The 136872-nt window shown below is 48.5% G+C and overlaps 10 protein-coding genes, 1 long non-coding RNA gene and 2 pseudogenes across 31 annotated transcripts; 7 read left to right on the top strand and 6 right to left on the bottom strand.

The window, feature by feature from the left end:
* Positions 1 to 28420: 28420 nt before the first annotated feature.
* On the bottom strand, positions 28421 to 37076 carry LOC101117627 (heat shock factor protein 1-like; annotated as a pseudogene).
* Positions 37077 to 42282: 5206 nt separating this feature from the next.
* Positions 42283 to 50298, bottom strand: LOC132658234 (uncharacterized). The gene is made up of 2 exons (XR_009597546.1): positions 49764 to 50298; positions 42283 to 43701 (listed from the first exon to the last, which is right to left on the bottom strand). It is a non-coding gene; the product is annotated as an uncharacterized LOC132658234 (long non-coding RNA).
* A 10385-nt stretch (positions 50299 to 60683) lies between these two features.
* On the bottom strand, positions 60684 to 62228 carry LOC101113107 (hsc70-interacting protein-like; annotated as a pseudogene).
* Positions 62229 to 69662: 7434 nt separating this feature from the next.
* SMIM40 (small integral membrane protein 40) lies at positions 69663 to 71846 on the top strand. Its single transcript, XM_042236909.2, has 2 exons — positions 69663 to 69989; positions 71549 to 71846. Exon 1 carries the CDS (start codon positions 69708 to 69710, stop codon positions 69948 to 69950), a length of 243 nt encoding a protein of 80 aa, XP_042092843.1. The 5' UTR covers positions 69663 to 69707; the 3' UTR covers positions 69951 to 69989; positions 71549 to 71846.
* Positions 71766 to 76973, top strand: DAXX (death domain associated protein). Of its 6 annotated transcripts, none has more exons than XM_060403085.1 (8): positions 71766 to 72008; positions 73548 to 73803; positions 73953 to 74781; positions 74906 to 75120; positions 75270 to 75519; positions 75681 to 76152; positions 76308 to 76527; positions 76728 to 76973. In XM_060403085.1, exons 2-8 carry the CDS (start codon positions 73597 to 73599, stop codon positions 76785 to 76787), a joined length of 2253 nt encoding a protein of 750 aa, XP_060259068.1. In that variant the 5' UTR covers positions 71766 to 72008; positions 73548 to 73596; the 3' UTR covers positions 76788 to 76973. The 6 variants fall into 6 exon arrangements, with proteins under 6 accessions (XP_060259068.1, XP_060259067.1, XP_042092841.1 ...); XM_060403084.1 differs by having other exon boundaries at positions 73545 to 73803; XM_042236907.2 differs by lacking the exon at positions 71766 to 72008 and adding an exon at positions 72239 to 72553 and having other exon boundaries at positions 73545 to 73803.
* A 637-nt stretch (positions 76974 to 77610) lies between these two features.
* ZBTB22 (zinc finger and BTB domain containing 22) lies at positions 77611 to 80913 on the top strand. Of its 3 annotated transcripts, XM_042236901.2 has the most exons (3): positions 77897 to 77983; positions 78324 to 80262; positions 80887 to 80913. In XM_042236901.2, the coding sequence occupies exons 1-3, from the start codon at positions 77928 to 77930 to the stop codon at positions 80887 to 80889; spliced, it is 1998 nt and encodes a 665-aa protein (XP_042092835.1). In that variant the 5' UTR covers positions 77897 to 77927; the 3' UTR covers positions 80890 to 80913. The 3 variants fall into 3 exon arrangements, with proteins under 3 accessions (XP_042092836.1, XP_042092835.1, XP_042092834.1); XM_042236902.2 differs by lacking the exon at positions 77897 to 77983 and adding an exon at positions 77611 to 77705 and having other exon boundaries at positions 78324 to 80913; XM_042236900.2 differs by having other exon boundaries at positions 78324 to 80913.
* A 352-nt stretch (positions 80914 to 81265) lies between these two features.
* TAPBP (TAP binding protein) lies at positions 81266 to 90821 on the top strand. Its single transcript, NM_001130489.1, is given in 8 exon segments — positions 81266 to 81341; positions 81467 to 81637; positions 81872 to 82132; positions 87663 to 88061; positions 88453 to 88794; positions 88885 to 88974; positions 89108 to 89142; positions 89834 to 90821. Coding segments are annotated over 8 exon segments (1347 nt in total). The 5' UTR covers positions 81266 to 81304; the 3' UTR covers positions 89846 to 90821.
* A 191-nt stretch (positions 90822 to 91012) lies between these two features.
* RGL2 (ral guanine nucleotide dissociation stimulator like 2) lies at positions 91013 to 99019 on the top strand. Of its 7 annotated transcripts, none has more exons than XM_027958648.3 (18): positions 91658 to 91769; positions 91966 to 92165; positions 93425 to 93508; positions 93766 to 93944; positions 94075 to 94125; positions 94215 to 94512; positions 94783 to 95034; positions 95117 to 95220; positions 95312 to 95396; positions 95475 to 95543; positions 95707 to 95781; positions 96318 to 96350; positions 96470 to 96591; positions 96687 to 96782; positions 96865 to 96976; positions 97083 to 97373; positions 97865 to 97979; positions 98109 to 99019. In XM_027958648.3, exons 2-18 carry the CDS (start codon positions 92007 to 92009, stop codon positions 98318 to 98320), a joined length of 2337 nt encoding a protein of 778 aa, XP_027814449.1. In that variant the 5' UTR covers positions 91658 to 91769; positions 91966 to 92006; the 3' UTR covers positions 98321 to 99019. The 7 variants fall into 7 exon arrangements, with proteins under 7 accessions (XP_042092833.1, XP_027814449.1, XP_027814448.1 ...); XM_027958647.3 differs by having other exon boundaries at positions 97062 to 97373; XM_042236899.1 differs by lacking the exons at positions 91658 to 91769; positions 91966 to 92165 and adding an exon at positions 91013 to 91306.
* Positions 99020 to 99581: 562 nt separating this feature from the next.
* Positions 99582 to 100874, bottom strand: PFDN6 (prefoldin subunit 6). 4 transcript variants are annotated; one of them, XM_027958665.3, is made up of 5 exons: positions 100783 to 100874; positions 100556 to 100701; positions 100245 to 100315; positions 100042 to 100166; positions 99582 to 99791 (listed from the first exon to the last, which is right to left on the bottom strand). In XM_027958665.3, the coding sequence occupies exons 2-5, from the start codon at positions 100617 to 100619 to the stop codon at positions 99662 to 99664; spliced, it is 390 nt and encodes a 129-aa protein (XP_027814466.1). In that variant the 5' UTR covers positions 100620 to 100701; positions 100783 to 100874; the 3' UTR covers positions 99582 to 99661. The 4 variants fall into 4 exon arrangements, with proteins under 4 accessions (XP_027814466.1, XP_027814465.1, XP_042092840.1 ...); XM_027958664.3 differs by having other exon boundaries at positions 100556 to 100634; XM_042236906.2 differs by having other exon boundaries at positions 100843 to 100874.
* A 348-nt stretch (positions 100875 to 101222) lies between these two features.
* WDR46 (WD repeat domain 46) lies at positions 101223 to 110822 on the top strand. Its single transcript, XM_027958657.3, has 15 exons — positions 101223 to 101347; positions 101447 to 101641; positions 101751 to 101831; positions 101964 to 102076; positions 102201 to 102288; positions 102428 to 102489; positions 102727 to 102831; positions 102938 to 103088; positions 103208 to 103343; positions 103661 to 103760; positions 109311 to 109624; positions 109770 to 109864; positions 110008 to 110103; positions 110230 to 110343; positions 110441 to 110822. Exons 1-15 carry the CDS (start codon positions 101279 to 101281, stop codon positions 110537 to 110539), a joined length of 1818 nt encoding a protein of 605 aa, XP_027814458.2. The 5' UTR covers positions 101223 to 101278; the 3' UTR covers positions 110540 to 110822.
* Positions 110823 to 111047: 225 nt separating this feature from the next.
* On the bottom strand, positions 111048 to 113042 carry B3GALT4 (beta-1,3-galactosyltransferase 4). Of its 2 annotated transcripts, none has more exons than XM_042236904.2 (2): positions 112965 to 113042; positions 111048 to 112507 (listed from the first exon to the last, which is right to left on the bottom strand). In XM_042236904.2, exon 2 carries the CDS (start codon positions 112482 to 112484, stop codon positions 111348 to 111350), a length of 1137 nt encoding a protein of 378 aa, XP_042092838.1. In that variant the 5' UTR covers positions 112485 to 112507; positions 112965 to 113042; the 3' UTR covers positions 111048 to 111347. The 2 variants fall into 2 exon arrangements, with proteins under 2 accessions (XP_042092838.1, XP_027814461.1); XM_027958660.3 differs by lacking the exon at positions 112965 to 113042 and adding an exon at positions 112650 to 112723.
* A 458-nt stretch (positions 113043 to 113500) lies between these two features.
* Positions 113501 to 118219, bottom strand: RPS18 (ribosomal protein S18). Its single transcript, XM_004018745.5, has 6 exons — positions 118174 to 118219; positions 117606 to 117704; positions 114105 to 114191; positions 113924 to 114025; positions 113721 to 113812; positions 113501 to 113614 (listed from the first exon to the last, which is right to left on the bottom strand). Exons 1-6 carry the CDS (start codon positions 118174 to 118176, stop codon positions 113539 to 113541), a joined length of 459 nt encoding a protein of 152 aa, XP_004018794.1. The 5' UTR covers positions 118177 to 118219; the 3' UTR covers positions 113501 to 113538.
* A 351-nt stretch (positions 118220 to 118570) lies between these two features.
* Positions 118571 to 134100, top strand: VPS52 (VPS52 subunit of GARP complex). Of its 4 annotated transcripts, none has more exons than XM_027958652.3 (20): positions 118571 to 118673; positions 119481 to 119565; positions 119718 to 119770; positions 119947 to 120022; positions 120216 to 120283; positions 120574 to 120749; positions 121349 to 121499; positions 121793 to 121893; positions 121967 to 122099; positions 122222 to 122279; positions 122640 to 122773; positions 123200 to 123355; positions 123808 to 123926; positions 124189 to 124312; positions 124566 to 124661; positions 124756 to 124863; positions 125087 to 125152; positions 132786 to 132897; positions 133066 to 133184; positions 133390 to 134100. In XM_027958652.3, exons 1-20 carry the CDS (start codon positions 118584 to 118586, stop codon positions 133534 to 133536), a joined length of 2172 nt encoding a protein of 723 aa, XP_027814453.1. In that variant the 5' UTR covers positions 118571 to 118583; the 3' UTR covers positions 133537 to 134100. The 4 variants fall into 4 exon arrangements, with proteins under 4 accessions (XP_027814453.1, XP_027814454.1, XP_027814456.1 ...); XM_027958653.3 differs by having other exon boundaries at positions 118571 to 118756; XM_027958655.3 differs by lacking the exons at positions 133066 to 133184; positions 133390 to 134100 and having other exon boundaries at positions 124756 to 124852.
* Positions 134101 to 136872: the final 2772 nt, after the last annotated feature.

The raw sequence follows: 136872 nt of genomic DNA, 5'->3' as shown, positions 1-136872 counted from the left end.
TTTCTTTGCTGTAACCTGCTGAATCTTTGCTCCATAAAAATGTAACTCTGTACTTTAAGGGTGACACAGGCTGAGAATTTAAGAAGAAACACTTTAAAGGAAGATTATTGTTCTGGCTGACCAACATTTATCAAAAAGAGGTCATGGAATATCAACAGGCCTCCGGTACAGAAGATGATGTACAGAGAATAAGACTCTTACAAGAAGGAACCTGATATTGATAAAAGTTATTACTGATGGAATATTGAGTTGACTGCATTTTTCACCTTGCTGTATGTATAACTCAGGGTATAAAAGCCCCGAGAAGAATAAAGTAAAGGGGCCTCGCTCACTGAAGCTTGGCCACCCCGTGTCATTCTTTATCTTTATATCTTTCTTCATTCGCCAACGTCGTCCATCCTGAGGATATCCCTGGACTCTGCTGAGGCTGGACCTCGGCAGCTCTGCCTGCCTCCTCCTCAGACTTTCAAGACCTCAGCTCTGCAAGCCAGCCAGCCCTTCTCTTCAGCTGATGTGGCCGCCTCCCAGGTTAGTCTCTAGTCACACAAGCAGCTCAAAGGATGGACTTGTGCTTAGTTGCTCAGTCGCGTCTGACCGAGAGCACACGGGCTGTAGCCCACCAGGCTCCTCTGTTCATGGGATTCCCCAGGCAAGAATATTGTAGTGGGTTGCCATTCCCTTCTCCAGAGGATCTTCCCAACCAAAGGATCTAACCCAGGTATTGTGCAATGCAAGCAGATTCTTTAGCGTATAAGCTACAGGGAAGTTACTCAAAGGATGGACAGACCTTGTATTCTCGCTGCTTCCTGCTGGTGACTGTGTGTAAAAGGCAGGGGTGCCATATCCTTGGGGGGGGAAAAAAAAACAGATCACATTCCAAGGCAGTGATTCATGTCCTAGACAGCTCAAGATAATATATGGCTGAAACATGGGTTGATGTATGTGCACATTATCAAATTTCAAGTGATCAACGTAACATGGCCAGAAAACAAACAGCCTTTACTTTTCCTGTGTATTCTGAGTGAGGCTGTGAAGCTCTGTAGTCACTCTCCAGAGAGTCACCAGAAGCCAGGAGTCAAACATGATGCACCTTGGGTAACGGTGCACCGGCACTAAGTATGGGGGATCTGAAAGAAAAGAGATCTATACTGTTCCAAGTCAAACACATCCCAAAGAGCCATGACAGCGTGTTTCCTTGCAGTGGTGGGAAGTATAAAATTATCCAGGAGCCTGGGTTTCCCTAGCGATCCAGTGGTTAAGACTCAGTGCTTCCAAGGCAGGGAAGAAGGGGGTTTTGATCCTTGGTCCGGGAACTAAGATCCCACATGCTGTGTAGGGTGGGCAAAAAACTTATCTAGGAATAGCACATTGGACAATGCAAACCAAGAAACAATGATTCCTGGACGGAATGGGAAGAGATGATGTCTGGAAACCACAAAAGAAATCACATGTACAGGTTGGACAGTTTTAAAAAAATACGTAAGTACATTTTTTTTTACCCATTAATATAAATTTTCATCAGTATGTCACTACGCTTCACTTGGGCTTAGGTATTTTGTGGGTGTATGCTCAGTCTCTCAGTCATGTTGACTCTTTGTGACCCCATGGACTGGAGCCCACCAGGCTCCTCTGTGCATGCGATTTTCCAGGCAAGAATACTGGAGTGGGTTGCCATTTCCTCCTCCAGGGGATTTTCCCCACCCAGGGATGGAACCCGAGTCTCTTGCATCTCCTGCATTTGCTGGGCGGGGAGATTCTTTACCACTGAGCCACCTGGGAAGCCATGTCTTTTGTAGCAATTTTAGAAGTCAATTTGTTTATAGATTTTGCCCGCACACTTTAGGCATGACCCTGCCTTGACATGTCCAACTGCAGCTTAACCTTCTCCCCACCACCTGCTACTCATTTTGCCCCTGTCTCCCGCTTCCATCAGCCTCGCCAGAAACCTAACACTCTCCCTCCAACCCCCCTCTCTCCACCACCATTGCCTGCCTCCCGTCTCTTCCATCTCCCTCTCCTGCAGATTCTACCTGCTGCTCATTCTTCCTCACCTTCGACCTCTCACCTGGACTACCACAACTGCATCCAGCTGCCTCTCCCATCCTCTCCTATTTCCTGCTGACTCTCCATTTGGCAGCCAGTGTGATCTTTCAAAAGTGCAAATACTGGGACTTCCCTGGTGGCCCAGAGGTTAAGACTCCAAACTCCCAAAGCAGGGGGCAAGGGTTCCATCCCTGATCAGGAAACTAAGATCCCATACGCTGCACAGTACGGCAGAACAAAACCAAAACAACAATAAAAATTAATTTAAAAATAAAATGAAGTGCAAACTCCTCAATAATGACATGAAAAAGTCAGGATTTCTCTGGCGGTCCAGTGGTTAAGAATCTGCCTGCCAGTGCAGGGGACATGGGTTCTATTCCCGGTTAGGGAAGATTCCACATGCTGGGAGGCAACCAAGTCCATGCTCTCCAGCAAGAGAAGCCACCCAATGAGAAGCCTGCATGTCACAACTAGAGAAAGCCCACACGCAGCAACAAACACTCAGCACAGCCAAAAATAAATAAATACAAATTTTTGAAAAAGAAAGTCAAAGCAACGGCATTGTTCTGTGTTTGAGTATGGGGAGGGAACTTTAAGAATCCACTTGATTTAACATGTTATGGGATAAATTGTTTAACACCATAATCACAAATTGGTATTTTTATTGTTGAATAAACTGCCCCTTTGGGAAAAGTTTTGTAAGCTCATAGATGCCTTGTTTATCTCAACTGATACAAATTTTGAACCATCATTAAATTTCACAGTGAAAATTGTAATTTATCTAAACAATGTGTTGTAAGAATTTGGAACAATTAATCACATAATAAAAGGTCTTCACAAACTTACTGGCCCTAAGAGAATTCCTATTTTCTTCCCTTTGGATGCCAGAATCTTGAGAGCAGTTTATGTGCAAAGTCAAGGTGCAGTCACTTTGAGACCTGTACTTAGCTTTCCAAAGGTTTCCAAATCTAGTTAGTGAATCCTTTACTGGTTAAAAATGACTTCCATTCTTCAAAGAAAACTTCACATATCTGATCTTACATTTTCTTTAAAAAGACCCTGCATATTTTTTGCTTTCAACATGGCTTAACCGGTCCAGTGTACCAGCTCATCACGCCCACCTGGGCAGACTTCTCAGGGGCAAATCCATCCTCACTGTAGAATCCCACTAAGTAGTTTTTTTGGCCACTCCAGCCATGCGGGATCTTAGTTCGCCCAAGCCATGGATTGAACCTGGGCCCTTTGCAATGGAAGCACTGAGTCCCACCCACGGGACCACTGGGAATTCCCAGAAGCTTGTTTTAATGCCTCACTCAAATGTCACCTTCTCTCTCACATCTGGGTCTTCATATTTAAGGCTTCCAACAGTGTTCTCCCTTCTCTTTCCTTCTTTTTCAAAGTGATGAAATAAGTACAAAACTGCAGAGCATAGCCATTATGAACCTCACAGAATTACCACCACCTTCTTCAACACTATTAATCTGCTCTATTTTTTAATGAGTAAAACGTGAAAGACTCAGTGGAGTACCCTGCATACGCCTTCCTGATCCCCTTCCTCCTCCCGCAGAGGGAACCTCTAGCTTGAATGCAATGATTATCACGCCCATGAATGTTTTCGTACTGTTTCTACATATCTGTGAAAACATTGGCAACTTTAATCGGGTCAAACTGAACTTATTAGACAACGAACTGCAGTTTAGTTTCAAGTTCACACTGTGTTTGTCTGTTGCCCTTTTCCTTTATAAGTTATCTCAGAACTTTTTGCTCACACTTAAAGGCCTTCTCTTTTTCTGCCATGCTACACAGCTTACAGGAGCTCAGTTCCCTCAAAAGAATTTCATTCCCACATGAAACAAATCAGAGAAGTGAGCGAGATCTTGCTGTAGAAGTTTCAGTACAAACAGTCAAATTTTCCATTCTGTGGAAACTAAAATACCACAGAGAGGAAACACAAGGTTGCTTTTTAAAAAAGATAATCTGGTAGATAGGTTTCAATAAATAACCAAGAAGTATGATTTTGCAAAGCCCAAACAAACTTCACTTGCATTGGGCCTTTTACTTGAATTGATTGAGGCCAGGAGAATGAACTTTATGGTATTTGAACTGATGACACAATAGCCTGTTTCAAACTGAAAAGATGCAAAAGAGCATCTGTGAAGTCTTTCAGCCACTTCATCCCTCACCACACACTTCCTGTCTCTATAGGCAGTGCAGTCAATTTCTTCCAAGCTATTTAAGTGGGACGATACTCTAGGTGGTCTTCGGCAACTTGCTTGGTTTCTCCAATCAAACTTTTATTTTTGAGACTTCTATATTTTGAAACACTTTGAAAATGAGATAGCTCCTTTTATCTGCTCTATAGCAGTGACGTCCAGTGGAACTTTCTGAATTTTGGAATGTTCTCTATCTGCACTGTCCAATACTATAGTACCCAACAGCCACATGTGGCTACTGAACATTTGAAGTGTGGCTAAATTTGATAGAAGAACTTAATTTAAAGATTTAAATTTAAAACATAGAATTAATTAATTTTGGGGGGTGAGGGGCAATGCCTTGCAGCGCGTGGGGTCTTTGTTCCCTGACCAGGAACTAACCTGTGTCCCCTGCACTGGAAGCATGGAGTTCTAACTACTGGATGGCTAGGGAATTCCCCTAAAATCAATTTTGTTTAAAAATTTTTCCTCTAGAATTAATTTTTCCCCTAGAATTAATTTTAACAAATTTAAATTTAAATAGGCACATTTAGAGCTTTCCTGGTGGTCCAGTGGTTGAACCCACCCTGCAGTGTGGGGCTCATGGGTCTGATCCCTGCTCTGGGAAGCTCTCACATGCTGTGGAGCAACTAAGGCCCTCACCACAGCTACTGAGCCCACGCTCTCAGCCTGAGAGCTGAAACTGCTAAGCCCATGCACCGCAACCACTGAAGCATACCCGCCCTAGAGCCTGTGCTCCGCAGCAAGAGAATTCACTGAAATGAGAAATCGACACACGGAAACAAAGAGTAGCCCCTGCCCGCAGCAACTAGAGACAGCTCCCGCACAGCAGCGAAGACCCAGCACAGCCAAAAGGGCTGAATAAATAAAAATGATATTAAAAAAGACACATGTGGCTAGTGGTCACCATGTTGGACAGCACAGCCCCGTAACCTGCAATTACATGAATAGACCATGAATCGTTTTTCCCTTCTTTCATTTATGGATGCTATTTCCAACTTCTTCCTTTTTTTTTTTTTTTTGTATATTTACACTGAGATACCTGACCAGTTATTTTGGGACAATTATGTCATAGTCTGTGTTCGGGTGGGAAAGAATTTCCAGACATGAGACAGAATGAGAGGGAAATAAAGTTTATTAGAGTTGAGAGACGCTGTTAGAAGAGCAGGCTGGTTCGAGGGAGAGCTGACCCCAACTTATTTCTATATAAGAAAATGCTGCAATGAGCATACTTTCCTATGCCTTCTTATGCACATATGGGAGAATTTGGATATAAGTTTATGAGTAGAATTATACTGTCAACTCTACTAGATATTGCCAAATGATCTCCACAGTGGTTTTTCCAGGTTACACTCTCATACAATGTAAGAGGGTCCCTATTGCTCCATAACCTCAGAAAGGCTTGATATTACCAGGCTTATCTTTGCCAATATGATGGATGGGAAATGTTACCTCACTGTCATTGTTTTTGCGGGCGGTGGGTGGGAGTATATTTTGGCTGTGCTATGTGACTTATGGGATCTTATTTCCCAGACCAGGGATCGAACCCATGCTCCCTGCAGTGAGGATGCAGAGTCTAATCACTAGACTGCCAGGGAATTCTTTCCTGTTATTTTATTTTTCAATAGTTTATTCATTATATTTCTAGGTTAGACATATGACACAAACAAAATGTTAAAATTGTATTTCTTCAAAGCGCAGTGCAGGGGAAAGGTAGTAGGGAGATGAACACGGTCTTTGAATATTAAATCTTTGCTTTGGTGGAGAAAGCAGCTGCTCTAGAGGCAATGAAGTTGGTTCATCTTAAAGTCCAAGGTTTTGCTCGTGAAGGGCTTTTTCTCACTGAAGTTATCACTGACTTTTTTCACAGGGGGACACCACTGTGGTTCAAATGAATCTTTCAGTTACACTTGATAGCTGAATTATTAATATCCCTCTGGAAGTCAGTAACGCAGCTTCCATTTTATTTTGCATTTTCACGGAACCTACCTTTAGTCTCCTCAGCTCCGCCGTAGAGAAGCCAGCCCAGACCTTTGCCGAGGGCCTCGGCTTGCCAGCACAGCTAGACCATCCAAAGCTCAGAGCCCCAGCTGCCAAGAGGACCACCCATGTACACTGGGGTTTTTCCCCTCACTGTTACTTTAAATTCCATTTTCTCTTTCTTCTTTGAAAAGTTGTCTTTCATCCTGTCTTCATTTTTCTCTTTGGTTGCTTGTCTTTTTCATACTGGTTTGTTGAAGTTCTTCATTCTAGATTGCAATTCTTTCTTGGTTATATGCCTATATATGGTGTCTATTATAATATGCTTTTGATTATTCATTTAATTTTTGGAATAGTAATATATTCACAAGTATTCCAAAAGGTACACAAAGATGAGCAGGCAGACTGCCATGAGGGTGTGGTCACTCACCTAAGCCAGACATCCTGGAGTGCAAAGTCAAGTGGGCCTTAGGGAGCATCACTATGAACAAAGCTAGTGGAGGTGATGGAATTCCAGTTGAGCTATTTCAAATCCTAAAAGATAATGCCGCTAAAGCGCTGCACTCAATATGCCAGCAAATTTGGAAAACTCAGCAGTGGCCACAGGACTGGAAAAGGTCAGTTTTCATCCCAATCCCCAAGAAGGGCAATGTCAAAGAATGCTCAAACTACCACACAATTGCACTCATTTCACATGCTATCAAGGTAATGCTCAAAATCCTTCAAGCTAGACTTCAACAGCACGTGGACTGAGAACTTCCACAAGTTCAAGCTGGATTTAGAAAAGGCAGAGGAACCAGAGATCAAATTGCCAACATCCGTTGGATAGTAGAAAAAGCAAGAGAGTTCCAGAAAAGCATCTACTTCTGCTTTACTGACTATGCCAACGCCTTTGACTGTGTGGAACACAACAAACTGTGAAACATTCTTCAAGAGATGGAAACACCAGACCACCTCATCTACCTCCTGAGAAACCTGTATGCAGGTCAAAAAGCAACAGTTAGAACCGGACATTAAACAATGGACTTGTTCAAAATTGGGAAAGGAGTAAGACAAGGCTGTATATTGTCACCCTGCTTATTTAACTTTTGTGCAGAGTACATCATGAGAAATGCTGGGCTGGATGAAGCACAAGTTGGAATCAAGATTGCTGGGAGAAACATCAATAACCTCAGATATGCAGATAACACCACCCTAATGGCAGAAATCGAAGAGGAACTAAAGAGCCTCTTGATGAAGGTGAAAGAGGAGAGTGAAAAATCTGGCTTAATACTCAACATTCAAAAAACTAAGATCATCACATCCAGTCCCATCACTTCATGGCAAATAGATGGAAAAAATGGAAACAGTGACAGACTTTATTTTTTGGGGCTCCAAAATCACTGTGGACAGTGACTGCAGCCTTGAAATTAAAAGACGCTTCCTCCTTGGAAGGAAAGCTATGACAAATCTGGACAGCATATTAAAATGTAGAGACATCATTTTATCAACAAAGATCAAAGTTATGCTTTTTCCAATAGTCATGTACAGATGTGAGAGTTGGACCATGAAGGCTGAGCGCCAAAGAATTGATGCTTTTGAACTGTGGTGTTGGAGAAGACTCTTGAGAGTCCCTTGGACTGCAAGGAGATCAAATCAGTCAATCCTAAAATCAACCCTGAATATTAATTGGAAGGACGGATGCTAAAACTGAAGCTCCAATATTTTGGCCACCTGATGTGAAGAACCGACTCATTAGAAAAGACCCTGATGCTGGGAAAGATTGAGGGCAAGAGGAGAAGAGCAGCAGAGGATGAGAGCGTTGGATGGCATCACCAACTCAATGGACATGAGTCTGAGCAAGCTCCAGGAGATAGTGAAGGACAGGGAAGCCTGGCATGCTGCAGTCCATTGGATGACATAGAGTCCGATACAACTTAGCAACTGAACAGCAGCTCTTATGGCTGGATCTGATCTCACTCATACTCCCTGGCTATTCCAACCTCTCTGTGGCTCTGGAGAACCCAGTGGACTCCCTGAATGTCTCCTATATCCCCGACCTAGCCCCCAACCCAAGCTGTCGGAACGTTACATCTCTGACACTCATTCACCATCTTGCTTGCACACCACGCCCACGGCAGGCCCACGGCTCTCAACTCAATACCATCAAGGAAAGAACTAAAACTGCAAACTACTCTCTGTCTCCCTGCCGGTTCACCTTGATTTGCCCAGGTATCTGCACTGGACACCAGTCTGTACCGACTTCAATGAGTTCTTCTATTTTGTGGCAGTTTTGAAGCCATTCCCCCACTCCCAAGGGAAGCCTCTTTGATGTCTATCTCACTGTCACCTCCTGGCTTTCTTCTTCAATCCCCAAGACTAGAAGGGGTGGCTTCTCTTGCGTTCCTTTCATATCATACCCTTGATTTCTGGCTCTGGTTGCCACTTCAGAAGACAGGAGCCCCTTTTGGAAGCCGTCCTTTGAGGTAGATGCTCTGATTACCATCATGAACAGGTGATGAAATCAGAAATCAGAGATTAAATTACCTCTCCGTTTTGTAGAAACTTGGACATAGAGCTCGATCTTGATTATGTTAAATAGGAGCTAAATGAATACAGAAAATGATTTCTCTGTGAGTGCAATTTCAAGTCTATTGTTTTGCTGAAAAATCCTATTTTGAATTTCAACACATTAGCTCTTTTCTCCTCTTTCTGTTCTTTCTGAAACAATCTTAATCTTCTCACAAGCAGGATAATGCCACAACCAAGGAAGGAGGAGGCCACTTCGTTGCTGAGGGCAAAGAGAAGAGCACATGAGTAGTTTCTTCACACAGTCCGCATCCCAGCTCCCCGGTTCCATCTGACTTCCCATCTGCAGAGTCTAGTGAATTTTTATATAATCCTTTGATTTTCTGCACGTACACGTGTGTCAATATGTGTGTATGTATGTGAGTGTGTATCGTATGTGGGACAGCACTGAAAAAAATGAACTCTCTAATTATTTTTCTAAAACTTTTTTTTTGAGACTTTGGCTTTTAAACCCCAAAGTAAAAAACTGAATAAATGATGATCTGCATTCTACTCTATTTCCTTTCCTGAGATACTAAAGCCAGGACCTTTGTTTTTGCGATGGGAGTAGGGGCACACATAACAGAAAATATGACAATAGGTTCATGTATTTAAAACCTTCCGCCTCCGAGATTTAAGTCAATGGCAAGAGGCTTGGAAAAGAGAACAGTGGTGGTGACCCAACCCAGCTCCCATGAGCTGTCCAGCCTGCTGTTTTCTCCTTCAGCTTCTTTGAGCCATCACCTGGGCTTCAATGACCTCCGAATGCAGCAAAATGCAGCCAAGATATTTCTGAGTCTCAGCCATATGCCTGGCAATGTTTTATGCACTTTCATATACCTTACCTCATTTTTTCCTCAAATCAATCCTTCAAGGTACAGTTACCAAACCAAACTTAGGTCCATTTGCCCAAAGCACAGCAAAGTCAATCTACCGACTTGGGGTTGTGATGAAGGAAAGGACAGCATTTGTTGCAAGACTCCAAGCAAGGAGTATGGACAGCTCATGCTCAAACAACCAGCCTCCCGCGTGGCTTTCAAGGAAGGGTTTTTTAAGGCAAGGGGAGGAAGAGGGCTGTGGGTGCATGATCAGCTTGTGTACATTCCTCTGATTGGTCAGTGGTAAGGTAACAGGGTGAACTTTCAAGAATCTCAAACATCAACCTTCTGGTTCCAACTGTTCTGGGATCTATGTGCTGGTGGTCAGTGAACAGTTAACTTCTGCCTGGTGGGGCTTTAGTATCTGCCAAACAACTCCAGAGTATGGCTCAGGATAGGATTTATAGCCCCTGAAGAGGAAATAAATGTCCTCGCTTTTGTATTACGGATCGAGTTTTTATTACCTTGTCTTGCTCTACTGCTTTCCTTTGTTTCTGCTTTTTTTAAAAAAATTTCTCTGTTGAAATCTGCTGTCTGAGATTTGGGGAAGGTCTAGGATGGACAGGGAGGCCTGGCGTGCTGCGCCAGGGGTCGCAAAGGGTCAAACATGACTGAGCGACTGAGCGACTGAACTGAACTGAACTAGGAGGTTAAGCCTTTTCTTTTTTTTTTTTTTTTCAAACAAATAAGAGTCAAGGGACACAGCAAGAGGTAAGGGGTGGTATATCCCCAGGAAGGCCCTCCAGGGTCCTGCTTAGTCTCAGTAGATATTACTAGTCTTAGTTTTTAATGATGAGGGAGCCTGTGCTCAGCCTGAAAGATGTCAAATAACTTCTCCAGAGCACCACAGCTTTGAGGTGGGGAAGGAGGTGGGATTCAAACCCCATCCTCTGTGATGACAGACCTCACCATTCTTTCCCTACATTAAGGTACCTCTTCAGAGAATAGGCTGACACCACATGGGGAGAACTCCATAGAGATGAGTAATTTCTTCCTTGCAGAACTTCTTTTACATTTTACCTTTATGTATTTGGAAGAAACACAAGATGGAATCAAGATTGCCAGGAGAAATATCAATAACCTCAGATATGCAGATGACACCACCCTTATGGCAGAAAGTGAAGAGAAGTGAAAAAGCCTCTTGATGAAAGTGAAAGAAGAGGGTGAAAAAGTTGGCTTAAAGCTCAACATTCAGAAAACGAGGATCACGGCATCCGGTCCCACCACTTCATGGGAAATAGATGGGGAAACAGTGGAAACAGTGTCAGAATTTTTTTGGGGGGGCTCCAAAATCACTGCAGATGGTGACTGCAGCCATGAAATTAAAAGATGCTTACACCTTGGAAGAAAAGTTATGACCAACCTAGACAGTATATTCAAAAGCAGAGACATCACTTTGCCGACTAAGGTCCGTCTAGTCAAGGCTATGGTTTTTCCTGTGGTCATGTATGGATGTGAGAGTTGGACTGTGAAGAAGGCTGAGCGCCGAAGAATTGATGCTTTTGAACTGTGGTGTTGGAGAAGACTCTTGAGAGTCCCTTGGACTGCAAGGAGATCCAACCAGTCCATTCTAAAGGAGATCAACCCTGGGATTTCTTTGGAAGGAATGAAGCTAAAGCTGAAGCTCCAGTACTTTGGCCACCTCATGTGAAGAGTTGACTCATTGGAAAAGACTCTGATGCTGGGAGGAATTGGGAGCAGGAGGAGAAGGGGATGACCGAGGATGAGACGGCTGGATGGCATTACGGACTCGATGGACGTGAGTCTGGGTGAACTCCGGGAGTTGGTGATGGACAGGGAAGCCTGGCGTGGTGCAATTCATGGGGTTGCAAAGAGTCGGACACGACTGAGCGACTGAACTGAACTGTGCTGGGTCCTCGTTGCTGCGTGTGAGCTACTCTCTTGTTATGGGGCTCAGCCTTCTCGTTGCAGAGCGTGAGCTCCAGGGCACCTGGGCTTCAGCAGCTGAGACATGCGGGTTCTAGAGCTCGGGCTCAGTAGTTTGACCCATGGGTTTAGTTGCCTTGTGGTATGTGGGATTCTCCTGGACCAGGGATGGAACCTGTGTCCCCTGCATTGGCAGGCGCAGTCTCAACCACTGGACCACCAGAGAAGTCCAAAACTTATTTTTTCAAACAAGCATAAAAGTGAGTTCATTTAATATGGTTGTAAACTAAAGGGATCAGATTTCAGCCACTGGAAAAAAACATTGAGGCCCCAGCTCCCTTGCCGTTTGTTAGAAGGAGCTCATACTAGGATGGGTCCAAAAGTCACCCAGCCTGGAGGTACTTTGGAGAGCATTTCCTATTCTTCATTTCAAACTTAGGTTTTCAAAGCATATGAGTAAAGAAAATAATCCTTATTACAGATTTAAAAAGTTCTAATATGTATGTTTCCTCCAGACCAGTGCATGATTTTAACTGCCTGACAGGTTTCACTCTTTTCAAGTGCAGTTTCAATGCTGTCAGACCTTATTGGTCTGGAGAGGAGGTCTCTCAAACATCGAGAACTCAAAGTTCCTCTTTTGGTTCAGTTTTGGTTTTCTGTTGATATGTAACAAACTGTCCCAGAACATGATGTCTTAAAACGGTGACCATTTGATTGCTTCTCACAATTCAGTGGGTCAGTTCTGGCAGGTCGCAGGTCCCCTGCCATCCCTGTGGTGTCCACGGGGCTGGAAGGTCCATCAGGGCATCTTCCTCCTGCACTCAGAGTCTCAACTCAAGGGCTTCAGTGGCCAGGGATGACTGGAACCCCCCACCTGTGGTCACACCTCTGAGGCCTCAGTTCTCAGTGCTTTGCTGTGACCTCTTCGTGCAGTCCCTCCAACAGGGTAGACAGGCTTTTTACCTGGAGACCCAAAGCTCCCAGAACAGGGACTTGCCTGATGCTTCAATGGCTAAGACTCCGAGCTCCCAATGCAGGGGGCCCAGGTGTGAACCTTGCTCAGGAAACTAGATCCCATGTGCTGCAACTGACTCCTGACACAGCCAAATAAATAAATACCGACGTTCCCAGAAGAGGAAAAATAGAAACTGCTGAATTTCTTAAGGCTTAGGCTCAGAACTGGCACGCCGTCAAGTCCACTCTATGAAATCAGGTGACAGGGCCAGCACAGGCCAGCACTGTGCTCTATGAAACCAAGGAGAGGGGCCTACGTGAGGTCGTGAATACTGGGAGGCATCCACTGGGAGTCACTGATGTCACAGGCGTCCACTCGCATCAGTCAGTCCTGCAGACCTGTCTTCCCCTGATATCTCTGGATGAGCCCACAAGAGACCTCATCAGTTCAGTTTAGTTCAGTCGCTCAGTCGTGTCCGACTCTTTGCGACCCCATGAATTGCAGCACACCAGGCCTGCCTGTCCATCACCATCTCCCGGAGTTCACTCAGACTCATGTCCATCAAGTCCATGATGCCATCCAGCCATCTCACCCTTGGTCGACCCCTTCTTCTCCTGCCCCTAATCCCTCCCAGCATCAGAGTCTTTTCCAATGAGTCAACTCTTCACATGAGGTGGCCAAATTACTGGAGCTTCAGCTTTAGCTTCATTCCTTCCAAAGAAATCCCAGGGTTGATCTCCTTCAGAATGGACTGGTTGGATCTCCTTGCAGTCCAAGGGACTCTCAAGAGTCTTCTCCAACTCCACAGTTCAAAAGCATCGATTCTTTGGCACTCAGCCTTCTTCACAGTCCAACTCTCGCATCCATACATGACCACAGGAAAAACCATAGCCTTGACTAGACGGACCTTAGTCGGCAAAGTGATGTCTCTGCTTTTGAATATACTATCTAGGTTGGTCATAACTTTTCTTCCAAGGAGTAAGCGTCTTTTAATTTCATGGCTGCAGTCACCATCTACAGTGATTTTGGAGCCCCAAAAAATAAATTCTGACACTGTTTCCACTGTTTCCCCATCTATTTGCCATGAAGTGATGGGACCGGATGCCATGATCTTCATTTTCTGAATGTTGAGCTTTAAGCCAACTTTTTCGCTTTCCTCTTTCACTTTCATCAAGAGGCTTTTCAGCTCCTCTTCACTTTCTGCCATAAGGGTGGTGTCATCTGCATATCTGAGGTTACTGATATTTCTCCCAGCAATCTTGATTCCAGCTTGTGCTTCTTCCAGTCCAGTGTTTCTTATGATGTACTCTGCATAGAAGTTAAATAAACAGGGTGACAATATACAGCCTTGATGTACTCCTTTTCCTATTTGGAACCAGTCTGTTGGTCCATGTCCAGTTCTAACTGTTGCTCCCTGACCTGCATACAGATTTCTCAAGAGGCAGGTCAGGTGGTCTGGTATTCCCATCTCTTTCAGAATTTTCCACAGCGTATTGTGATCCACACAGTCAAAGGCTTTGGCATAGTCAATAAAGCAGAAATAGATGTTTTTCAGGAACTCTCTTGCTTTTTCCATGATCCAGCGGCTGTTGGCAATTTGATCTCTGGTTCCTCTGCCTTTTCTAAAACCAGCTTGAACATCAGGGAGTTCACGGTTCATGTATTGCTGAAGCCTGGCTTGGAGAATTTTGAGCATTACTTTACTAGCATGTGAGATGAGTGCAATTGTGCGGTAGTTTGAGCATTCTCTGGCATTGCCTTTCTTTGGAATTGGAATGAAAACTGACCTTTTCCAGTCCTGTGGCCACTGCTGAGTTTTCCAAATTTGCTGGCATGTTGAGTGCTACGTGTCCATAAACATCAGCTGTGGCCACCATGAAGTACCTACTGTGTTCTTCCTCTTCCATTCTGCGTCTCTGCCCACAGTTCTCAAAGCCACTCAAGGAAGTTTTGCTTTCTGATCCTCATATCACACTAACATCCATTACCACTGGAAGTAAATTCTCTACTATAATTGATTTATGCAATGCATTCTTTAGAATTCTGGTTGATGAACTAGCCAATGCCTTTCTGCCTTCACTTGGGAAGAAAAATAATTCACTTGAACAGTAGTGCCTCGGGGTTTTACTGAGAGTCCTTCTGTTTATCATAAATCTTGAAGGCTGATCTGGGTGACATAAAGTTCCCTAAAGGTTCTAATTTGTTGCATACATGGATGATTTGTTTCTTTGCGCTCTTTCTCAAGGCTCCTCACAGTAAGACAGCATCCAGTTTGCTAAAGCACTCAGCCCTAAAAGAATAAAGTTACCAAAGAAAAAGTGCAGTTTACCCAAATCCGGATTCAATATCTGGGCATCTGCTTTTAGAACCAGGACTACACCTAGATCCAAATAGACTTCATGGTCTCCTAAGTTTCCCCAAACCCAAAACTAAGTGCCTACTGGTTTTCTCTGGATAGCTGGTTATTGTCAAAATTGAATTTCAGTTTCTCTTATGGCCAAACCTCTGTATGTTTTACTCAACAATAATGACCTCAACACAATTTTATGGAAACAACTGGAGGACATAGATTTAAGACTTTAAAAGAGAGTCTGATGAACCCACAGGCCATTGCTGCTGTTGCTACTGCTGCTAAGTCGCTTCAGTCATGTCCAACTCTGTGTGACCCAACAGACGGCAGCCCACCAGGATCCCCTGTCCCTGGGATCCTCCAGGCAAGAACACTGGAGTGAGTTGCCATTTCCTTCTCCAACGCATGAAAGTGAAAAGTGGAAGTGAAGTCGCTCGGTCGTGTCTGACTCTTCACGACCCCATGGACTGCAGCCTACCAGGCTCCTCCATCCATGGGATTTTCCAGGCAAGAGTACTGGAGTGGGTGCCATCACCTTCTCCACACAGGCGATTAGGCATCCCAATTATTGGATTCCCTTTCTCTTTTTTGTATATGAAAACTAAGGAATGCCCTTGGAGTATTCACCCCAAAACAGGGGGACCACTGTCGACCCATAGAGTATTACAGTCAGCAATGGGCCACCTTGCCCTAGAGCCATTATGGTTAATGCCTTTTTGGTCAAAGCCACTGAGAAAATGATTGTGAATCTCCTTTAACCATTTCTACCTCATGCAGTAGAAAGCCTCCTGAATTCTCATCGCACTGAACATTTCTGGGCCAGAAAGCTCACCTCCTGTGACGCCCTTCTGCTACCTGATCCCATGTTACCTGTTTATGTTGTAGTCATCTTAACCCTGTCACTGACAGAATCCCTCGTGACTGATGGACCACCTCCTTACTCCTCTTGGTGATCTTGAAATTCCTCTAGGTAACGCTGATTTCTTATGGTTTACTGATGGTTTTTGTTGAAAGGTGACAACCATAAATATTATGCTGGGCTGCTATGACAATTCCTTTCGTGTAAGGCCGGACGGGACCATGATGGGCCGCCCCTCCTCGCTCCCGCAGGCGGGGGAAGTCCCTAACGGAAGGAGCCGCCCAGATCCCGGGGACCAATGACAGCGCACCAGCTACTGCCGCCCCACCCCAGCCACGTAGAAGGACCGATCAGCCCGCAACGCCTAGGCCTGGCGGCCTATCCGAACCCCCGTCCATGAACCTGACCAGCCCTCGCAATGAACGTATATAAACCGCTTCTAAGACGGTCTGGCGCCGACTTCCTCAACCTGCCTCCTTCGGATCCAGGAACCCCACCCAGTAGCGCTTCACCATTAAAAAGCCTGTTGGACACTTTTTTGGTGTCCTGGTCGTCTTTTTACCTAAACATTTTGATGTTGAGGCAGCATGATTACCTATGGCCAACAGGCTGAATTATATAGTTTTACATGGGCTTGTTCTTCAGACAAGGACAAAGTTTATATGGGTGGTAGATATGTTTTCAGAGTAGTTCATGATTTTAGAATGCTGTGGTAGCAATGTGGCTTCCCTACTTCAGAGGAAATAAATTTTTAAATGGCTTTATGTTCAGAAATTATTAGGTGCAGTACTTTTACCTGCTGCTTTAGCTTTTGGGAAGATTCTAGGGTGTTCTGAACTTGACCCTTTGGAAGTTAAGGGAAATCACCTTACTGATATTTCCACAAGAAATACTCCCCTTAAAGTGACTACCGGCTACTAGACTTCTGTCATGATCCAAAGGAATATTTCTCCCAAATGATAACTTAGAAACCCTGGCTAGAGAAGTCCAACCAGTTGGCCTCAGATAAGGAAAAGCAAGATTTGGAATTCAAAAATTGTTGATTTGATTCTGAAAGTCCCACTCCTCACTACTATACGTGGATTAACCCATTGATTTACTGACAAAATGATAGCATTCAGGACTCAATATTGGTGATGAAGCGTTAACACCACCACAAAAAGTGCCCACCTCACTTACCCCATTTGTCAGAAGTATAACCCAGAGAAGTCTTTTCAACTGTTCCTACATTTGAACTGCCTGATGGACCATTCAAGTTCTGGCAGATGGATTTCATACAGCTTCCTCCATCTTATGGATATATGTTTCAGTCATGGCCTGTACGTTTTCATGCTGGACCAAAGCCTTCCCTTGCAGATGGGCTACTGCCTTTTTTGTGGCTGAAGTCTTTTTGGAAAAGATTATCCCTGCTCAGGGCCTCCTCTCAAACCTCATTAGTGATCAAGGAACCTACTTTATTGGCCGGATACTTCAACAACTCACCTGCACTTTGGCCAGTTTTACAACAATTTCACTGTGGTTACCACCCTCAATCCTCTGGTTTAATCAGATGCACTACTGGCATCATTAAGACTCAACTGGCAAAATTTGTACAGTCCCTGCAAATACCTTGGAAGGACCCTCCAAAGCATCGTCATTGGTCCTTCCAAGCCTCAGATCCACCACTTCTGGAACTCATAAGTGCTCACCCTTTGAGACACTTTCAGGATGGCCAATGCACTTGGCTTCTGCTTCTTTTGACCCACAACTGATAAAAGGAGAGGCTTTCCAATATTGCAAAGGCTAACTGCTTCTATCAAAAATAACTGTGCTTCGGTAGAGCAATCTTTCCACAGTTTGTTTTCAGAAGAGGACGAGCTTATGCATCACACCTTGCCATCTGGAGATTTTATCTCTTGAAAAAGACAGCCTTCAGAGGAAGGCTCTTCAACATTGCTGGAAAGGCTTTTATCAGGTTTTTCTAACCAACCTTTGTCCTGCAAAACTCTGAGGAATAGACCTTTGGATTTACCTGACGTACCTATAGAAAGTACTGAACCCTGACCGGAACTGTAGGTCACTTGGCGACCTGAAAGTAAAGACTCCCAGAACTGATGCAGGTGAGATCCAAAGAAACAGTTTTCCCAAAATATCTGGATGAAGCCTGTTGAAAACTTTTCACCAAACATTTTTGATGACATAGAAGATCTCCAGTGTCTACGATCTTGGTAACATATGGACTTTTGATAAAAGGGACATGAGAGTTCTCTCCTCTGACCCTCCTTATTGCTTGAATGTGACCTTGATAGGTTTTCAATCTGTGCATTTTCCCTCTCATATAAGACACTACACCCAGGAAAGGTCCTTTCTGGTATCGAAGGACAAAAAGCTGTTGAAGTTAGAAAATCTGTTCCTTGATCAGCAGTGCTTTCAGAGAATGACCTTAATCAAAAGGGAGAAATGGTTAAAAAAAATTTAAAAATAGAAAGTGAAAGTGAAGTTGCTCAGTCATGTCCGAATCTTTGTGACCCCATGGACTGTAGCCTACGAGGCTCCCCTATCCATGGGATTTTCCAGGCAAAAATACTGGAGTGGAAACCTCAATTAAATAGTCAGGAGACCAGCAGGGGGAGCTCTCACATGCTGAAACAATGCTGCTGCTGCTAAGTCGCTTCAGTCGTGTCCGACTCTGTGTGACCCCATAGACGGCAGCCCACCAGGCTCCCTTGTCCCTGGGATTCTCCAGGCAAGAACACTGGAGTGAGTTGCCATTTCCTTCTCCAATGCATGAAAGTGAAAAGTGAAAGTGAAGTTGCTCAGTCGTGTCCGACTCCTAGAGACCCCATGGACTGCAGCCTACCAGGCAAGAGTACTGGAGTGGGGTGCCATCGCCTTCTCCGACAATAGCAGAGTCTAACAGGAAGAAGAAAGACTCCTCTTCCTTCCTGGCAAGGCCTCGGTCAACGAAAAGTCATAGATTCTCTGTTTTTTATAGCTGTCCCAACTTCCTTTTCTGCTCTACAGGAGAGTTCTGAGATGTGTGTTTTACCTCATTTTCCCAAAGGTTTTCCATAGCATTAAGCCTCAGTTACAGTTAGCTTTACAGCTGTCTTCTCTTCCCTGTCTCACTTTTCTACTCCTCTGTGCTTCCAGTGAGTACTTCCACTTGAATACTTGGTTTTAGGGTCTCTTTTGGGAGAACTGAAACCAAGACATTCATGTTAAATTTGAAAAGCCCCACGCAAAGAGAAGAAATCGCCTAATCAGCTTTTTAGTGCCACATTCTTAAATATACGCAGATAGTCAAGGATCATCAGAAGTTTTAAGAAAAATCTCTAACTTGAAATACAGAGATTAGTCAAAACAAGAATAAGAGACTACCTCAGAGGCGTGCGTTCACGCTCACTTGTTCTGGCATGTCCAACTCTTTGTGGTCCTATGGACTGTAGAGTGTCAGGTTCCTCTGTCCATGGGATTTTCCAGGCAAGAACTCTGGAATGTGTTGCCGTTTCCTCCTCCAGGGCATCTTCCTGACCCAGGGGTGGAACCATGTTTCCTGTGTCTCCTGCACTGGCGGGCAGATTCTTTACCACTGAGCCACCTGGGAAGCCCCCACGTCAGAGGAAACAGTGAGCGAAGAGGGGGAAGAAAACTTGCCAGAGTATCTATTATGGATATCTTCAAGAGAGTTAAGAAACTATAAATTTATGAAACAATCACAGAATACTATAAAAAATAATATTCAAAGAACACAGCAGAGCTCTTGAAAATAAAATATATGATAGTAGAAATGAAAAACATAGAGACTTGGAAAGATAAAGTTGGTGAAGTCTCTCGGAAAGTAGAGAAAAGAAAAACAATATGAAAAATGGGGAGTGAGAGAAAGGATTTAAAATATTTAGGAAATCAGTCCAAGAAGTCCAGTATCTGATTCTGGGAGTTATATAAACAGAAAATAAAGAAAACAGTTGTGGCTTCCCAGGTGATCCAGTAGTTGAGAATCTGCCTGCCAATGGAGGGGACGTGGATTTGGTCCCTGGTCCAGGAAGATCTCACATGTCACCAGGCAACAAGGCCCGTGTGCCCCCAGCTACTGCAACCCGCACGCTCTAGAGCCCATGCTCCTCAGCAAGAGACGTCACCACAATGAGAAGCCCGCACATCTTGACTAGAGAGCAGCTCTCACTCACTGCAACTAAAGAAAGCTCTCATGCAGCAGTGAAGACCTTCAGTTCAGTCCAGTCGCTCAGTTGTGTCCAGCTCTTTGTGACCCCATGGACTGCTGCACACCGAGCTTCCCTGTCCATCACCAACTCCCGGAGCTCGCTCAAACTCATGTCCATTGAGTCGGTGATGCCATCCAACCATCTCATCCTCTGTCATCCCCTTCTCTTCCTGCCTTCAATCTTTCCCAGCATCAGGGTCTTTTCCAGTGAGTCAGTTCTAGAGCTGATAAAAATAAACAGTTTTTTTAAAAGAAAAGAAAACAGTTGGAAGGATATAACCAAAGACACAATTTAAGAAAATTTCCAGAACTGGTGGATGAGTTTCTAGAAAGACGAGGCCCAGTACATTAAACAAAATTGGTTCTAGAGTTATACTGGGCTTCCCAGGTGGTGCTAGTGGTGAAGTACCTGTTGCCAACGCAGAAGACATAAGAAACGTAGGTTCGATCCCTGGGCCGGGAAGATCCCTTGAAGGAGGGGATAGCAACCCACTCCAGTATTCTTGCCTGGAGAATCTCAGGGACAGGAGAGCCCTGGCAGGCTACCGTTCATGAGGTTGCAAAGAGCTGGAAATGACTGAGGCTACTTAGCATGCATGCAGAGCTATATCATTTTGAATTCACCACTGTGAAAAAAGAGATCTTAACAACTTCCAGAGAGGCTAAATCAGGTTTTTTTTTTTTTTGGCTGCACCACTCAGCACGCGGGATTCTAGTTTCCCTGCTGCTAAGTCGCTTCCGTCGTGTCTGACTCTGTGCGACCCCATAGACAGCAGCCCATCAGGCTCCCCCGTCCCTGGGATTCTCCAGGCAAGAACACGGGAGTGGGTTGCCATTTCCTTCTCCAATGCATGAAAGAGAAAAGTGAAAGTGAAGTCGCTCAGTTGTGTCCGACTCCTAGAGACCCCATGGACTGCAGCTTACCAGGCTCCTCCATCCATGGGATTTTCCAGGCAAGAGTACTGGAGTGGGGTGCCATCACCTTCTCTAGTTTCCCTACCAGGGATCAAAACTGCATCTACAGTGGGAACACAAAGTCTCAACCACTGGACCACCAAGCAAGTTCCCTATAACAGGTTTTACATGAAGTATCAAGAGCAAGAATGCCATCCAATGAAATCAAAAACACAGCAGAACAATGTCTCCCAATTTCTTAGGAAATTTTTTTCCAATCTAAGATTCAATACCAAACCAAACTATTAATTAGTTCATGAGGAGGATAAGTACACTTCCAGATGTACAAAGTCTCAAAGCATTTGCTTCTCGTGTATCTTTGCTCTGGAAACTTACAGGATGTGCTCCACCACAACTAGGAGATAAACAAAAAATAATTCTTGATATGCGTGAAACAGGAGATCGAACACAAGACGAGAGGAAGAGAATTCCCAGAAAGACAGTGAAAGGAGACTCCAAAGACCACAGCTGTTCAGCAGGCCATCTGGCAGCCAGTTCCCATAGGAGCTGGCCAGAGGCTTCAAGAGGAAATTTCATTCAGAAAATGTGATAGATGACTTGATGTGTTTGAACAAATCGAAGAGAAATACGTACTAGGAGATATTTGGAGGTTGAATTAATGGTAAGAATATAGAAACAATACACACAAAGGCAATTCTTAGGTCGAGGGGAAGGAGAGTTTATTTAGTGAGTAATGCGTGTGCACTCGTAATATGTTAATGATGAATATCCATTTAAGCAAAATGAACTATATAGTACTAACTCTGTGTGCTGACAGATGGTAACTAGACTTACCATGGTAATCACTTTGTAATGTATAAAACTATCAAATCACTATGTTCTATGCCTGAAACCAATATAATATATTGTATGTCAATTATAATTCAATAAATAGTTTTTAAAAATGAGCTATGTTGCAATTGAGAAGTGGATGGATGGGTGGGAGGAGGGATGTTTCCTAACCATTTGAATCTTTAGACTAAGTACATGAATAATTGATTAAAAAGGACAATGTTGATTAAAAATATAAAAGTATGAAATTGATACCAAAATTAACAGCTAAATGAAATAAGATTGGGACTTCTAAGCTGAAAATGAGGTACCAGTAGGGATCAGCAGTCTACTGATTTTTTTAAAAGTCTCATAAAATTATTTGACTTTGTTTTTCAGTTTCTTCACTGAAATTTTTAAAAAATTATTTATTTTCGGCTGTGCCACCCAGCATGTGGGATTCTGGTTCCCTGACCAGGGAGTGAACCTGTACCCTTTGCAGTGGAAGGGTGGAGTCTTAACCACTGGACCGCCAGGGAAGTCCCTGCAATTTTTTACTGAAGTATAACATGCTTTCCCAAAGTGTACATGTCATAAATATACAACGTGATTTTGATTTTGACACCTATTTTTGTACTGGTCTGTTGTTGTCAAGATGTATTGTGAATATTTTCTGTTACTTTATGAGTTACCTAATTTACTTTTAACTATGTTACACAAATAAAAACAAGACCAAAATTATATGTTTTGTACAAGAAACACATCAAATACAAAGCTATATTTAGGTTAAGGATGTAGAAAGATATACTATGAAACTCTGATCAGAAGAAAGCAGAAGGGCTATATTAATACGTGACAGATAAACTTCACAGTAAGGAATGTTACCCGGGATAAAGAGGAGTCAACTCATGAAGAACATAACAGTCCTAAATATTCACGCATTGAACACAGCTCCAAAATATGAATAGCAACACATACAGAACTGAAAATCAAAATAGACAAACCCACAGTTATAGCTGGAGGTTTCAACACTCCTGTCTCAGTAATCAATGAAACAGGTAGACCGAAGATCAGCAAAGATAAAAAGACCTGAACATGCTCAACAAACTTGACCTAATTGACATTTATAGAACATTCCACCAAACAGAAAAACAACATTCTTTCCAAGAGCACACAATGGGTTCAGCAAGATCAATCATAGTCTGGGCCATAAAACAGCCTCAGCAATTTTTAAATAACTGAAATCATAAAAATTATGTTCTCTGACCACAACTGAATTAAATTAGAACAGTGTCCGGAAAATCTTTCAAATATTTGCAAGTTAAACAACACGCTGCTAAATATTAACCCATGTATCAAAGAGGAAGTCACACAGGAAAGTAGAAAATATTTTGAATTGAATAAAAATAGAAACACAATATATCAAAATGTGTGGGGTATAGCCAAAGTGGTGCCTAAGTGGAAATTTAAGTATTAAACTAGAAAATAAGAAAAGCTTCAAATTATTAATCTATGTCCCTTAAGAGACCAAAAAAAAAAAAAAAAGAGAGTAAATTAAATTCAAAGTGAACTGAACAAGAGGGAAATAAGGAAGATTAGAGAGGAAATCAATAAAATTGAGAACAGAAACACAAATGAGAAAAATCAGTGATACCAAAAGCAATTTATTTGAAAAAACCATTAAAATCATATAAACCTATAAATAGACACATCAAGAAAAACCATGTTTAAAAATCTGTAGGAGCAGAAATCAAATCAGTGCTGGCCCCTGGCTTCATGTTACGGGAGGGGACTGACTGCAAAGGAGCGGGAGGAAATTCTGAGGGGTCTGGAAATGTTCTATATGTTGACTGTGGTAGTGTCTGTGATTGTACGCATTTATCAAAATACATGGAACTCTACACATAACAAGGGTGATTTTACTGCCTGTAAATTATATCTCAATGAACCTGAAGTAAAACAAAATGTAACAGTGCATTTTCGTATTTTACGTAGAAGGAGAATTTCATGAAATTTTTGTTTTGAATGCATGTGTATTCTGGATTGCAGTAAGAAAATGCTTTTTATCCCATCAATTGGAGTTAAAGAAGAAAAAGCAAGTCATTATCTGAGAACGGGCCAAGGTCCTCCCTGTCTTGGGACTTGACATGAGTCGGTCCCTCTGCCTGATCACTGAGATGGTTCGTTCTCCAGCTTCAAGGGAGCCTTTTCCAGGCCACTCTGTCACGAAACCCAATGCCTCTCTGCTCTCTGAAGCAATAATTCTCTCCTGCTGTTTATTTATTTTATATCATTTACTACAATCTGTGCTTATTATTTCTATAGCAGTACACTGAGTCTGTGGGCTTAGAGGTTGTAATCAGATAATAGCTTTATCCTTTGCCACCACTGTTCCTGAGAACCTGCCCTGTGGAGCTACTTCTTTTTCTGCCTCTGAACAACTCAGGAAGGCCACAGAACGTATCTACTCACTATCTCTATAAAAAGCCCTTCACACTTCATTTTAAATTACATTTCATCTCTAGGCCAGCTATCACTGGCATTGAGATAGGTGATATGTGGACCCCTGGGCTGGACAGCTGGTGTTTGTCAAGTGGAGTAAAATTCAAGCTTTGTTCTCACCCAGACACTCCAAGGACAAAGCTAGTGGCAAAAGCTGAAGTAAGGAGATTAGGTGCCCACCCCTGAGGTCAAGGAAAACTTCCCTGTCTGCACACGGGCAGGAAGGCTTCTTGAGAGTCAAAAGGGGCGAGGAGGGGGACCCACTCTATCATAGGTGTGGACATGCACCCACATGCTGCTGTGGTAGAATCCATCTTAGCAGAAAGTTGCACGCCCCTCTTGCGGAGGGCTCAAGGATAGAAACATGCAAAATTGGCCACATGTAAACAAAGACCACGGCTTCCCAGGTGGCTCAGTGGTAAAGAATTTGCCTGCCAATGCAGGAGATGAAGGAGACGGGGGTTCGATCCCTGGGTGGGGAAGATCCCCTGGAAAAGGGCATGGCAGCCCTCTCCAGTACTCTTGCCTGGAAAATGCCATGGACAGAGGAACCTGGTGGGCTACACTCCATAGAGTTGCCAAGAGTCAGACATGACTGAGCAGCCGTGCAACGCATGCTCGCAAAGACCTGGAAGGACTGCCCTACATAAGAGATTTAAATTACCTCTCTGCTGTGCTCCTCATTCAGGACACCTCCACTCCTCTCCGGCTGTGTATTTCTGCCTTGCTTCTGTCTTAAATAAACAAACAGTTTCTCTGTGTGCTTTCCCACATGTTATTATGCTGTCTCTCTAATAATAAACTTAGTCTCTAATAATAAACTTTGTCCCTGTTTTCAGTTTTTGCCTCCTTGAAACATTCTTACTTTCAAAAAGAGGCAGGGGTAGGGGTGGGGGGCGGGGCGGCGCCTAAGGAGGAAGCCAGGATGACTTTGCTCCTATCCTTGAGCCCTGGTGGTCCAGTGGCTAGGATTCTTGGTCTTCATATAGGCTACCCAGGTTTAAGGGGCTTCCCAGCTGGCTCAGAGGTAAAGAATTTGCCTGCCAATGCAGGAGACACAAGAGACACCAGTTTGATCCCTGGGTCAGGAAGATCCTCTGGAGGAGGAAATGGCAACCCACTGAAGAATTAATGCTTTTGAATTGTGGTGCTGGAGAAGACTCTTGAGAGTCCCTTGGGCTGTAAGGAGATCCAACCAGTCCATCCTAAAGGAAATCCATGCTGAATATTCATTGGAAGGACAGATGCTGAAGCTGAAGCTCCAGTACTTTGGCCCCCTGATGTGAAGAGCTGTCTCATTGATCTTGATGTTGGGAAAGATTGAAGGCAAAAGGAGAAGGGGGGAGCAGAGGATGAGATGGTTGGATAGCATCACTGACTCAATGGACATGAATTTGAGCAAACTCCGAGAGATAGTGGAGGACAGAGGAGCCTAGCATGCTGTAGTCCATGAGGTTGCAAAGAGTCAGACATGACTTAGCAACTGAACAACAGCAAGAACAACCCAATTCCTGGGCAGGGAACTGAGATGTCTCTTCAGAACTGCTCACTGCTCTCTCTCCCAGATAAGCTTGACTTGAAAAATTGTGCTGAGGAACAAAGACAGTGCAGCTGGCTTCTTTGCGTGTTTCTTTCTAGCCTCACTCAGCATCCCTCCGTACCCATCAAAGCCAGAGGCAGGGAGGCAAGGGGAGGAAATGCTTTACTTAACCTGCACAGACCAGCAGTGTTTTGATTTCCTCTGGCTGTTTCAGACGTTCAGATTGACTTCTGCTCTGTGGGATGTTTGTGGGTTTGTATAGCCTCGTGATTGCTAGCTACCTCTTACCTACACTCTATATCCCAAGCTTTGAATTTACATAGGTGTTGAATTGGCTGCAATTCTCCTCACTTGCTATTTTCTGGGCCCTTTGCAACATGCTCTTGGCAGCTACTCCATCAAAAGGTGGAGCTTTTTTGCCACACTCTTGGAATCTGAATTGGCCTTATAACTGGCTTTGGTCAATAAAACAAGGTGGAAGCAACCTTATGCCAGCTCTGAGCTGAGGCCTCAGAAAGCTCTGCACACTTCTGCTCTCAATCCCAAAACACACTCAAGGCTAGTCTTCTGGATCACTGGCCCTGTGGCCCAGGCACCTCTTATTGCTGCATCCATGCCCAGGCAACCTTCAGAAGCAGAGCTGTTCAGCTGCTGATCACAAATATAGGCGTGAGCTTTGCTGAGATTACAAGAATTTCATACAGGAGCCCAGCTCATACTACTGACTCACAGAAGGGTGACCTAACTGTATGGTTGTTTCAAGACATTAAATTTTGGGGTACTTAGATACACAGTGTTAAATAAAACAAAGTGGACTGAGAAAATTTGAAGATCTAATTGGCGTGATTCAGTGATTCATGAAATGGACAGCACCCTATCTAACAAAGAGGAGTGTGCTCAGGGAATTCCCTGGTAGTCCAGGGGCTAAGGGGGCTTCCCTGGTGATGCTAGTGGTAAAGAATCTGCCTGCCAAAAAAATGCAGGAAACACCAGAGACATGAGTTTGATCCCGGGGTCAGGAAGATTCCCTGGAGTAAGACCCTGCACTTTCACTGCTGGGTGCTGGTTTGACCGCTGGTTGGGAAACTAAGATCCCACAAGTCCCACAGCATGCCCACCCCCAAAAAACAAACAAAACAAACAGAAGTGTGCTCTGAGGAGATGTGCAAGATGGAAAGATTTTACAGGCAGAAGGAGGGTGAGACAAGGAAGTTAAAAGTGAATTTTCCAGGGACAATCCCCCTTGCCTTATGGGAAGGCAGAGGGTCTTATCAAGCTGATTGCTTCACAAGGGTTGCTCAGGTAATTTCAGAGTAATTGGTTTTAAATTCCACTCCTGGGAGAAACTGAAACTGCTATATTATCTCATGGAAAAATCTGAACAAAGCTTTTAGCCATCCCAATACTAAGTCTTGGTGGGACTTAGCATTCACTGTACTGTGCTCATTTACTCGGTTGTGTCCAACTCTTTGCAACCCCATGGACTGTAGCCTGCCAGGCTCCTCTGTCCATGGGAATTCTCCAGGCAAGAACACTGGAATGGGTCACCATGCCCTCCTCCAGGGGATCTTCCCAACCCAGGGATCAAACCCAGGTCTCCTGCATTGCAGGCGGATTCTTTACCAGCTGAGCAACCAGGGAGGTCCAGGACTTAGCATAGGTGACTCCATTTGGGACTTGGGGTTTCTTTCTGAAAACAGCAATTAGCTAACTGATACAGTCTGTTAAGAAGCTGTCTGTGCCAGGTGGATTTTAGTTAAAAATGTGCATGGCATACTCTATCTTGCTTTAATTTGTGTGTGTGTGTCCTTATGAGTCTTTAAACTTTATTTATTTATGGCTGTGCTGAGTCTTCATCGCTGCCCTTGGGCTTTCTCTAATTGTGGCAAGTGGGGGCTGCTCTTTGGTTGCAAGCAGGGGGCAATGCATGCTGTACAATGCATTGCAACGGCCTCTCCTGTTGGGGTGCTCGGGCTTCATCAGTGTGACATGTGGGCTCAGCAGCTACAGCACGCAGGCTCCAGAGGGTGGGCTCAGTACTTGTGGCGCACAGGCTCAGTTCCTCCACAGCAAGCGGAATCTTCCAGGACGAGGGATCAAAGCAGTGTCCCCTGCATTGCAAGGCGGATTCTTAACCGCTGGACCACTAGGAAAGCTCCTTATGATTTTTTTCTTAAAAAATCCAAATAACAGGACGAGAATTATTGTTTATTTTGGTTTTCCAAGCCAACTTTTCTTGGCATAGGCTCTTTGACTCCAACCTTGTGAAGTAGAGATTATTATCTACTTTATGAATAGCTAATTGAGTCCGTGAAACTTAAAAGATGTCTCCAAAGTTACTTAGCAAGACGTAGAGCTAGAATATAAACCTAGGCAGTCTGGCTCCAGAGTTGACGCTATTAAACATCATCTACTCTGTTCCCTGTCACACTGAGAAGCATTTCCTGGTATGTGCGTAAACCAGTTTGAGAAGCACGGGCTTAAAATAATCTTTATCTGCACACTGTGACCTCTAGCCTTTACTTTCCCAAAGTTATTTCGAAATAACAGGCAGCGCTCCCCAAAACATAAACATCTCTTTCAAATCAATACGAAAAATATTGACAACCAATAGAAAACAGGCAAAGGATATAGATTATTTATGGGAAAGGAAATTCAAATGGTTTTGTATTTGATTGAAATTGAAATAGTTAATTTCACTCCTAACTTAAAAAAAAAAGCCATTTATCTATTTAATTTATATTGGCTGCTCTAGGTCTTGTTGCTGTACCCAGGCTGTCTCTGGCTGCAGCGAGCAGGGCTGCTCTTTGTTGCGGTATGCAGGCTTCCCATCGTGGTGGCTTCTCTTGTCGCAGACGATGGGTTCTAGGTGTGTACAAGCTTTAGCAGTTGTGGCCCACAGGCTTAGTTGCCCCGGGGCACGTGGGATCTTCCTGGACTAGGGATAGAATCCACATTCCCCTGCACTGGCAGGTGGACTCTTAACCACCCTTGTAGGGACCACAAGGGAAGTCTCTACTCCCAACTTTTACAATGTAACTTAAAATAACAATGACACGCTTTTTTGTCCATCAGACAGACACAGATAAAGAAGCCTGATAACGAGCTCAGTTGGCAGGAGCTAAGGAAGGAAATTAGTACTGTTCATACTGTCCACACATTGTTGGTTTTTTTTTTTCCTTGTCCATTCCAGCCGGCAATGAAAGCAAAGAGTCTTGACTACTGGACCACCAGGGAATTTCCTGTCCACATGTTGTTGATGGAAGGGTACAATGCAACCTCTACAGATGGCAATTTTAAAATATCTACTGAAATTAAATATCTACATATCCTTTGACCAAGCAATTCTGCTTCAAAGAACATACATCTCTGCTGGACTTTTTGAGACTCAAAGGGAGTGCTCTTACAAGCAAGAACTACCCCAGATATCTGCAGGTACAGCCACCCTGACTGTGAATTACACACAAGCACCTTCATTGCACCACCGTGTGTGTTGGTAAAATACTAGAAATAACTCAATTATGTCTCAATAGATGAACTGTTAAATAAAAGTACCCTTATCCCTACAGTAGAATGTAATGCAATGGTTAAAAATGAGACAACTCTGTAAATATTGATTTCAAGATATGAAGTATAAAAAATGAAGACAAAGCACACTGAGCATGATATACTAGTATTTATGTATTTATACAGAATATATGTAAATCCACACTTGTATAAGAAGGCACTGTCTCTGGAAGCTAACAGACCGAGGTCTGGGGGCTCTGAAATTGTACAATTCCGGTGGCCCTTTCTAAGAAAAAGAATGCCAAAAGTACAAATATAAAATTAAGAACAATGCCTGGGAAGGGCCCAAGCAAGCAAGAGACCCTGATGTGTTAGTCGCTCAGATGTGTGCAACTCTCTGCAGCCCCGTGGACTGAAGCCCACCAGGCTCCTCTGTCCTTGGAATTCTCCAGACAAGAATACCGTAGTAGGTTGCCACTTCTCTGGGGGATCTTCCCAACCCAGGTATCGAACCCAGGTCTCCTGAATTGCAGGTGGATTCTTTACCACCGAACCACCAGGGAAGCTCACGAAGGGACTCTGATACTGAAGCGTAATTAGCTTCACAGTCAGTTCAGTTCAGTTCAGTTGCTCAGTCGTGTCCAACTCTTTGCGACCCCATGGGCTGCAGCACACCAGGCTTCTCTGTCCATCACCAACTCCCAGAGCTTGCTCAAACTCATGTCTATCAAGTTGGTGATGCCATCTAACCATCTCATCCTCTGTCGTCCCCTTCTCCTCCCATCTTCAATCTTTCCCAGCATCAGCGTCTTTTCCAATGAATCAGCTCTTCACATCAGGTGAACAAAGCATTGGAGCTTCAGCTTCAGCATCAGTCCCTCCAATGAATATTCAGGACTGATTTCCTTTAGGATTGACTGGTTTGATCTCCTTGCAGTCAAAGGGACTCTCAGGAGTCTTCTCCAACACCACAATTTGAAAGCATCAATTCTTCAGTGCTCGACCTTCTTTATGGTCTAACTCTCACATCCATGCATGACTACTAGAAAAACCATAGGCTTGACTAGACAGACCTTTGTTGGCAAAGTAATGTCTCAGCTTTTTAATATGCTGTCTAGGTTGTCCTGGCTTCACTGGTGGCTCAGAGGTTAAACCGTCTGCCCGCAATGCAGGAGATCTGGGTTCGACCCCTGGATTGGGAAGATCCCCTGGAGAAGGAAATGGCAAACCACTCCAGTATTCTTGCCTGGAGAATCCCATAGACGGAGGATCCTGGAGGGCTACAGCCCATGGGGTCACAAAGAGTCGGACTGAGTGACTTCACTTCTTCTTCTTCTAGGTTGGTCATAGCTTTTCTTCCAAGGAGAAAGTGTCTCTTAATTTCATGGCTGCAGTCACCATCTCCAGTAATTCTGGAGCCCGAGAAAGTAAATTTTGTCACTGTTTCCAATAAATTGCCTCTATTCGGAAAGAGGGCTTCCCTGACAGCTCAGTTGGTAAAGAATCCGCCTGCAATGGAGGAGAGCCCAGTTCAATTCCTGGATTGGAAAGATCCCCTGAAGAAGGAAAGGCTACCCACTCCAGTATTCTGGCCTAGAGAATCCCGTGAGGTCATAAAGAGTCAGACAGGACTGAGCACCTTTCACTTTCACTTTCATCTGGGAAGATGCAGAAGAAACCAGTAAGAGTTTGGCTCCTGAGAGGTGAACTGGTACAGAACAGAAAAAGAAAACCCGAAACCACAGGGGATGTGCCTTTCTCCCTTTGGGATTTTGCACATATGCTCTCTATTCAATAGGAAGAGTTCCTTTGTAAATATTTGCAGTGTCAAATCAATACAATTCCTAAATAATCAAAACAGATCATAATTTCTCAGTGTAGTTGCTCAGTCATGTCCAACTCTTTGCTATACTCCATGGACTGTAGCCCACCAGGCTCCTCTGTCCATGGGATTCTCCAGGCAAGAATACTGGACAGGGTTGCCATTCCCTTCTCCAGGGGATCTTCCCGACCCAGGGATTTAATCCAGGTCTCCTGTATTGCAGGCAGATTCTTTACCATCTGAGACACCAAGGAAATCCCGGTGTTTTATAGGTACCAACAAAACAGTTGTTTACAATGAGAAAGCTCTATATTTAATAATTTATTAGTTTCTCTAATTTTAAAAGGATCCATTATTTGGCCACTGAGTAAGAATAGGAAAAGACCTCTTATAGGCCTAATATAAACAAACACACAATAGAGCAACCTAGTAAGATCATGTAGGACATTTATATCTCAGAGACACAGAGAAATCACCTTCCCCCTTAGAAGGCCATGATTAAGGTTTAACCAAGCCAGCTTTTAATTTTTAACTGCATATGCCTTAAAGAGCCTCCTCAATATTTAGGGCGAGATTTAATTTCTCCAGTTATCTAGATACTCTCAAGAATTTCTCAGAGAAAGAGTTTCTCGGAGAAACATACATTCCTTTCTTTAGAGATTTCAGTCATTTTTAAGACAAAAAAGAATGTACGTACCTTTGTTGGTTGGTTGAGCTAAGGATAATGACAATTGTTTTTTAAACGCCAGTAGCTTCTTTCCATCGTAAGATGTAATAAAATCTAGATCTTATAAAATTGGCCTTAAGGTTTTATTTCTCATATACTATTGATCATCTTACTGCACCTTCTTGCTAATTTTTTTTACAGCATCCTGTTTTTCTTTCATAGATACTCTAGCTTATCTATGAGGAAATTTATTATAATTTATGAGGCCTTTCCCTCTTCTCTGTTTCCTCCAGGTTTTTGTTTTTTTTTTTTTTTTTTTCCCAGCCACAGACAGAGCCCGGACGTTCACAGATCTCTGCCTGTCTCGTGTGTCCATCCACACACGTATCTGTCTATCTCTGGGGGCTCAGATGGTAAAGAATCTGCCCACAATGCAGGAGACCCAAGTTTGATCCCTGGGTTGGGAAGATCCCCTGGAGAAGGAAATGGCAACCCACTCCAGTATTCTTGCCTGGGAAATCCCATGGATGGAGGAGCCTGGTGGGCTACAGTCCATGGGGTCACAAGAGTTGGACACGACTGAGTGAGTAAAGACAACAACATCTCAATGGAAGGAGAAAGGCAAAAGGTGTGTGTGTGGGGGGGTATCTCTCATGTAAAAAGTCCAAAATACAGTTCTACCTGAAGTGGTCAGTCCGAGTGTGGCTGTGAACTGCCAAGCAAGTGATGGCACACAGGAGTGGCCCTTGGTGCTGACTGGGGGCCATGGCAGACCAGTTACCAGGCTCCTGAGACCAGCCCTGCATTGGGAGGGGTGGGGAGGGCACAGGCCAGCCCTCCTCCCAGTTAGCAGGGAGATGGTGGGATCCCTCCGTGGTCTTCCCCCTGGGAGAAACAGGAGCCCTCCTTTATTTCAAAGTGCGCCGGAAGGTCGCTGGCCGCCACAGAGCCTGGGGCCTGCAGGAGCTGCTTCCCGGAGTCAGGGCTGCTGTTCTCTGCCTCCAGAGGCCCAGGGAGCTTGCGGGCCAGGCTGCTGCCCGGGTCAGGCAGACTCCTGTCGGGCACTGTCACTGAGGAGCAGAACAGACCCAGCAAGGCGCTAGTGTCCACGTGGAAGCCGTGCCTAGTCTTCCTGGTCTGCAGGTCATCCAGGTTGGAGTCTGTGGATCCAAGCGGTCCTTGAGCTCAGTCTCTGACTGGACTCGGTAATGCAGACAGCAGGAGGGGCTGGGGAAGAGATGGGCAATCCCAGGCATCTGAGGGGCATGAGCCAAAATGTCCAGGTGGTTAGACTGAGGCACCTGATGGGGGGTGGGGGCGGGGCCAGGAGGGCCAGGGACTATGGGAAGGGCGCTCCCCCAACCCCCATCTGTAAAGGGTGTGGTCGATGTGGCCTGGACGGCAGACTCAGATTCTCCAGCAGAATGGAGTCAATGAGGGTGGCTGGTCTCCAAAATCACTGCAGCTGGTGACTCAGCCATATAATTAAAAGATGCTTGCTCCTTGGAAGAAAAGCTACGACCAACCTGGACAGCACATTAAAAAGCAGAGACATTACCAACAAAGGTCCGTCTAGTCAAAGCTATGGCTTTTCCAGTAGTCATGTATGGATGTGAGAGTTGGACTGTAAAGAAAGCTGAGCGCCAAAGAATTGATGCTTTCAAACTGTGACGTTGGAGAAGACTTTTGAGAGTCCCTTGGACTGCAAGGAGATCCAACCAATCCATCCTAAAGGAAATCATCCTGAATATTCATTGGAAGGCCTGGTGCTAAAGCTGAAACTCCAAAACTTTGGTTGGCCACCTGATGCGAAGAACTGACTCACTGGAAAAGACCCTGATGCAAGGAATGACTGAAGGTGGGAAGAGAAGGGGACGACAGAGGATGAGACGGTTGGATGGCATGAGATGGTTGGATGGCATCAGGGAGGTGATGGACATGAGTTCGAGTAGGCTCCTGGAGGTGGTGATGGACAGGGAGGCCTGCCGTGCTTCAGTCGGACACGAATGAATGACTGAATTGAACTGAACTGGAGACAAGGGAGTTTCTACCACGGAGGATGGGTGCCTGTGACCGGGACCGGAATCCTTGGCCCAGGGGCTCTGAGGTGGGCTGGGGGGTGGGGGACTCCTCCTTGATTCCAACCAAGGGCCTGCTGGACAGGGGCCTCTCTTTGCCAAGGGGCTGCTGGGGGCAGCTCAGTGATGTCACAGATGATGGGTCCAGAGCTGGCAACAGCATCTGGGGAGGAGAGGCTGGGGCTGCTGTAGGCCAGGCGGGAGCCTCGTAGGGGCTGTCGTGAACCTGCTCCAGGGAGTATTGCCAGCCATTCTGGGGTTTGGGATGTGCCGAGCTGCCGTCTTCAGCACCACCGGGATCATTCTCATCACCTGCAGGATCCAGCTGGATGTGCCAGCCAGATGAGGATGTAGACGAGCCTGTCAACAGCTTTCTGCGGCCTGGCATGCTTCTGCTGCAGGCCGGCCACCTCCTGCCCAGGGGCTCGTCATCGGCTTCATGCAGGGCAGGTTGGAGTCCGTGCTCTCCCACTTCCCCTTCATCCACGGAAAGGTGGTCAGCAGCCTGGTGACACTGTCCTGGTGAAGCTTTATGTCCTCATTCTTCAGGGTGGACACGCGGTCACTTCCCTCCTGACTGTTCTCCAGGAGCTACTCCTGGCCATGCAGGAAGCACAGTGCTGGCACTCGGGGTCATCGACTCTGGCCTGACCCGGCTGCCAGTCTCGATGAGGACCACTGCCGGGCTCCTGCCCCAGCTTGGATCCAGGGAATCCGAAGTGTGACAGCGTCAGCGAATGATTTAGAGAGAGATAAGGAAAGAATGTTGTAGATAAGAAAACAGAGGAGAGAAAGAGGCTGATATTCCTTGGTTTACATAGAAAGCCAATAAAACTCCGAGACAAGGAGTTTGCCCTGTTCACGGAGGCCACAGGTGCCTTCCCAGTCTCCTGAGGGAGTGAAGACGCAGAATGTCTTCCCGTTCAGGTCTTAGAAACCCAGGCAGATAGGTGAACGCAGGGAGCCTCCATGCTCCAAGGGATCAGCCTGAAAAAGAAAGAAAGAGAGAGAAAAAAAGAAAAACACGGGGTGACCAAGCTTCCTCGAGTGAGGCCCATTTTTTTTATTTTCAAAAGCGTCTTTTATACCTTTACTTGTACATAGAGGGAAATGAAAGATGCAAAGTCATACAGTTCAGTTCAGTCGCTCAGTCGTGTCCAACTCTTTGCGACCCCCTGAATCGCACCACACCAGGCCTCCCTGTCCATCACCAACTCCTGGAGTTCATTCAGACTCACGACCATTGAGTCAGTGATGCCATCCAGCCATCTCATCCTCTGTCATCCCCTTCTCCTCCTGCCCCCAATCCCTCCCAGCATTAAAGTCTTTTCCAATGAGTCAACTCTTCGCATGAGGTGGCCAAAGTACTGGAGTTTCATCTTTAGCATGATTCCTTCCAAAGAAATCCCGGGGTTGATCTCCTTCAGAATGGACTGGTTGGATCTCCTTGCAGTCCAAGCGACTCTCAAGAGTCTTCTCCAACACCACAGTTCAAAAGCATCAATTCTTCGGCACTTAGCTTTCTTCACAGTCCAACTCTCACATCCATACATGACTACTGGAAAACCATAGCCTTGACTAGACGGACCTTAGTCAGCAAAGTAATGTCTCTGCTTTTGAATATGCTATCTAGGTTGATCATAACTTTTCTTCCAAGGAGTAAGCATCTTTTAATTTCATGGCTGCAGTCATCATCTGCAGTGATTTTGGAGCCCCAAAAAATAAAGTCTGACACTGTTTCCACTGTTTCCCCATCTATTTGCCATGAAGTGATGGGACCGGATGCCATGATCTTCATTTTCTGAATGTTGAGCTTTAGGCCAACTTTTTCACTCTTGTCTTTCACTTTTATCAAGAGGCTTTTTAGTTCCTCTTCACTTTCTGCCATAAGGGTGGTGTCACCCGCATATCTGAGGTTATTGATATTTCTCCCGGCAATGTTGATTCCAGCTTGTGTTTCTTCCAGTCCAGCGTTTCTCATGATGTACTCTGCATAGAAGTTAAATAAGCAGGGTGACAATATACAGCCTTGACGTACTCCTTTTCCTATTTGGAACCAGTCTGTTGTTCCATGTCCAGTTCTAACTGTTGCTTCCTGACCTGCATACAGATTTCTCAAGAGGCAGGTGAGGTGGTCTGGTATTCCCATCTCTCTCAGAATTTTCCACAGTTTATTGTGATCCACACAGAGTCAGCCAAACATTCCAGCAGTTTTGCCCTTATCGAAACCAGGATTTTTTCTGCAAACTTTTCCCATAGACAATGTTGTGTACATTATCTTCTGGCCTTGGAGACCTGTGGACATTTTATGGCCCTCTTTTGATAAAGGCTGCCCAACCAGAAAACTTATTTTCCCTTGAAATGCTTTTTCTTTATATTTCTAATCTGTGTCAGCCTCAGAAAATGTTAAACAGAGTCACATTTCTCTAGGAGCAAAGGTGCAGTGAGTTACAAGAAAGAACCAATTAACTCAAAAGTCTGATGTGGTTAATTTCAAGGCTATACTTGTTTTTCTTACTTTCCAACTATGTTAACTAATGCACTCCCAGGTGCACAGTGGATAAGAGATATGGGAACTCAGCAACAAGCATTGGCCCAATAATGAAATCCTACACCAGCACTACTCTAGTAACTTTTAACTCTTTGAAAGGCTCTATGTTTTAGGCTTCCTGTGCCTCTCACAGCTGGGGGGCTGTAAACAATCACATGCATAGTTGTAAAAGTCTGGGGAAACCTGCCAAGCAAGCTAGAATGCTAACAGAGGGGGTTTGATTTGAAATATTCCTCTCATGTCCAGGAGACTTATTAGCTAGAGCCCTAAGGTGATTTTCTCCAGAGAAAGGTGGTTGGGGATAGCCCCCTGTATGTCAGGAGAGTTGGTGAAAGTCATGAAATAGTAAAACAGACAGATTCTGGTTTGGGGGTAGGTGCTTGAGAAGGGGGGCCCCTTGAGGCCTGATCTTGCCTCTGCCGGTCAGGCCTCTTCCTCATGACCTTTGCCATGGGCGGGATTCCCCACGCTGGCTCCCAGCAGATCACCTTCTGGAAGCCACAGGGATCGAGCCCCTGCATGAGGCTGGCCGCGCCTTGCTCAGGGACTCAGGCAGCCAGCCGGCCTGGTCGAGCATGTGGACACAGCTCCGCATGTCTGTCAGGGGTCACTCAGGAGGGTCCACGGCTTGACCAGAAAGGCCGCGACATTGCTGGGCCCACTTGAGGCAGGGGCCTTCACTGGGATGGAGATCCGTCTGACTGGAGGCCGTGCAGCCACTGCCGGTGGCGGCCCTGAAACCGGTGGAGACCGCGTGGCCGCCGCCATCTTGCAACAGGCCCGCTCCCACCAGCTCCGCCGGCGCTCCTCCTTGTTTTTAATTTTTAAATTTTAATTTTTTGTTCCTGTCCAAAATCTCCCTTCAAAGTCTAGTGGTCTTGACTGAAAACTCCTGCTTAAAAGCAAGCCACCCGCAGGCTGGTGGGCCACTGTGGTACCCAGGTGGGAACTAGTAGCCTTAGTGTGAGTTATTGAGAGACAATCCAGACTTTAAAAGTTTTGAATCAGGGGCTTCCCTGGCTGTCCAGTAGTTAAGACTGCCTTGCGATTCAGGGGCTGTGGGTTTGATCCCTGGTGCAGGAGGGATCCGAGGTGCTAAGATCCTACCTGCCTTGTGGCCAAAAAACCAAAACGTAAAACAGAAATAATATAGTAACAGATTCAGTAAAGACTTTTAAAAGATTTTGCTTTGAATCACATTCAAACGTCTGTATCTGTGGGTATTTTTTCTTGAGGGAGGCAGTTACCACCAAGCATCAGACTCCTGGGTGATTGAAAATGGATTTCCTGTCTTCTGGGACCCAGCTGGGGAAAGGAGGCTGCAGGTTCACTGCTTGGGATATAGGCCTTCCATCAATAAAAGTCTCTATATTCAGTATGGAGCCTCGTCTCTGCTCTCCGTTGGGTTTGAGGTCCCCAAAGCCAGGTTTGTGTGGTTTGGCCCTGTTTTGCAGAAAGTTTTCACTTTTGTCTCAGGCTCAAAGGATTTGTTAAGAAAATAAGCCACTCATTTTATACAGATAAATAATACAGATATTTATTAGAGAATTATCTAACTTACTTTCAACATACTAACATTAAAAGAAAAGATAACTAGAAAAAGCAGAGAATATATCACCAAATTGAGTTTTGACCAACATCCAGATTTAAACAGTCCCATGTCACAGCACATCTGGAGTCCCAGTTGGGAAAGGGTCCCAGGTAGCGTGTCCCGCTCCATGGGTGAGCCTTCAAAGACTGCCATTCAGGGTTCCCACTTATAATGGATGCAAACTGATATTATCATAAATCTGTGACCAAGTTGCAAGCTTGGTTTCAAGTTAATGATGCTGGTTTTGCCATGTAAAACTTTGAATGTTGCTAAGCCCTGACCTGCCTCTTGAGAAACCTATATGCAAGTCAGGAAGCAACAGTTAGAACTGGACATGGAACAACAGACTGGTTCCAAATAGGAAAGGGAGTACGTCAAGCCTGTATACTGTCACCCTGCTTATTTAACTTATATGCAGAGTACATCATGAGAAATGCTGGGCTGGAAGAAGCACAAGCTGGAATCAAGATTGCCTGGAGAAATATCAGTAGCCTCAGATATGCAGGTGACACCATCCTTATGGCAGAAAGTGAAGAGGAACTAAAAGCCTCTTGATGAAAGTGAAAGAGGAGAGTGAAAAACTTAGCTTAAAGCTCAACATTCAGAAAACGAAGATCATGGCACCTGGTCCCATTACTTCATGGGAAATAGATGGGGAAACAGTGGAAACAGTGTCAGACTTTATTTTGGGGGGCTCCAAAATCACTGCAGATGGTGATTGCAGCCATGAAATTAAAAGACACTTACTCTTTGGAAGAAAAGTTATGACCAACCTAGATAGCATATTCAAGGAGAAGGCAATGGCACCCCCACTCCAGTACTCTTGCCTGGAAAATCCCATGGACGGAGGAACCTGGTAGGCTGCAGTCCATGGGGTCGGACACGAAAGTGAAAGGTGAAAGTGAAGTCCAAGAGTCGGACACGACTGAGCGACTTCACTTTCACCTTTCACTTTCATGCATTGGAGAAGGACATGGCGACCCACTCCAGTATTCTTGCCTGGAGAATCCCAGGGATGGGGGAGCCTGGTGGGCTGCAGTCTATGGGGTCGCACAGAGTCGGACACGACTGAAGCGACTTAGCAGCAGATAGCATATTCAAAAGCAGAGACTTTACTTTGCCAACAAAGGTCCATCTAGTCAAGGCTATGGTTTTTCCAGTGGTCATGTATGGATGTGAGAGTTGGACTGTGAAGAAAGTTGGACTGTGAGCACTGAAGAATTGATGCTTTTGAACTGCGGTATTGGAGAAGACTCTTGAGAGTCCCTTGGACTGCAAGGAGATCCAACCAGTCCATCCTAAAGGAGATCAGTCCTGGTTGTTCTTTGGAAGGACTGATGCTAAAGATGAAACTCCAATACTTTGGCCACCTCATGCGAAGAGTTGACTCATTGGAAAAGACTCTGATGCTGGGAGGAATTGAGGGCAGGAGGAGAAGGGGATGACAGAGGATGAGATGGCTGGATGGCATCACCGACTCGACGGACATGAGTTTGAGTGAACTCTGGGAGTTGGTGAGGGACAGGGAGGCCTGGCATGCTGCAATTCGTGGGGTCACAAAGAGTCGGACACGACTGAGCGATTGAACTGAACTGAACTGAAATACAGTGGACTTTCCAGACCTCCTGTTACTGATTTCCCCAGCAGCAGGTGACAGGTACACTTCCACTTTCTTGGGACACTTTCCTTGGCCCCCAAGACCAAACACTTACTGATATCCACCTCTGTAATCACTCGATCTCCACTGCCTTTCTCATCCTGACATTAAATGTTGGAGCTGTCCAAAGCTTGGTCTTGAGCCCTCTTCTCTTCTCACTTTGCTACCTTTGGAGAGCTACTCCTTAAGAACTGGAAATTTTAGCATTCGCCTTTCTGTCTGGATTGCACCAATAATCCTGAAGTTATTTTTGCATACAACCTTGACTCCTTTATCCCTTCATCCTTTACCAGCAAAAAGCCCTAACTCTGCCTCTCTGCTATTGCTTTCACGTGGCTGAGCATATCTCAAGGGAAAGCAAACTACACAACCATGCTGGCTGTGCATTTCTCACTTTGAATTTACGTTAAGTCTCAAGTAGACTTCATACTGGCTGACAACCATGCTACATGTCCCTGATCCAGTGGTCTTCACCTTGAAATGTGCAGACTCCAAGGAATACCCAAAGTCCTTGCAAGGGACATGAGGACTCGGCCGGTTATGAAGGTATTCATGTTCTGTATATCCATCTCCTAAAACTAATTTACCTCAGAACTTCTGCGCATATTTTCTCTCCTCCTCTTTTACCATCGCCCATTTGCCATTCTCCCAAGGTGGGGAAATGTAAAAACATCTGGCTTGCTAAACAAAAGTACAATTTGAAATATTGTTTTGGAAAGTAAACAACTCTAATGATTGAGTAATGAATCTGTTAGCAAGTGAGGTTGTTTTCAATTCTTTGTTTTCAACAAAATTAAAAGATAATCTAATTAAGTTTTTAGTTTGATACGTTAAATTTTAATGTATTTTAAAATATATTTATGATGGCTCATGATATGATTTTTCACATATAGTTCAGAATGAATTGAAAGAAGTGAGTGTTGGGTCTTCCCTGGTGGTCCAGTGGCTAAGACTCCAAGTTCTCAATGCAGAGTGCCCAAGTTCGACCCTTGGTCAAGAATCTAGATCCCACATGCCACAAATAAGAGTTCGAATGCCCAAGTTGCAACTAAAGATCCTGCATGTCGCAACAATGATTGAAGATCCCACATGCTGCAAATATGAGCTGGCACAGCCAAATAAATAAATGAGGAGTGAGTGTCATTGCTATTATAAATTTACATTGCCATTCCCACTTTCTTATTTATGTGAACAAGAACTCTCAGCCTTTATTTTTATGCAAAAAAAAATAGAAAGAGAATGTTACTGAAAGCTGACTCATACCAGCAATTTGATTTATGATTCAGGGATACATGAACTGTTACCTAAAGCAACTCTATGTGCCTGAAGCACAGTGAGGTCAAACAATACTGAAAAATTGTGGAGTTTGGAGCAGAGAAAAGTTTACCATCTGTATGTCCGTGCTCAGTAGTGTCCCATCTCTGCAACCTCATGGACTGTAGCCAGGCGGACTCCTCTGTCCATGGAATTTTCCAGGCAAGAATACTGGACTGGGTTGCCATTTCCTACTTCAAGTGATCTTCCCAACCCAAGGATCATATCTGGGTCTCCTGTGTCTCCTGCATTAGCAGGCAGATTCTTTACCACTGTACCACCTGGGAAACCCTAGGTTTATTGCAGGACCTGGCAAACCAGAACTCCTCAGGCTTTCAAGCAGAGCTTTTTTTTTTTTTTGGCTGCCCCTCTTGGCAAGGCTATGGTTTTTCTAGTAGTCATGTATGGATATGAGAGTTGGACTATAAAGAAAGCTGAGTGCAGAATTGATGCTTTCGAATTGTGCTGTTAGGGAAGACTCTTGAGAGTCCCTTGGACTGCAAGGAGATCCAACCAGTCCATCCTAAAGATCAGTCCTGGGTGTTCGTTGGAAGGACTGATGTTGAAGCTGAAACTCCAATACTTTGGCCACCTGATGCAAAGAGCTGACTCTTTTGAAAAGACCCTGATGCTGGGAAAGATTAAGGGCAGGAAGAGAAGGGGATGACAGAGGATGAGATGGTTGGATGGCATCACCGACTCAATGGACATGAGTCTGGGTAGACCCCGGCAGTTGGTGATAGACAGGGAGGCCTGATGTGCTACGGTTCATGGGGTCTCAAAGAGTCGGACACAACTGAGCGACTGAACTGAACTGAACTGAACTTGGCATGTAGGATCTTAGTTCACCGGCTAGGGATCCAATCTGTGCCCCGTGCAGTGGGGAATTTCAATCACTGGACTGCCAGGGAAGGCCCAGCAAAGCCCTTTGAGAGGGAAGATGAGGACGGGATGTGGTTAGTTGTTGCAAACTTCTTGGTGTGGAATGCCTTGTTCTTTCCGCTGTCCACGTAGATTAGGTCACAGTCAGGTCATGATGTTCCTCCAAACCTCGAACAAAACTGATACTATTCTCTGGTCAGGTCAAGGTCAGGCCATCCTGTATCCTGGAAGCTATAGGCAACATTCTTTTGCAAAAGGTGCAGAGCCAGCATGATTGAACCTAGGCGACAGAGCACTAAAGTTAAAGTAAAAGGAACAGATCTAGTATGGAGTCAGCTTTGTTCTTCCCGATCACAGAACTGGCTAAAAACCCTTTAAAAGATGCATTGTGCATAACATTTTATATTTATGTTTAATAAATCTATCAAGCTGTACATTATGTGATTTTGATCAATTTGCTCTGTTGCTAATAGTTCAATCCAAAAGTTTAAACATTAAGAGTATTATGATTGAAAGAAATGAAAAAGAACTAACTTTTTGAAAATATATTTGGTTACAGAGAAATACAGAAAGATCGATACAAGGCTTTCAGATATAACATACATTAAGATAAAGTTATGTAGTAGAAATGAATGAGATATGAATTCAAGGAAGAAGTAAATAACGTACAATGTCCAATTGTTGAAAAAGAGTCTATTCATGATTTTTAAACGGATGATGTTGAATATCAAAAAGCTATGGCATTGGGACGCCCTTGGCAGTCCCGTGGTTAAGACTCAGAGCTTCCCCTGCAGGGCACACAGGTTTGGTTTCTGGCTGAAAAACTAAGATCTAGCATGGAGCACTGCACAGCCAAAAAAAAAAAAGTTACAGCATTTAAGTTCTATTGGTCATATTTAAAAGACTATTATAAAGTTTTATTTTTAAATGTCAATATTTGTGATATTAAAATTTTTACATTGTTTGTAGTTATTTAAATTTACAAGGAAAGAAATTAGATGTGAAGTAAAGTGTGCAACAAGTCACACAGTTTTCCAAAAGGCTTCATGGATGGATGTGAGAGTTGGACTATAAAGGAAGCTGAGCACCAAAGAATCGATGCTTTTGAACAGTGGTGTTGGAGAAGACTCTTGAGAGTCCCTTGGACTGCAAGGAGATCCAACCAGTCCATTCTGAAGGAGGTCAGCCCTGGGATTTCTTTGGAAGGAATGATGCTGAAGCTGAAACTCCAGTACTTTGGCCACCTCATGCGAAGAGTTGACTCACTGGAAAAGACTCTGATGCTGGAAGGGATTGGAGGCAGGAGAAGGGGAAGACAGAGGATGAGATGGCTGAATGGCATCACTGACTTGATGGACGTGAGTCTGAGTGAACTCTGGGAGTTGGTGATGGACAGGGAGGCCTGGCGTGCTGTGATTCATGGGGTTGCAAAGAGTCGGACATGACTGAGTGACTGAACTGAACTGAACTGAAGCAAAAAAATTGAAGACTGAGCCCTATATGTAAGAGGACACTGCATGTCAACACACAAAAAAAGTTTGAAGGGACATAAGGTATCTGCGTTACTAAGGACTGACACAGTTCTGGCACAGTGTATCAGCTATATAAAAAACTGCCCCAAAACTAGCGGCTCAAAACAGCACATATTATTTCATGATTTCTGTGGGTCAGAAACCTGGGAGAAGCTTGGCTGGATCCTCTGCTTCAGGGTCTTTCACAAAGTTGCAATCAAAGTGTTGCCAGTGATCTCATCGGAAGGCTCAGTTGGAGGGAGACCTGCTTCTAAGCCTTTTCCCCAAGTTGTTGGCAGGATTCAGTTCCTTAAAGGTTGCTGGACTGAAGTTATCCGTTTCTTGTTGACTACTGCCCAGAGGCCACCCTCAGCATCTTGCCATGTGGGCCTCTCCAAAATAACAATTTGCTTCATCAAAACCAGCTGTTCAGAGTGCCTACAAGACAAAAATCTTGACTTTTAATCTCAAAATTGACGCTCCATCACTCTGCCATATTCTATTCATTACAAGCAAGTCATTAGATTCAGCCCACACTCAAGGGAAAAGGGTTCCATATGGGCATGGCTGTCAGAAGGTAGAGACCACTGGGGGCCATTTAAGAAGGTTGCCTACTACACACAGCATGACCATAAGTCTAAACATCTGCTTTTATCATTAATACTATTCAAATTGCAAGGAAATGTGTTTCCAGACCTCTTGTCCCCTGTCACTGAAGCAAACGGCGATAGTGACCAAATGCTGTGAAGATTCATGGATTGTGACCCTGCAGATGGATACTTGTTTGGGATGCAAGGAAAATTTAGCAATGATAGTGATTAAGTAAAAGACAAATTAATTAACTTGTTAAACCTTCTCTCTCAGTCAGTAGGAATGCAATCCTTTCTTACATAATGATGTATCCTTTCTCAGTAGGGCTACAGTTGTACATGGTGGCTGAGGGATATTTCCCTTGTACTAAACAATTAATATTAGTCTTCAGTTTGTGTGTGTATATATATATATGTATACATTTATGTATATTATATATATTATGTGTGTATATTATGTGTATATGTGTATATATATGTATATATTTATGTGTGTGTGTATATATATATATATATATGTAACAAACTTGGCACAGGAAGCTACACTGGCGACTAAACAGACATATAACCCTTGAATTACAAATAGTTTTAATTTTATAAAAAGTATTTCATAACATTTAATTAAATTTCAGAAAGTTAAATTTTCATGTCAGCTTTCTGTAAACAATTTTTGTTTATTCAGTATGATTTGCAATTAACACTTTAATTTTTTAATTAATCATCACAGATGTCTTATTTCTTTACCTATTTATTTGTTTTTGGCGGGGCTGGGTCTTCGTTGCTGTGAGTAGGCTTTCTCTAGCTGTGGCGAACAAGGGCTACTCTTCACTGCGGAGCTCCGGCTTCTCATCACAACGGCTTCTCTCGTTGTGGAGCACAGGTTGTAGGCATGTGAGCTTCAGTAGTTGTGGTGTGAGGCCTCAGTAGTTGCGCCGGGTTAGTTGCTCCACAGCATGTGGGATCTTCCCAGATCACGGATCAAACCAGTGTCCCCACCATTGGCCAGTGGATTCTTAACCACAGGACCAGCAGGGAAGTCCCTACACTTTAATTTTAGTAGACAATTCAAATATTAGAAAAATAACATTTGAAAGCATGAAAAAAAATTTAAATTTTACATTAACTTCATTTTATGTGTTTAGGAAAATATATTCAATGTATTTCATAAAGTTTGAAATCAGTTGCATTTAACTTTTAAATTCTTTAGCCCATTATCATTACTAGAACATAGGTTATGTGAAAACGTCAACAAACACTATAAATAATGACTTTGCAAAAATGAAGAAAATATAAACAGTTTGAAATATGTATTTATTAGTTTGTAACTAATACATGTCTTTTTAAAATTGAAGCAATATTGGTTACGCTTCATGCGTACAACATTACATTCCTACTTCTGTATACGCTACAGTGTGCTCATCACCAGAAGTTTCTCGTTTCCATCCATCACCTTGGAGTTGCCACCCTTCTCCCACCTCACCTTCCTCCCATCCATTCCTCGCTGCCACGGCTTTGTTCTCTGCATTTATCTGTTTCTTTTTATTTGGCCTGGCTTGCTCGTTTATTTTGTTTTTTTGTTTGTTCTTTATATTCCCCATATGAGCAAAAATCATACAGTATTTGTCCTTCTCCATCTGACTTATTTCGCTTAGTGTGAAATCCTTAAGGTCCGTATTGTCTCAGGTTGCAAGCTTTCATTCTTGTACGGCTGGCGGTATTCCACTGAACATGCACGTGCCACATCTTAGTTACCCTCTCATCCACCCACGGGCACTTAGGCTACTCCCACAGCTTGGCTATTGTAAATGATACTGTGATAAACATGTGAGATGCATATATCTTTTAAGTTGGTGTTTTTATATTTGGGGGATAAATACCCAAAAGCAGAATAGCTGGATTATATGGTAATTCTAGTCTTAATTTTTTGAGGAATCTCCATACTGTTCTCAATAATGGCTGTACCAGTTCACATTCCCCCCAAAGTATACACAGATTCCCTTTTCTCCCCATCCTCATCAACATTTGTTATTTCTTGCCTTGCTGATAATAGCCATTCTGACAGGCATGGTGATATCTTGTGATTCTGATTTGTATTTTCCTAATAATTAGTGATGTTGAACATCTTTGTCATGTGCCTGTTGGCCATCTGAGTGTCTTCTTTGGAAAAATGTCTATTCAGCACCTCTGCCCATTAAAAAAAAAATTGAGTTGTGTATTTTCATTGTTGAGTTGTATGAGTTCTTTATATACTTTGAATACCAAGCCCTTATCAGATATACAATTTTTAAATATCTTCTCCCATTTTGCAGGTTGTCTTTTCATTTCTGTTGATGGTTTCCTTTGCTATGCAAAAGCTTTTTAGTTTGATACAGTTTCATTTGTTTTTTCTCTTGTTTCCCTTGCCTGAGGTGACATATCCAGAAAGATAATGCTCCAGTCAACGTGAAGGAGAATACCGTATAGTTTTTGTCTAAGAGTCTTGTGATTTCAGGTCTTCCATTCAAGTCTTTAATCCATTTTGACATTTTGAGTTGAGTCTTTGTGAATGGTGTGAGGTAGTAGTCTAGTCTCTCTCTCTCTCTCTTTTTTTCTCTTGCATGTGGTTGTCCAGTTTTCCCAACACCATTGATTGATGAGACTATCCTTTCTCTAATAATGCACATCTTTATTTGGTTACTTGTCCAACCTTATCTGGTCCACCAAAAGAATACCTAGGTACATGTGATAATGATTAAATGAGGTCATTTTGATATTGTCTCAGTTGTGTTGTCTTTGTTATGAAGGTAGACTTATCAAAGGTAAGAGTAAAGAACATACCTAACAGTTTATTAGTTTGCTGATTAACTTTAAAAATGTAGACCTATTATATATAAGCCTCCATTTGTACTCTAGCTCTGGGGCACCTTCTTTTCTCTCTTCACATCGACTCACTTGTGCCCAACTGATGACATTACTTCCTAGTTCATGGGAGAAAGGGGCAACAGAAAAGAACTTTCTCCACTTCCCACCTTCTCCTGCATTTCTGGCCTAGACTCTGTCTCCTTCCAGGCACCGCAAGTTCAAGTGTCTATCTAAGGCCACTCTCTCCACTTGCGCACTGAATCTCAGTCCTTCTCAGCCAAGGGCATCACTCCTACAATTGCGCTCTCTGGTCCCTGCCCCTCTGTACGTTGTCGCTCCTATCAGTGTGTGAAAACACCGAGATTTTCTTATTTTAAAAATCCTTCCCCTTGAGCCTGCATCTCTGTCTACACTATGCAACATTTCCCTCCTTCCCTTAATGGTAAAATTATCTGAAAGGATTGGTTGTACTCTTGTTCTCTTCCTCATCTACTATTTTGTCTTGAATTCTCTCCATTTCTTTCATTAAGAGATGGGTTTATAGACTCACAGACACACAGAACAGACTTGTGGTTACTGAAGATTGGGGGACTGGGGGAGGGAAGAACGGGAGTTTGGAATTAGCACGTGCAAACTATTATACATAAGATGGATAAACAACACGATCTTACTGTATAGCACTGGGGGCTATAGTAATATTCTGTGACAGACTATTTAATGGAAAAGAATATGAAAGAGAATATATAGATAACTGGATCGCTCTGCTCTACAGCAGAAATTAACACAATGTCGTAAATCAGATATACTTCAATACATTTTTCTAAAACAGAGGTGGATTGGGAATTCCCCTGGTGGTCCAGCGGCTGACTTCACACTCCTAACGTTGGGGGCCTGGGTTGGATTTCTGGTCAGGGGACTAGATCCTACATGCTGAGACTAATGATCCTGCATGCTGCAAGTAAGACCCCATGCAGCCTAATTAATTCATTAAAAAAGAGGTGAGTTTGTGAGCTCCATACCTCCGCTCCATGAATCTAAGCAGGTTTGTAAGTGTCTTATAACCAACAGAGGAAACAAAAGTCACGCTGCATGACTTCTGAGGCTAGCTCATAAAAGATGATATAACTTCTGCCTTATTCACTGCAACATGCCTTTGGAGCCGTGAGTGCCATGTAAGAATTTTTATCTCAAGGTTTCCATGCCATGAAGAAACACAGGCTGCTTGGAGACGACACGTGTAGGTGTTCTAGCCAACAGCCGTAGCAGAGAACCAGCTGACAGCCAGCATCAACTGCCAGATGTGTAAAAGAAAGTGATTCCAGATGATCCCAGCTCTTATCAGTTAAGTCACCCGCCTCACCATGTTCTTTCTGATACAGTATTCTATACCAATTTTGGTGGTGGTATGTTAGGTGGCAAAAGTAACTAGAGTAGCATAGGTGAGCATATGTGTGTGTGTGTGTGTGTACATACATAGTAAATTCATATATTTCTTAGTTTTATCTGCTGAGAAGGCCTAGAAACAATGGCATCATAGTAGCAATGAGAACATCTGGCACCTAGATCCTGGTTTCCAAATACTGCACTGCGCTGTGCTTAGTCACTCAGTCATGTCCGACTCTTTGTGACCTCATCAACTATAGGCCACCAGGCTCCTCTGTCCATGGGAATTCTCCAGGCAGGCATACTGGAGTGGGTCACCATGCCCTCCTCCAGGGGATCTTCCCAACCCAAGAATCAAACCCAGGTCTCTCGTGTTGCAGGCAGATTTTTTACTGGCTGAGCCACCAGGGAAGCCCAAGAATACTGGAGTGGGTAGCCTATCCCTTCTCCGGGGAATGTTTCCAACCCAGGAATCAAACTGGGGTCTCCTGCATCGCAGATGGATTCTGTACCAGTTGAGCTACCTGGGAAGTCCCTTTCAAATACTATCTTTTGTTAAAAGAAGCCAGAGCCCCGTGGAGAAATGGTTGATTCTTGGGCTAAGTCAAGAAAAGAGCAAATTGAGCCTAGACTGCCTTTTGTACCAGAAAGTAAGGAAAGAGACTGGTCCAAGACGACAGAGTAGAAAGCTGTGCACTCGTCTTTCTCTGCCAGAGCACCAAAATCACAACCAGCTTTTGAACAACCATCAACAGGAAGACACCGGAACCTACCAAAAAAAGATACCCCGTATCCAAGGACAAAGAAGAAGCCGCAACGGAATGGTAGGAATGGCACAATCACAACAAAATAAAATCCTTTTGAAGAAGGAATTCACAGGGCCTGGACCCCACATGAGGCCTGTTCGTGCTGATCACGCTTGGCCACCTCTCCAACGGACTCTGAACTCTGTGCTCAGTGCCTATGGAAACTACAGCGGAAGGGTAAGCCCCCCTCTGGACAGGGGAATCTTGAAGATCACACCCAGGTTACTCATCGCCTAAGAGAAAACGTACTCGAATCACCCCTGCCTCCGGACAGGTCATACATTTTTTCTGTATTTATCGGAATGTAACCACAGGCTTATAGATTATTAACTATTTGAATACATAACACATGAATGATGGGGTTATTGTGATTGTATTTACCCTTCCTTTGTTTATGTAAGTCTCAAGGATTTGGGGTGGTGGGTTCGGACACGTACACATGGGGTATAAAAGATTTCCACAAATGCTGGTCGGGGCCCTTGGCTAAGAGGAGACTCTGCCTTGGGCCGCTGGTGTAATAAACTGCACTCCACTATCTGCATTGTCCTTCTGAGTGAGTTTGTTTCCCGGAACGCGTGGCTATAACACTATACCCACTGAGTGGGTGACCCCAAAACCAGAGAACATTAATACCAAAGAAATTCTTACACTGTTGTGAAGGTTCTAGACCCCACATCAGGCTCCCCAGATGGGGGATCCAGCCAAGGTATTGGGAATCCCAAGGGAATCTGACTTTGAAGGCCAGTGGGACTTGATTACAGGAGCTCCACGGGACTAGGAAAAACAGACTCCACTCTTGGAGAGCACAAACAAAACCTTGTGTGCACCAGGACCAAGGGGAAAGAACAGTGACTCCCGCAGGAGACCGAGCCAGACTTACCTGTGAGTGTTTGAGGCTCTCCTGCAGAGGCGTGGGTCAGCAGCGGCCTGCCATAGGGACAGGGGCACTGGCAGCAGCAGTCTTGGTGTTGCCAAAATCTTGGTTCTTCGTGGACCAAGGCCAAACAAATCCAGACAGAGTTATAGAGGAAAAAGAAAGAGCGGCTCTATTACTTTGCCAGGCAAAGGGTGAAGACAGTAGGCTAGTGTCTCAAGAACTGTATTTCCCTTCCCTGGTGAGTAGGGAAAGGTTATGTAGTCAGGCAGGAGTATGTGATAAGGATCAAGGCAGTAACAGTCTTGTATTCTTCTTTCAGTTTCCAAAGATGGGGTTGCCGACAAGATTAGGGTGTATGCAGGGTCCTAGGTGGTCCATCTCTTAATCCTGCTGAACCTCTGCCTCAGGTGGTCTTGTTGCTTCTTCCCCTTTGACTAGCAACTGTTCTGCCCTTCGGAACTCAGAGGTCATGAGTTCCAGGCCAGAGTTCTGGCCAGAGTTCCAGTTCAGGCAGGCCAGAGTCCTGCCTCCAAGGAATGGGGAACAAAAAGGCCTCTGTGTCCTGGAGTCCCACAGGGCTCTGCTTGATGTCACTGGGAGATGCATCTCAGTGTAAGTCCCCTTGGAGGTCTTTTCCAATAGCCCTACGATAGAGCCTGTAGACTCCAGGACCGGGCCACCTCAAGCCAAACAACCAACAGGGAGGGTGTGCAGCCCCAGCCATCAGCAGACAATTGGATTAAAGTTTTACTGAGCAAGACCCTGTCCACCAGAGCAAGATCCATTTTTTTTCCCACAACCAGTCCTTCTCATCAAGAAGCTTGATGCAAGCCTCTTATCCTTACCCACCAGAGGGCAGACAGAAAAAATAAGAACTACAGTCCCAGCAGCCTCCAGAACTAAGACCACAATCACAGAAAACGAACCAAAATGAAAAGAAATAGGAATATGTTCCAGATGAAAGAACAAGATAAATCCCCAGAAAAACAACTAAATGTAGTGGAGATAGGCAACCTCCTAGAGAAGAATTCAGAAGAATGATAATGAAGATAACCCAGATCTTGGGAAAGAATGGAAAAGATGCAAGAAATGTTTACCAAAGACCCAGAAGAACTAAAGAATAAACAAAAAGAGATGAACAATACATTGCTGCTGCTAAGTCGCTTCAGTCGTGTCCAACTCTGTGCGACCCCATAGACTCTCCCCCATCCCTGGGATTCTCCAGGCAAGAACGCTGGAGCGGGTTGCCATTTCCTTCTCCAATGCATGAAAGTGAAAAGTGAAAGTGAAGTCACTCAGTCGTATCTGACTCTTGGCGACCCCGTGGACTGCAGCCTACCAGGCTCCTCCATCCATGGGATTTTCCAGGCAAGAGTACTGGAGTGGGCTGCCATTGCCTTCTCCAGAACAATAAATCAGAAGGAATCAATAGCAGAATAACTGAGGCAGAAGAACTGATTAGTGACCTGGAAGAAAGAATGGTGGAACTCATTGCTGCAAAACAGAATATAGAAAAAAGAATGAAAAGAAGATAAGACAGCCTAAGAGACCTCTGGGACAACATTAAATGCCCTAATATTCACATTATAGGGGGTCCCAGAAGGAGAAGAGAGAAAGGACCTGAGAAAGTATTTGAAGAGATCATTAGCTAAAAACTTCCCCAACATGGGAAAGAAAACAGTCAACGAAGTCCAGGAAGCACAGTGAGTCCCAGGCAGGATAAACCCAAGGAGGAACATACCGAGACACACAAAAATCAAACCGACAAAAATTAAAGACAAAGATACATTATTAAAAGAAACAAGGGGGGAGAAAACGAATAACATATAAGGGAAATCCTATAAGGTTATCAGCCAATTTCTCAACAGAAACTCTACAAGCCAGAAGAGACTGGCACGATATATTCCAAATGATGAAAGGGAAGAACCGACAACCAAGAATACCCAGCAAGACTCTTGTTCAGATTTTGTGGAGAAAGCAAAAGCTTTCCTCACAAATGGTTAAGAGAATTCAGCACCACTAAGGCAATGGCACCCCACTCCAGTACTCTTGCCTGGAAAATCCCATGGATGGAGGAGCTTGGTGGGCTGCAGTCCATGGGGTCGCTAAGAGTCAGACATGACTGGGCGACTTCACTTTCACTTTTCACTTTCATGCATTGGAGAAGGAAATGGCAACCCACTCCAGTGTTCTTGCCTGGAGAATCCCAGGGATGGGGGAGCCTGGTGGACTGCCGTCTATGGGGTCGCACAGAGTCAGACAAGACTGAAGCAACTTGGCAGCAGCAGCAGCAGCAAACCAGTTTTACAATAAATGCTAAACGAACTTCTCTAGGCAAGAAACATAAGAGAAGGAAAAGATCTACAAAAAAAAAAAAAACCAAAACAATGAACAAAATGGTAATAGGATCATACGTATTGATAATTAAGTATAAATGGATTAAATGCACCAACCAAAAGACATAGACTGGCTGGGTGGATAGGAAAACAAGTCCCATATATATGTTGTCTAGAAGAGACCCACCTCAAACACTTACAGACTGAAAGTGAGGGGATGGGAGATGGTATTTCATGCAAACGGAAATCATAAGAAAGCTGGGGTAGCAATACTCATATCCGAAAAATAGACTTTAAAACAAAGACTGCTATAAGAGACAAAGAAGTAGACTATGTAATGATCAAGTGTTCTATCCAAGAAGTGGTAACATCTATAATATATATGCATCCAACATAGGAGCACCTCAATATGTAAGGCAAATATCAAGAAACATAAAGGGGAAAGTTGACAGTAACACAAAGTGGGGGACTTTAACACTTGAAATACTTTGAACTATTTTAAAGTATTTATTTTAACTACTTTAAAAATACTTTAAATTTTTAATACTTTAATACCCCACATTCATCAATGGAGAGATCATCCAGACAGAAAATCAGTAAGAAAACACAGGCCTTAAATGACACTTTGGACGACTTGGACTTAATTGACATTCATAGAGCATTCGATCCAAAAGCAGCAGAATACATCTTTTTCTCAAGTGCACACAGAACATTCTCCAGGATTGACCACATACTTGGCCACAAGGTGAGCCTTGAAAAATTTAAGCAAACTGAAATCATACCAAGCATCTTTTCTGATCACAACACTGTGAGATTAGAAATAAACTATGAGAAAAAACTCTAAGAAACACAGACACGTGACGGCTAAACAATATGCTACTAAACAACCACTGGATCACTGAAGAAATCAAAGAATAAATTTAAAAAATACCTAGAGACACAAGAAACTGAAAGCGTGATGGTCCAAAACTTAGGCAAGCAGCAGAAACTGTTCTAAGACGGAATTTTATAGCAGTATAATCTTACCTCTAGAAACTAGAAAAATTTCAAATAAACAACCTAACCTTATGCCTAAAACAACTAGAAAAAGAAGAGGAAGCCCAACCTAAAGTTAGTATGAGGAAGAAAATCATAAAAGATCAGAGCAGAAACAAATGAAATAGAGACAAAGAAAACAATCACAAAGATCAATGAAACTAAAAGCTGGTTCTTTGAGATGATAAGCAAAATTGATAAACCTTTAGCCAGACTCATCAAGAAAAAAAGAGAGAGGACTCAAATCAGTAAAATTAGAAATGAAAAAGGAGAAGCTACAACCGACTCCAAAGAAATACCAAGGATCATGACAGACTGCTGTGAGTAGCTGTATGCCAATAAAATGGACAACCTAGAAGAAATGGATGAATTCCTAGAAAGGTACAGTCTCCCTAGACTGAACCAAGAAGAAATGGCAAATATGAACAGACCAGTCACAAGCACTGAAATTGAAACAGTGATTAAAAACCTCCCAACAAACAAAAGTCCGGGACCCAACGGCTTCACAGGTGAATTTTGTCAAGTATTTAGAAAAGAGTTAACACCTATCCTTCCGAATCTATTCCAAAGAGTCGCAGAGGAAGGAAAACTTCCCAACTAATTTTACAAGGCTACCATCACCCTAATACCAAAATCAGACAAAGACCCCACACAAAAAAAGAAACTTATAGGCCAATATCACTGATGAACATAGATACAAAAATCCTCGATAAAATACTAGCAATCCATATCCAGCAACACACTAAAAAGAGCATACACCATGATCAAGGGGGATTCGTCCCAGGAATGTAAGGATTTTTTAACATCTGCAAGTCGATCAACGTGATACACCATATCAACAAACTGAAGAATAAAAACCATATGATCATCTCAACAGATGCAGAAAATCTTTTGACAAAATTCAGCACCCATTTATGATAAAAACTCTCCAGAAAGTGAGCATAGAGGCTACATACCTCAACATAATAAAGCCCATACATGACAAACCTACAGCTAGCATCATACTCAATGGTGAAAAGCTGAAAGCATTCCGGGAACCCTAACACCAGGAACGAGACGAGGATGCCCACTCTCACCACTTTTAGTCAACATAGTTTTGAAAGTCCTAAATGCAGCAATCAGAGAGGAAAAAGAAGTTTAAAAAAGTCCACATTGGAAAAGAAGTTAAACTGTCACTGCTTGCAGATGACATGATACTGTACATAAAAGATCCTAAAGATGCTACCAGAAAACCTCCAGAACTCATCAATGAATTTGGTAAGGTTGCAGGTTACAAAATTCATACACAGAAGTCTGTTGCGTTTCTATACACTAACAATGAAAGATCAAAAAAGAGAAATTCAAGAAGCAATTCTTTTACTACTGCATCTAAAGAATAAAATACCTAGGTATAAACCTACCTAAGGAGATAAAAGACCTGTACTACAAAAACCATAAGATGCTGATGAAAGAAATCCAAGAAGACATAAACAGATGGAAAAATATACCATGTTCATGGAGTGAAAGAATCAATTTTGTCAAAATGACTATACTACCCAAGGCAACCTACAGATTCAATACAACCCCTAGCAAATTACCAATGGCATTTTTCACAGAACTAGAACAAAAAAAAATCTCAAAATTTTAATAGAGAAACAAAAGACCCTGAATAGCAAAGCAATCTTGAAAATGAAAAACAGAACTGGAGCAATCAGGCACCCTGATTCCAGACTATACTACAAAGCTAAAGTCATCAAAACAGTATGATATTGGCACAAAAATAGAAATATAGACCAATGGAACAGGATAGAAAACTGAGAAATAAGCCTATGCCCTTATAGTCCATTAATCTGTGACAAAGGAGGGAAGACAACACAATGTTGGAAAGACAGCCTCTTCAACAAATGGTGCTGGGAAAACTGGACAACCACATGTGAAAAAATGAATGGACTTCCTGGTGGTCCAGTGGCGAAGACTCCTCACTCCCACGGCAGGGGCCCTGGGCCCAATCCCTGGTCAGAGAACTAGGTTCCACGTGTCCCAACTAACAAATCATATGCCGCTACTAAAATCTGGTGCTATCAAATAGAGAAATAAATTAAAACAAATGAAATTAGATCATCCCTTAACTCTATATGCAAAGATAACCTCAAAATGGATTAAAGCCCTAAATGTGAGACCAGACACTATAAACCTCCTAGAGGAAAACATAGGCAGAACACTCTCGGACATAAATTACAGCAACATCATTTTTGATCCATCTCTCAGAATAATGGAACTAAAAGCAAAAGTAAACAAATGGGGCCTACTGAAACGCAAAAGCTTTTGCAGAGCAAAGGAAACAATAAACAAAACAAAAAGACAATCCACAGATGGGGAGAAGATATTTGTAAATGTGACCAATAAGGAATTAGTCTCCAAAATTTACAAACAACTTATAACACTTAACTAGCATCAAAACAAACAACCCACTAAAAATATGGGCAGAAGGCCTGAAGAGATATATCTCCGAAGAGGATATACAGATGGTAATTAGGTACATGAAAAGAAGTTGAACATCGCTAGTTATGAGAGAAATGCAAGTCAAAACTACAGTGAGGTATCACTATACCCTGGTCAGAAGGGCTATCATTTGAAAATCTAAAAGCAACAAATGCTAGAGAAGGTGTGGAGAGAAGGGAACTCTCCTGCACTGCTGATGGGAATGTTAATTGGTATAACCACTCTGGAGAACTTAAAAAACTAAAAATGGAGTATGGAGTTTCCTTAAAACACTAAAAATAGAGCTTCCTACAACTTCACTCCTGGGCATTTATCCAGAGAAAAACATGGCCCCAAAAGATCCATGCACCTTAACGTTCATTGCAGCACTGTTTACAATAGCTGAGACATGGAAGCACCCTCAGTGTCCATCGGCAGAGGAATGGACAAAGAAGATGGAGTACACATATACAATTGAATATTATGAGGCTATTAAAAAGAATGAGATAAGGCCGTTCACAGCAACACGGACGGACCCAGAGAGTGTCATACTGAGCACAGTAAATCAGACAGAGAAGGAGAAATACATGACATCCGTTACATGTGGAATCTAAAAAGAAATAACATAAATGAACTTATTTACAAAGCAGAAAGAGAATCACAGACTTAGAAAAACAAACTTATGGTTTCCAGGGGGAAAGGGATAGTTGGGACTTTGGGAAAGTCAGGTATACACTGCCACATTTAAAATGGATAACCAACCAAGACCTACTGTATAGCACATGGATAGCAAATTGGGATAATTTCTTTAAGACTTACTTTCTGTTTAACTCATTTTGCCAAACGCACACAGTGAGAACTTTAATCTGACTAACTGTACAGAAATTAGAATCTGTAGCAAACATAACAGCATATACCTAAGTCTCTGGCAAGCTGGATCCTCATCAACAAATCACCAAGATCCCCCTAAAAATGGCCGTCTGAGAGGGAGGTCCTAGGAGGAAGAAGCAGAGATCTGCCAGTCGCCCAAGAAACTGCTTCGGGTGGGGGCGGGATGGCAGGGGAGGCACCAAAAGTAGAACTTATGTTACTTGGATCTCTGATCACTACACACAAAAGAGTTGTCTCTGATTGCTGGCCAAACTCAAAGTGTTGTCTGCCCAAATCTCTAGTTGTGGGCATCCTGTCTGTATCCGCAGGGGATTAGTTTCAAGTTAAGTAGTTCTGAAGCTTCCTTCTGCTTTTCCAGAACATGCAGTATAAACTTGGGGGGTGGGGGTGGGGATGAAAGTGGGGCAAGGTAGATAAAGTCATAAGTGCTGATGTCACCAGTGCAGAGTCTGAGGTCCCAGACTTCAGGACCTTGCTTCAGGAGGCAACAAGAGAGGGTGCCAAGTCACCAGCAAAAGAGTCCAACCGCCCTAAGCCTCAGTACTGTCAAACAGTGCCCCAGAGATATAGGGAGTTCAACAGCAGTGGCCCAAGGTCTCTTCTAAGCCGGCAGGGGTCTGGGAGTCCCAAAGGCCAAAAGGGAACTTGTTCACATTCTGTCACTTTTTGCAGATGATAGCCAAGGGCAGCAAGACTTCCACGATGGCTCAGTGGTAAAGAATCCACCTGCAATGGAAGAGACACAGGAGACGTGGGTTCAATCCCGGGGTCAGGAAGATCCCCTGGAGTAGGAAAAGGCAACCTGCTCCAATACTCTTGCCTGAAAAATCCCATAGACAGAGGAGCCTGGCAGGTTACAGTCCAAAGGCTCACAAAGAGTCGGACGTGACTGAGCACACACACACAGCCAACGGTCAGCAGGTGATCCTTCCCACCGAGCTCTTGAGATACAGGTGAGGATGCTGCCCTTCACATTCTTCATCTTCACCCTCATCAGCACCAGGATGTCTCACTGCTTGCCCAGCTTGCACAGGAGCTCCTCAGTGGTGCCGGATGACAAGTAGAGGGGTCCAAACCACTATCAGGGAATTGCTTCCCGCTTCTCTCTCCCTGCACCAGCTAGGAACCCATGGGGCACTGCTGCTGTAGCAGCTCAGATGCCTGTGAACTTCACTTGCACCAGTAGGCCCATGGGCTTCCCATTCTCTCCTGTGGGAGTGGTAGGGGCTGATGGGCATGAATCTTGGAACCTGGAGATGCCCAAATTTGGGATAACTTGTGCATGAAAATAATGATGATAATAGTAACTGATTATAGTTAATGAAACAAAATAGAAATGCATGGGCCCAGACAATATAAATACATATGATAATAATGGATTACAATTCATTGAATAAAATAGGAATCCGTGAGTTCATATTGTTAGGTAGGTAAAACAGGGAAAAGGAATCCAAAATGGCGGTGGCCACAGACAAGGAAGGGAAAAGCCCGCGAAAATGAAACAAAAGAAGGTCCGAGGACCGGAGTGAGGACCTCAGGTAAAACAAACAACACTCCTGGCTGGCCCAGTTTACACAGGACAGGCCCAGGGGGAGAGAAATATATAGAGGAGCCAGAGCCAGCTCTCTCTCTCCCCCACGTGCTGGGGTGCTCTTCTCCTCGTGTCTTTAGATCGACGTGCCCTCACGCCTCAAAGATGGATTTTCCTGCTATCTTCTAAATAAAATAGAGCTGCAACACTGAGCTGTAACACTGATTTGTCTAAGAGCTATAACATGGTCCATTAGAGACCTGAGAGCTATAACACGGTCTATCCAAGACCTGAGAGCTGTGACTCGCCGAGGGGGCTTTAATGTCCGTCACTCCAAATCTTTGTTGTGATGAGACAAAGAATCAAGGAACATACACTCGTGTGACAATATGAAATAAATAAAGAAAGAAGAAAGAAATTCCTCTTTATAGTAGACTGTTTACTGAAAACTGAAGACAAAATGATGGAATAAAAAAAATCACCAGTTAACAAACATCGTCATGCTTATTCTGATGAGAGTCATCAGTGAATGATGATGCAGCAGAAAGGGGGAGATCTGATGAAGTGCCAGATACTTAGGAATTACAAAGGGACAGTCATGGCTTTCTGGTGGAGAAACCTGCCAGACTGGTTTGGCAGCATCAAGAGTGAGATGGTTTCATATCCTGTAACTTCTGATATGAGGCAAGGAGAGGGGCACATTATTTCTCTCTTCCCCTTACATGCACTGAGGTTTGTCTCTATAAGAGACATCTTACAGAAATGAAAATCTTGTACTCTTTAAAAGTGATTCATGGAAGATGGAGAAATACAGAAGTACTGCTCACAAGTACTGTGGAAAATTCTGAAAGAGATGGGAATACCAGACCACCTGGCCTACGTCTTGAGAAATCTGTATACAGGTGAGGAAGCAACAGTTGGAACTGGACATGGAACAACAGACTGATTCCAAATAGGAAAAGGAGTACGTCGAGGCTGTATATTGTCACCCTGCTTATTTAACTTCTATGCAGAGTACATCATGAGAAACTCTGGGCTGGAGGAACCTCAAGCCGGAATCAAGATTGCCGGGAGAAATATCAATAAGCTCAGATGTGCAGATACCCACACCCTTATGGCAGAAGGTGAAGAACTAAAGAGCCTCTTGATGAAAGTGAAAGAGGAGAGTGAAAAAGCTGGCTTAAAGCTCAACATTCAGAAAACGAAGATCATGGCATCTGGTCCCATCACCTCATGGCAAGTAGATGGGGAAACAATGGAAACAGTGGCTGCCTTTATTTTTTGGGGTTCCAAAATCACTGCAGATGGTGACTGCACCTGTAAAATTAAAAGACACTTACTCCTTGGAAGGAAAGTTGTGACCAACCTAGATATCATATTCAAATGCAGAGACATTACTTTGCCAACAAAGGTCCATCTAGTCAAGGGTATGGTTTTTCCAGTAGTCATGTATGGATGTGAGAGCTGGACTATAAAGAAAGCTGAGTGCCGAAGAATTGATGCTTTTGAACTGTGGTGTTGGAGAAGACTTGAGAGTCCCTTGGACTGCAAGGAGATCCAACCAGTCCATCCTAAAGGAGATCAGTCCTGGGTGTTCATTGGAAAGACTGATGGTGAAGGTGAAACTCCAACACTTTGGCCACCTGATGTGAAAAGCTGACTCATTTGAGAAGACCCTGACGCTGGGGACGATTGAGGGCGGGAGGAGAAGGGGATGACAGAGGATAAGATGGTTGGATGACATCACTGACTCAATGGACATGGGTTTGGGTGGACTCCGGGAGTTGGTGATGGACAGGGAGGCCTGGTGTGCTGTGGTTCATGGGATCGCAAAGAGTCGGACACGACTGAGTGATTGAACTGACTGAACTGAACTGCTCACATTGAAGGAGACTGCAGGTATGTGACAACCAAATGAGATATGTGATCCTAGAACAGAAAAGACAGAGCCATTAATGGGACAGCTAATAAAATCTGAATTGTACCTATGAACTGGATACTCGTTACTTTCCTAGGGCTGCCACAACAAAGTACTGCAAACAGGGCGGCTTAAACAGCAGAAATTGATCATCTTGCAATTCTGAAGGCTAGAAGTCAGGAAACTAAGTGTCAGTAGCGTTGGTTCTCTCTGAGGGCTATGACAGAAGAGTCTATACCACGCCTCTCCCGTGACTTCTCATGGTTTGTTGGCAATCTTTGGCATTCCTTGACTAGTGGAAACAGAAACCCTATCTCTGCCTTCATGTTCATATGATATTCTCATGATATGCAGGTCTGTGACTAAATTTCCCTTTATAAGAACATCAGTCATATTGAATTAAGGGTCCACTTACTGTAGTATGATTTCAATTTAATTTAACCAATTACATCTGCAACAACCCTATGTCCAAATAAGATCATATTTGGAGGTACTGGGAGTTACGGTTTCAATATTTGAATTTTGGAGAAACACAAGTCAGCTCATAACAGATAGTTACATTGGGGTTGAGAGAAATAAGCAAACAGAGCCAAATGTTGACAAATGGGGAACTGGGGGGAAAGGACACCAGAGTCCCCAGTACTGTTCTTAAATGTTTTCTGTAAGTTTTAAATTGCTTCCAAAAAATTTTAAATTCAACAAAGTGCTAGGTTTATGTATTACACAAGATCCTAGTTTTTTTTAACCATATGTCCAATTCAAACTTTATCTATTTAAATCTTGTATTTGTCTCCCACTAACAAATCTTTATTTCACTCAAACTTGGAACAATAAATCTGCCACATTGATGTATCTTACTTGCCTAATTAATTCAGTGGAAAAAATCAAAATCATTAGTAAAGAAAAATGTAGGGGTTACTACACCTTTTTAAATATTTTTAAGGTTTAAAAATTGCTTAAAGTTTTAAATTTCTAGTAAGAAAACATTATCTGAATGAATACCCCCATGGCAAACCGCTGTAAAATGTTTTCAGCTGCATTTGGGGCAAAGGGGCAGAGATTACCTTCAAAGCACCCCAGCTTTCTTCATGAGAAGGTCAGAGGTACACTGGTTTGTATTATTGCAACATCCATTAGGTGATCTAAGTTGCTTTTCCTCCAGCAGGGCTTTATGTCAGAAGGGCATTATGCTTGACCTCCAAATTTGGCCGACAATTTACTGATGAGATTCATAACCTTTGGGTTGCTCTAATATTTTGACATATTTGCCGGGTTCTGGGCCACATCATGGAAGGCCACCATAACTTCTGGATTCTGCATGGCTGCAAGGACCTCTGGATCACTAAGAATTTCATTGAGGCCAGGCATTCCTGGCATTCCAGGCATTCCCCCTCCCATTCCTCCAGGAAAATTACCAGGCATTCCCCCAGGAAAGCCTCCTGGAAAAGAGCCATACTGAGATCCTGATTGTCTTCTGGCTTCTTCCTCCCTCTGGGCTCTCTCCTGTTCGTCCCGAGCCTTCTTAACCCTTTCTATTCTTTCTTTGATCTCACGCTCTTCACGTTTTCGCTCATACTTCCTCTGATGTTCAGCGATTTTCTGGGCCCTTGGTTGAACTTCCTTCAGCACTGCACTAGCATCTTCATCATAATCCAGCTTCCAGGCAAGGGCAAGATCATGGGCAGCTTCTTCCCAATGGCCCAGAAGTCTGTGTGCTTTCCCTCACCACTTGTATGGCTGAGCTGAACCTCAGGATTTATTTCAATAGCTCTGTCACAGTCTCGGATGGCAGCATTTGGCTTCTGTAATCTGATGAAGACACTGGCTCTCTTGGCATACAGAATAGCCAAACGAGGCTTTAGCTTGATGGCATCTGTGAACAAGCCAATGGCTTTCTGGAGTTCACCATCTTTTAGGGCAGCAATGGCAGCCACTTTTTTTTATCATTTGCCTGATCCATCATCTCCTCAGTTATGTCTACATTTTCATCTCCCATTTCTTGAGGTGCATCAGTGTCTGGTTCAATCACACCGTCACTGTCGATTTCTAGATCACTTTCCTCACTTGGTGGTTCGTCTGTCTTTGTTTTCCTCCACTTTCTTACTATCTGTTTTTTCTTCCTTGGCATTTTCTTCCAATTTAGTTTTATGAGCAGCAGGTGGTATTTTACCTCCCCCATGCTCTCCACCCACTCCCTCAGGAAGCGCATTTCCTCTGTGTGCAGAACGCTGGGGTCCTGCTTACACATTTTCACGAAGGCTCGAAGCTCGCTCACTTTGCGGGGGTCCATAGTCTAGTGGTGGCGGGAGGCGGCAGGCGCGGCGAAGGAGGCGGCCCAATTCCAGGTCCGGGCGCTACTTCAGCGTGACGGCCTAAAGGGGAAGATCCTGGTTTTGAACTGACCATGAGGAAGGAACTCTAAGGAGATGATGAAGGTGTTTGGGTGGCATTATTGCAAACTTATCTGAGACACAGTGAGGGTATCAGAAGTTGATACATTATATTTACACAGCATTTCATGATTTACCCAAAAGAAAATCATTTGTCCTTCATGACATCAGGTGACTTGTCCAAGGTTCTGCTCACATAACTGTTAATGTTAAACTGAAGCATGTTAACATTTTTAAGTTTATTTGAGCAAAAATGCATGGAATGGTACTGCGTCAAACCAGAAGTGGTTATGAACACTCCTCAGACCTGTTGCTATTGTTGTTAAGTCACTAAGTCGTGTCCAACTCTTTTCAACCTCATGGACTGCAGCACACCAGGCTTCCTCTGTCCTTCACTATCTCCCAGAGTTTGCTCAAACTCATGTCCATTGAGTTGGTGATACCATCCAATCATTTCATCTTCTGTTGCCCCCTTCTCCTGCCCTCAATCTTTCCCAGCATCAGGGTCTTTCCCAATGAGTCGGCTCTTCGCATCGGGTGGCCAAAATACTGGAGCTTCAGCTTCAGCATCAGTTCTTTCAATGAATATTCAGGGAATTGTTAGGTCTCCTTGCTGTTCAAGGGACTCTCCAAAGTCTTCTCCAGCACTACAGTTTGAAAGCATCTATTCTTCAGCGCTCAGTTTTCTTTATGGTCCAACTCTCACATCTATACACAACTATTGAAAAAAACATAGCTTTGACTAGATGAACCTTTTTCAGCAAAGTGTTGTCTCTGCTTTTTAAAATGCTATCTACGTTTGTCATAGCTCCTTTTCCAAGGAGCAAGTGTCTTTTAATTTCATGACTGCAGTCACTGTCTGCAGTGATTTTGGAGCCTAAGAAAATAAAATGTGCCACTGTTTCCATTTTTTCCCCATCTATTTGCCATCAAGTGATGGGACCAGATGCCATGATCTTAGTTTTTTTCATTTTGAGTTTTAAACTAGCTTTTTCACTCTCCTCTTTCACCTTGATCAAGAGGCTCTTTAGTTCCTCTTTGCTTTCTGCCATCAGGGTGGTATCATCTGCATATCTGAGTCTGTTGATATTTATCCTGGCAATCTTGATTCTAGCTTGTGATTCAGCCCAGCATCACACATGATGTACTCTGCACAGAAGTTAAATAAGCAGCATGACAATATATAGCCTTGTCTTACTCGTTTCCCAATTTTGAATCAGTCCGTGAACACTATGAAAAGGCAAAAAGATATAACACTGAAATATGAACTCCCCAGGTCGGTAAGTGCCCAATATGCTACTGGAGAAGAGTGGAGAAATAACTCCAGAAAGAATGAAGAGACAGAGCCGAAGGGAAATAACGCCCAGTTGTGGATGTGACTGGTGATGGAAGTAAAGTCCGATGCTGTAAAGAACAACCTGGAGTGTTAGGTCCATGAAGCAAGGTAAATTGGAAGTGGTCAAACAGGAGATGGCAAGAGTGAACATTTACATTTTAGGAATCAGTGAACTAAAATGGACCGGAATGGGTGAATTTAATTCAGATGACCATTATATTTACTACTTCGGGCAAGAATCCCTTCGAAAATATGGAGTAGCCCTCATAGTCAACAAAAGAGTCTGAAATGCAGTACTTGGGTACAATCTCAAAAATGACAGAATGATCTCTGTTCATTACCAAAGCAAACCATTCAGTATCACAGTAATCCAAATCTATTCTCTGACCAGTAATGCCAAAGAAGCTAAAGTTGAATGGTTCTATGATGACCCACCAGACCGTCTAGAACTAATGCCCAAAAGAGATGTCCTTTTCATTATAGGGGACTGGGATGCAAAAGTAGGAAGTCAAGAGATACCTGGAGTAACAGGCAAATTTGGCCTTGGAGTACAAAATGAAGCAGGGCAAAGGATAACAGAGCTTTGCCAAGAGAACACACTGATCATAGCAAACACCCTCTTCCAACAACACAAGAGAAGACTCTACACATGGAGGTCACTAGATGATCAATAATGAAATCAGATTGATTATGTTCTCTGCAGCCGAAGATGGAGAAGCTCTATACAGTCAGCAAAAACAAGACTGGGAGCTGACTGTGGCTCAGATCACGAACTCCTGATTGTAAAATTCAGACTTAAATTGAAGAAAGTTGGAAAACCACTAGGAGAAGGCAATGGCAACCCACTCTAGTACTCTTGCCTGGAAAATCCCATGGATGGAGGAGCCTGGTAGGCTGCAGTCCATGGGGTTGGGAGGAGTCGGAAAGGACTGAGCGACTTCACTTTCACTTTTCACTTTCATGCATTGGAGAAGGAAATGGCAACCCACTTCAGTGTTCTTGCCTGGAGAATCCCAGGGACAGGGGAGCCTGGTGGGCTGCCGTCTATGGGGTCACACAGAGTCGGACACAACTGAAGTGACGCAGCAGCAGCAGCAGCAGGGAAAACCACTAGACCATTCAGGTATGACATAAATCAAATCCCTTATGATTGCACAGTGAATGTGACAAATAGATTCAAGGGATTACATCTGATAAAATGCCTGAAGAACTATGGACGAAGGTTTGTAACACTGTACAGGAGGCGGTGACCAAGACTATCCCCAAGAAAAATAAATGCAAAAAAGCAAAATGCAAAAAGTCCAAAAAAGGCTTACAAATAGCTGAAAAGAGAAGAGAAGCAAAAGGCAATGGAGAAAAGGAAAGATATATCCATCTGAATGCAGAGTTCCAAAGAATAGCAAGGAGAGATAAGAAAGCCTTCCTAAATGATCAATGCAAAGAAACAGAGGAAAACAATAGAATGGGAAACGCTAGAGATCTCTTCAACAAAATTAGAGACACCAAGGGAACATTTATGCAAAGATGGGCACAACAAAGGACAGAAACGGTATGGACCTAACAGAAGCAGAAGATATTAAGAAAAGGTGACAAGAATACACAGAAGAACTATACAAAAAAGGTCTCAATGACCCAGATAACCACAATATTGTGATCACTCACCTAGAGCCAGACATCCTGGAATGTGAAGTCAAGCGGGGCTTAGGAAGCATCACTAGGAACAAAGCTAGTGGAGATGATGGAATTCCAGTTGAGCTATTTCAAATCCTGAAAGATGATGCTGTGAAAATGCTGCACTCCATATGCCGATAAATTTGGAAAACTCAGCAGTGGCTCCTGGACTGGAAAAGGTCTGTTTTCATCCCAATCCCAAAGAAAGGCAATGTCAAAGAATGTCCAAACTACCGCACAATCGCACTCATCTCACATGCTAGCAAAGCAATGCTCAAAATTCTCCAAGCAAGGCTTCAAGAGTACGTGAACCAAGAAATTCCAGATGATCAAGCTGGATTTAGAAAAGGCAGGGAAACCAGAGATCAAATTGCCAACATCCATTGGATCACAGGAAAAGCAAGAGGATTCCAGAAAAATATCTATGTCTGCTTCATTGAATACATTAAAGCTTTTGACTGTGTGGCTCACAACAAACTGTGGAAAGTTCCTCAAGAGGTGGAAATACCAGACCACCTTACCTGCCTCCTGAGACATCTGTATGCAGGTCAAGAGGCAACTGTTAGAACCGAACATGGAACAACAAACTGGTTCCAAATTGGAAGGAGTCAGACAAGGCTGTATATCGTCACCCTGTTTATTTAACTTATATGCAGAGTACATCATGCAAATGCCGAGCTATATGAAGCATAAGTTGGAATCAAGATTGCAAGGAGAAATATCAATAACCTCAAATATGCAGATGACACCACCCTTATGGCAGAAATCGAAGAGGAATTAAAGAGCCTCTTGATGAAAGTGAAAGAGGAGAGTGAAAAAGCTGGCTTAAAACTCAACATTCAGAAAACAAAGATCATGGCATCTGGTCCCATCACTCGATGGCAAATAGATGGGGAAACAATGGAAACAGTGAAGAACTTTATTTTGGGGGGCTCCAAAATCATTGCAGATGGTGACTGCAGCCATGAGAGTAAAAGATGCTTGCTTGCTCCTTGGAAGAAAAGCTATGAGAAGCCTCGTGAAATGAAGTGAAAATTGCTCAGTTGTATCCAACTCTTTGCGACCCCATGGACTATACATTCCATGGAATTCTCCAGGCCAGAATACTGGAGTGGGTAGCCTTTCCCTTCTTCAGGGGATCCTCCCAACCCAGTGATCGAACCCAGGTCTCCCACACTGCAGGCGGATTCTTTACCAGCTGAGCCACAAGGGAACCCCAAGGATACTTGAGTGTGTAGCCTATCCCTTCTCCAGCAGATCTTCCTAACCCAGGAATTGAACCCAGGTCTCCTGCATTGCAGGCAGATTTTTTACCAACTGAGCTATCAGGGAAGCCCATGACAAACCTAGACAGCATATTAAAAAGAGAGACATTTCTTTGCCAACAAAGGTCTGTCTAGTCAAAGATATGGTTTTTCCAGTGGTCATGTATGGATGTGAGAGTTGGACCATAAAGAAAGCTGAGCACAGAAGAACTCATGCTTTCAAACTGTGGTGTTGGAGAAGACTCTTGAGAGTTCCTTGGACTGCAACAAATCCAACCAGTCAATCCTAAAAGAAAACAGTCCTGAATATTCTTTGGAAGGACTGATGCTGAAGCTGAAGCTCCAATACTTTGGCCATCTGATTCGAAGAACTGACTTATTGGAAAAGACCCTGATGCTGGGAAAGATTGAAGGCAGGAGGAGAAAGGGATGATAGGGGATGAGATGGCTGGATGGACATGAATTTGAGCAAGCTCCAGGAGTTGGTGATGGACAGGGAAGCGTGGCATGCTGCTGTCCACGGGGTCGCAGAGTCAGACACGACTGAGCAACTGAACTGAATTGTTTTTCCATGTCTGGTTCTATCTATTGCTTCTTGCCCTGCATACAGGTTTCTCAGGAAGCAGGTAAGGTGGTCTGGTATTCCCATCTCTTGAAGTCTTTTCCACAGTTTGTTGTGACCCACAGCCAAAAGCTGTAGTGTAATCAATGAAGCAGAAGTAGATGCTTTTCTGGAATCCTCTTGCTTTTTCTATGATCCAAAGGATGTTGGCAATTTGATGTCTGGTTCCTCCACCTTTTCTAAATCCAGCATGTACATCTGGAAGTACATGGTTCATGTACCGGCTTGAAGTAGGTTCAGCCTGGCTTGAAGGATTTTGAGCATTACCTTGCTAGCATGTGAAAGGAGCACAACTGCATGGGTAGTTTGAACATCCTCAGACCTGACCCAGAGGAAAGGCTTTAATGGAGAAAATGTGGAAATAAAGAAAGGAAATTATTTGATTGGCTATAGCTTAGCCCAGTTGGCTGTGTGTGACTGTCTTCCAGTGTTTCTTTTTTTTGGCGAGTTGGGGGAGCGGGTTTGGGCCTGCCCATGCAGCATTTGGGACCTTAGCTCACCCACCTCGGTGGGACCTGCAGTGGAAAGTGCAGATTCTTAACCACTCTGGGGAAGTCCCTCCTCTAGCTTCTTGATTACCTGATCTTGAGTCATTTATAGGTTTAAGATTTTGGCTTAAGTAGACCGCCAGGGCTTCAGAGTCACCTCAGTCTCAAGTTCTCCTTGTTTAATTAACACAACTCATCAACGATTAGCATGGGGTTTCCCTGGTGGCTCAGTGGTAAAGAATCCGACCACCAATGCAGGGGACAGGTTCTGGGTTCAATCCCCAATGGGGAAAACATCCCACCTGTTGGGGAGCAATTAAGGCCACGTGCCACAACTACTGAGCCTGCGCTCTAGAGCTGAGGGAGCAGCAACTACTGGGCTCAAGTGCTACAACTGCTGAAGCCTGTGCGCACCTACAGCACTGGCTCGGCAAGAAGAGAAGCCACTGCAATGAGAAGTCCACGCACATGCGACTAGAGAGCTGCCCCGGCTTGCCCCAACTAGGAAAAAATGCGCACACAGCCACAAAGAGCCAGAAGAGCCATAAATAAAATTATTTTAAAAATAAAGCTGTGACTGATTTAAAAACAAATAATTAGTTCAGACTCCAATCTAGTTTCTTTCTTTCTTTCTTTTGACTGGTAATGTGGTTTCCTGTGGCGGCAGCAAAAGATAATGTGAGTTGATTCTAAGCGAAACTGTGACATCCGTTGTACTATTTTGGGGTAAACAAGGTCTTCCCAATAAAACAATGTCTTTTTATCGAGGTCAAAGTGGAGTTTAGCTAAGAGGCCTTAGAGACTCCAGATATGAGGTCTAATTACCTATTGGGCTGTTCCCTCGCAATCCACCCACCTACCACAATTTATGGGGGGCGGAGTTGGGCAGGTCTCCATATGGACTTTGATTTCCCTCACGAGGCTTCAGGCCAGTGCCTGGGGAACAGAGTCAAGAAAAGGCCTTCAATCCTTGTCCCAATGTCCTCATTGACATTTCCCACCAGCAATTCTCAGACCAGGGCCCCTCAAGCGCAGCTCACCCTTCCTTATTATTGCCTCAGTAGTTAAGTCCCTATCGTTAACCATCGCTCCACTGGCCAACCACGGTCTTTCTCTTTTTATAAACCTCCGCTTGCGCACCCGCGGTCTAGTTATAATCGTACTGGAAGTCACAAAGAGAGCATGCCGCGTTTTGGCGCAGCAAGCTCAGCGCCCCCCGGACCTGGAGAAAGACTACGCCTGCGCAGACTGGAGCCTCCTCAGCTTCTGCGGCCCCCTGTCCGGCCCCTGCGGCCCGCACACACGCGCCCCCTACCCCCGCCCCCGGCGCCCGGCACTGCCGCCCAACCGCGCCTAGGTTAGATCGTTCGTCCCCACCCCTCCAACCCCCCGCAGTGTTGAAGTGCTTGAGTGACCCCGGCTCACAGTAGGTACTAGGTCCTGGGCTGTAGGGGCCCAATGCCTTGAACCTTAATCTTAGAGACCTAGAATGACTTGGGCAGCTGCAGCTGGCATGTCTCTGTTGGGACTTCAGTTTCTGAAACACAAGTTAAAAAGCTGGACGTGGGTGTGTGCGTCCTCAGTGGCTCAGTGGTGTCTGACTCTTTGCAACTCTATGGATTATAGGCAGCCTCCTCTGTTCCGGCTCCAGGCAAGAATACTGGAGTGGGTTGCCATTTCCTCCTCCAGGGGATCTTCCGGACCCAGGGATCCAACCGGTGTCTCCTGCATTGGCAGGCGGATTCTTTTATCACTAAACCATCTGGGAAGCCCAAAAGCTGGACAGAGTTTAGGAATTATTTATTCCAGATCATTCACACTGTATTGATCGTTCAAAGACTCAGAGGCCCTCCTCTCCTTTTTTCCTCTTGGTTGGGGGAATTAGGGTCAAGCTGGGCAGGTGCAGGACTTGCCGACATCACTTCCCCTTAATCCTGGCAAGGCTGACTAAGGGCTTCCATCCCAGCCTCCTTGCTCAAGCCAGCGGTCAGACTGTGGGTTAGAATGGCCGAGGAGGAGGGCGATGTGGACGCGGAGGATGTGTTCCTGGCATTTGCCCGACATCCCACTCCTCCCAGGGGTCCCCTGCGGCGGGCCATGGACAAAGCCTTCTTTATCTTCCTGGTCCTCATCGTGACACTACTGATGCTGGAGGCTGTTTGTAAGCTGCTATGGCTGCTTCCTTGGGCGAAGTTTGAGGACTGGCTCCTGAGAACGCCTGAGAAGGAGGAGGAGCTGGAATTGTGACCACTTTTCCTATAACCCTACTCTTGCCCTGCCACAGAGGTGAGGGGAGAAAGGGTGGAGGGGAATGGCACTGTTGGGGGCTTTGGAGGGACACTTGGATAGTTGAGAGCAACTGTCTTAAAATTTCTGCACCTATACTTCAGGAAATAATTTTGAAAGTTTGTTCTCAAGCACTTCTAAGTAAGCATCTAAACTTTATCGTCATAAGTTAACATTGTTTGAATGATGTAATTCCTGGGATATACAAAATATTCACTTTTTAAAATAAATCAATCTTTTGTGTGTCCAGGGGAATTGAAATATCAGAGTGACAATATCCACTAGCCCTCATTAAAAAATATAATTGGGACTCTTTCCTTTTCTTAATCCATCATTCTCTATTCTCCTAGAACTCCTATTACCGTTTGATTTCCCCACAATTTTATGCTTTTATACTTAAAAGTCTTTTATTGACCAGTTTATCACACTTTAAAATATCTTTTTTCTTTGGTTGCACCCATGGGGGAATGTGAGTTCCTCTATCAGGGATCTAAGGCCGGTCCCTTGCAATGGAAGCACAGAGTCTTAACCACTGGATGACCAGGGAAGTCCCCTATCACGCTTTCTTACACATACATATCATAATTGAGATGAAAAATATTATTCTTTCTTGTGACCATAAAACTCTAGGTTTTTAGAAATATTTCTTCTGGGTTATCATTACAATTATTATGAGAGCAGAAGTGATAAAATAGCATAAAGATTGTACACATTTTCATAACTTAAAAGTACATGTAAAATGAGATAGACGAGATGGTGTTTATGATGCCTTAAAAGAAATAGGCTACATGTCATTTTTTTAAATTAGAGGATAATTACATTGCAATATTGTTACATTTCTATTTAAGACAAGGTAAGGGAAATCCCTGATGGTCCATCAGTTAGGACTTGGTGCTTTCATTGCTTGCGCTGGGGGCCAGTTCCATCCCTGGTTGGGAAACTAAGATCCCTGCAAGATTCAGGGCGTGGCCCAAAACAAACAAAAAACAACCAAGGTAAAACAAGGTAAAGTTATCCCTAGATTTCATGGTTAAGAACTATACCTTTTTTCTTTTTTTCCTTTTTAAATAGAGAGGGAGAAAGTCTATTGTAAAAGAGAAAAGGAAGGAGAAGCTCTAGTGCAAGCATTTATTCAGGAAAACAAATTTTGGGAAAACTGAGACTCTGGAAATTAATCCTTTATATGTCCCAAATCCAAGTATCCTTAGGCGAGTCTCCGTGTTCCCCAATTTAAGACTACAGGCTTAGACGACTGGAGAGAAGTGGTGTAGGATTCTTTAATGGGAGTGAGGGTTTGAGGGTTTGGAACTCCTGAGGGCTTGGGGATGTAAGAGACTGTGGTCCTAGAAAGTGGCAAGATGCTCACCCTCTGTGGAATTCTCCAGGATGCGGGAAACTGAGAGATTGGAACCATGTTAACCTTTCCGGTTTCCTCAGAAGTTCACCTCTGGGCCCAGCTTTGCCTCTTCGAGCCCCTCCAGTTTCCGTAAAGTTGGTTTAGGGTGAGGGTGTGGGCGAGGCGGGCGCCAATGTTGGTTTCTTCTCTCTTCCTTCGTCAGCTCTCCCAGAGGAAGAGGAGGAGACGAGACTCAAGGTATTTTACGAGCCTCGAGCCTCGTTTCTTCTCACAGCTCTTACAGATTCTGCTCAGAGCCCCCTCCCCACATTGCCTGTCCTCAGGCCCTAGAGGTCCTGGACAAAGCACAGCCTCCTTGTCATCAGCGCCTGCGCCTCGGGAACCCCCTCCAGAAAACGGCGGAGAACCAACTAGGTCCCACCTACTTGGTTGGTCATTACTTCTGTGGTGGAGCTTGGAAAGCACGCCAACAATCGCAATAATAAGAACACATTTGTATAGCGTGTTGTGCTCGTTTGTATGCGTGTGTTACGACTTCATGATTGGGAGATGTAGGCACCTGGATGTAGAAGTAGCTTCTGGGCAGCTGCAAGGGAGCGCGCAGACCACAGAAAGAAATGACAGGTACAGTCGACTGAGCCGCGGAAACCGGGACCTGGCAGGTAGGAAAGTAGCGCCACAAGGCTTGTCAAAAGCCCAGCGGCTAGGAAAGGTTTCATTTCCCTTTTAAGACACTCCTGCCTTTCCGTGCCTCCCTGTTCAGCCTTGGAGGGCCCAATTCCTCACCCCGCGCTGTTCCGTTATTTCCTCCCCCGACCCGGCCCCCCGCCCCCCCACGTAGAAAGGTGGATCAGTCCTCCCCGCACGCGACTAGCGGTGGTTGGGCCGGGATGCGGGAAGTTTCTGATTGGCGGAGTCGCGGAAGCACCGGGTGAAAAGAGCTCCACTGACGGCGGGCCCCGCTCCCGGCGCAGCCAGAGCCGTACGCCAAGATGGCGGCCCCCAGGTATTCAGGACGCCCGGAGGCGACAAATCCGCCCCCTGCAGGTCAGGGTGAAAGGAGCCGCAGACGAGGTGGGCGGCAGGGGAGGCTCTAGGAGGGGCGGCCCTCCCTCCCTGCCTGCCTGCCTGCCTGCCGGCGGCACAGGATTCCGTGCGACAATATGGCCGCGCCCAGAGCGTGTGGGCGGAAGCTCCGCGGCTTCCGGTAAGAAGTGGGGCCTGCGGTGGGAGGGGGAAGGAAGACGGAGGGAACCATGCGAGGTTCTGAGATCCGCGGAGAGGGTCGCCTCGAGAGACCGTTTCTGAGGTGGGGGCCGGACGGTGTGGGGAGCGAAGGCGGGGGCAGGACTGTCGAGGGAGAGGTACTGGGGAGTCCCCGGCGCGGAGTCTGAGGGGCAGGCTGTGGGATCCTCCTTCCTATCCCTGAAGGGGAGTGGGGCGGCCAGGGGCTGAACTGGGGGAGGGGGACTTGGCGGGAAGCTCATTTAGGGGAAGGACTGGACTCAGGGCTGGGATCTGAGAGAAATCGGGAGAGCCCAGCGTGGAGCTCACGATTGGTTACAGGTCACTGAGAGAGAATGGGGGAAATTAGGGTGGGGTGAGAAGGAGGGGACTTGGGGTGAAATATCTTCAACCTAGCGCTTCGGTTTGAGGAGACCCATCAGAGGGTGGAATATAGAGATAATTTAAGTAGGAGAAAAGGGAATGGATTGTTGGGAGGGAACCTCCTTCTCAAGGGGTCTCCGAGTTGGGGTTATCTTTCAGAATGGGGTGAGAGTATAGATTTGATATGTGTGAGAGAGAGCGAACAGGGAAAACGGTGGTGCCAGCGGGGCTGTGGTGTCTGTTCGAGAGAATGTCAAGGAAATCTGTAGTGCAGCGAGAGAGGTCGTCCAGGGGTTGAGAGGAAGACTCAACTTGGCAACTCTGAGAAATAGTGGGGAAAACGAGACTGAAAGACCGGATACATGCGTGGGGGGTGGAGCTGGAGGTGGGACTTCAGGTTTTCAGAAGGTTTGGAACTCCCCTAGTAAAGGGCCGGAAAAACGTACAGTACTAATGCTTGCTGAAGCTAGGAAATGAGGACACTGTTGGGCATGGCTGGGTGCTTTTGAAACCCAAGACTGGAAAACGTGTGAGATGAAGGGATGGGGCGGTGCTGGAGGGGCTCTGTCTGAGGCCCCATCCCCTTCCAGCAGGAATTACGAAATCCCCAACACTTCCTCCCTCCGGGGGATTTGATCCCCTATGGCTACCGCTAACAGCATCATCGTGCTGGATGATGATGATGAAGATGAAGCAGCTGCTCAGCCAGGGCCCTCCCACCCACCCCCTAATCCGGCCTCACCCAGGGCAGAAGCCCCTGGCTCCTCTCAGCCCCATGGGGCTGGAGGAAGCAGTAGTTCGGGCGGCAAGAAATGCTACAAGTTGGAGAATGAGAAGCTGTTTGAAGAGGTGAGCTTTAGGGGAGAAGACTGTCGTGCCCCAGGGAGGGGGATGGCTGCTTGGCTCTGTCCTTTCTCCCCCACTAACCCCACCTCACCTTTCTCTCAACCCTATCCTTTTGTCTTTTTCTCCTCCCTTTTCCCCCGTGAACCTTCCAGTTCCTTGCACTGTGTAAGACGCAGACGGCGGACCACCCTGAGGTGGTCCCGTTCCTCTATAACCGGCAGCAGCGGGCCCACCCTCTGTTTTTGGCCTCGGCGGAGTTCTGCAACATCCTGTCTCGGGTCCTCTCTCGGGCCCAGAACCGGCCAGCTAAGCTCTATGTCTACATTAACGAGCTCTGCACGGTTCTCAAGGCCCACTCAGCCAAGAAGAAGCTGAACCTGGCCCCTGCTGCCACCACCTCTAGTGAACCCTCTGGGAATAACCCTCCCACAGACCCCTCCTCGGACCCAAATGCTGAGACCACTGGCTCTGAGGCCCCAAGGACCCGTGGTTCCCGGCGGCAGATCCAGCGCTTGGAGCAGCTGCTGGCACTGTATGTGGCAGAGATCCGGCGGCTGCAAGAAAAGGAGTTGGATCTCTCAGAATTGGATGACCCAGACTCCACTTACCTGCAGGAAGCAAGGTTGAAGCGTAAGCTGATCCGTCTCTTTGGGCGGCTGTGTGAGCTGAAAGACTGCTCTTCACTGACAGGCCGGGTCATAGAGCAGCGCATCCCCTACCGTGGTACCCGTTACCCAGAGGTCAACAGGCGCATTGAGCGGCTCATCAACAAGCCAGGGCCTGATACCTTCCCTGACTATGGAGATGTACTGCGGGCCGTAGAGAAAGCAGCTGCTCGGCACAGCCTTGGCCTCCCCCGACAGCAGCTCCAGCTCATGGCTCAGGATGCCTTCCGCGATGTGGGCATCAGGTTACAGGAGCGTCGCCACCTGGATCTCATCTACAACTTCGGCTGTCACCTCACAGATGACTATAGGCCAGGTAGGCATTAGTGAGATACTCCTTGGTAACCCTCGTTCGTCAGGTGTGTGTGGTGGAGGGGGCATCTCTTTAGTCCCTTCTAGAGTTCTGCGTGACTACACTGGCTTTATATCTTCCCACACAGGCATTGATCCCGCACTCTCAGATCCTGTCCTGGCCCGGCGCCTGCGGGAGAACCGAAGCTTGGCTATGAGCCGGCTGGATGAGGTCATCTCCAAGTACGCGATGATGCAAGACAGGAATGAGGAGAGCGAGAGACAGAAGAGAAGAGCCCGGCTCCCCCAAGCCACCTCTTCGCACTCTGAAGATCCCCCCAAATCCTCGCTGGATTCTGGTGAGGTATGAACGGAGAGACCTCGTCCCTCCCCTGCACTGGCCGGCAGGGAGTCTGCGGTGACTGATCATGGCGTGTGCGGGAGGAATGCAAGCAGCATTCCTTGGAGAACGGGGCAACAGATGCCTTCAGGAAACTCGTTTGTCCTCTGCAGGGCCCTAGTGGAGTGGCATCCCAGGAGTGTCCTACCACTTCCAAGGCTGAGATCGACGATGAAGAAGATGAGGAGAGTGAAGAGGAGGAGGAGGAGGAGGAGGAGGAGGACGAGGAAGACGAGGAGGAAGATGAGGAAGACGAGGAGGACGAGGAGGAAGAAGATGAGGCCACGGATTCCGAAGAAGAGGAGGATCTGGAACAGATGAAGGAAGGTCAGGGGGACGATGAAGAGGAGGAGGAGGAAGCAGGTATGCCAAGGAGACCGTCTTCCCGTGCGTCACTTCTCTCCACTCTGTTGGGCGCGAGCCCCCTCTTTGAGAGCCTTTCCTTCCTCTCACTCGGTGTCCTCTCAGCAGTTTTCTTTCCCCCAGTGCTTTTGCTACCAATCTGCTCTTTTCTTTTTTTCCAGAGAAGGATGGAGATAAGAGCCCCATGTCCCCACTACCGGTCTCCACTGAAAAGAACCTGGAACCTCATAAAGGGAACAGTGGGTCTCCAGAGGAGCAGCAAAACAAAAGAGCCACAGAGTCACCATCTTCACCGGCAGAAGAGCCCCCGGCCCCCTCCAGTGTAGTTGCTGAAAGCAGGCAAGAGCACCTCGAGGAGTTGCCGCTGGAGGAAGAGAGCCCTATGTCTCAGCTCTTCGAGCTAGAGATTGAAGCCTTGCCCCTGGATACGACCCCTTCCCCCGAGGAGCGGGACGTTTCCTCTTCCAAGAAAGCAGAGGACCTCCTTACCACTGTGCTGGAGAACGGGGCTGCGATGGTAACCTCCACTTCCTTCAATGGGGGCGTCTCTCCTCACACCTGGGGGGATTCCAGTCCCCCCCGCAAGAAGTCTCGGAAGGAGAAGCAAACAGAAGCCGGGCCGTTAGGAACGAGGTAACAGCAACAAGGAGAAAGAGGGAAGCCATGCAGGGGCTGAAGGGGCTTTCTGAGAGAAATACTGTAGAAAGGAGTCTGGGGAAAAACTGCACATTCCCCCTCCAGCCTCAGGCTCCACATACCTCCCCTCCCACGTGTGTTTCTGTCTCTAGCCATGTGGAAATGCAAGGGGCAGTGCAGAAGAACGGGCAGAAGACACGTACCCTGGCCAGCCCGCCTTCCCCTTTGGCTTCTATGGCTCCAGTTGCTGATTCCTCCACAAGGGTGGACTCTCCTAGCCATGGCTTGGTGACCAGCTCCCTCTGTAGCCCACTTCCAACCCGGTTGTCCCACACTCCCCAGTCACAACCCTCCAGGCCTGGTACATGCAAGGTAAGAGGGGGTGGCTGTGTTTCCTAACTTCATTCCCTTTCATTATTCATTTGGGGTTCTCTGTCTGAATGTTACACCCATTACCTCCTCCCTCTCTCTTTTTTCCCCACCCTAAGTTTTGATCTCTGATAAAGTCCTTCCCTGGCTTCTCCTCCACTATGTTCCAGACCTTTCTGACTCTTTGTCTCACTCCCCTGCAGATGAGTGTGGCCACACAGTGTGATCCCGAGGAGATCATCGTGCTCTCAGACTCTGATTAACCGCCTCCCCCTCCTCCCTGCCCCCAAAATGTTTGGGATGGTATTTGGAGGATGGTAGGAAGCACATGACTGAGGAAGGGATGGACTGAGCTAATCGCCTTATGGTGGTTTCTTTTTAAAAACAACAACAAAGCTTAAGTTTTACACAGAAACATTAATGAACAATAAAGTTCTTTTCTTATTGTATCCCTGTCTTTTCCTTGTCCCGCCCTCACCAGCTGGTGATTGGCACCAGCTGTTCTCTGGCTCAGGGTTAGCCGTTCTCCCGGGACAGCCCTGGATATGCCCTGTCCAGCTGCCTTCACGCCTCTTTGGAGTTTTTCTCATCCTCAGGCCTCCTTGCCCTCTGCAAGGTACTAAAACGTGCTTCAGCCTCCTGAATGCGCTTTTCTTTCCCACTTCGAGCGGTAGCAGTAAAAAAGCCAATCAGGGGCCGACTCAAGGTTATCTAGCCAATCCAGGAGCAGAGGTGGGGGGTGGGGCTTCAGGAGGACTGTCAGAAGCTGGGCGACCGGGGCGGTTAGACATCGTAAACGCGCTAATGGCCACAGCTCAGGGGCGGAGCCCAAGCAGCGAAGGCCTAGACCCATGGCCAATAGGAAGAGGCAGGCTTACCAAATTAAAGGGGAATGAGAGCTTCGGCAGACCCGAGTCCTGAGTCCTTAGCGGCGTACGAAACGTGGTACCTTTAAGGTGGAATGAAACAGCTGTTTTTTAAAGGAGAAGTGGCCGAGTCGGCCGAGTATTGCCCAGCGGCTCGGGCGGGGTGCCCGCCTGTGCCTTTAAAGCCTGAGGGGCGGGAGGCGGAGCGGAGGCGGAGGGCGGAGGGAGTCGGCGCAAGATGGCGGCGGGAGGGGCCCAGGCTGCGGCTCTGGCCGCCGAGTGAGGGGCGGGGGGGGCCCGGGGGCGCGCGGCCCGGTAAGCGGGGACGCGCGGGGTTGGGGGGCGCCTTCCGGGTGGGAGAGGAGGTCGAAGTACCGCTTGGGGCGGAGCAGAGGGGGGCGGGGTCCTATGTGGGCGGGGGTACTCAGGGGCGGAGCCAAAAGGCCATGGGGCGGGTCGTGAGATGGGCGATTAGGGATAACTGGGGGCAAGGGGCGTGGCTAGCCAGGGGCACGGCCTAAAGGGAAATGGTTTTCGATGCCAGAACCGACCTGTCCCCCCAACCCAAGAAAAGTGTACAAAACCCCAGTAAGGTAAATTTTATTAAGTTGGGGTCTCAGGCAAATGGGAATTTCTGAGGGGAGGCACCCCATTCCCCAGGAGTACCTTATTTCTCTAACCTCCAAAGAGCACTGGATTTGGAGTTAGGACTCCTGCGTTTGTGGGTGCTGCCACTTAGTGGTGTGACCTTGGATAATCTCTTAATCTTTCTGAGCCTCAGTTTTGTCATCTGTCAAATGGGGTTGAGAGGAGTGCCTACCTTATAGTGTCCTTGTAGGGGGTTACCCAGATAATAAATGTGAATGTGTTTTTAAACTGTAAAGGGCTGTGTTATTATGAGATGTTATCATTCGTCTCTCTTTTTCTTTCCAGAGACCCCCCCGGCCGCCCTCCTCCTTCCCTTGTTCCTGTGGCTGGGGGGGGTACCCCTTCCCTCCACACCATGGAGCCATCTCCTCTGTCTCCCAGCGGGGCAGCACTCCCCCTGCCTCTATCACTGGCCCCGCCACCACTGCCCCTGCCTGCAGCGGCGGTGGTACATGTGTCCTTCCCAGAGGTGACCAGTGCCCTCCTGGAGTCTCTCAATCAGCAGCGGCTGCAGGGCCAGCTCTGTGACGTGTCCATCCGGGTGCAGGGACGGGAGTTCCGGGCTCATCGTGCTGTCCTGGCTGCCTCTTCCCCTTACTTCCACGACCAGGTCCTACTCAAGGGCATGACTTCCATCTCGCTGCCCAGCGTCATGGACCCAGGAGCCTTTGAGACTGTCTTGGCTTCAGCTTACACTGGCCGCCTCAGCATGGCCGCTGCTGACATTGTTAACTTCCTCACAGTGGGGTCCGTGCTCCAAATGTGGCACATCGTGGATAAGTGCACTGAACTCCTCCGAGAGGGCCGGGCCTCAGCCACCACCACCACCGTCACAACTGCTGCAGCCACGTCGGTCACTGTCCCCGGTGCTGGGGTGCCTTCCGGGAGTGGGGGCACGGTGGCCCCTGCCACTGTGAGCTCCGTGCGCTCCCATGCCTCGAGCCGGGCCAGTGAGAATCAATCCCCCAGCAGCAGCAACTACTTCAGCCCCCGGGAGTCCACTGATTTCTCATCTTCCTCCCAGGAGGCCTTTGCAGCTTCTGCAGTGGGCAGTGGGGAGCGCCGCACAGGCGGCCCTGTCTTCCCTGCCCCTGTGGTTGGCAGTGGGGGTGCTACCTCTGGCAAGCTGCTGCTGGAGGCAGATGAGCTGTGTGATGACGGTGGGGATGGGAGGGGTGCGGTGGTCCCTGGGGCTGGGCTCCGCCGGCCCACCTATGCACCCCCCAGCATTGTGCCACAGAAACACTGGGTATATGTGAAGCGGGGTGGAAACTGCCCAGCATCGGCACCCCTGGCTCCACAAGACCCAGACCTGGAAGAGGATGAGGAGGAGGAAGACTTGGTGTTGACCTGTGAGGATGACGAAGATGAAGAGCTGGGGGGTGGCTCCAGGGTTTCAGCAGGGGGAGGACCGGAGGCTACCCTTAGCATAAGTGATGTCCGGACCCTGTCTGAGCCTCCGGACAAGGGAGAGGAGCAGGTCAATTTCTGTGAGTCCTCCAATGACTTTGGTCCCTATGAAGGTGGGGGTCCTGGGGCAGGGCTTGATGATTCAGGGGGACCAACCCCTTCATCCTATGCTCCAGCACACCCTCCAAGGCCCCTGCTCCCACTGGACATGCAGGGCAACCAGATCCTAGTCTTCCCATCCTCTTCATCCTCCTCCTCCTCACAGCCGCCAGGGAGCCAAGCTGAACACGGGGCGGTGACCCTGGGGGGCACACCAGCAGGGGCCCTGGGCGGGCCAGGTGGTACCGGCGGGACCCCTGGAGGGACAGGCAGTGGGGATGGAAATAAGATCTTTTTGTGCCACTGCGGAAAAGCCTTCTCCCACAAGAGCATGCGAGATCGCCATGTGAACATGCACCTCAACCTGCGGCCCTTTGACTGCCCCGTGTGCAACAAAAAGTTCAAGATGAAGCACCACCTGACGGAGCACATGAAGACGCACACGGGTCTCAAGCCCTACGAGTGCAGTGTCTGCGCCAAGAAGTTCATGTGGCGAGACAGCTTCATGCGCCACCGGGGACACTGTGAGCGCCGGCACCACTTAGGCGGCGGGGGCGGGGCTGGACCGGGCCCCGGGGGCGGGCCCAGCGGAGCGGCCTTGCAGCCCAAGAGAGAGTCCCCCGGCGGCGGCGGCGGCGGGGGCAGCGGCGATGAGACGAGTGGGGCCACGCCCCCGTCCAGCCGATGCGTCTGGTCCCCGCTCAGTGTCCACAAGGTGGAAATGGGCTTCAGTGGGGGCGGCGGAGCAAACTGAAGGGGCGGCCCACCGGGGTAGCTTTCCGGGAAGAGAGATTAGGTATCACGAGTCTGGGGCACTGTGGACCCTAGGTGATCTCCCAACTCACTGTCTTCCTGTCTCTATGGACTTGTGTATATATATCCTGGAGGGGGAACCGCGTCGCCCCATGGGCTACCCCATTCCACTCCTCGGCCCCTCCTCCCCAAAGTATCCCTGTAACTCAGCCCTTGCTTCCCTGCAGATGGGTGCACAGAAGCCCCAGCTCCCGAGTAGGGCCCATGTGGGGTGGGGGTGGGGGTGGGGTGAGGGGGCCTGTTGAGCATCCAGGAGTCACTGGGTCAAGGGTCAGGTGGTTGTAGTCTGTACCTGAAGTCTGTGTTTGTGTAGTTGTGGGGACCAGGCCTTAGAGCCCCACCCTTTTCCTAGAATATAGCCTGCCCCGCAAAAGGATGTGCCCTTTATTTCTACCCTAATCTCTCCTCCCCCACTTTGGGGGTCCCCAAACTCAATTCTCACTGGGGAGAGAGGGGGATGGAGACAAGGAGGGACTAAGTTGTAGGAGTACAGGTTTTTATTTTAAATCTTATTTTTTCTAAACAGTGATTAAAATATTTATTGGTCATTTCATTTGGCTTCCCGACAACCCCGATGTGTCTGCTTGGGACCCGGCACAGGTGGGGGAAGGTGGAGTAATGGTTCTCAGGGAAGTGGATTCGGGGTTGTGGGGGACAGGCGGGGGCGCCTCGGGTGTGGGAAGGCTCGCGGACTCTGCGGCGCTGGGTAGTCCGGGAGGGCTGGGCGGGACTGAGGTCCCCAGACCGGAACTCCTCAACTGGGGAGGATGTTTCGGGAACCCTGCCCGGCGCCGGGGAGGGGGCAAGGCGGGGAGAGAACCTGCCTCCCACGAGCTTTCCCCCAGCCTGAGAGGGGATTTCCTCCGCCCCACCTGCTGGCCTTTGGAGGAAAGTGAAAGCGAAAGGAGGAAGAGGCGGTTTCAGAGCTGAGAAATCCGAGCGCCATGAAGCGCGTGTCCCTGCTCCTCGCTGTGGCTTTGGGTGAGCGACCCCCGTGACTCCTTGCACAGGGAACGGTGGGAGGTGAGCCCCGCCACGTCCGGGGATGGGGGAGGTCGGGTCACCTGAGGTTGGGGCCGTGCCTTCACTCGCGTCCCTCTTCCCAGGCTTGGCGACCGCTGTCTCGGCCAGACCCGCGGTGATTGAGTGCTGGTTCGTGGAGGATGCGGGCGGGGGCAAGTTGGCCAAGAAACCCGCTGCCCTGCTGCTGCGCCAGGGCGCGGAGAGCCCACCTCCTCGACCGGACCTCGCCCCGGAGCGCTACCTCAAAGTTCACGGTGAGTCATCCCTGACTCGCTCCCAACTCTGTTGCCTCCCCCGAAACCCCCCCAGCCCTTCGGGTCTCAGTGACCTCGGGCCTCAGTTTCCCCCAGCTGTAAAGTGAAACGCTCCGCCCTCTCAGTCTCTCACGACCGGCTAGTCTGCACCTTTGAAAGTCCCTGGACGCTGCCCTCCCCTCTTCTTTCCTGGCGGAGATTCTACGCCTGCAGCTCCTCTCTCTGCGTTCACAGACCCCGCGGGCACCCTTCAGGCCGCCTTCAGACAGTATCCCCGGGACGCCCCCGCTCCACGCTGCGAAATGAGCCTCTACGTCCCGCTCCCAGCCTCGGCCAAATGGCTCAGCGGCTTGACCCCGGAGCAGAGCTGCCCGCGGGCCCTGGACGGGACTTGGCTCATGGTCAGCATGTCTAGCCCGTTCCTCAGCCTCTCCAGCCTCCTTCGACCACAGTCGGAGCCTCAGCCTGAGCCTGCTCTCATCACCATGGCAACAGGTAGCTATAGAGGGGAATGGGAGATTATTGGGTAGATTGTAAGGGTCCAGATCAGCCGTTAACTCGCTCTGCGGACTTGAGCGAGTCACTTCCCCAGTCGAGTCTCCGTTCCTTTATTTGTAAATCAAGGCAGTTCAGTTAAAATGTCTTTACCGCTTCATCTAGTCCCAACCTAATCTAAAATAAAATGCGGTTTGGGGCGGGGTTTTGGAGAGAGGCGGGGGTTCCGGACACCTGACCTTAAGACTGGAGAAAGAAATGGCAACCCACTCCAGTATTCTTGCCTAGAGAATCCCTTGGACAGAGGAGCCTGGTGGGCTGCCGTCTATGGGGTCGCACAGAGTCGGACACGACTGAAGCGATTTAGCAGCAGCAGCAGACCTTAAGCAACTCGCTAGGCGAGGGGCTTGGGAGGGTCTCAGAAGCAGGAACTTTTGCTCCTTTCCTCCGAGATCTTGCTAGGCGCCCCCACCTTTGCTGTTCACCATGTTAAAAAAAAAAAACAAAAAACGGCCTTCACGCCCCACCCACTCCCACATCCGGCGCTGCAACAATCAGCAAAGCGCAGGCTCTTGTGCTCAATAGCGTTAACCTCACCTGACAGCCTCCTCTTAGGGCTCGTGATGATGCGTTGACTCTGTGGTCATTGAATGGTGGGCTTGAGTGCATGGAAGGGAAGCGGCGGGGGATCTGGTGGTTCTGGCTGCAAGGACGGACCACTTGCCGCATTGTGTAACCCGGTTCAAGGCCCAGGGCTTGGGCACTTTTCGGGTCTTGGGCGCAGGGAGTGGGTGGATAAAGCAAAAGTGGGGAAGATGCGACCTGGATTTGGCTTTCTTGGAGCTCTTCTCTGGAGGGTGATGGGAACAGAGTCCTTGGCAATTCTTAAACATTGTGTGATTTTATGGAAAGGATACAGCCTGACCTGCCAGTCAACCCTTACTGAGCCCTACAACCTGCCTTCCCCAGTACCTTCTCCCTGACATTCTCCTCACTGAGAGAATCACCCATGGGACTCAGCACCCACTCCGCAATCCTCACCTCTGCTTCCATCTCCATTCTTTGTCCCCAGACCTTGCCCAGGGCAGGAACAGAGGCAAACTGCTCCTTGTGGGGATGGCAGTTGTCTCTAGTGGGCAGGAATATTTCCAAGGCTGTTGGTTTCACGGGGTAGGGTAAGAATGTCCCTTTTTCTCTGAATCTGCTTTTCCAACTGTAAAATGTGGATGGTATTTCCCATCTGCCTTCCCGTTGTTGTGACAATCAAGGGAGACACTTTGTTAATTTATTCACTGGTTTAATAAATGTTTATTATCACCAAGAATAAATTGGGGCCCTGTAGTTCTCAGTTCGGTCTGCAAATAAGAATCCTTAAAAATTTCACTGCAGGTGAATTAAATCAGAATCTCTGGGGTGCCCTTGAACACTTTTAAGGGTCACAGAGGTGACCAGATGTAGAGTCTCCTCTCAGAAACGTTCTCATTAGATTTGTCATGGGATAATTGTAGAGTAGAAAGTGACTTGAGCCCTAAAAGAAGTGCGGAGAGGGAACCAAGGGCCGTGGCCAGGTGAGAACGTTACTGCAGCTCACTCACCACCGGGGGTGAAAACTAGTTGCTGTGCTCAGTCTTCCTTTTCAAACATTCTTGCTTGATTAGGGATTTAAGAAAATGAAAGGTTTCTTTTTAATGTAAAATTAAAAATAGACTCTTTCCAGGGTCACAGATCAATAATTTTGCTAGTATGGATTTATTTATACTTTATTTCTTAACAAATAAATTATTACTCTAAAATGTTTGTTGACAAATATACTTTCTTAAATACTTTGTATGTATAGTATTTCTCATCATTCTTTAAAAATTATTATAGAAAGTTTCAGTGATACACTAAAGTAGGAGAGGAAAATGAACCCACCATACACCATATACCTACTTGTATAGTTATTACATTTACCGAATATTTTAATGGGAATAACATTTGTTATTTTTGGCTGTGCTGGGTCTTCGTTGCTGGGCGTGGGCTTTCTTCAGCGGCAGTGTGAGGGCTTCCCATTGTGGCCGTTTCTCTTGTTGCAGAGTGCAGGCTCTACAGTGCAGACTCAGTAGCAGTTATGGCACATGGCTTGTTACTCCAAGGCATGTGGGATCTTCCTGGACCAGGGATTGAACCTGTGCTCCCTGCATTGTAAAGGGGATTCTTAACCACTGGATCACCAGGGAAGCCCTACCAAATTGTTATACCTATCTTCCTCCAATCTTCTGTTCTTTTTTGGAAGTGTTTTTAAGTATATCCCATCATATTATTTTACTCATAAGTACTTCAGTAAACATCTCTATTACATAAGGACTTTTAACATCCCCCCTGCACACAATAGCATTATACCTAACAAAACAAATAATAATTCCTTAATATGATTTAATTTCCAGCCTATACTAAATTTTTCCCAATTGTCTCAGTGATGCTATTTTACAATTGATTTGTTTGAATCAGGATCAAAAAGATGTCTATATTTTCTCTTTGGTTGTTGAATCTGCTTGGGCTGCAATCACAAAATATCGTAGAGTGGGGGCTTAAACAACAGGAATTTATTTCCTCACAGTTCTGGAGGCTAGAAGTCCAAGATCAGTGTGCTAGCATGGCTACTGTCTGCTGAGAACTCTCCACTCGTGGTCACAGACGGCTGCCTTCTGGTTGTGTCCTCACAGGGAGGGAAGAGAGAGAGAGCTTTGCTGTTTCGTCCTCTTTTTATAAGGGCACCAGCTCTATCAGATTAGGGCTCACCTATGACCTCATTGACTTGTGTCACCTCGTCCACCTCCCTGTCTCCAGTCACCGCCCAGGTTAGGGCTTCAGCATATGAATTGGGGGTTGGGGAAGGCAGAGCCGCAAACATCCAGTCCATAGCAGTTTTGTCTCTTGAGTCTTTCTTATTGTAATTGCCCCATCCCTTTAAATGCTGTTGGCTTGTCATCTGTTCTGTAGATGTCCCCATATTCTATATTTGACCAATTGTCTCCTCATCCTGTCATTTCCTGTGTTCCTTTTCCCTCCATGTTTCCTATACATTTCCTATACATTGATAGTTAGAGCTAGAGGCTTGATTAGAGTTGGGTTTCAGTTTTTTCAGTAATACCCTATAATTGTTATCATTCACTTTTAACAAAAAAGCATAGACCTATATAATACAAACTGTGAAACAGTAGAAATTTCCTTACCAACAGGTTCTGGCCCTGTTATGTTTACATTTATATTTTTACAGAGTCCAGGTTGTGGAATGCAGGAATTACCCATATTAAAGAGCACTGTTAGCTTAAGATTTGTTTATAAATTCTACAGATTGATTCATACAATTCAAAAGTGTGTTTCTGGATTTAAATAAACTAAATGAAATTGCTTACTTTTTTTACTCTCTTGAACAAAAACAGTCCTATGAGGTTCAGAGAAGTTTAACTTTGTAGGCCTTAGAAGCTAGGATTAAAAGTTACATAAAAGTAGGGAATTCCCTGGTGGTCTAGTGGTTAGAACTCTGCTATGCTTTTACTGCCAAGGGCTCCAGTTCAATCTCTGGTTATAGAACGAAGATTCTGCAAGCCAAGTGGCACAGCCAAAACACAAAAATAATCACAAGAGGAAAAAGAAAATTACTTCCACTTGGAAAACCCAGACATTTCTGGCCGTTGAACAAAGCAAAGAAAAGCCCAGTGACAACAGATTTTCTACTGGTCTTAGAAAGGGCTTCTCCGTGGCTGGTTCTTAGGGTGCAAGCGAAGTACGGAAAGGTAGGTTGGGGGCTAGATTACCACGTTCCTTGAAAGCTGGGGTTTATAAGTGATAGTGAATCATCAGAAGTTTCGTGTGTATGTGTATGTATGTGTGTGCCGTTTTTCCAAAAGCCTGTTGTTTTACATGATTCCTACAAAAGGTAGGCAAGGATCAGGCATTGGACTACTGGGAAAAATAGATTAAGTCATTTTTCCAAGATACCCTGCAAATCCTTTACCATGATGATGACAGTAATGAAAGTAGTAACAGCTAAGCATTTTCTATACATCAGCTCCTGTTCTAAAGCACTTTATAGGCATAATCTTATTTATTCCTCTGAATAACCATAAGAACTAGGTACTGATGTTATCCCCATGTCACAGATGAAGAAATATGAGACAGAGCAGTTAGGTAACTTGTCCAGGGACACACAATTTGTAAGAAGCAAGACTAGGGATTGAACCTGGGCCCTCTAGCTCCAGCTTCTGCTTTTAGTTGCTAGGTACCTAGGTAACTGGGATTTTTAAACAGGCAAGTGCCCAGGTCAGACTTGCAGCCATGTTATTTGGTTATAGTGTGGAGGATGAAATGAGGGAGAGTGAGATCTGAGAGGAGGCTGCTGTAACTGCCCAAATGTATATTGATGAGCACTTGAGTCGGAAACAAATGTAACATCTATCTGGGAGACAGTTAGGGCCTGGTGGGGATGGCACACAGCATGTTGTGTTTGGCGATCTGTCTTTCTTATCAGACTGTACAGTTTGAGGGTAGGGGGCTGCCTGTCTTGTTCACCACTCTCATCAACTTTGAACATCCTAGGTGCTCGATCAATATTAGTCGAATGAATGAATTAGAAGGAATCTTAGGGATTGCAGATGTTTTGCCTTTAGTGCCTGGGGGCTGGTGGTGATCATTTAAGGCAGGGAAGACCAGCACTGGAGCTGGCCAGGAGATGTTCTAGAGATGCTGTTCAGATGGGACATGTTATGTTTGTCTGGCAGATGACTGGCTGTAATCACAGCAAACACTTGCGTAGATGTACTGTGTTCCAGGCACTATCCTAAGCAGCTTTTATATATAGGTGTCTTTGTTATCCAGATCAGTAGCAGATATGAATTGACTTACCCTTCACTGCTCCAACTCCTTGGGATGAGTGCTAGCATCATCATTATCCTTATTTAGGAGAACGGGAGACTGAAGAGTAAGCTAACTGGCCCAAGGCCATATAACAGCTGCTGAGTTGGGACTGATCAGGGCAATCAGGCTCCAGGCACTTAACCAGCCCATACTTGCCTCAGCAGAGCCCAGAGGTCTGTGTTCAGCTTTAGTCTAGAGCCAGAACCTTCCAGAGTCAGTCAGTACTCTGTGTAGCACCATAGGACTGACAGTCATGAGTCATCACTGTCTTCACCAGCAAACCAAGGAAGGCCTGGCTCCTCAAGGGTGGATGTGGAGACTGGTGGGCTGGTTCAGGTTGTGTCACAAGTACCCTCAGATCCCTCATCCCCTGGGCTGGTGCAGTATGGGCTGTGTGTTCCGAGCAGCCTTTAGAGGCTGCCCTTATTCACCTTGAGACCTCTCTGCTCACTCTGAGTTACAGTGGGTCCCACACAGTCCCAAGACAAAGGGGATTTGCAGGGAGGGCTGGGAGATGGTGAGTGTCCGAGGAAGTGTCCTTAAGAGTTAACTCCTTCCCGTAACCCAATTTCTCTATTTTTTCTCTTTCTTTCTCTTCCCTTCCCGACCCTTCTTTCCCCACCATCCCCAGCTGTCCTAACTGTCTTCACTCACACCCCCACCCCTCGCATCCGAATAGGACAAGATGCCTTGCTGGACTTGAGCTTTGCCTACATGCCCCTCACCCCCAAGGCTGCTACTTCTCTGGCCCCAGGTCCCCCTCCCTTTGGGCTGGAGTGGCGACGCCAGCACCTGGGAAAGGGGCACCTGCTGCTTGCTGTGACTCCTGGACTGAATGGGCAGGTGCCAGCTGCCCGAGAGGGGGCAGTGGCATTTGCTGCTTGGGATGACGATGAGCCCTGGGGGCCATGGACTGGAAATGGGACCTTCTGGCTGCCTGCAGTTAAGCCCTCCCAGGAGGGTACCTATCTGGCTACTGTTCACCTGCCATACCTGCAAGGGCAGATCACCCTGGAGCTTGCTGTACAGAGTGAGTGAGGCTATGGGATTCTCATGGGTAGACGATGGTCTCTAGGATTGCAGGGTCTCCATGATGGGAGGATAGTGGAGAAAAGGGTGGTGGTGAATATGGGGAGATAGACTGGGATCCCTGGGAGTCAGAGGGGCAATGGGTAAAGGGATCCTAGGGATCTAAGGGGCTTTGGGATGGAGGTTCCCAAATCTGAAGAAGGGGTCCCTGAAGCTGGGGACATGGCATGGAGATTCCTGCGAAACACCAATGGGGAGATGGTGGGCTCCCCAACCTGGGAGGAAACCCCTAAACCCCTCTCAGTACTGGGGAGCCAGAGGGCACACAGAGGGCCTCTGAGGGAGCACTTTGTAGATCAATTCCTCATGTTCCTTTCTTCCTCTCTCCCCAGAACCCCCAAAGGTGGCCCTGACACCAGCGCCTCTTGTATGGGCTGCTCCTGGGGAGGCGCCCCCAGAGCTGCTCTGCCTTGTGTCCCACTTCTACCCCTCCCAGGGCCTGGAGGTGGAGTGGGAGCTTCGGGGTGGCCCAGAGGGTCGCTTTCAGAAGGCTGAGGGCCAGAGGTGGCTCTCGGCCCTGAGACATCACTCAGATGGCTCTGTAAGCCTCTCTGCACACCTGCAGCCGCCCCCGGTCACCAGTGAGCAGCATGGGGCCCGCTATGCCTGCCGGGTCCACCACCCCAGCCTGCCCGCCCTGGGGCGCAGCGCTGAGGTCACTCTGCAGGTGGCTGGTAAGAGCCTGGTGGACGGAGAAATGGGGTGGTGCTGGGGGGTGTGCCTGGGAATTTCAGACTCACTCTCTCGCCCCTTCTGCCTGCCAGGTCTCTCTGGGCCCTCTCTGGAGGACGGCATCGGCCTGTTCCTGTCTGCCTTTCTCCTCCTTGGGCTCCTCAAGGCACTGAGCTGGGCCGGTGAGTGTGAGCCCCACCCAAACTGGGACCCCTGAGAAGCAAGACATCATCTGCCTCCTCCCAAAGAAGTCTGACACTCATCCCTCTGCCCTACTGCTCCCCCATCCCATCTCTTCTCAATCTCTCTCCACAGCTGCCTACCTGGCCACGCAGAATCCAACGGAAAAGGTAACAACACTCCACTTTCCTTTATTTTTCCCTTCTCATTTTATCCCCTTTCCCCAACTCCTCATCCAAGAGGGTGGCTGCTGGCCTGGTGGGCAGAATCCAGCCTTGGAATTCACACAGACCTGCATTAAATCCTGCCACCTCAAACAGGCTACACCTGTTTCCTTGGATCTAAGGGGGGGAAAATGACTTAGGCAGTGATATCCTATAGAAATATATCACAAGGCACATATGTAAAGTTAAATACATAGTCTAGGGACTGCATTAAAAAGGTAAAAGATATCTAATATATCCAAAATGTTGGCACGGCAACATGTCATCAGTATAAGAAATTATAGTGTTTCCTCCATCCTGAGTCTTCAAAAACAGTGGTTTATTTTAAACCTCAGTTTGGACTAGCCACATTTCAAATGCTTAGCAGACACAAGTGAGTGGTGGCTACCGTACTGGTCAGCAGAGCCTCAGAGGGCTGTTGGAAGGATTTAAGGAGATAGGGCATCTCCTTTGAAAGATGCAGGAGCAAAAGCACTTGGTGCAGCATCTGCTAGGCTTAAAATACACAGAAAATGTTACCCTCCTTCTGCTGCCACCTCTGTGCCCACGACGTCTACTTGTCTCTGGACTGACCATGAGCACTTCGCCCTGCTTTCTAATACCCTGAATCCCTCACCTCCTTTTATTTCTCTTCCAGAAACTAGAGTGAGGCCAGCTCAGCACCATCCTGGGGAAGCCACCATCCTCTCCGGTCTAAGCTACTGTAATAACTCCCCAAACTGTATGCCCTCTGTTCCTGCTCCCTCCAGTCTCTCTCCACTGAGCCACTGGAATGCCTCCTGAAAAGACACTAGGCAGTCACCTCCTTAGGACTCTAGAGCAGCGGTTCTCAAAATTTTTGGTCTCAGGATCTCTTAAAAATTATTAAGGACTCTATAAAGCTTTCACTTATGTAGATTATAAGCCACAGATACTTACTGTACTGTTCTCAAAACTGAGAACAATACACAGAAAGACACAAGCACACGTTCCGTTAGCTGTGGGGACGATGTCAGTACACGTCATGTAGCTTCAGGAAAACGCCAGTGTAGGTTCTTTAGCGAACCGAGAGTGAAAAGGCAAGTACCAGTTTAGGATTGTTATGAACATAGGCGAAACCTCACGTAGCCCTTGAAATAGTCTCAGGGACCTCTGGGACAGGAACCGGTGCTCTAAAGGCCAAATCCATTCTTTTCCTGCCCTGACTCAGTGCATCCCTGCGCTCCAGCCACTGCGCACCTTTTCAAGCCCGCTTAGCGCTCTCCCGCCCTCCTTCCCGATGCTCATTACACCTAAAGCTGACCCTTTTCTCCAATGGCCTCCCACTCCCTCTGGGTCCCAGAGCGTTGTTCTCTCTGCCTGGGCTACAGACCAGGTCAGCCTCGCCCCCTCAGACCGCCGCGTGTCCCTCTAGTGCGGTTCACCACGGTTGTATTTAAGTGATTGTGCGAGTCGTTGTTAAAAGCCTGCCTCCCTGCCCGGACTGTTGGCTCCTCGAAGGCTGGGACGACCCTGTCCTTTCCCTGCGGTGTCTCCCGCGCCTGCACCAGGGCCCGCTGGAGGGCGCTCAATTTAAGAAGTTACCCTTTTTTCGTCCGAAAGATTAAAATATGTGTTGAATCAAATAAACTACTGGAAGAAGGAAGCAGCGGCTCGGCTGAGGGGGACCTTCGAGGGCCAGGTCGGTCGGACGCAGGGTGCGGGTCTAATCGTGTGGGAATAAACTCGTTCCAGTGTTTTCAAAGGGACGTCTCAGTTCTACCTCAGGGACCCTCTTTCCAGGCGCTGTGACACTTCCACTCACGCGTGGTTCCTTCTCACGGCCCTGCCTCTAACGCCTTGGCGGCACCCGATGCCCCTTTGGAAGGGACTGAAGCCGGGCGCCACCCACGGCCGACAGCGTGCCCTCAGGCCGCGGGCACTCGCTGGTGTCCAAGGCTTCGGAGAGGCCGGCCTCGGCGCCGGAAACAGCCCCCGGCGCGCGCTCTGGGACCGGAAGTGGCGGCTTCCTGCCCCGCCCACTCCCGAGCCGGTGGGAGCCCCGGGCTCCCCGGAAAACCCGGAACGGATTTTGGTCCGCTACACGCGTGGGTGGGGGCGGAGTGGAGCCCCCGCGGCCCGGAGAAACTGGGTCCGTCCCCCGTGACACGCTCCCTGCGGGAGTTTTAGCCTCGCGGTGTGCGAGGAGCGGAATGTCAGATTCGGCTCTCGCCCTTCCCCGGGGGCTGGAAACGGGAATCCCTGTCCCCACTCAGCGCAGGGCAACGTGGGCTCCAGGATCCCCGAGCACAGTCGGGCTGGAGACCCGGGCTCCTGGGTCCCGGCCCCCAAGCGTCCGGCGCTCCTCTAAGTCCGCGGCCCTGGCTGCTGTCCTCACTTCCTTCCCTTTTTGGCTCCTGCTCTCGGGGCGGGCGGACGTCGGGGGGGAGCGGAAAGGGCGGGAGGGCCCGGGAGCCTGGCGGGGCGGGGGGGGGGGGCGTACAAGGGGGTGCGGAAAAGCCGGGGACGGGCTCGGTCCGGGGACGTGATCGGGGGCCGGAGACCGACAGGAACGGCAACTCGGGAGCCGCGCTGCCCCCACCCGTCCTGAGCAGGTCAGAGCCAGAGCCCCCTGTAACCCCGCCCGAGCCCGTGCTCCCGACCCCCGTCCACAACAACGCCAGGCCCCGTGTGCCCCTGCAGCGTTGCCCCCGACCCTGCCTCCCCGCGGGGCTCCCCGGAGACTACCTGGAGCCCGCCTTCTGGGGCCCCGCGCCCCCCTGACCCCCCTCCCCGCTCGTCTCTCCTCAGGCGCCCCCATGGCCCGACCCCGCTGACTCCTTCAGCCGGCCATGCTCCCGCGGCCCCTGCGGCTGCTGTGGGACACGAGCCCCCCCGGGGGAGTCGTGCTGAGCAGCTTCCGGAGTCGAGACCCCGAAGAGGGTGGGGGCCCCGGTGGCCGGGGCGGGGGCGGGGGGCAGGAGGAGGAGGAGGACGACGACGACGACGAGGTGAGGCGCGGGCGGCGTGTGTCCCGGAGACTCTCCCCGCTGCGAGTCTGTGTCCCTGCGTGTCTTCCTGCCTCAGCCCCTGCCGCGCCTCTCGCCGGAGTCGGCCCGTGTCCCCCAGCGGGGAGCCCCGGCGTGTCCGAGGTTCTGTGCGGCACCGACACTCAGGAGCCTGGCCCGTTCCCGCCCGGCGCGTGTGGCTGGCCGGCCTGCGGGTCCCTAGCCCTCTCCGCCCGTGCCCGAGTGGCCCGTCCCTCCGGGCGTGGAGTCTAGGTCCCTGTCTCCCTCCGGGTGTCTGTCTGGCAGGGAGGGGTTTGTTTCCACAGTAACCCGCTCCTCAGACTCCGGGATTGGGGAGGGAACCCTTCTATTTCGTGACCCCTCCCCGCTCCGCCGCCTGGGGCTGGGCGGCGGTGGGGAGCCGAGGCTCTCGGACCGTCGAGGGCCGTCCCAGGCCGAGTGGCTGGTGGTCACCTGCTTCCCTTCGGGGCTAATGGCGTGGCAGGAGTAGGATTCGGGCCTCAAGAGGGGCCGAAAGTTGGATTTGGGGCCCCGAGATTTTGGACGCTCTTGTCCAGAGTCTGAGTGAGGATTGACTGGGTGACTAGCAGGGCTGGTTTTTCGGGATCGGTTGGGGGAGCGGCCGGGGTCACATGACTCTGTGAGTCTAAACCACCCCCTGCTCCAACACACACACACCGTCCCCACTTCCCCTTCTCCTTCCTGTATTGGGATCGGCGCCGCCGCCCTGAGGGGGGTCTCCAGAGCTGAGGAGGGACCCGGGGAAAGGGGGCTAAGGCGACTTACCCTTTGGGCTTGGCTAATTCCTGCGGGGGAGGGCGGAGCATGAGGTTGTGCCCGTGACTGAGGTTTCAGCTTCTCAAGGTCTCTGCCTCAGGCTTTCTTCCTCTCTTTCTTCCCCCTCCTCCTACCTTTGCACCTTGATTCTTGGCTGTTCACGGTTCAGCTCTGGGGGGGAGGGGCTGCAGCGGTCCCCAGGCTCAGGGTTCCTGCATTCCATCCAACTCCCCACTGCAACCCCTTAGACTCCACCGGGCCCTGAGGCGGCTTGGGGGGGGCTGTCTGGGCCCCAGTGGGGAAGACCTGGGGTCACCAGCCCCCCCCCACCCCTCGTACTCGTTGGTACTGTCCCCCTCCGCAACAGGTGAGGGGCACAGAGGGAGGAGCAGGGCCTAGGGGTGAGGCTTGGGCAGTGGGGTGGGGTGTGGAACCACCTGACCTCCCCTTCCTTGCTCCTCCAGGCCCCTGTGTCTGTCTGGGAGGAGGAGGAGGATGGTGCTACCTTTACAGTCACAAGTCGCCAGTATCAGCCTCTTGATCCCTTGGTGAGATTATAACTTTGACGTCTCACCTCTGACCTACCACCTCCTAGTTCCCCTGCCTCCTGCTGACTTTCTGGCCAGAATACTAGGTTGGAAGTTTGGAGACTGGACTCAGCTGTGTGACTTAGTTCGAGTCGTTTGCCCTCTCTGAATCCTAATACAATGAGGCTGAATCATCTCCTAGGTCTTGGATTTCTCCCAGAGATCTAGCGGGGGAAAGTTGAAAAAAGGGTCAGTGGCTGGCGCTCTGTCTCCCCCAGGCCCCAAGGCCTCCTCTGCGTTCCTCCCGGAAACTCCGAGCTGGCACCCTGGAGGCCCTGGTCAGACACCTGCTGGACACCCGTACATCAGGGGCTGACGTGACCTTCACAGCAGCCTTCCTGGCCACTCACCGGGCCTTCACCTCCACGCCTGCCCTGCTAGGGCTTATGGTTGACAGGTCAGGCTAATAAGGGACCAACGGTCATTGACATGTCTTGACTTTCTAAAGCCAGAACATCCCACCCAAATAGTCAAAACCACTAGGGTTTTGGAAAACATGGACACATAGAATCTCTTCCCTTCCCCAGGCTGGAAGCTCTTGAATCTCATCCTGCTGATGAGCTAGAGAGGACAAAAGGGTAAGTGACCCCTGATTCTTGACTTCACAGTTTTCTCCGGCCAAGCAGCAGCCTGACATCTAATCCCCGGTGAATTCCCCTTCTCTCAGGGTAGCCATCTCTGTACTGTCAACCTGGCTGGCCTCTCACCCTGAGGATTTTGGCTCTGAGGTCAAGGGTCAGCTTGACCGGCTTGAGAGCTTCTTTCTTCGGACAGGGTATGCAGCAGGGGAGGGTATTGGGGGGGGCAGCGCTGACCTCATCCGCAACCTCCGGTCCCGGGTGGACCCCCAGACCCCCGAACTTCCTAAGCCCCTGGCCCTCCCCGGCGATCCCCCTGCTGACCCCACGGATGTCCTGGTGTACCTCGCTGACCACTTGGCCGAACAGCTGACCCTGCTAGATGCGGTGAGACCCTGACCTCTGACCCCATGACCCCTGCCCCCCTACTAACCTGTCCCTAACTCCACATCCTTACCTGGCTTCCAGTCCTTCCTGGTCCAGCTCCCAGCCTCCTCTGTCCACCCAGTTTTGACCTTTCCCTGTTTCCCCTTGATTGTTGCCCTTCAAACCCCATGCCCCTCTGGTTCCTTGGCCACCTGAGATCCTCACACCCCTGACACTGGAAGGCTGACCTCACTTGACTGTGAACTTTAACCTCTTACCTCTGCCCTGCAGGAGCTGTTTCTCAATCTGGTCCCCTCTCAGTGCCTGGGGGGCCTGTGGGGTCACAGAGACCGGCCAGGACACTCTCACCTCTGCCCATCTGTCCGGGCGACCGTCACGCAGTTCAACAAGGTGGCAGGGGCAGTGGTCAGCTCTGTCCTGGGGGCCACCTCAACCGGAGAAGGGCTCGGAGAGGTGACCGTACGGCCGCTCCGTCCTCCGCAGAGGGCCCGGCTCTTGGAGAAGTGGATCCGCGTGGCAGAGGTAAGAGAGAGGCTTGGCCCTGTTGGGGGTCAGGGTGTGGAGAGAGGTCCTACAGCTGTGATCTCTGTCTGTGATCCCACAGGAGTGCCGTCTGCTCCGAAATTTCTCTTCAGTGTATGCTGTGGTATCAGCCCTTCAATCCAGCCCCATCCACAGGCTTCGGGCAGCCTGGGGGGAAGCAACCAGGTGGGGAGGACGGGGCCCTGGAGGGGAGTCAGGGCTGGGAGGGGAGACCTGAGCTAGGCCCCTCCTCAAGGCCGCTGCCCCCACCCCCCAGGGACAGTCTCAGAGTCTTCTCCAGCCTCTGCCAGATTTTCTCTGAGGAGGATAACTATTCCCAGAGCCGGGAACTCCTCCTGCAGGTGAGGCCCCATTCCCTGGCATTCCCGCCATCTCCGCCCCCCCCTACCCCCCATTTCACCTTGTTCTGTCACCGTCAGGAGGTGAAGCTGCAGCCCTCTCTGGAGCCAAATTCCAAGAAGTCCCCGAGGCCTGCCTCCCGGGGCGGGGTGAGTGGCCACTGGGAATGGAAACGCTAGGGTTGGGAAGGGGGGCGCAGCAGGGGGAGGAGAATTGAACTTGTTCTGGGGCAAAGGGCTAGGAAAGTGCAGAGGGAGGGGAGCCCTGGGGTCAGTGTCAGGGGTGACTGACTCTGATTCTCACACATCTCAGGGTGTGGTCCCATACCTTGGCACCTTCTTAAAAGACCTCGTAATGCTGGACGCAGCCTCTAAGGATGAGCTGGAGGTCAGTAGTGTGTGTGTGTGTGCGCATTATGGTGATGGAATGAAGAGACCTCAGGGTCAGACAGGCCACCTCTTTCCAGAGGGGGCTGCAAGGCAGAAGCAGTAAGGGCCAGGACTCTATTATTTTGGCAAATCTGCTTAACCTTGTGCCTCAGTGATCTGTAAGTGGGAAACTAGTGACAGTACCTACATCAACCCTTTATTATGAGGATTAGATGAATTACTGTTTGGCGAGTGCTCAAAGCATGCCTGAGGTGTAAGCATATGTACACAAAGTTTGATAAATAAACCAAAGCTGGGATCTTGGGCAAGTTCCTTTTCTGATCTCTAGTTTTCTTCTCTGTAAATTGGCCACAATTTCTACCTGTGATGTTCAATATAAAGGGTAAGGTAGCGGGCTGAGGGCGTGATGAATAAGAGGGGGAGGAGCGGGGGGCCAGAGGAGTTACAGAGGCCAGTGATGCCTACGTGTGGGGAGAGGGGGTATGCTCTCTGTGGCAGGGTCGGGACCCTCACCCCACCCTCTTCCCCTTGCAGAACGGATACATCAATTTTGACAAGCGGAGGAAGGTGAGGAGAGCGCTTGGCAGGATGCCAGCCATCTGTAGCCCTGTCCCAGAGAGGGGAGAGGGGGGCAAAGTCAGGGCTCCCTGGATTGGGCCTCCTGCAGTCTGTGGGCTCCTTCCTAGGAGTTTGCTGTCCTTTCTGAGCTGCGGCGTCTCCAGAACGAATGTCGTGGTTATGACCTCCGACCTGACCCCGATATCCAGCGGTGGCTACAGGGGCTCCGGCCACTGACAGAGGCGCAGAGGTGACTGGCTGGGTGCAGTTGGGACTCCAGGGCACAGGCTGAATGTGGGGGTCAGTGTGTCACGTCCTGACTTCTGCCCATTGCCCCCTCCCCAGCCATCGCGTGTCCTGTGAGGTGGAGATGCCTGGGAGCAGTGACCCACCTGCCCCGCGGGTGCTTCGGCCAACACTGGTCATCTCGCAGTGGACAGAGTGAGGGAGTCAGTGGTTGGAGGGCAGTCTCTTGGGGACTTGTCCTCCTTCTTCTGACCCTCCCAATCTCCTGCCACTCCAGGGTGCTGGGTTCTGTTGGGGGTCCCACCCCCCTCGTCTCCTGGGACCGGCCCAGTGTGGGGGCAGAGGAGGTGCCTGGAACCCCCGCCCCCCTGCTGACCCGGCTGGCCCAGGTGAGCTCCGCTCCTGGCCTCGGATCTCTACCCAGACCCCGACTTTGTGAGTCTTTATCCCTTGACTTTCCTGCCTTCATGCCAGTTCCGTGTTGTTGGTCCCCAGCACGTGAAGTGGCCGTCTGTCTCATCTCTGGACTCCGCCCTGGAAAGCACCCCAGCCCTGCAGAGTCCAGCTGACCCCAGCCACCTCTCTCCCCCAGCTTCCTCCCCGCGGCCTTCTCGAGGTCACCGCCGCTCAGCCTCCTGTGGGTCCCCACTCAGTGGGGGTGCAGAAGGGGCCTCCAGGGGCCCTGGATGTGGGGGAGGGGCGCCTGGGCCAGGGGCCTCTGATTGCCGAATCATCCGAGTCCAGATGGAGCTGGGGGAAGACGGCAGTGTCTATAAGAGCATCTTGGTGAGAGCTGTGGGTTGGGAGGTGGGGGTGGAGATGATGTCTTAGGTGTCAACAGCCAAATGGGAGGAGGATTTTAGTTTTAATTGACCTTTGGTTTTAGCAGCCATGTTTTATTTTCAAAGTTACTTTGTATTAGCTGCTGCGCTTTGAACTTTGGGTGTCCTCTGAGATTTTTAGAACCAACATTGGTTTCCCCAGAGGGAACAGCCTAGCAACCTTGTGGGCTGGCCCATGGAGTACAGGGAGCCACCATGTTGGGTTTCCCTGATAACTCAAAAGTTTGGACAAGGGCAGCCTTCCCTGTGGAGAAGGACATGGCAACCCACTCCAGTATTCTTGCCTGGAGAATCCCATGGACAGAGTCAGACGCGACTTGGCAACTAAGCAGCAGCAGCAGCCTTCTCTGGGTGGGATCAGTGGCTAGTGTTGGAAGGATGCCAGGCCACGGTCACCATTATGTTAATTGCTCTTTTGGTCTGCTGTCCTGCCAGGTGACAAGTCAGGACAAGGCTCCAAGTGTCATCAGTCGTGTCCTTAAGAAAAACAATCGTGATTCTGCGGTAGCTTCGGAGTACGAGCTTGTGCAGCTGCTCCCAGGGGAGCGAGGTCAGGGGCTGGGAGGGAAGGCGGACTCGGGATGAGTGGTGCCTGAGTGGTGCCCGCCGGTGGGAATGCTGCCACACCGGGGGGTTGTGCGGGAATGACTGTGCTTGACACCTTTCTCTGAACCTTCAGAGCTGACCATCCCCGCCTCGGCCAACGTCTTCTACGCTATGGATGGAGCCTCACATGATTTCCTCCTGCGGCGGCGGCGGCGGCCCTCCAGCACTACAGTGGGCCTCGCCAGTGGCCCTTCTGCCTCGGGAACTCCCCCAAGCGAGGGAGGAGGGGGTTCCTTTCCCAGGATCAAGGCCACAGGGAGGAAGATTGCCCGGGCACTGTTCTGAGGAGGAAGCCTTGTTGGCTCATAGAACTCATGGTGGCCATTCCTAATGTGGGGAGCCATCCTGAATGGTGGCCGTTGCCGCATGGAGAAAATATCCAGAAGGGTGGCCAACCATCCTGGGGCAGGGAAGCACCACTGGTTTACCAGACAGCAAGACTCAGCCCTGTGACACTGGCAGTCTTGGTGCCTAGGCTGGACACCTGCCATGGAGGCAGCACACAGCCAGTGCTGGGGAAGAGATCTGGTTTGATTCCTGGCCACGTCCTAGCATGCCAAGGGCCAAGGAAAGGCCTGGAGGAGGGGAAGAGGAAAAGCCTAGAGGCTCTGAGTCCCGGGGGAAGGGAATGGCAAGAAACAGTTTCTCGTGGGAGCCTCCTCTTCCTACTCCGGAGGTTCCTGTCACTGTGACAACACTAATAAACCAGACACTACCTGAGCTCTACTCCTGCCCTCAGGCTGTGGACTAGCTGCCGGGGGCGGGGAGCTGGCTGAAGGCAGATCCCGTGGGAAAAGGTGGGCCAACCGCATCTATCTTCAAAAGCTGGATGCAAGGGCTTGGTGGGAACAGTTTCCTCAGAATGGTTTATGCCTCCCCAGCAACCTCCCCACCCCTGGTCCTGTTATTGGCTCTTTCGTTTTTCTCCTCAGTTGTTACACACCCACGTCAAGTACCCAATTAAAGCCATCAGTATGAAAAACACCCTTGGCTCTGAATTCCTAAGACAATGTTAGGACAAAGAAATGGAAGAACCACTTCGTGGACAATGTACAAACTTGGAGGTCTCAGAATATCACAATGCATTATGTGCTGGGATATGAAATCCAATTTAAGCTACATTTAAACAAAGTCTAGGAAGAAAAGAGACTAAAAAGAACTAAGATGCCAGGGCTATTCTGAGGATGACAAGAAATCATAGCAAAAGAGGATTACCATGTTCCATTCTGGGACTGCAGGTTAGAGAATTGTGAGTTTTTCAATGAAACTTAACTTTCCCCCAAATTGTTTCACTGTCAATGCCCTTTTCTTGGTTGCTTCCAATCAAGAGAAGAGAGAGTTAAGGCTTGCATGTACAGGCAAGGATTAGGTTTGAGACATTTCGGAGTTTAGTCTCAAGAAAGAAGGGTTACTCTGCCACACACAAATTTCAGTGCACAAATTTGGATCTAAGAGAGTAATGCAGGTGATATAGGGGTGAGGGAGAAGGGACCAGAGGAAAGGATGGAGACAGTTACAACAGAAGTGGCTGGTCAGAACACGCCAGGTATTTTCACATTTTATTAGCTACAGTATAGACCCTAGAGCTGCCGCATTCCTCCCCCCGCCCACCCCCCCAGGACAGGGTCAGGCTTTCCCAGGAGCCCCTGCCTTTGCCGCCTGCGCCCTCTGAAACTCCTGCTGCAGCTGAGCCAGGGTCTCCCTCTGTTGTTCTGACTGCTGCTCTAGGTCTCGGAGCTGGGATTCATACCGCTTACTGAGGAAGGGCAAAAAAGCAAATGAGAAATTAGTGAGACTTACTCTTGAGGGTGCTGAAGACAAGATTGGTCAGAAACTTGAGCTCTAAGGGGAGTATGAAGAAAAGGGAAGGAGTTGAAGGACACAGGAAGGAGTTGAAGAACCTGCTCAAATGGGGGCTGCTCTGGAGAATGACTCTAGAAAGGTTTCTCAGCACCTTTATTCCCAACGGATCAAGTATAACACAGTGGGGTGGAAGGAAGACTCACATCTCAGCTGTGATGTAGTCCAGCCTTTTCCCCACTGTGGCCCGAGCTTCCCCCAGCTCCTGTTTGACCAACACGGGCCCCAGAAGTTTAAACACCACGTTGGACCCATCCAGCAGGGCCAGTTCCTGGTGGAGGAGTGGGAAAAACATCAGAATCACTTCCAAGACAGGTCCCCCCTCGCCCCACAAATCTCAGTCTCTCACCTCCTTCACGATATTATTTTCTGTTAGTTGTGCCTCTAGTTTCTGCCTCCCTGACATGGATTTACTCAAGTCTGCCGGATGAAAAGGTTTGTTTAGAGACATCTCATGTGCCACCCGACCACCACAGTCCTGGTAAGAAGGCGGAGCTGAGGAAGCAGGCAAGGATGAGCAGGCGGGACAGGGAATGGGAAGACTACAGAGAAGGGGAAGGAGCCGCAGGCTGGGGCCAGAGGTGGGACAGAATACATTATTCGGGTATAGACAGGTTGTGAGTGAATTGCCGCGAGGTCACCCCTACCCTGCTCCCTTACCCTTCTGCAGCTGTTGATATTTCTCCACTTCCCCCTGCAGCTTCTTCTGGATTAGCTCAGCCATGGCGGGGACGAAAGCCTGCGGGCAGCGGGAGAGGGGCGCTGGGTCTCACGCTCTGGAAGGTACCCGGGCTCCCCTTTCTGGCCTGCGGAGGTGACAGCCCTCTTGAGAGGCAGCCCCTCGGGCCACCCACTGCAGTCTCTCCTGGTCCGGGATATCGACTCACCCCCAGCCTCAGGGAGTGGCAGTACCCCGAACTCCTCAGCCGAACCGCTCCCCTACTCACGCTCTCACTTCAGTATTGGTGAACCCGGAAGTAAATAGAGAATGCTGGGGAAAGACGGCACCGGAAGCTGTGAGCCGGCGCACGCCGGGAAATGTAGTTCTAATATGGTCAATGTGTGGCGTTCTGCTAAAAAGACCAGAAGCGGAAGGATTTAAGGCAAGATGGAGAAACCGAGATGGGAAAAGAAACTGCAGGGTTGCTTGGGTCTTGGCCTCGGACTGCCCGTCTTTCATCACTTGGGCATAAGTTGCCGCACTGGGGGCCTTGGTCCCGCCCCTCAGTGGGGAGCGCGCCCTCATTAAAGATGGCGCCTAGGAGGCTTCAGACCTGGAACGGCGCTGATTGGATGAGTCTCGGAGGACTTCCGGGAGTTTTCCATCACACTGTGGGACTGTGGAGAGGAGTTTGCACGTGGATCGTGGTTCGAGTGGGCTAGATGGAGACAGTCCCCAAGCCGGGCAGTAATGTTCCACCCAAGAAGGACAGACTGCAAGCCAAGAAGAAGGTAGGGATCTCCTTGGGGTGGAAAGGAAGTTTTTATTTGCGGGGTTCGAGGGGCGGGGCGAAGGGCAGCGGAATACGAGGGATCCTGCTCTGTTGGTAGAAACCGCGGCGATACTGGGAGCAAGAGACCACTGGGACTGCGGCCGGAGCTTCTCCAGGTCCCCCTCATAAACGGAAGAGGAGTCGAGAGCTCCGCCCCCAGAAGCCAAAGAGAAATGACACCTCAAAGAAGTTTCGGATCTCCAAGAAACCCCGAGAACTGAAGAGTCCGGGGCCTCAGCGGACCTTTTCTGGGGTGAGCCTGGGACCTCCCGGGGTGCCGAGGCAAGTCGCCTTGTGCTTTCAGGGTCGGGGGGTTGGGGTCAGCTCGAGCCTGTTTCTTAATTGCCTCCTCCCTGCCGCAGGCCCAGGACCCATTTGCAGGCCCCGCCCCTGTCAGTGTGGAGGTGGTTCGGAAGTACTGTCGCATTGACAAATCCAAGGAGGTGAGGGCTAGTCGGAGAGTGGGGAGCGGTTGCAGGAGGGAGTGTCTGGGTGAGTTGAATGGAGGCGGGGCTCTCCTGTGACCCCCGCATCCCTTGGTCCTTCTCTCACTTCATCTCTCACCGCTGTTTTAGCTACCACATGCGAAGACCAAGACACGAAGCCGACTTGCGGTGGCTGAAGCACAAGAAGAGGAAACAAGTGTCAGAGCTGCTCGATCTGAGCTTCTGCTTGCTGAAGAACCTGGGTGAGTGGACCCTGATGTGGGCCTCCCCAATCCCTGATTTATGGGGCTCTAATTTCTGATTGTGATGCTGGGATACCCACTTCTTATTAGGAAGCTTTAATGCAACTCTCACGCTCACTTGCAGGTTTCTGGAAGGAGAGGATGGGGAGGACACGGCAAAGATTCGCCAGGCTGACATCGTGGAGGCTGTGGACATTGCGAGTGCAGCCAAAGTGAGTCTGAGAATGGAAAAGGGGCCAGTGGGTTGGCTGATGGTGCAGAGTAAGACGGGAGTGGGGACTAGGAGAGAAGAGTCCTGAAAGGAACCAACTCTCCTTTTCCTTTTCTTTTTTTCACTATCCCTTTTTCCAGCATTTTGACTTGAACTTGAGGCAGTTTGGACCCTACAGGCTAAATTACTCTAGAACTGGGAGGTAAGGTTGAATTCCAGTGACTTTAGCCTAGCCCATCTCAGCCATGGCAGTGTACATATGGGTTGTTGACGTGGGGAGGGTCTTGTTATTTGCTTGCATGTGTGCTAAGCGTGTATGGTAACATCTCTCCTCTCACCTGGAGAGGAGAAGCTGGCGTGGGACAGACCCTTGAGTCCGGGCACCCGCCCGACACACACACCTTGTACTGACACCCTGCCTGTCCTCCACCTTCAACAGACACCTGGCTTTTGGAGGACGCCGGGGTCATGTGGCCGCCCTTGACTGGGTAACAAAGAAGCTCATGTGTGAGATCAATGTCATGGAGGCAGTGCGGGACATCCGGTCAGTGGCCTTGGTCAGCGGCCGGGGGGGATGAGACAGCCCGTCACTGATCGACCGACAGCCGGTGGCTCCCTTTCACGTTGCTCTGCTCCTCCACCCCTCTCAGGTTTCTGCACTCTGAGGCACTGCTCGCTGTCGCCCAGAACCGCTGGCTTCACATTTACGACAACCAGGGCATCGAGCTCCATTGCGTCCGCCGCTGTGACCGGGTCACCCGACTTGAGTTCCTGCCTTTCCACTTCCTCCTGGCCACAGCTGTGAGTGACTGTAGAGTGCAGGGCCCGGATGGCAGCCCTGAGAAGACTGACCCTCCCCTGGGGCCCCAGAAGGGGGAGGACAGAGGGCAATCTGGGCTCCTTCCCTCTCTCTCTCACAGTCAGAGACAGGGTTTCTGACCTACCTGGACGTGTCAGTGGGAAAGATCGTGGCAGCTCTGAATGCGCGGGCTGGGCGGCTCAGCGTCATGACTCAGAACCCGTACAATGCCGTCATCCATCTCGGACATAGTAACGGTTGGTGCCTGGCAGAACTTTAACCCTCACCATCCTGTCTTGCTTTTTTTTTTTTTTTTTGGCCATGCCACGTGGCTTGTACAATCTTGGTTCCCTGACCGGGGATTGAACTTTGGCCCATAGCAGTGAAAGCTGAGTCCCACCCCCTGGACCAGCAGGGAATGCCCCAGCTTTTCATCTATATTTTAACGAGTCCCTTCGGGTTGCCCCTCTGCTCCCCTTTTTGGTTACCTCTTGGCCCTGAGTCCCCCTCTTTCGCAGGTTTAATCACCTCAGCGCCCTATTAGTAACTTCTGCTCTTCTCCTCTGATGCACAGGGACTGTGTCTTTATGGAGCCCAGCCATGAAGGAGCCACTGGTAAAGATTCTCTGTCACCGAGGTGGAGTCCGGGCTGTGGCAGTAGATTCTACAGGCATGTAAGTCAGTTGTTTGGGCCTGAGGTGCTAGGGGTTGGGGCAGGGTGGGGTGGGGGGGGTGGCCGGTGTCTCAGTCTGAGAGAAAGTCCTCGAAGGCAGTGTGCCTTTGGGAGCACAGACTCTGCACCCAAGCTGCTTGGGCTTAAATCCTGGTGTTACCCCCTGACCAACCATGTTGGCAGGTATGTTAGGTGACCTCTGTGTACATGGTCTTCACCCTAAGACTGGGGATATGAGTATCTTGCTCAAGGGCCAGAAGATTTTAAGGAGCCTGATAGTAAATATTTTAGGCTTTGTTGGTAACGGAGCACAGCTGAGTGTTGTATGTAGGTTCTTAAATAACAAGAGGAGAAACAATGGATGGCAAGCCACTAATGGAATGAGAAAGCAACTGAATGCAGTATTTGTGTGACAGAGGTCTACTCTTGGAAAGAACTGGATTCCTGTTTCTGTTTGTTTTTCTGCCATGCCATGTGGCATGCAGGATCTTCAGTTTTCCAACCAGGGATGGAACCTGCCCCCCCTTGCATTGGAATTGTAGAGTCCTCACCCCTGTACTGCCAGGGAAATCCATGAATTCCTGCTTTTGAGTGTATAGCACTTTTAGCTTAGTTGAGGTTCAAAGTTAGTGTTGCAAATCATCCAACTCAACTGCAAATGTTTATCTACAGCTGCCAATTTGTGAAGAGGTTGTGGGTATTTTGGGCCTCCCTGGTGGCTCTGACAGTAAAGAATCTGCCTGCAATGCAGGAGACCCAGGTTTGATCCCTTGGTCAGGAAGATCGCTTGGAGAACAGAATGGTTACCCACTCTAGTATTCTCGCCTGGCCGATTCCATGGACAGAGGAGCCCAATGCGCTGCAGTCCATGAGGTCACCAAGAATCAGACACGACTGAGTGACTAACACTTTCACTTTTGAGTATTTTATCTTTGGAAACATCTTTTCACACAGATAGATGATAAGACGGATGGTGCTTGAAATGCTCTGAAGTGATGTCTGTCACTGAGATTATAGTGTGTTTGGCAGCAGTGTGAAGAGATAAGATGTAGTGTCTGCTTGACCACAATACTGTGCTGCCTTAGCACAAAAAGCAGCCACAGAATAAGTAATCAAATGACTGTAGCTGTGTCCCAGTTCAGTTGCTCAGTCGTGTCCAACTCTTTGCGACCCCATGGACTGCAGCACGCCAGGCCTCCCTGTCCATCACCAACTCCTGGAGTTCACTCAGACTCGCATCCATCGAGTCAGTGATGCCATTCAGCCATCTCATCCTCTGTCGTCCCCTTCTCCTCCTGCCTTCAATGTTTCTCAGCATCAGGGTCTTTTCCAGTGAGTCACTTCTTTGCAGCAGGTGGCCAGAGTATTGGCATTTCAGCTTCAGAATCAGTCCTTCCAATGAATACTCAGGACTGATTTCCTTTAGGATGGACTGGTTTGATTTCGTTGCAGTCCAAGGGACTCTCAAGGGTCTTCTCCAATACCAGAGTTCAAAAGCATCAATTCTTTAGCAGTCAGCTTTCTTTATAGTCCAACTCTCACATCCATGCATGACCACTAGAAAAACCATAGCCTTGACTAGACTGACCTTTGTTGGCAAAGTAATGTCTCTGCTTTTTAATATGCTGTCTAGGTTGGTCATAACTTTTATTCCAAGGAGCAAGTGTCTTTTAATTTCATGGCTGCAATCACCATCTGCAGTGATTCTGGAGCCCAGAAAAATAGTCTCTCACTGTTTCCACTGTTTCCCTATCTATTTCCCATGAAGTGATGGGACCAGATGCCATGATCTTAGTTTTCTGAATGTTGAGCTTTAAGCCAACTTTTCACTCTCATCAAGAGGCTCTTTAGTTCTTCTTTGCTTTCTGCCATTAGGGTGGTGATAGCTACATATCTGAGCTTATTGATATTTCTCCTGCAATCTTGATTCCAGCTTGTGCTTCTTCCAGCCCAGCGTTTCTTATGATGTACTCTGCATATAAGTTAAATAAGTAGGGTGACAATATATAGGCTTGACGTACTCCTTTTCCTATTTGGAACCAGTCTGTTGTTCCATGTTCAGTTCTAACTGTTGCTTCCTGACCTGCATACAGATTTCTCAAGAAGGCAGGTCGGGTGGTCTGGTACTCCCATCTCTTTAAGAATTTTCCACAGTTTGTTGTGGTCCACGCAGTCAAAGGCTTTGGCATAGTCAATAAAGCAGAAGGAGATGTTTTTCTGGAACTCTCTATTGCTGTGTCCCAGTATGACTTTATTTATGAATACTGACACTGGAGTTTTCAAATAATTTTCACGTCTTGAAATATATTTCTTCTGATTTTTTTCCCAACCACTTAAAAATGTGAAAACCATCCTTGTAGGCTCTACAGAAAGTGGTGGGCTGGTTTTGTTGACTCATGGGCCGTAGTTTGCCAAGCTTGGCCTTCAATTAGGAAACTGTTGTAGATGTGAACACCAGTCAAGGTCTTCAGAGGCGCACATGACGCCTGGTAGGTGGGGAGCACTGTTTCATCATCGTCGTCAAAGACGACTGTTCTCTTTAGGTCTGGCTGGTGCTGTGGGAGCTTTGGGGTGGCCGGTCCGCTTTGAATTTCCACCCTTCCTGAGAGACTATTTGCATTTCCACAGCTGTTTTGTCTGGTTTGTATTGTATGTATGTCTGGATCTGGCAGACTTTCCCACAAGTTCCCACGTGTTTTTCTCAAATTCTTTCATCCATCAGGCATTCATTGGGTGCCAGCTGTAGGCTGGGTTCTGGGGTAAGGTTCTGGGGGTATAAGGATGAATCTGCCCTGGTGGGGCGTTCCAGTTACACTTTATTTACAAACACAGCTGAGGAGTTGGCGGGCCGGGCGAAACACTCAGGTTCTACTCAGTCGTCTCCCATCACCCCACCTTTACCGTGTCCGTCGCTGGATGCTTCACCCCCGCCCACAGCTCCTCCCTGCCTGCTCCCTTTCTGCCATATTGCCCTCACCCAGAACACGACGTCTTGGACGCTAGCTGTCCCCATAGCTTCATGTTTTTCAGCCATCGGTCATGGCAGACGCAGAATCCCTGTTGGCTGAGTGCTCCTCGGGAGCCCAGGCCCTGCTGGTGGCTTTGGCTGCATTGCCCCATTACTGCTCACGACCTGTGAAGTCCTGGCTGCTTTTCCCCCCAGGGTGTGCTGCTTGCCATCTCACAGTTCCAGCCTCTGCTTCTTCCTTCTTTTAGTGTGTCCTGTCAGAATACTTTTCCCATATGGCTTGCTTCCTCGTATACCACCGTTCAGGAAATCAGCTAAGGAAAGCCCGCTGACTGCTCAGGCCCCCGGGACCCCCTGGTTGTGTCTTTATGGATCAGTGGTTTGGTTCTGCCCCTTTACTCCAGGTCTGTGCCAGTCTGGCTCTAGGAGAGTGGGGGGCCTCTTCCAGGGCCTTCTGCGAGCCCCTGGCCCTGAGCTGGACTTGGCCTTCCCTGGGCTGCCTGGGTCAGCTGCTTCTGCTCAAGGCTCCGTCAGTTGTTCACAGAGGTTTGGCCAACAGCCCAATGCCAAACAGCTCTGGTCCTTGACTTTGGGCCCACCCGTGTAGCTCTGGTCCTCCTCAGGGCTGCCTCGGACCAGCCACGGGCTCCAGAGATGCCACGGGCTGTCGTCCTCAGCAGGCTTCCTGGAAGCTTGCATTAGGATTGGACTGGACCCTCAAGAGTTGATCTGTTTCTTGCAAGTTCAGTAGGATGGTGGCATGGCCTGGATGCCCATCTGGCTACCGGGTGGGTGTCTGCACAGAGGCTCCCAGAGGTGGATGTGGAGGGCAGGAGCCAGCGGGTGCCCTTGAGTTGTTGGCCCAGTGAAGGCTGTGACCTGTGTCCCAGGAGCCCTCAGCAAGTCCTGGTTTGTGCTCATGACCTCTCCCTCGGGTGGAGCTGGGCCCTCTGTATCTTGTCAGGACAGGTATCCAGCTGGGCCTTGCATCAGTCCCATCGCAGGCCAAGTCTCTGCTCAGAGGAGCGCCTTAGTGTTTTCTTCCTGGGCTCACAGTCAAGGTTAAAATATGAGTCTTTGGCTTCTGGCAAACAGACATGCCCTGACCTGGTTGGCCGCCCTTCAGCATCTCTGAGCAACGTGAACATCCATAGAAACTCCAGCCTCTGAAAGTAAATGTCTTATGCGGTACACACATCCTTAAGCGGATTTTTGACAATTTTTTTTTTTTAAATTTGGCTGTATCGGGTCTTAGCTGCATCACATAGGACCTTTCTAGCTGTACCGAGCAGGCGTGGTTGCTCCATGGTATGTGGGATCTTAGTTCCCAGACCAAGGATTGAATCTGTGTCCTCTGCGTTACAAGGCAGATTCTTAACCACTGGGCCACCAGGCAAGTCCCTTTCTCGAGAGGATCTGGTCACCAGCCTTGCCCTTCCTCCTTCTAGCAAAAGGGGCCCTCTAGCGCATAACTTCCTTGCTTTCTAAGGTTTTCTCAGGTCCACGCAGTCTCCACCTTGTGGCCTGTCACTGCCAGAGAGCCACTTTGGGGACTGTTGGTCTCCCATCTGACCTTCAGGAGCCTCTGCAGTTTGTCCCCTCCTGGCCATAGTCCACCGGCCAGGAAAACAAACTCATTTCCATCTTCCTGTCTCTACAGTCTGTTGTCCATTTATTTAAACCTGCTGTACATCTCTGTTTCTTGTGCTTTTTTTAAGTGAATTTCATTTAAACCTTTTGTTTTCGGCTCCCCTGGAGAAGGAAATGGCAACCCACTCCAGTATTCTTGCCTGGGAAATCCCATGGATGGAGGCGCCTGGTGGCCTGTAGGACTGAGCGACTTCACTTTCACTTTCATTTAAACCTTTCTGTTTTCAGCACAACCTTCAAATTGCTCCTGTGCTTTCTATTTTCATTTATCCTCGCCCGTGCTGGGTCTTCACTGCTGCGTGGGCTCTTCTCTAGTTGCGGTGAGCAGGCTTCTCATTCGGCGGTTTCTCTTGCGGACCATGGGCTTCAGGGCACGAGGGTCTCAGTAACTGGGGCATGTGGGCTCAACTCCCAGGTTCTAGAGCACAGGCCCAGCTGCTCCGCGGCATGTGGGATCTTCCCAGATCAGGGGTTGAACCCTTGTCTCCTGCATCGGCAGGGAGATTCTCCAGCATTGAGCCACCAGGGAAGCCCTCGTGTGCTTTCCTCACTTGATCTTAGCCAAAAGGCCGAGAAGCAATCCTCTTGTGCTTTCTTGAGTATTACCTAGAATGGCTCAAGTCCCACAGAGCCTCCCTGACCACCGCCGTCCCCCTCTCCCTCTGCTGACCGCTGGGCTGCCTATCTGTGTGGTGCGACCTTACACCTGAGTGTAGGCTGTCACATGCATCCTCCCTTTCATTCACATGTAAAGACACAGCTCTAACTTGAATTCTAGCTCCACCACTCACCCCAATCTTTTCTTTGGGCTTCAGTTTCCTCTCTGTAAAAGGGAAATGAAAAGAGGTGCGTAGTGGTCCTGTCCTTATCAGTCTTCTCCCCCAGCAGACCTGATGCTTCATGCTGTGATTAACTTCCCCCTCTCACTCCCAGGCACATGGCCACCTCTGGCCTGGACCACCAGCTGAAGCTCTTCGACCTGCGAGGGACATTCCAGCCTCTGAGCACTCGGACCCTGCCCCAGGGAGCGGGGCACCTGGCCTTCTCCCAGCGGGGACTGCTGGCGGCGGGAATGGGCGACGTGGTCAACATATGGGCAGGACAGGGCAAAGCCAGCCCTCCTTCCCTGGAGCAGCCCTACCTCACGCACCGGCTCTCGGGCCACGTGCACGGCCTTCAGTTCTGCCCCTACGAGGATGTGCTGGGGGTGGGGCACAGTGGGGGCATCACCAGCATGCTGGTCCCTGGTGAGCAGGCAGGGCTGGGCCTCCAAGTGGTGACCTCGCGATGGAGGCTCTTGTGGGCCGGACCCTGAGACAGTTGGGGGCACAGGGCCCCATCAGGCTGGAGCAGGTTCCTGTTATAGTTCCATGTGCCCCCCTCTCCCTCCAGGGGCTGCCGAACCCAACTTCGATGGCCTGGAGAGTAACCCATACAGGAGCCGGAAGCAGCGGCAGGAGTGGGAGGTGAAGGCGCTGCTAGAGAAGGTGAGGACGCGCCTGCGCCCCCGTGGGCTGGGGCGGGGGTCTTAGGAAGAGAGGGTTTCAGCGGCGCCTCTGCTTTCCGTCCCTCTTTGGTGTCACCTTCCTGTGGCTCCTTACCCGTCCCTGTTCTTTTGTGTTGCATCCAGGTGCCCGCCGAGCTCATCTGTCTAGATCCACGAGCCCTGGCAGAGGTTGATGTCATCTCTTTGGAGCAGGCAAAGAAGGAACGGGCAGAGAGGCTGGTACAGAGCAGGGTCCCGAGGGCCTGGGTGCCCCTCACCCGCGCGTCCCGTCCCCGCCACGTCCTCAGCAGCACAGCTCCCTGCCTCGGAGGCTGCTGCAGCTTTCACTCCCCTCCCCTCCCTCAGGGCTACGATCCCGACACCAGGGCTCCCTTCCAGCCAAAGCCAAAGCAAAAGGGCCGCAGCTCAACCGCGAGTCTGGTGAAGAGGAAGAGGAAGGTCATGGATCAGGAGCACAGGGTGAGCGGGCACCGGGGGCGGGCCGGGCGTCCCACAGGCAGCGCCCTCCTGCTGGCCTCACCCGCCTACTGCTTCTCACCTGTCTCTCCCCACCCAGGACAAGGTCCGCCAGAGCCTGGAGCAGCAGCCGCAGAAGCAAGAGAAGGCCAAGCCCACAGGGGCCCGGCCGTCAGCCCTGGACAGATTTGTGCGCTGAGTCAGGCTCCTGGGCCCAGAAGAAACATTCTCTCCCCACGCCCACCTGTGGGGAATGACCCGTCCTTGGAATGAGGAGGGAGCAGGGAGCCCCCTTCCTCCTGGGTTGGACAGCTGGTTCCTGGGGTGGGGAGTGAAGGTGAAGTCGCTCAGTCGTATGCGACTCTTTGCAACCCTGTGGACTGTAGCCTACCAGGCTCCTCCAGCCATGGGATTCTCCAGGCAAGAATACTGGAGTTGGGGTGGGGGGTGGTCAGTATTAAAAAGGAACGTGGACTTTTGGATACCATGTCTCGATCATCCCGTGAATCTGTCCCCTGCCCGCGTGCACCCTGGGGCTGCTCTCGGATGTGAGGGGCTGTCTCCCCTCTGGCTGCACCCGTCTTGACTGGCTCCCTAAGGCCTTCCTCCAGGGAGAGGTGTGCTCCAAGTCCCTGGAGATGGCCTTCCCCACCAGCAGGCTCTGGTAGCCTCTGGGTTTCCCAGGAGAGTCCTGGACCACACTGTACTCAAAGAGCAAAAGAGACAAGTTTATTGAGGGGCCTGTGCCCCTCCCCTGACGTGGCTGGAGAGAACAAGCCAGCGAGTGCGGGTCTTCCTGACGACCATCTCAGGGGCTGGCAGGCCAGGCAGCCCCCTAGGTCCCTCCTGTGCCCCTCAGTCTTCAGTGACAGCCCGAGCACCTGTGTGGAGCAGCTTGCTCAGCTGCAGCCAGCCAGCGCTCCTGCTTTGAGCCTGGGAGAAAGAAGGTGGCGGGGTGCTGGCTGGACCCGCCATTGCACACCCCTCTCCTGGGCCCCCAGGCCCTCTCAGCTGTGAAGCCAGGCTATTAACCGGCATCGGAGGATGCCCAGGACCCCCTGGAGCCAGGAGCAGAAGGGTACAGTTCTTTCCCCATCAGAGCCACCTACTAGCTTCCAGGCTTCCTGCATCTCCCAGGGGTCCAACTTATGGGATGTCAGCAGGAATTTCCCATAGCAGCACCGATCCAGGGGGTAGTGGGTGGCACCAGCCAGCTTGACAGAGTGGGTTGGGGCAAGGCCTCCTCGGCGGGCACTTAACCCCACAAAGACATCCTCCAGGGGCAGAGGGGGTGCCCGGCTGGCCACCTTCAGGATGAGCTGCACAGCAGAAGCTGATAGCACATAGCCCGTGCCTGAGGCGTAGGGGGGGAAGGGACCCCAGGAGGGAGGCCACTGCTCCTCTGATACCTGGTGCTTGCCTCCCGGTGACCGAGAGGGGTGCACCCGCCAATGCACGCGACCCAAGTACAAGAGAGGCACTGGCTGGCTCCCCAAAGTGGGGCTTCCGTCCCACTTCGCATCTCCAGCCTCTGCCTTTCTCGGGGGCCCCACGCCCGTCTCCCATTGCTCCCAGCGGCCTCCCCGCCTGACCAGCTCCGACACCAGTTCGGGGACGTTGACGAACACATCATCGTCGGTCTTGAGGATGTACCGGGCCGTGGGGCAGTGTCTGTCGGCCCAGCTCAGCCCGCTGAGGGTCTTGAGGGTGAGGTTGCGGTAGGAGTCCTGGAAGGCCGCCTGCATGATGTCCCCGTGGGCCGCCGACTCCCACACCAGGTCGCTCCCGCGCGACCCCCAGCCGGGCTCTCCCAGTAGGAAAACAGTCTGCACCCTGAGCCCGCGGGCCTCGCGCAGGCGGCCCCAGGAGGCCCGGATGGCATTTCTTTGGTTCAGGTTGTCCGGGGCGGTGCACACCAGGATCAGCAGGAAGGGAGGGGGGCCGGGCGCACTGCACGCCGCCTCGTTGGGGATCAGGAGGCGGGGCAGGGCCAGGGGCGGCCCGGGCGAGGCCGGGCCGGGGAGCAAGGAGGCCAGGGAGAGGCTCAGCAGCTCCTCCCCAAGGCCGGAGGGCCCAAAGAGGGTCCAGACGAGCAGGAGCAGCAGGGCGGCCAGGAGCAGGCGCCGGGAGAGGCCGGGGCGCATGATGCGGCGCGGCCAGAGGGCACCTGGGGGGAGAGACCGGGCGCGGTTAGAGGACGCGGAGCGCGGCTCTCAGTCAACGGCCTGCATTAGGCCACGCCCGGGAAGGGGCGGCGGCGGTGCCGGAGCCCCACGCTGCCCTCGCCGCGGGGCCCGCGGGGACGTTACCTGGTCGGCGCGGCCGCCGAGGCCCGGCTCCATGGCCGGCCGTCTCAGCCGGCCGCCCCTCCCTGCCGGAAGGCGTGGCGTGCGCGGCCCTCGCCGGAAGCTCCGCGGCTGCGCGCTCGGCGGACACACACCGGAGAGCGCGGGGGAGGCGCCAGGGAGTCTTTGCTCCAAACGGGAGGCAGGGTTGGATCCGCGGGCCTCGGCCACAGCGGCCGGACGCTGTGCGGCCGGCGCCTCCCCCCACCCACCCCCGCGCGCCGGGGCTCAACGTTTCCGGGTCACCACCACCAGCGTCTCCGGCCTTCGGATACTCACCTAACCGGCCGCTGGCTCGGCTCAGCTACCTGCGCAAGCCCCAACACCCCGCCAGCCAGCAAGGGGGAGCCGGGCCTCGGGAAGTCTGAGGGCGCCCCCTCGAGGGTGAATATGCGGCTCCTCCCTCTAGCCACCTGGAGAGGAGCACCAACAGGTAAAAGGTTGCTTCCGCTAATGGGGCGTGGAGACCAAGAGTGTTGGGAGTTCCCTCGAATATACCTGTCAACGCAGGGGACACAGATCCCACCCCAGGTCCCGAAATGCCGCATGCCCTAGGGCAGCTGAGCCCAGGGGCCACCACTATGGCGCCTGCACACTACCGTGCCGCGGAGCGTGTGCTCTGCAAGGAGCAGCCACGCTCACAACTAGAGAGAGGCCGAGCGCAGCAAACGGAACAGAGAGACCAAGACAAGCTCTGGGCAGCTGAGGGGGGACATCAAGCAAGTGTGAAAAATGACCAACAGGGCCCAGTGTGAAAGCATATTCCCTATTAGAGTTTCCAGAAAAACGCAAAGAACCACAAGAGAAGAAAGCCGTAACTGTATAAACTATTTATTCACACAGCACCCACACATTATTTCTTCTTGGACACACCCACAGTGCGACCACGGCGGCCTGTGGTCTTGGTGTGCTGGCCTCGAACACGGAGTCTGCAGGGAGAAAAGACAAAGGTTACTCACCACACCAAGCAAAGATCTGGGAAAAGACAGCATGAGAGTCCTTTGGGAGTCTAAGGACAAACGGGCCCCCACTCACCCCCAGAAGTGGCGCAGCCCCCTGTGGGCCCGAATCTTCTTCAGACGCTCCAGGTCTTCGCGGAGTTTGTTGTCTAGACCGTTGGCCAGGACCTGCACAGACCGGAGACAGTGAGGGATGGCTGTTCTCCACCCTGGTCTCTAGGGCTAGTCCCAACCGGCGAGCCTGCTTTTCTCTCAGCTCTCCCCTCTCCACACACACACCTGGCTGTATTTTCCGTCCTTCACGTCCTTCTGTCTGTTTAAGAACCAGTCTGGGATCTTGTATTGGCGTGGATTCTGCATAATGGTGATCACACGTTCCACCTGGCAGGCGGGACGAGGGTCAGGTTCAGACAGCCCCATCTCCAGGCAGGCCCACCTCCAGCCCCCTCCCTGTCCTCACCTCGTCCTCAGTGAGCTCTCCTGCCCTCTTGGTGAGGTCGATGTCCGCTTTCCTCAACACCACATGAGCATATCTTCGTCCCACACCCTGAGGAGAGGTTTTAGAGTTGTGTGAGTCTGACCTTTTGGGTTTCCTCTATAGACCCATGATTCAAAAAGCACACAAAAGTAGGGTCCAAAATAACTTATACTCTTCCAGATACAAAGCCTAATCATTAAAGGAAAAATAAAGTTTTGATACCCCCTGAAAGCTGCAGCACCCAACAGTGGCACCTTCTCATTTCTACACTGTGGAGAGGAAATTGATGCCTCTCAGTCAATGGAGCATCAAGGCAACAAGATCAAGGTTCTCTGAATTAACGATTAAGGGATAGATAACATTGTTAGTTGGTCGTGATGTCAAAGGGCAACAAGCCACGATCCTTTGGGCAGGTCACTGCATCCCTATGATCAAAATAAACACTGAAACCAGTGGCATTCTAACACTACCAATACCAGCAAGGTGCTCCTTGTGACCTGAACTCACGAGCCAAACAGATTTGGAAAGTGAAAGACTGTGCTGGGCTGAATAGTGTTCCACCAAATTTCTGTTTATTTGGAACGTCAAAACATGGCTTTGGTTAGAAATAGTTAAATCCAATGACTGGTATTCTTATAAAAGGAGAAGACACAGACAGGCAAGAAGGCCATGTGGTAAGGTGAAACACTAGAATGATGCAGCTGCCAAGACAAGGAAACCAAGGATGTGTGGCATACAGAACTGAGAGTAAACCAAGAGATTCTCTTGTTTTAAGTCAACAAATCTGTGTCACAAAGGTCCCAGGAAATTGGATTTCCTCTCTGTAAGAAAGTGACCTGGAGGTCAAATTACCAAGTTGATTGAGAAGAGAGTAAGATCTAAGTGTCTCTCTGGCCCAGCAGCGTCCAACTCTTTGCAACCCTGTGGGCGGTAGCACACCAGGCCTGCCTGCCCCCCGCCCCCCACCTCCCAGAATTTGCCCAACTTCATGTTCACTGCATCGGTGATGCTGTCCAGCCATCTCACGTCTGATGCCCTCTTCTGTCCTCAATCTTTCCCAGCATCAGATTACCAAAATACTGGAGCTTCAACATCAGTCCTTCCAGTGAATATTCAGGGTTGACCTCCTGACTGGTTTGATCTCCCTGCTGTCCAAGGGATTTTCAGGAGTCTCTTGGATGCATCAATATTTTCTCCCTCCTATTTTTTAGTGTTTAGAACTTTTGATAAACAGCTTTTTAAAAAAGTTGCCGTCAAGCTTTTTGAAAGCCCTGTCCAGTCATTGTGACTAGCTCCAACCATGTTTCCAAACAATGCAGATGACCAGTTAACATCCCGCTTTAGAGGAAGGGCAGTCCAACCTTAAGGAGTATTCATAGCAGAAGTGTACAAATGAAAAGAAGGGATCATGGCATAAAAAAATCTTGCAGATGTGTTACCTTAGTAAATACCGTTTTCTGCTTATGTCACCATTGATACGTCAAAGTTAATTCCCCAATTAACTTTGCTCCTTTAATTTTTTGAGGAATCCCTCCTCCTACTCAGCCACCACCCCCAGCACTCCCTTCCAACTTCTAAGTATTACTTAACCCCACATTCCAAATCATTAACAAAAGACCAGGTACCTCTAAACTTTGGCTGTCTCACCAGAGAAGAGCCAGCAAAAGCTGAAACACAGCAAAACCCCAAGTAACTGTATCTCTAGAATAATCTTTCCCAGTGATAAGCAGGGCATGAGGTTCCCTAATAGATTCTTATCAAAATACTCATTAAGTACTGGAAACTGCTTTCAAAATCTGTTTTAAGGTTAAGATATATACTTAAGGTAACAAATGGGAAACTAGTTAATTTCAAAGAAGCAGAGAGAAAGGGTTTAATATAAGCATCCTATCAACCACACATCTTTTTTTTTTTTTACTTTTTTTACTATCTGACCTAAGCATTCTAGCAATCTTTAAAAACAGAAGCAACCTCAGAGATACAGCAGGTTCAGTTCCAGACCACACCCAACAACACTGAAATAAAGAGTACTCTTGCCTGGAAAATCCCACGGATGGAGGAGCCTGGAAGGCTGCAGTCCATGGAGTCACTGAGGGTCGGAGACAACTGAGGGACTTGACTTTCACTTTTCACTTTCATGCATTGGAGAAGGGAATGGCAACCCACTCCAGTGTTCTTGCCTGGAGAATCCCAGGGACGGGGGAGCCTGGTGGGCTGCCGTCTATGGGGTCGCACAGAGTCGGACATGACTGAAGTGACTTAGCAGCACATGGTATTTTGGTTTCCCAGCACATGTAGTTACATAATCTATTCAGTGAGCAACAGCCTCTTAAAATCTATACACACCTTAATCAAGACACTTTATTACTATGAAGTACTAACCATCATCTGAACTTTAAGCAAGTCTAAATCTTTTTGCAATAGTAACAAAGGTCACTGATCACAGATAAGTGTAACAAATACACCAGTAAAAACTTTTAAAGTTATTTCATCAAAATGTGACAGACACACCATGTGAGCAAATGTGGGAGAACTGTCTTAAGAGCTGCCACAAAAACACAGTATCTGCAAAGTCCCATAAAATGTGAGCCCGAACTGTATTTTTCACTGCCTTTATTAGTCTCACAGAAAAAGATGAAAAGACGAAACGTACTATTTAAAAATGAAAGCTGTGCTCCTTGAATTACAGAATTAAAAAGTAACTGTGACAAATCTCACCAAGAAAAGCTGATATTGATTTGCTGTTTTAAACAATCTATAAAATACTTATCATAGTGTCTTCTGGGGTTCTAAGAAAAGCCTATCCTTGGCTCCAAGAAGTGTAAACATACTGGCAAAAAACATTTGGTCATTTCCACAATTTTATCTTTTTAAAGGATAACATCACTATCTGGAAGGCTGGGAGTTCATTAGGTTAAGGGAGATAGCCAAGCTTGCATTCACTGACAACTATAGGCTTCTTCATACTTGTAATCTCTTGGCATTTCTACTTATCCTTCAAATGGTACAATTATGTAACTTCCCCATTCCCTAGGTGAAATCTCTTGGTTTGACCTGAGAGGACTCTTTGGCTTTTTCTCACTTACCTTTTGGGACAAATGGGGCCAGCGGTTAAGTGGACTAACTGCTCTCTTAATCATTCTTTTTTTTTTTTCAACCTAGCAGACAAGGTCATCTGGTTGGAACTCCCTCAACCTGCCTCACTTTCAGCTCAGGTGTTGACAACTCAAGTTTCATCTATAGTCTCTAGTCCTTACCCTGCGTGTCTTAGTCGCTCAGTCGTGTCTGATTCTGTGCGACCCCATGGACTGTTGCCCCACCAGGCTCCTCTGTCCATTGGAATTCTCTAGGCAAGAATTCTGGAGGAGATTCTCCAGGGGATCTTCCCAACCCCAAGGATCAAACCCTGGTCTCCCATATTGCAGACAGATTCGTTTACCATCTGAGCCACCAAGGAAGCCATCAGTCGTTACCCTACTTTACCTTAATTGCAGTGATGGCAAAGGCAATTTTCCGCCGCCCATCGATGTTGGTGTTGAGTACTCGCAAGATGTGCTGGAACTTCTCAGGAATTACTAGAGACTGATAAAGAGATTGAGAGAGAAATCAGACAGTGAACTACTATCAAACCGTAACCTCAAACACGAACGCTAAGCTTGTCACACAGGGAGCAAGAAACCCCCGTCAGGTCTTCACGACACAACAAACTCCTGAGTCCTGCAGACAGCAGGAACATGAAGTGTTCAGCCCTGGGAAAACGCAACCTCGGGGAAGAAGCGTGTCTCCTACCCTTGCCCCAAGTACACTCTGAGTGCCGGAGACACAGGTCCTCACACACGCCCAAACCGTTCTAGTGCCCGGGGAGGGACTTCCTCTGGCCCTAGTCCCCAGAACTGGATGCCTTTAGTTGTCCTTTTCCAGAAGCGGTATCCGAGGTTCCACCCAGAAAGTTGCGGGCCCTCAAGACAGGACATTTTCAACCCTCTGACAGCAAGACCTTCCCTGCCCCGGTCCCGATGTTGCTAGATCCCGGCAAGGATTGTACTCTTACCATGGCGGCGGCCCCAGCGGCGGCGTGTAGGCCTCCAGTGGAAGAGAAAACGGAAGTGACGCAACAGCCTTATATTGCTACCAGGCGGAACGGGCGGAGCTATCTGAGCAAGGAGCTTCCGGAAACTATGCAAGACTCTGAATCGGGCGGCACGACTTCCGGTCCGGGGTTTCTTTACTGTTCGTAAAGGTTTTGTGTGTGCGAACAACAAAGGTTCCGGATTGAGATTGTGCTTAAGAATTCCACTTATTTTCACTTGGGTGAAGCGGTTACAGCCGAAAGAGGAAGACTGGAGGCAAACAAATATCTGGGAGCGATTTCGCACCGTGCAAGACACGCTAGGACCTGTAGTTCCCTTCCGGGGAACAGATTCGCCTGGCTGACAGCTGCCGGAAGTGAGGCTGCGCGGAATGGCCGCCGCTGCGACCATGGCGGCAGCTGCTCGTGAGCTGGTGTTGCGGGCCGGGGCCTCAGATATGGAGGAGGAGGAGGGCCCGCTGGTGAGAAGCAGGGCTGTTTCTCCTTCAGAGTCTTGTCCAGTCGCCTCACGTCAGGAAGGCCTGGGCTGGGTGTAGGCACAAGGGTGGGTACTCGCAGCTGCCAGTAATGCTACCCAGCTTGGCTCTCCAGACGCCTCCGTGGGATCCGACCTGAACCTGAGTACGGCCGAGACTCTGGTTCTGGGGCCACAATTGCAGTTAACTTCCAGATGTTTGGGCAGAATAGAGAAGCAGTATAAAAGTCTGGGAACATGGCTTCTGCTTGGGCTTTAACTCAAGCTCTGCCGCGTATACTGTGTGTCTTCGGGCAAGTCTAACCTGCCCCTCCATGCCCTTATTTCCACACCTATAAGGTGAGAAAAGTAAGACCTGCTATATATGTTGTGGGTTAGGACTGGGTGAATGAATATATGTAAGATGGCACCTGGCAGGTAGGTAAACACTATGTATTAGCTGGTAGTTTTAAAGAGGTTGGGGCGCCCCAGAGGGATGGTGATAGAACATTTAAGGTAGCAGCAGTCTAGAGATCCTAAATTCACCTGCAAGTTCTGCTCTGCCCTCTGCATCTCCTATTTTTTCTCATTTGGTTACCTTCACCCTTCGTAGTTTGCCTGTCTCCTTGTCCCGTTCCTATCCATCAGCCCCAATTAGTTGACTGAGACAATATGGAACTTTTGACATTTTGTGAACTCAGAATGTACCTGTGATTCCCCAGTGAAAGTCCCCCTTTTCCGCTTGAAGGATTGGTGACTGTTCCATTCTATTTTGTTCTGCTTCTGTCTTTCCCATTAACCTGTTCCTCTCCAGGGGAGTGGTCCAGGTCTTCAGGAACCACTGCAGATGGGAGAGTTGGACATCACCTCTGATGAATTCATCCTGGATGAAGTGGATGGTAAGTGATGGCAAGGGGTGGGGGGTATGCGGTCCTATAACCTGAGAGGCTGGGCTCTGCAAGCACTAAGGCAGGGACTGGTGTGCGGATGTTCAGTGTAGAGACAGATCTGTAGAACTAGCTGAATCCTTATGATGAACTTCTATTTGCAGTTCACATTCAGGCGAATCTGGAGGATGAGTTAGTAAAGGAAGCTCTTAAAACGGTGAGGCTTTCCACTATACTAATCTGCCCCTCCCTGAACCCTCCCCTTAAAGGAAAGAAGAAAGTCTTTTTTGCTCCTACTATCACCCTGGTCTTTTTCTCTAGTCCTTCATTGACTGTGTTCCAGTGTCCCTTCACTGACTTCCTCCTGACCCTCTCACATTTCTGTTCTCCCAGGGTGTGGATCTTCGTCACTATTCAAAGCAGGTTGAGCTGGAGCTACAGCAGATTGAGCAGAAATCCATTCGGGATTGTATCCTCCAGCAGAGGAGAGGGGTGCTGTTATTAAAACGGGCATTTTGTGGGGGTATGGTGCTGACAGCCCAGCTGGGGCCGCCGTCTCCTCTCTGAGGTTTCTGCCACCTCAGGGAGAAATTGGAGAGGTCCTGCGGCGGTCTGAGAATCTCCATGTCCACAGTGAGGCCCCTTGACTTGTTGTGAGTCAGATATCCAAGAGAGTGAGAACATAGCATCTCTGCACAATCAGATCACAGCCTGCGATGCTGTCCTTGAGGTTAGTAACCATGCCCTGGGAGCCCTCATATCCCTGAGTGCAGATCATGGTCTTTAGCATGATTCTTTAGGCCATCTTCCTCAGGCAGGGACAGTTAGAGTCACTTTCAGGATGATCTCAGCAGCCATTTTAGTTGTTGCTGCCATGACTAACGTTGTTATTTGCCTTTGTTGCACCTCTTTCCTTATCACCCACTGCTCTCATAGTTGGGTAGATACTAGAGGCTTTACCTAGAAACTTGTCCCCTGCCAATCCTGTGGCTATTCAGCAGCCCTTCTGCCTTCTCCCAGCGCATGGAGCAGATGTTGGGAGCTTTTCAGAGCGATCTCAGCTCCATCAGCTCTGAGATCCGGACACTGCAGGAACAGTCTGGAGCCATGAACATCCGACTGCGGAACCGCCAGGCTGTCCGGGGGAAACTCGGGGAGCTTGTTGATGGTCTCGTGGTGCCCTCTGCTTTGGTCACGTGAGTCACTAGTTTGAAGGGTCCTAATGTCATAGCTAACTCATTGGAAAAGATCCTGCTGCTTGTAAAGATTGAAGGCAGAAGACAGAGGATGAGATGGTTGGATAGTATCACAGATTCAATGGATATGAACTTGGGCAAACTCCAGGAGATGGTGAGGGACCGGGAGGCCTGGCATGGTGCAGTCCATGGGGCTGCAAAGAGTTGGACACGACTGAGTGATTGAATAACAAAGGGCAACATCACAGAAAGAAGATGGGCTGGTGTGACCTACCCTACTTAACCACGTGGGTCTCCCGGCTTCAGGTTATCACACACTTTCCAGAAAACGATGAGTAGTTGACAGCTCTTTTTTACCCTGACTCGGGCTTTAAGGAGTAGGAATCGTCTGGGGTTGGGCATCGAGAAGGGGTTTAAGGTTGATGTGGGTGATGGAGGTGTGTGTGTCCAGGCACAGAAGACTCTGTGCACGCGCTCTGACCCTGTGATGCAGTGGACGAAGGGAGAGGAGACAGAAGCTGGATGCCGGGGTTACGGGTTAGAGTCTCGAGGTGTCTGGGTCTCCCTCCTCACCCGTCCCACCCCTCCCTGCTCCCCAGGGCAATTTTGGAGGCACCAGTCACAGAGCCCCGGTTCTTGGAGCAGCTACAGGAGCTGGATGCTAAGGCAGCTGCAGTCCGAGAACAGGAGGCTAGAGGCACAGCGGCCTGTGCAGATGTCCGGGGCATGCTCGACCGCCTCCGAGTCAAGGTGGGAAGTGGGGGTGGACACCCTAGAAACCACTCGAACCAGCCTCCCTTAGACCTCTACCCTGGATTGCCCTGGCAAAGCTCACTGTAGCCCACCCCCAAGAACTTCTCCTTGCCTTTATGTGGCAGGGCTCATCCTCACATCTCTGGGTTTCTCTGAAAGTCTTAACAGATATCAAAGAGGAGTTCTCTACTCTTGCTCATCCAATATCAGCTTTTGTTCCTCCCCTCAGTGCTTCCCAGGCAGTGAGAAGGCTACAGCTTCACGCCCTGTGTTTGGTCCCCCACATCTAGGCCGTGACGAAGATCCGAGAGTTCATCCTTCAGAAGATTTATTCCTTCAGAAAGCCAATGACCAACTATCAGATCCCACAGACAGCCCTGCTGAAATACAGGTCGCCACCCAGAGAAAGGGTGGGTGTCCCTGGGGGGCTGGCTGGGAGATTGACTGGTTCCTGGCTCCTCCAGGTTCTTCTATCAGTTCCTGCTGGGCAACGAACGCGCCACTGCGAAGGAAATCAGGGACGAGTATGTGGAGACGCTGAGCAAGATATACCTGTCTTATTACCGCTCCTACCTGGGGCGGCTCATGAAGGTGCAGGTAAGCCCGTGGAAGGAGAGGTGCTCTGGGCGCCTGAGCTGGGAGGAGGGACTGTATAAATGGACGCCTTTTTTTGTTGTACATTGGGAAGCAGTGTTCCAGTGTTCTATTCTCTCCTCCAGTATGAGGAAGTTGCTGAGAAGGATGACCTAATGGGCGTGGAAGATACAGCCAAGAAAGATATCCTGGAGCTGAGGGGTGCTCATGCTGGGCCTGGAGAGGGAAGGGCTTCTGGCCCCAGCCTCCAAGGCCCTGCTGCTTAACTTTTCTTGTGGGACCAACACTTTGCAAATGAGATCAAGGCAGGAGCCTCCCTCCCCAGAAAAATGCACAGATCATCCTTACACTGAGTTTTGCGTATGATGTCAGGGAGTGTAGAGGCTCCCTGGAGTCCATTCACAGATGTCAGGTGAAGTGGGGCCCCAAGACTGGGGAGGAGGGACCCCGAGGCCATGTCTGGCTGCTGGGGCCCCTGGAGGTCCTGGATCTTTGATCTTCCATCACAGTTGTGATCTGTTTCCCTTGACTCTGGCCCTTCACGATTCTTCTCAAAGCCATCCCTCCGCAGCAGGAACACCATCTTCACCCTGGGGACCCGGGGCTCTGTCATCTCTCCTGCTGAGCTGGAAGCCCCCATCCTCGTGCCCCACACTGCCCAGCGAGGGGAACAGAGGGTAGGAGGGAGAGCCAGCCTCAGCCTCGGGGTGGGGCTCTGAGCACAGAACTTGGGGCAGAGCTTCCCGGCTGCAGGCCCTGGGGGAGTCCCCATCTCCAGTTGCCCCTGCACTCTGCAATGAGAGGAGGGTTGGACCATTGACTCGGGGTGTTACAGAGGGTAATAGGTCATTAGGCGGGTGTGGTGGTAAATGCGGGAGCAGCAACAGCAGGTGGGGGTGGGCTCTTCGTGTATCCCTCCTCCCCACCCCGCCCCTGCCCTTCAGTACCTGTTCAGGAAGCCCTTTCGCAGCCTGAATGAGGGTTAGATGGGGAGGGTCTTCTGAGCTACTGGTACCCAGTTGAGCTGATGTTCCAGCTATGTCCACAGAGAGCCAGGACTGGGGTCCACCCGTCTGTGTCTCTTCCTGCCTCTCTCATCCTAGTATCCTTTCGAGGCCCTCTTCCGCAGCCAGCACTACGCCCTCCTGGACAATTCCTGCCGTGAATACCTCTTCATCTGTGAGTTCTTCGTGGTGTCCGGCCAGGCTGCCCACGACCTGTTCCACGCTGTCATGGGCCGCACTCTCAGCATGACCCAGGTGAGCTCCCTGGCTCCCGGGCTCCTCGTCAGCACTGCAGTGAGGTCACAGCCCTGGGGCACTGAAGGCAGGACCCCCTCGTTTTAGAACACATGAGCTTTATTCTCACTGTGTGCCTCCCCACAAGACCATCAAAGCTTGGGGGTCCCTGAGGACCCCCTCCTGATTCACACCCAGGCAATAGCACCTGAACACTTGGAGGCTCCTAGACCTTGGTTCCCGGCCCTGAATTCTGCTGTGATGGGCTTGTGATGATAGATTAGGTGAGCAAGGCCGCGGGACCACGTGGGTGGCTGGTGGACAGGAAAGGAGGAGCATTTTCCATTTAGATCTCTCCCTGTACCCCCAAGTGTCATGTCCCCAAAGAGCACTGCACCTGTCCATGGTCACTGGGAGTGACAAAGGAAGAGACACTTCCAACCCTCTGCCTGGTTCTAAATCCTCAACCACAGAAACACCTGGAGTCTTACCTCGTTGACTGTTACGATGCCATTGCTGTTTTCCTCTGCATCCACATCGTCCTCCGGTTCCGCAACATCACAGCCAAGCGGGACGTTCCTGCCCTGGACAGGTTGCTGAGTTGTGGTCCTTGATGCCCCGCTGTTCTTGAAGTCTTGGTCTTGCACAAGCCTGCCCGGACCCGTGGGCTCCCCCGACGTGAACTGTTGACCCTGGTCCCATTTGTCTGCTTGGAGGCAGTATTGCTGCTTCCAGACTCACCTCTCACACCCACTCCTGCCTCCACTGGTGGTCACCCCTCGATTAGGTTTCAGCCTCCCCCACCCCACCCGTGACATTCCTTGCCAGATCTCTGATTCTGATCAAGCCCACAGGTACTGGGAACAGGTGCTTGCCTTGCTGTGGCCACGGTTTGAACTGATCCTGGAGATGAACGTCCAGAGTGTCCGCAGCACTGACCCTCAGCGCCTCGGAGGGCTGGACACGCGGCCTCACTATGTGAGCTCGGGCAGGGGTGGCGGGGGCTGCTGAAAGGCAGGGCTGGAAGCCCCACTGTGCGGTCACCCAGCCTTGGAGCTGTGTCTCTGGGCCTGGCTGGACATGTAGCCGTGCTGTGTGGGGGCGCCCTGGGAGTGTGGGCTGGGCACTGTGGCGGGAGGGCCTGGAGGTGGGGATCACCCAGAGGCTGGTTGGCCAGCTTCGAGGGAGTCGGGGGTTGCCGTGAGTTTTCATCCCACCTTCTTACTCCCAGATCACACGCCGATACGCAGAATTCTCCTCGGCCCTTGTCAGCATCAATCAGACGATTCCCAACGAACGGACCATGCAGCTGCTGGGCCAGCTCCAGGTGCAGGGCGCGGGAGGGGTGCCCTGCCCCTGGGGCTGAAGTCGGGGGAGCCTTGCCTGCCCCTGTCACCCCCTCCTTTCGCTCTTTTTTTCAGGTGGAGGTGGAGAATTTTGTCCTCCGGGTGGCAGCTGAGTTCTCCTCGAGGAAGGAGCAGCTTGTGTTTCTGATCAACAACTACGACATGATGCTGGGTGTGCTGATGGTACCAGAGGCCCCTTCCCCCGGTGCCCTCCCCCGAGACCCCGGGTGCCCGCTTTGCCCCCTTTCCTCCACGAGTGCAGAGATCATGTTGGCCTTGTCAAGCGTTTTCTTCTTGGAGTCTGACGTGGTGTCTGGCTCCGTACGGAGAATGTGGAAGGACGGGGATATGCCGACGTGAAGGGCAGCTTCTCCCCAGACTTGAGATTCCCCTCTGTCTTCCTCAGGAGCGGGCGGCGGACGACAGCAAAGAGGTTGAAAGTTTCCAGCAGCTGCTCAACGCGCGGACACAGGTAGGGGTGTGGGGCGAGGGCAGCACAGTCCTGTGCTGTTTTGCTGGTGACGTTGGCGGCACTGGCTCTCTGTGGAGGCGCTCCGGCTTCTCTTGCTGCCGCACATGGACCCTAGAGCACGGGGCTCAGTACTTGCAGCTCCAGGGCTTAGTTGCCCCATCGCATGTAGAGCCTTAGTTCTCCAGCCAGGGGTTGAACCCACATCCCCTGCATTGGAAGGCGGATTCTTAACCACTAGACCACCAGGGAAGTCAGTGTATGCTGTTTAGGTGCGTGCGTGCGTGCGTGCGTGCTCTTGATTCACAACATGCTGTCATTATTGGTCTGTTTTATTTATTTATTTATTTTACTGATAGAGACATCCACAAAGCTACCACACACCTTGGCAATAACTAACATCAAAGTGTGAATTCTTCCTCAGCCCCTCTCTCTGTCCCTCACATAGAGGCGCTTATTGACCTAAATGTTGTGTTTATAATGCCCTGGCTATAGGGAATAATAGAGCTATAGGGAATTCCCTGGCAGTCCCGTAGTTGGGATTCTTGGCTTCTACTGCAGGGGATATGGGAAACTAAGATCCTGCATGCTGTGCAGCACACACCAAAAAGGAAAGAAAAAAAAATTGTATGCCAAAACACACACTATCTCTTTTGGTTTTGGGTGCCGTAGTAACAGGGTCTCAGGATTATTTCACGCATAATTTTCCTAGTATTGTCCTGTTACGACATGAGGCTGTAGCTCATTCTTTTTAAAGTCAGTTAGTTTAGTTACTTACATTAATTTTTGGCTGTGTTGGTCTTCGTTGCTGTGCACAGGCTTTTTCTAGTTGTGGCAAACGGGGCTTCTCTCTGGTTGCAGAGCACGGACTCCAGGGTGAGTGTGCTCAGTAGTTACAGCTCTCCGGCTTAGTTGCCCCGCGATACGTGGGATCTTCCGGAACCAGGGATCTACCGTTTATTTAGGAGTAGTTACTAAGAAGAATACTTGAAATTACTAGAAATAATGACCTCATTTTTTTTTCCTAATTGTTTGAACTTTATTCTTTTAGAATTTGTCCTTTAAATTGTTAAATACTATCTTTTAAAGGCAAATTTACTTGTTTGAACTGGTATATGAAGTGCTATTGATTTTTGTATATGCATTATATAGCCAGCCACTTCCTAAATCATTTCTAAGAATGCTTCTGGAGATGTGTGTTCCTGTGTAGGCATTCGGCATCTCTGAATTGTGACAGTTTCAGTTCTCCCAATTTTATTCCTATGTCTTCATTCTCTTACTACACGGGCTAGTACCTTGTTTAAAGTTGAATGGTTGAACAGAAGAGTGATAGTGAGAACCCTTACCTTTTCTTAATTTTTAAAATATATTTATTTATTTACTTGGCTGTGCCGTGTCTTAGTTGTGGCATGTGGGGTCTAGTTCTTTGACCAGGGATGAATCCCAGGCCCCCTGCCTTAGCCACTGGACCACCACGGAAGCCCCTTCCTAACTTTAAAACAAATGCTTTCATCATTTCCCCGTTAAGAGTACTGTTATTGTAGGTGTGTGTGTGGTTTTTTTTAGCAGATATCCTTTATCAGGTAAAGAAAATCTCTTTCAATCCCTAGCATTCCAGGAGTTACTATTGTTTTTAAATCATGAGTGGGTATTGAATTTTTAATCAGGGATGTGTGCTTTTTCTGCAGTTGTTGAGGTAATCATAGGTTTAATTTTTAAAAATTAGGACTTTGGGATTAACGGATACACGGAGCTATATATAAAATAGATAAACAACAAGGATCTACTGTACAGTACAGAGAAATAGATTCCATACCTCATAATAACCTATAAAGGATAAGAATCTGTAAAAGAATGCATATATATGTATACATGTATATTCATTCAATATCTGTGTACTCACAACATTGTAAATCAACTATACTTCAGTTTTTTAAAAAATCAATCGTGGTCTATTACATTTGTAGATTTTAGAATGCTAAGCCATTCTGGATTTGGTCTGATTCATGTAGAGTTTTTGCTTCTCTGTGCAGAAGTGAGATAGGCCTATGCCATTCTTTTCTTGTCCTGCCCTCACGTGGTTTTGGTGACAAAGTCATACTGGATTTGTAGAGGCAGGTGGGAAGGAAGGATTTCCTCATTCTTTTTATTCTTAAAGATTTTGAGATTGAAATGATCTCTTCCTTTAAAGCATCTTAGAACTTGCCAGCACAAACATCTAGGAAGATTTAAAACTATGACATTCCCTCTAAATACTGCTTTTATTGAGTTCTGTGGATTTGAAAATGTAGCATTTTTCTTACTCGGTTCAAAGAACTTTGATATTTCAATTGTTCTTTAATCTGTGAGATTTTTTAGAAGTGATTTAAAATTTCCAAAAGTCTTTTTGTTGTTAATGTTTAACAGTTGCATTGTGAATGGAAAATGTGGCCTTTTGGTATTGAAAATCTGAAATGTTTTTAGATTTGCTTTGGCCTAGGACATGATCACGGAGAAGGCAGTGGCACCCCACTCCAGTACTCTCACCTGGAGAACCCCATGGACAGAGGAGCCTGGTGGGCTGCAGTCCATGGGGTCTCTAGGAGTCGGGCACGACTGAGTGACTTCCCTTTCACTTTTCACTTTCATGCATTGGAGAAGGAAATGGCAACCCACTCCAGTGTTCTTGCCTGGAGAATCCCAGGGATGGGGGAGCCTGGTGGGCTACTGTCTGTGGGGTCGCACTGACTCGACTTAGCAGCAGCAGGAACATGATCAACTTTGAAAATGATCCGTATGTATTTGAGAAGATTGTGTGTTCTTTGATTGTCAGGTGTGGAAATCAAGCTTTTTAGATGTTATTTACATCACCTGTATCTTTACTGATTTTTTCTGATCAGTAGTTGAGAGAGAGGTTCTGAAACTCATGTTTATCACTTTCACTGCAGTTTTGTCTGATCTTGTTTCATATAGTTTCAGCTTATTTCATCTAAATTCTCAAAAGTTTGGAATCATATGGTCTCACTTGTGACTTGACGCATTTGTCACTATATCATGACCCATTTTAGCCCTAAAGTTTTCTCTTAAAGCGTATTATACTTTATATTAGCATAGCTCTTCCAGCTTTATATTAGTTAATGTTTGCTTCTTATTTCCACTTTTTAAAAATTTTCCACTTTTTTACTTTACTTTCTTTTTACTTTCCTTTTCATATTTTCACATTTTAAGTCTTAAAAATAAAAGTAGCTGGAATTTTAAAAATCTAATTGAATTATCTCTGCCCTTTAATTTGTCTTTGTGTTCACTTATGTTTATTGTGATTAATGTGACATTTCTACTTTTTTCATCCATCTTTAGTTTTCTCTTTGTCTTGTGTCTTTTTTCCTTCTTGCCTTTGTTTTTTCCCACCTCTAATTGTTTGGATTTTGTACTCCGTTCTTTTGGAATTTGTCCTTTAAATTTTACCTCATATATTTAGCTTAACATCTAAACTTAATATTTAACTCCTGTCTCAAGTAATACATGGACTTTTAAACATTTTAAATATTTTAATGCTTCAGTCACCGCTCCCCTTCTGTTTTCCCTGCTAATTATTGACTAGTGTTTCTTTCTGTCCTACTTTCGTTTTTTAAATGCCTTTATGTTATTTACTTTACTTTTCTCTTGGCTGAACCACGCGGCTTGTTGGATCTTAGTTTCCCCACCAGGGATTGAATGCACATCCTCTGCAGTGAAAGCACAGAGTCCTAACCACTGGATAGCCAGGGAAGTCCCTATATTCCTTTTAAATGTGAAATATTGTCTGTATTCCCTGTGCTGTATCGTATCTCCTTGTAGCTTATTTATTTTGTACATAATAGTTTGTACCTCTTCGTCCCCTATCCCTGTCTTGCCCCTTCTCCCACAGCCAGTATTTTTTAAAACATTGCTTCCCTCCTATCTTTCTTTCCTGGGATCTGGTCAGTTATGGGTTAAAATGTCCTGTTCTGTTTTCTCTGTTTCATAAAATAAATGTTTAGTTCGATGAGAAAGGAACATGTTGTCCTCAGCTGCACAGTTAGGTGACCAGGGGGAATGTCAGCTCCGCCTCCAGAATCGCGATTCTCTCGACCCTCTGACCCCAGAGATGTGCTCAGTGAGGACTCTGCTGAGAGCCCTGAGGCCCTGTGGGATCTGCCAGGGTGGGGACGGTCCCTCTGCCTTCAGGTGGGCTGCTGCTCAGTACTGTGTGGGAGAGATTATGAGCCGAAGCCCAGCATGCTCTTCCTCTGGTCCCTCCTCTGCGGTCAGAACACTCTCTCCTGGCGGTCCAGAAGTTAGGACTCTGTGCTTCCACTGCAGAGGCCACAGGTTCGATCCCTGGTGGGAAAACAGATCCCACAAGCTGGGCTGCAAGGTCAAAACAAACAAATAAAAACCCACTCTCTTTGGCTGGATAGAGAGCTTAAAGAAAGTCCATCCAAGTCTAGACCACTGCTGTCCCATAGAAATAGAGTACAGGCCTCAAATTTTCTAGTGTCTAAATTTTATAGACAAAAAAGAAACAGGTGAAACACATTTAATGTTTTACTGAAAACACTGTGTCCAAGATACTACCATTTCAACATTATTTATCCACAAATAAATGAGTAATGATTCATCTGAAAAGTCTTCCTATGTGAGGTCTCTTAGCCTAGTGTGTATGTTCACAGCACATTTCAGTTGCAACTAGCCTTGTTTCCAGTGATCAGTGTTACATGTGATTCATGGAGACTGTGTTAGGACAGGTCATCTCTGTTAGTTGAACTTAGCTCTGCATCCACCCCCTTTGCCCCCCACTGTTAAGAGTGTTGTGGGTTTATTGCGTTTAGGCAACTGTAATAGGTTGAATTTGTTACTTGATCTCTGTCTCAAATCACATCACAAATAAAGATTCCGTAATTATGGAAAGGTGTGTTCTTGGGAATGTCTTCCTCATCTTGGGTTAGTTATCTCACAGCCTCCAGTGGATATAAGTGGATGTTTTGTGGGAAGAATGGAAAAGATTTTATTTTTATTTATTCTTGATATATCTGGAGAAGGAAATGGCAACCCACTCCAGTATTCTTGCCTGGAAAATTCCACGGCGGGTTGCAGTCCACAGGGTCTCAGAGTCGGCCACGACTAAGCAATGAGCGCATTATTGATATATAGTTGATTTCCAGTGTTGTGTTAATTTCTGCTGTACAGCAAAGTGACTCAGTTATACGCATGTGTACATTCTTTTTAATATTCCTCTCCATTATGGTTTGTCCCTGGGTACTGGCTGGAACCCCCATGCTCTGCGGTAGGACCTTCCAGCCTATATAAAAGTTTGCGTCTCCTAACCCCAGACTCCTAACCCATCCCTCCTCCAGCTCCCTCCCCCTCGGCAACCACAAGTGTGTGTTCTATGTCTGTGAGTCTGTTCCTGTTTTGTAGATGGATTCATTTGTGCCTTATTTTAGATTCCACAAAAGATTTTATTTTTAAATATAAGTAGTTTATTTTTAAGTGAAATAAAAGTTCTGCTTTCACCTTACCAGATCTTGCTCTTTGGGTTGGGTTTTTCTTTTCTTTCCTCTTCTTCTTTTTTTTTCTACTTTAATTCCACCTTTCCATTAAAAAAAAAAGTCTTTATTTGGCTGCGTCAGGTCTTAGTTGCTTCGCCCAGGCTCTTCTGTTTCTGCACACAGACTATCGTTGTGGTGCGTGGGCTTTGGAATGAGGGCTCAGTTGCTGCTTCCTCCGCAGCATGTGGATCTTAGTTCCCCGACCAGGGCTCGAACATGTGTCCCCTGCATTGCAAGGTGGATTCCTAGCCCCGGGACCACCAGGGAAGTCCCTCCCTTGCACTGTGTTTTATTTGTTTGTTTGCCTTTTCATTTTAACTTTGTGTTTTGGGAAATCTCAAATGTACGTCCTATGTAGAGGATAGCATGGTGAGCCCCCAGGCGCCGTCACACATCTTCAGCCAATGACAGGACAATTGTTTCATCTGTATCAAAACCTGTTGTTCATCCTCCCATCCGTCCCCCAACCCTCAGTGATTTTGAATTAAATTCTGTACACCACTATCACTTCATCTGTGTCAGGATATGTTTTTTAAACCACAATACTTTATCACACTTTTAAAAAAAGATAGGACTTGGGGCTTTCACTTGAGGTGGCCTGGAAAAAAAAAAGAAAGTAGCTAGTATTCATGTATCCCCACTTATAAACAGTGGTTCAAGTCAGGATCCATATACAGTCCATACGTGCCTCTCTTTTTTCTGTTTATTTGGCTGTGCCGGGTCTTAGTTGCGGCGTGTGGGATCTAGTTCCCTGACCAGGGATCAAACCTGGGCCCCCTGCATTAGGACTGTGGAGTCTTAACCACTGGACCACCAGGGAAGTCCCCGTATGTCTCTTTTTAATCTATAGATTTCCCTTCTATCTCCTCCCTGTCTCCTCCATGCAGTTTATTTGTACAAGAAATGGAGTCATTTGTCACGTAGAATGCCGTACAGTCTGGATTTTGCTGCCTGCCTTGCATAGCATGCCTAAGCTATTCCTCTTTTCCCATAAATGTGTGATTCAATGGAAACGCTTGATCAGATTCCAGGTAGATTTTTTTTACAAGGCTGTTTGAGAAGTAGTGGTGTGTACTTCTCTCAGGGCACTTAATGTCTTCTTGGCTTTCTTTTTGCCAGTGGCCATCAGTGATCACCACCCAGACCATTAGATTTCTAAATCTCTCAATGTCTCAAAAATTTCCATCTCCTTATCTGTGCTGCATTTTGAGTCATTTCTTCAATTGTAAATTCCAGTTTGCTCAGTCATTTTTCCAGGTACATCCAGTCTGCTGTTTAGCCAGCTGACATAAAAAAAAAAAATTTTTTTTAATGTTTTTTTCTAAATCATTTCTTTTAAATCCCATTTTGTTTCAAGTCTGTTTCTGATCTTGGTAGTAGGTCACGTTTGTGTGGCGTCTTTAACTTCTTTGAACATTGCATACAGAATATGCAGCTGCTCTGTGTGTGACAGTTTTAACACTGGCAGTCTTCGGAGGTCTAAGTCCACTGCTTACTGTCTATTCTGACTCGTCGTAGCTTGCTTGCTTCTGTGACTGGGTATCTTCGGGCTCTTTTCTTGGTCTCAATCAGGGGTAGTCATCGGGGCCTAAATGGGGATCAGGGAGGTTTCAGAGAAGGCTTGCCTCTGCTTTTGTAATAGCTGAAAGTTGCCATCCACCTGGGTCTACACTGGCACCTCTGAGAGGCTCTCATGAGACCAAGCTCAGCATCTCCACTCAAGGCCTGCATCAGCTCAGCTTCCTGATAGCAGAGCTGCCGTGACCACTTACTTTTTTGTAGCCCTGCCTCTCCCAGGCGCTCAGGGCCCACTTCTCTGGTTCTGGCCCTCTGCTCCCAGCTCACTTTTTTAAATTTAAACAAAGGTTTTGTGGCTTATTTATTTATTTTGAGAAGGGAGGAGATTTCCCCTACGTCTTGTGAGACCGACAGTGTCTTAAAGTATATGACCTTTCTAGAGGTTCGCTGTTGTTATGGGAGTGTTCTAAGGACCTAGTTGGTCATGGTGCCAGAATTGGGAAAAGTCTGCCCCCCCCCCCCCCCCCCCGGAATCTGAGCTCTGTGTGTGTGTGTGTGTGTTCCTACAGGAATTCATTGAAGAGTTGCTGTCTCCCCCCTTTGGGGGCCTGGTGGCATTTGTAAAGGAAGCCGAAGCTTTGATTGAGCGAGGACAAGCGGAGCGACTCCGAGGGGAAGAAGGTCTGAGGATGGGGTGGATGGGGTGGGGTGAGGGGAAAGAGGATGGGAAAAGAAAACTGCAAGGATGCAGATTACATGGGGAGGGCGAACACCAGAACGGGGTTGCAGGGTGAGGACCTAGCGGGATCAGACATCACTTAGCCATGATCTTTTTCCTCCTCCTCTCAGCCCGGGTTACTCAGCTGATCCGTGGCTTCGGCAGTTCCTGGAAATCATCGGTGGAGTCTCTGAGTCAGGATGTGATGCGGAGCTTCACCAACTTCAGAAATGGAACCAGCATCATCCAGGTAACCTGTGACTCCCGGTCCCCATTCGCACCCCGCCCCATCACTGGTTTGCCCTCCTCTTTTCTCGGGGCTCGGAATCATACAAGTGACCCTTGATCTTCAACTACCAGCTGTGCCCAAAGTTCTGGCCGAGCCCTAAGCTGACGGCTATCATCATCCTTAGAATCACCCTGCATCTCATCCCTCCGTGACTTTCTCTGAGCAGGGAGCTTTGACCCAGCTGATCCAGCTCTATCATCGCTTCCACCGGGTGCTGTCTCAGCCACAGCTGCGAGCCCTCCCTGCCCGGGCTGAGCTCATCAACATCCATCACCTCATGGTGGAACTCAAGAAGCACAAGCCCAACTTCTGAGGCGCCGGGCCCTGGGGGCCACCAGCCCTCTCCATGGACTTCTGAGCCCCATCCTATCCCCCTTTTCACCCGGGGCTCCCTGCCAGTGCCCCTTTGCCTCCTAGGCTCTCACAGGCCTCACTCTGCCTTCATTCCTGGGACTGTGCTTCGTCAGGATAAGCCGGATCCCCTTGGCTTTGGGCATGTCTCATGTCCAAGTTTCCCAGGACCACTCGCTCCTGGGCTTCCAAACTAACCTCCGTTATCTTTCCAGTGTTGTCATTCCGCTCTTTCCTCCCACTGCCCCACCCCCAAGGCCTTTTTCTTCTCCCAGTAAAACCTTCTGGTTCACTCAGCTCTTGTCATCGTGGCATGAGGTGTGACGCCTCGACTCTTGGAATTGTTGTGGCAAGGGAAGACTGTCTCATAACGGTTGACTTTTTTTTCCCTTCCACTCAGTGATTTATTTTCTGTAGCTTTTTGACCTAAGATCTCAGCAACTTGAACACTAATCAGTCGCCTCCTGGCTTCAGAGTTACATCAAGGTCAGTGTGCAGAAAACAATAAATACTTAATATGATACAACACTCTTTTCCCATTTCTTTTCTCCTCCTCCTGGGAGAGGAGGTCCTTCAAGTAGCCCCGTCTCTGCCCCAGGATCACCTTTGCTCTCTGCCTCCTGGGCCTGCATCCCTTTCTGGTGGGTGTCCAGAAACTCGGGGCCGTGGTTACCTCTAACCTGCAGCTCCTTCAGGCCAAAGTGGCTGCATTGGTTTTAGGGCGGGAACTGTTTCAGGAGTAACCAACCTGGCTGAGGAAGTGACCCTGGTGAAAACGGCAGATGCCGGCCGCCTCGGCTCCTCTAAGGCAGACACCGGCTCTCCTTGCCTCTGGCCTCCCCAGGTTGACGCTGGGATTGCCTTCTCTCCTTGAGGGTCAGCTCCCTAGCTCCTCCGGTGCGACCGTCACAGCCCTTGCTAGGGGGCTGCAGTTGCCATTGCGCTGGGCCGTGAGCAGGCCAGGTCTGCAGTGTGGCCATCTCATCCCTTCCTGTGTCTCGGCCCCTTCCTGCTGCTGCCGCCTTACGGTCCTGGTCCCGTTTGAACTCAGACTCTAGACCGAGGAGACTTGGGGGTGCCTGGAAATGCGGAGGGGGAGGGCCAGTGCCGTCGGGGGGACATGGTAACTCGGGGACGTCCCCCCACCCCCGACCTTCTCGTTCCCCCAGTGGCTGCTTGGGCCCTCTGGATGCTGGCCCAGCCCGCACGCGGAGGCGGGGAGAATCAGGGTGCAAAGCGGCGCGCCGTCTGCTCCGCGCCGGGGCTGGGGGCGAGGCCCGCGCTTCGCAGGGTTAGGGCCGGAGAGCGGCCGCGCCAGCCGCCTCTCCCGCTCGCGCCTTTTCCCGGCTCTAAGAGCGGCGCGCGGACCAGCCTCGGGACCCGCACCTCGGAGCTTTGGCCTCGGATGGTCTGAGGAGCCCGGAGGGATGGCGGGGGTGCAGGGGAGAGGCCTTAATGACCGCACCCCGCGTCCCCGCCACCCTCGCCTCCTCTGGCGTTCTCCGGGCTTTGCCCACCCTGACTCCCCCGCAGACCTTCCCTGAGGCCCGCCGCGCTCTGGGCGGTGGTGCTCCGAAGGGGGTACCGCGAGCTGCGACCCGGGAACCTTCCGACCCCCACCTTCCTTTCCTGTTCCTCGCCCCCACCACTCCACGGGGACCCAGATGTCCTCACGCTGACCTGATTCCTGCCCCAGCTCGAGGAGGACGAGAAGGGCCCAGGCTTTGGGACTAGGGAGACAGGTTGCTTTGACAGAGCAGTTTCCCAAAGAAGGGGGTCGGGTGCGGGGGGTCTCTGGATAGCCCGCGAGGGAGATTGCCGACACAGGTGTCTTCGTCGAAGGCCAGCTAAGGCGCCAGCGGGAGAAGGGCCGTGCATGCTGGTACCTCGGTTTTCGGAGTTCTGAATTTCCCTTGGGCTGTCCCTCAAACCCAAACCCACACGCTGGACAGAGAAGCAGGTTTTTCTGCAGGCCTCCCCGAGGGGCACTGCTGGAATCTGAGGGGGCTTACATACTGGGGCCTGGAAGCATTGCGTTTATATTGGAGCATACAGTTTCCGGGGACGCCGAACCGACCCTGGCATCTATAGCCGCCCTCTGAGCCAACCCGCGGTCTCAGGACGGCATGAAGACCAAGAGCGGGAAAGGGAGCCGCTGTCCCCACGTTGACCTCCAGGGGGCAGCGTCGACCGGGGACTGGAGCTCGGCCGTCGGCGGTCGGCGGCCGCGTCTGCTCTGGAAGGCACTCAGGCCTCCCCCGCTGGCCAGCCGCCGTCCACGCTGAAGCAGCTGAGGGGCTTTTCTTTCAGTCCAAAGACACGCAGTCCCTGTGGCTTAGGTGGGTCCTTCTGATCCCTGGCTGAAACGCATAACTTCTGGCTAGCGCCACCGCTCCTTAAACTCCCTCACTTTTTCTCTTTTGCTAATAAGGGACCCACTGGACTCACAGACCCAGAAGCATCAGGGATCGCCACCTCGGACAGCACTGTGTGAATATCCTCCTTCCCTTTGCTCATCTGTGAGACTCACATCTGCATCTGGCACACTGGCCCCTGTCCTCACCTAGTGTCTATAGGAAGGAATCGGAGACGTCCCTATGGCTTGTAACAGCCCCCCAGTGCTATTAAGGGATCTCTGTCCTTTAAAGAAATATCATTTCCTTCTATTTTTACACCTCTGTGTCCTCAGCTTGTCCTGAGTTTACTGATTTACTTTTGGCTGCACTGGGTCTCTGTTTGAGGGAGCTTCTCGATGCAGTGACTTCCCTTGTTGCTGAGCGAAGGCTGGAGGGCTGGGGGTCAGTGGTTGTGGCTCATGGACTTAGTTGCCCCTCGGCATGTGGACAGAGAAGGCAATGGCACCCCACTCCAGTGTTCTTGCCTGGAGAATCCCAGGGACAGGGGAGCCTGGTGGGCTGCTGTCTGCAGGGTCGCACAGAGTCGGACACGACTGAAGTGACGCAGCAGCAGCAGCAGGCAGGTGGAATCCTCCCAGACCAGAGATTGAACCCATGTCCCTGGCATTGGGAGGTGGATTCTTAACCACTGAACCACTGGGAAAGTCCCTGAGTTTTTTTCAACTGGACTCTCTGGGAAACATTTATCCTGTGTTCAACAGCTCTGTCTCTGCACAAAACGGAAGGGCCACATCTCAGCATCAATTCCAGAGCTATTGAATGTGGACATGTACCCTGAGGACAAAAGGAATGAAGTTCTTCCTCTCTTCCCAACCTATTAATATGGACCCACCCACCTTGCATTTAAGAAAGGTGGCTTCTCTGACTTTCAGAAATCAGGC

Source organism: Ovis aries, chromosome 20 (assembly GCF_016772045.2).
Source record: "Ovis aries strain OAR_USU_Benz2616 breed Rambouillet chromosome 20, ARS-UI_Ramb_v3.0, whole genome shotgun sequence".
NCBI classification, from domain to species: domain Eukaryota; kingdom Metazoa; phylum Chordata; class Mammalia; order Artiodactyla; family Bovidae; genus Ovis; species Ovis aries.
The sequence above is the reverse complement of the archived record's forward strand: the minus strand, read 5'-3'. Positions and strand labels throughout refer to the sequence as shown.

Excerpts from the sequence above, each read along its gene's own strand:
- VPS52 (XM_027958652.3), top strand. The coding sequence starts at position 118,584 with ATGGCCGCCGCTGCGACCATGGCGGCAGCTGCTCGTGAGCTGGTGTTG. Across the intron at positions 120,750-121,348 it reads GTGCCCTCTGCTTTGGTCAC|GGCAATTTTGGAGGCACCAG; the intron begins GTGAGTCACTAG and ends CCTGCTCCCCAG. Across the intron at positions 123,356-123,807 it reads GCACTCTCAGCATGACCCAG|AAACACCTGGAGTCTTACCT; the intron begins GTGAGCTCCCTG and ends CCTCAACCACAG.
- SMIM40 (XM_042236909.2), top strand. The coding sequence starts at position 69,708 with ATGGCCGAGGAGGAGGGCGATGTGGACGCGGAGGATGTGTTCCTGGCA.
- RGL2 (XM_042236899.1), top strand. The coding sequence starts at position 91,028 with ATGCCCCTTTGGAAGGGACTGAAGCCGGGCGCCACCCACGGCCGACAG. Across the intron at positions 93,945-94,074 it reads CTAGGGCTTATGGTTGACAG|GCTGGAAGCTCTTGAATCTC; the intron begins GTCAGGCTAATA and ends TCCCTTCCCCAG. Across the intron at positions 95,221-95,311 it reads GCCTGGGGGGAAGCAACCAG|GGACAGTCTCAGAGTCTTCT; the intron begins GTGGGGAGGACG and ends CCCACCCCCCAG.
- B3GALT4 (XM_042236904.2), bottom strand. The coding sequence starts at position 112,484 with ATGCGCCCCGGCCTCTCCCGGCGCCTGCTCCTGGCCGCCCTGCTGCTC.
- PFDN6 (XM_027958665.3), bottom strand. The coding sequence starts at position 100,619 with ATGGCTGAGCTAATCCAGAAGAAGCTGCAGGGGGAAGTGGAGAAATAT. Across the intron at positions 100,316-100,555 it reads ATATCAACAGCTGCAGAAGG|ACTTGAGTAAATCCATGTCA; the intron begins GTAAGGGAGCAG and ends TTCATCCGGCAG. Across the intron at positions 100,167-100,244 it reads AAAATAATATCGTGAAGGAG|GAACTGGCCCTGCTGGATGG; the intron begins GTGAGAGACTGA and ends CTCCTCCACCAG.
- ZBTB22 (XM_042236900.2), top strand. The coding sequence starts at position 77,928 with ATGCCAGAACCGACCTGTCCCCCCAACCCAAGAAAAGTGTACAAAACC. Across the intron at positions 77,984-78,323 it reads GTGTACAAAACCCCAGTAAG|AGACCCCCCCGGCCGCCCTC; the intron begins GTAAATTTTATT and ends TTTTCTTTCCAG.
- WDR46 (XM_027958657.3), top strand. The coding sequence starts at position 101,279 with ATGGAGACAGTCCCCAAGCCGGGCAGTAATGTTCCACCCAAGAAGGAC. Across the intron at positions 102,289-102,427 it reads ACATTGCGAGTGCAGCCAAA|CATTTTGACTTGAACTTGAG; the intron begins GTGAGTCTGAGA and ends CCCTTTTTCCAG. Across the intron at positions 110,344-110,440 it reads TCATGGATCAGGAGCACAGG|GACAAGGTCCGCCAGAGCCT; the intron begins GTGAGCGGGCAC and ends CTCCCCACCCAG.
- RPS18 (XM_004018745.5), bottom strand. Across the intron at positions 114,026-114,104 it reads GAGAGCTCACTGAGGACGAG|GTGGAACGTGTGATCACCAT; the intron begins GTGAGGACAGGG and ends CCCGCCTGCCAG. Across the intron at positions 113,615-113,720 it reads GGGCTGCGCCACTTCTGGGG|ACTCCGTGTTCGAGGCCAGC; the intron begins GTGAGTGGGGGC and ends TTCTCCCTGCAG.
- DAXX (XM_060403085.1), top strand. The coding sequence starts at position 73,597 with ATGGCTACCGCTAACAGCATCATCGTGCTGGATGATGATGATGAAGAT. Across the intron at positions 73,804-73,952 it reads ATGAGAAGCTGTTTGAAGAG|TTCCTTGCACTGTGTAAGAC; the intron begins GTGAGCTTTAGG and ends TGAACCTTCCAG. Across the intron at positions 74,782-74,905 it reads CACAGATGACTATAGGCCAG|GCATTGATCCCGCACTCTCA; the intron begins GTAGGCATTAGT and ends CTTCCCACACAG.